This window comes from Propithecus coquereli, unplaced genomic scaffold (genome assembly GCF_000956105.1).
Source record: "Propithecus coquereli isolate 6110/MARCELLA unplaced genomic scaffold, Pcoq_1.0 Scaffold307, whole genome shotgun sequence".
Classification (NCBI taxonomy): domain Eukaryota; kingdom Metazoa; phylum Chordata; class Mammalia; order Primates; family Indriidae; genus Propithecus; species Propithecus coquereli.
This window is the reverse complement of record NW_012148697.1, coordinates 3091676-3233758: the sequence shown is the minus strand read 5'-3', so window position 1 is coordinate 3233758 and position 142083 is coordinate 3091676. Positions and strand designations below refer to the sequence as shown.

The following is a 142083-nucleotide window of genomic DNA, read 5'->3' as shown; positions in this document are numbered from 1 at the left end:
ACTGTTTCTCCATCTTTCATCTTTTTCTTCCCCTTCTGGACAAAAACTCAGGTAGTTCCTCCTCTAAGGGGGACCGTGTGGTGCATGACTGTCCCCTCCAGGTTAGCATAGCCCAAGTCACCCTTGGAGCCAAAGCCATGCCCCACACAGCTCTCCCTGCCCCAGCGCACGATGACGATGGGAGGACGCCCCGACGATGGCTTCCAGGTGATGTTAGGGAGGGAGGGCAGAGAAGGCCTCTCCTGAGCAGCTCCTGTTTACCTCTCTGGCAGAGCCATGTCTCTGGACCGGTCCCCTTTGCCAAGAGGCAGAGCTCTGCAGTGACCTACAGCGGCCGAGGTCCCCGGGCCCTGCTTTGTACTCCCTGGGAGTCAGAGCAGGGTCAGGTGGGTCCCGCAGTCTAGAGGGAAAAGCTGTCTCAGTCTTCCAGAGCAGCTGTCCGCAGAAAGTCCGGGTGACACAGGTACTTTACCCCACTCGACTCAGGCCTTTGTGTTCAGTCTCCCTTGGCCAGAACCCAGGAGAGGGAGAAGGGGAGAGGTCACATGGTTCATTCAGGCATCCACCCCCGGGGAACCTCCACCCGGAGAGGATCCGCCTGAATGTGTCTGGGCCTCACACTGCGGGGCATGACACCTCGACAACTTGAGGTGGACCACGGCCACCACCCTCAGGTCAGCCAACAGGGACCTGCAGCTAAGAGCCAGAATCCCCTGTCCAAAGGAGGTATGTGTTGCCCCAGTGCCGAGAGAGCTGAGAGAGGTGGGGTGACAGGAGATGGGGCAAGTTTCTGCACAGTCCTACAGGATGGGCTTGTGTGGTCTCTTGTGTGCTCAGCCTCTGTCTTAGCACCACGAAAACTGCAGAACCTCAGAGCCATCAATTTTGAAGACCATCTAGTCACAGGTTGTTAACTGAATAATCTCAGGAGTCTGTGAACCCTTAAACCCAAACAGAATGAGGCACAGCGGGGATTTTCTGGGTAGAGTCTGCAGCTTTCTTCATGAGCAATGTGATTCATGATGCAGGAAATGTCCAGAACCGTTGGTCGGGTCCAACATCCCTCCTTCTACTGACAGAAAGGCCATGGGCCCTGGAGGGCAAGGGACCCATCCACAGTCACACGACACATTGTACAATGGAGGCAGGCCTGGCTCCAGGTGGCCGGGCTCAGGGAAGGTGCAGGCACTCCCCACAGCCTGGTCTGGAAGCCCAGAAGTAAGAGGAGAGGAGGGAGGAGAGGAGGACCCCCGCAGTGCCCGACAGATCCAGCAAGCGGGAAAGAAACCACCTCCCTGCTAGAAAGAGCAGCAGCGTTAAAAGTGAAAAAGAAGTGAAAACCGGGGACAGCAGCCCAGCCATCAAAAAAATGTCTGTTATTCCCAATCCGGGGGGCAGGGGGCACTGCTCCATCTCCACCAAGTGCGAAGGAGAAGGGCAGAGGTCTCAGCCAGAGACCAGGCGGAGAGAGCAGGAGTCTCTGGGAGCACCAGCCCTGCTGTTCCTCCATGGATCCTGAGGACCCCATGGTCAGCCGCTGCTCCCAGCCTCGGGTCACGCAAGTGACGGCTTCTGCCCTGACATCCCATGGCTGCTCCAGCTGCTGGGGATTGACAGGGACCTGGCTCTGCCTGGCCATCAGCACATTTTTAGGGAGCAAAAAAATGCAAGGTGTGATTTTTTTTATAAAGACTTTAAATTTTAGAGTCTCCTCTGTGGCGTCTCCAGCCTCAGTGGGCAGCTCTCGTGGGCCCCAGCCAGCCTCCCAGGGCCAGCTCTTCCACCCACCACACAGACAGCTTTTCTGCTTTAGAGGGGGGTTGGGGGTAATTTTCCCAGGCCCCAACCTTGGCTGATACTCTGGGAGAATAGGGAGAAAGCGTGGCCGGGGACCTCCCTGTGGGTGGCGTGACCCCGCTGGTTAGCCCCTCAGACACCCGAGACGAATCTGCTCCCCCGCACCTCTCCCCTCCTGTTTTCTTCCAGCTTCTCTCTTAGACTGGATGGCCAGGGTGGGGTCCTGGTGCACTGAGGCCTCTGACAGCAGCTGACGTTTTAATTTAACTCTGATAAAGGCCAGCGAGCCAGTGTCCCTGTGCTTGTGAAGCCCCTAGGAACTTTGGAGGCCTGCTGGGCCCACCCGGCAGGGACACGGGCTCCAGACAGTCCCCAAGGAGACCGAGGGGTGGGGACGCCTGGGGCTGCTCAGGGGGAGACGAGGGGAGACCTCACCGCCCGGGCCACCCGCCTCCTCCCCACGCAGCAGGGTGCTGCCTGGACTGAAGTGTAATTAGAGTGTAATGAAAGCCAGACAAGAGAGGACCGTTAATTGAAAATTACATTTCCAGTCCCTTCCCAGCTCACAGCCCAGTGCTATCGGAGCCGCCACAAACACGGCCGGCGTGCCCACCCGTGCCGCAGGGCCCCGCCAGGCCAGGACGTTTCTCTCCTGGGAAGTCGGAAGGGGGCGTGTTGAGAAGGGGTCTTGGCTGAGACTGCTCCGAGCTCCCGCCACTCCACCAAGGTCAGAGTGTCTCCCCGAGGTCAGTGCCTCCTACTCTCTGCAGTCACGTGGGCTGCCACGAGCTGGGGACACGCACACAGAGGGCCCCACACGGGGCCAGGATGAGTCCAGGCCTCTCCCCACACATTCTCCCCACTGATCTTCTCAAGTAGTTTCTATTTTTGATTGTGTATTTCATAGGGGAGAAAACTGAGGCTCGGAAGCTAGACAACTCTTCTGCCTGGGTCGCCCAGCTAGCTGGGGTTTGAACACAGAAATAGCCACCTTCAAAGCAGGCATTCTCGTGTCTGCTCTGATGGTACCCACGCTGTGTGCTCTGTAGGGGCATGCTTCTCAGGGCAGCATGGGGCGTGTGGCCTGCAGTGGACAGCTCCCCGGCCATGGCATGGATCCAGAAGACTCCTGGCTGGAGCAGGACAACACAAGGCTCCCTCCCTCTTGAGCTATGAAGGGACAAATACAGAAGGTGGGAGTTGTTACCAGCAACGCCCCGAGTTCCACCACCACCAGCTGCCAAAACCCAGGACTTGGCCCTTCCGACCTTCCTTGGGTTCTGTGGAACACGTCATTAGCCTTGCAATACCGCAGTCCCCAAGCCCCCGGGCTGCGGACCAGTACCAGCCCGGGGCCTGTTAGGAACCAGGCCGCACAGCAGGAGGTGAGCACTGGGCAGTGAGCGAAGCTCCAGCTGTGTTTACAGTTTCTCCCCATCACTCACCATCCCCATCCCACCCCCATTCATGGAAAAATTGCATGAAACTGGTCCCTGGTGCCAAAAAGGCTGGGGACCGCTGTATAGATTGGGGGTTTGGGGGAGGGGTGTTTGATTGCTTCACTTAGACAGAGTAGGTTTCTGTTGCTTGCAATCAAAGAATTTGAAGTACCTCAATCTAAGGAGGTCTGGAAACAAAGCCTTTGGCATCCCACCTCCACCCAGATGTTCAGAACTCACCCTGCTTCTCCTCACAGCAGACCTCCTCTCTTTGCCTCCTACTTTTCTACCAACTCCTGCCACAGGGAAGGGCCTACAGTGTCGCTGGGCCGTGTTTCACTAGTGCTGTGACTTCCATGCCCAGAAACCACATCAGGAACCACGTGCAATGTTCTCTCTTCACTCTGTGTGGGTCTCCACGGGGGAAGACGGGTGTCGGCCTTCTCCATTAAGTGGCTGGTGGGATAAGTAGATTTGGGGTCTTCTTAGGGCCAAATTACCTACTGAGCTCTCTTCAGACGTGATGGGGAGTATGGACCTAGGAGTCACTCTCATAAAGACGTAAAGCGGCACTATAAAGAGTAACTCGGCAGGTGGGTGCGGGTCTAGCTTACACAGAGTGGCCAGGGAAGGCCTGTCTAGGGGGCTGCATTTAATCTGCGCCTGCAGGGTGAGGAGGGGATGGCAGGAGAGCATTGTTGGCAGAGAGAACAGTGGGTCCAAAGTCCCCAGTATGGCAAGGAACGTGGAGGTTCTGGGAATCTCGTAGAATCGGGCAGTGTGGCCAGAGAACCACAAGAAAGGCGGAGTGAGTTCCAAGAAGGGGTTTGAATGAGGGCAGGGACCAGATCTTACAGGGCCTTGTGGGCTGTGGAAGGGGAATTGGGTTTTATTCAAAGGGAACAGGAAGATTTTTACTTGGGGGTTAACAGGATCCAATTTGTACTTTTTAAATGATCAGTTTGGCTAATGGAGTCACCACCTTGTGGCAGAGGCTGCTAGTTATTCCCCAGTATCCATCTCCCCTTCTTACCTGGGGGTGAAATTTTTAGTCAGTCACATGGCCACCCAGCAAAAGATGACACTGACAGTCCCAGCCTCCCCTGCAGTGGGGGTGGCCCTGTGACGAGGTTCTGGCCAATGGAATGTGACTGGAAATGACACCTGCGACTCTGCCAAGCCCACAAAGGGAGGTGTGTCTGGCTTTCTCTGCCCTCTCGCTGCCATGCTGGGAGGTGGGCCTGACAGTGGGAGGGGCAGTGGCCGAGTGACAGCCTCAGGCTCACCCTGGGGGAGGAGTTCATTGAAAAGTAAGAGGACAGAGAGAGGAGGTCTGCTGTGAGGAGGAGCAGGAGCTCGGCTCCCTGAGGCCAGAGATCCGGGCGACCAGGAAAGTTGAACACTAGCTGGAAGCAGGGTAGGGGAGGCACCTGCCGCAGGAGGCCATGACCCTGGTCGTCAGCTGCTTCACCCACCACGTGAATGGGATAAATCTCGCCCCCTCGCTGGGCAGCAGCCTCTCCACTCGTATAATAAGAGGCTTGGACTGTGGCTCTCTAGGCTCCCTTGATGGTCTGCCTGTCGCTGGGAGGAGGCGCTTTCTTCATTAGCCTCAGAGCCCACCAGCTCTGCATGGAACAGGTTCCCCGCCAAGCACCTCCTTTTCTAAATGCGCTCCTGTTCGCAGCACCTCTGAGTGATCGGACATTGGCAAAGGAATCTGAAGAGGGTCTCACTGCTGGTCTAGCAAGTGGGTACCCACAAAGCAGCCCAGACTGGATTTTTGCCTTCTCCGGATCCTTTCCCATAGCACAGTGAACACGCTAGCACTCCGTTCCCTGAGCAGGGCCACCAGGGGGCCAAGCACTGCTTGCTGCATAGTCAAGAAATTCCTAACAGGCTTGGAAAACTCTGTCATCAACATCCCTTACAAACGCTGTGTTAACATGGAAAGCAGCATCCCTTCTGATTCGGGAGAATACAACACTCCAAACTATTTCTAGGGGTTCCCCCATAAAAGTTTATCTATAGAAAGAGAGAGAGAGAGAGAGAAATTCCACCAGGAGTTGGGAACAAAAATGTTGAGTATCTGTTTTAAGCCCATCGCTAGACCAGAGGCTGCGAGTGAGGAAGCCCAGGATGGAGAGGCAGCTTCGAGCTAATAGCTTCGCAGCTCCTGACTTCCAGGAGGTGGTAAGATGCCACAGCCAGGAGGGCCTGTGAGGGCAGCATGTGGGTCATTTTCTTTTAGAAGTGGACTATAAAAGATGAACAAATTTCTGGAAAAACACACCGAGAAAAATACAAAAGCTGAATAGTTCTGTAATGATTAAAGAAATTAAAACCACAAATTAAACAAAAATCTTCCCCAAACAAATTTCCAGGCCCAGACAGCTACCCCAGAAAATGGTAACAAACATTTAAAGAAGAAATGAAGCCAATATTACACACAGCCTTCCAGAGATAAGAAAATAGGAAGTGCTACCCCAGTCATTGTATAAGACAGCATAACCTTAGTTCCAGCACTCGACAAGGACATTAAGAGTGAAGAAAATTACTGGAATTTCTGGGCAAACTCATTCCTAAATGGAGTGCAAAATTCTCAAAAAAACATGAGCAAAATAAATCCAGTGACATACAAAAAGACTGATTTATCATGGAATGTGAGGCCAACTTAACATCCAAATTCCCCACATTAACAGAATAAGGAGAAAAACCATACAATTGTTTCAAGAGATGCCAAAAAGATGCATGTGACAAATTCAAAGCTGGTTTATAATAAAACTCTCAGCAAACTTAAAATGAAAGGGGACTTCCTAAATCTGATAGAGTACAACTAATATCATAGCTAATGGTGACAAAAATCAACATTTTCACCCTGAGGGGCAGGAAAAACACAAAGATGGCCATTCTCATCGCTTCTGTTCAGTGTCGCACTGGAGGCTCTGGGCAGGCACAGAAAAAGAAGTAAAAAGTATAAAGTCTGGAAAGGAGGAAATAACACTCTTTATTCACAAATGGCATGGGGATATGTGCTCACAATACCAAGGGAAAAAACAAATAGTTGCGTTTTGCAGGAATACAGAACACACACAAGGTCGATATATAAAAATAAATTGTATTTCTATACACTAGCATAGACACTTAGAAATGAAATTTAAGAGACAACACCATTTACGACAGCATCAAAAAATATCAAATATCTAGGAAGTCATCCATGCTGTGTTGGAGCCAGCTCATACCAGTTCAGGAGAGCCGGCTGAGCACAATAATATTAGTTTTCTATAGCAGCATAACACCACATAGTTTGTGGCTTAAAATGCCTGTGTATTACATAGTTCAGTGGGTGGAAAGTCTAGCATGGTGCGGGTGAGTTCTCTGCTCAGGGTATCGCAAGGCTGAAATCAAGGTGTTGGCTGGGCTGAGTTCTCATTTGGAGGCACTGGAGAAAAATTACTCTCGACCTCATTTTATTATTAGCAGAATTCGGTTCCTTGCAGGGGTGGGGATGAAGTCTCCACTTCCTTGCAGGCCACTTCAGGAGCCACCCTCAGCTCCTCAAGGGTACCTGGATTTCTTCTCACCTGGTCTCCCCAGCAACAGAATTTCTCCCACATCAAATTTCCCTTGTGCATCAAATCTCTGACCTCCTGTTCAGTGACCAGCCGGAGAAAACTCTCTGCTTTAGAAGGCCTGGTGTGGCGAGTTCGGACCCACCAAGGTCATCTCCCAACCTACAGCCAAACGTGCCATATATTTCCCTGAGTAACCTAATCACAGACGTGAAATCCTTCACCTTCACAGGCCTAGGGATTATTCAGAGTGTGGAAACCAGGGAGAATTGAATCTTGGGGAACACTTTCCGATTCTGTCCAGCACAGCCCATCCTCTGGCCCCCAAATATTTACATATCCCCCAAATGCAAACATACATCCACCTCCTCCTATGTTTGGCAAGGGTCTCATCTCACTGAGCATCAACTCAAAGTCCAAAACCTCGTATAAATCTCATCAGCTCAAAAGTCCAAAGGCTCGTAATACAAAATGTCTAAATCAGATGTGAGTGAGGCTCCTGGCGTAACCCGTTAGGTGCAACTGCTGGGCACAGTTCCTCTCCATCTCTGGGCCTGTGATGTTAGAGACAGTTATCTGCCCAGCATTCCCATCATACAATTGTGGGACAGGAATAGGATAATGGTTATAAGCATTCATGTTCTTAGACTGTTACGGCAGGGCTGACCGAGAATAGACCAAGAAACACACAGAGATTTTGGCAATACAGGTTTTATATGCCGGCCAGCAAGGCTCCGAGGGGAATTTGCTGTCCCCAAATTCTGAGTACCATACAAAGAGCATTGCAGTCTTTTATACACTCTGCTTAAGGAGGAGGGACACGGTCACGACAGGGTTAACTTTAGTGAGGCAGGGTCCTGTGCCACTTTTACAGCCTGGTACACTAATTGCTACAGGTGATTTATGAGGGCAAGGTCGCAGGTGAGGAGGGGGCCCAGGTAAGGCTCACAAGGAAAAAAAAACCCGGTAGTGGAATTTCTAAGAATTCCACTTTAGTGGAATTTTCCAATCTCCCACTTCAAGACCTGCCACCAAAATCACTAAAGGGGAAAAATTGATAAATTGGATTTCCTAAAAATTTAAAACTTTTGCTCTGTGAAAGATTCTGTTAGGCGAAAATACAGGAGAAAATGTTCGCAAACCACATATTTGACAAAGGACTAGTTTCTAAAATATCGGAGGACTTTCCAAAACTCAACAGTAAACAAACAAAAAATCCAATTAGAAAATCGACAAAGGACATGAACAGACCTTTTACCAGGCAGATACATGATGGCAAATAAGCACATGTAAAGATGTTCCATGTGCATTAACCAATGCAAATGATAACTGCAATGAGCTATCGCTGCACACGTGTCATGATGGCCAAAATAAAAAATAGTGACAGCACTATTCAGTTTCTCTGTTAGCAGGGACGCAGAGAAACTGAATCACTCATTATTGCGTATGGGAATGTAAAATTGTACAGCCACCGCTGTTTTCTAAAACAGTTCAGCAATGTCCTAAAAAAAATTTAGCTGTTGGCCGGGCGCAGTGGCTCACGCCTGTAATCCGAGCACTCTGGGAGGCCGAGGCGGGCGGATTGTTTGAGCTCAGGAGTTCGAGACCAGCCTGAGCAAGATCGAGACCCCGTCTCTACCAAAAATAGAAAGAAATTAATTGGACAGCTAAAAATATATAGAAAAATTAGCCGGGCATGGTGGCGCATGCCTGTAGTCCCAGCTACCTGGGAGGCTGAGGCAGGAGGATCGCTTGAGCCCAGGAGTTTGAGGTTGCTGTGAGCTAGGATGACGCCACGGCACTCACTCTAGCCTGGGCAAAAGAGTGAGACTCTGTCTCAAAAAAAAAAAAAAAAACTTAGCTATAGTATAACCCAGCAATTGCACTCTTGGGTATTTATCTCAGAGAAATGAAAATTTTTATTCACATAAAAACTGTGGGCAAATATTCATAGCAGCTGTAATAGCCCAAAACTGAAAAAACCCAAATGTGCTTCAACTGGAGAATAATTAAACTGCGGTATGTCCCTACCATGGAACACTACTGAGCAATGAAAAGGAATGAACTACCGATACACACAACTGGGACGATTCTTCAGGGAATTGTGCCAAGTGGAAAACAGCCTATCCCAAATGTTACATACAGTATGATTCCATTTACATAACATTCTTGAAACAACAAAACTATAGAAATTGAGAACAGACTAGTGGTTGCCAGGGATCCGGAGGAGGGGGCTGGATGCGGGCGCCCCCTGGTCAGGGGACTGTTCTGCACCTTGACTGTCAGGTCCACACCAGGCTGGGACATTCTGTAAGTCACAACCACTGGGGGAAGCTGGTAAAAGCACCCAGAATCTCTCCGTATTATTTTACATGAGAATCTTCAATGATCTCAAAACAAAAAGTTTAAATAAAAACACTGTAGTGGCTTCAGAATTGGAATTTGGAATTGGGCTTTTGGAATTGGTAGAGTTGAAAGAACTTTGAGGGACAAGATAGGGAAAAAAACCTTGATTACTTTGAACAAACTGGTAGAAATGTGGACGTTGAAGACGCTGTTGGTGAGTGTCAGAAGGAGACGGGGCATAATATAGAAATCCTAAACTGCCTTAGAAAAAAGCTAAATGTCTGTGAACGGCTATTGATGGAAATTTGGAATTTAAGAACGCTTTTGTTGAGGGCTCGGAATTAAGTAAGGAGCACGTTATTAGCAACTGGAAGAAGCACCCTTGTTAAGTGGCGGAAGGGATCTTAAGAGCATTGTGTCCCGCAGCAGTGGGGCAAGCGCTGCTTGTAATGACAAGCTTGCCGCCCTGGCTGCGGCCATTTCAAAGCCAAATGCTGAAGGTACTTTCTGGTCTCTTCTTGCCGCTTACAGTAAAATGAGAGAGGAGAGAGAGGAACTGAGGGAAGAACTGTTGAACAAAAGGACCCAGGACAGAATGATTCTCGCCTTCTCCAGATGGCAAATGATGCTCAACGTCACCAACAGCTGCTGAAAGGGTGGCTTAGAGCCACAGAGGATCCCTCCCAGGTCATGAAACCTAATCAAGGATCGCCCGGACGGACTTCAAAACTGCTCTGGACTGGTGACTCCTTTTTAACCACCCATTTGTTCCTCCTGTGAACCAGAGTGCTTATAACCGTCCTCTTACACCTGTCCCGCAACGGGGCGACAGCAGTGTGTGGCGGATGGTGGTCTCTCCGTCTGCGCACATGGAGAGGAAGTGTGCCCAGGAGTTGCACTCCACGGGTTACACGCAAGAGCCTCATCCACGCCTGATTTAGATGTTGTATGTGGTGAGCTTTCGGACTGTCGAGCTGATGAGCTTTATGTGAGCTTTTGGACTTCGATGCTCTGGGATGAGACCCTTGCCAACCTTGGGAGGAGGAGAATGTATTTTTTCATTTAGAATATAAATATTTGGGGGCCAGAGGGTGGACTGTACTGGCAGGATTGGACAGTGTTCTCCAAGATGAGGTAACTTTTATGGTACTTTTAGCCTCGGATTGGGAGGTGACCTGGGTGTGCCTTACCTCACCACGCAAACCCTTTAAAAGCAGAGTTCCCTGTGGCTGGTCACTGAACAGGAGACCCACTCGGTAGTGACATCCCATTTCATTTCTGATATTGATGATCTCTTTTTATTGTTGTCAGTCTTGGTAAAGGTTTATCAATTTTATTAATTTTTCAAAGAACCAGCTTTTTGTTTCACTGATCTCCTCTGTTGATTTTCTGGGTTTTTCTGCCTTTACCTTTATTATTTCTTCTGCACACTTCACATTTATTTTGTTCTTCTTTTTCCAGTTTTGTGAGGTAGGTACTCAGATTATTGATTTGAAACTGTTCCTCTTTTCTTGTCTTTTTTTTCTTTGTATAGATTTAAGCGCTACAAGAGCAGTTTCATTATATACATAGTGAAGTCTGGGCTTTAGCGTGACCATCACCCAAAGAAGGTACGATGTTTCCATTAAGTAACTTCTTGCCTCTCACCCACTCCCACCCTTCCCGGCCTCCCCGTCTCCCGTCTGTTACTCCACACTGTGTGTCCACATGCGCACATTGTGTAGCCCCCGTTTGTAAGGACGAACATGCGGTATCTAAACATATGTTCCTGAGTTATTTCACTTAAGCTAATGGCCTCCGGTTCCATCCATGTTACTGCAAACGACATAGTTCCATTCTTTTTTCTGGCTGAATGGTATTTCATTGGGTGTGTTTCATTTTCTTTATCCACTCATCTGTTGACAGATGCTTAGGTTGATTCCACATCTTTGGTGTTATGAATAGTGCTGCAGTAAATGTACAAGTGCAGGAATCTTTTTGATATAATGACTTCTTTTCCTCTGGGTAGATCCCCAGCAGAGAAATTGCAGTTCCTCTTCTCTTACGTAAGCATTTCACGCTAAAAATTTCCCTTTCGGGATTACCTTAGCTATGTCCCACATAATTTGATATGTGGTATTTTTATTTAAATTTAGTTCTTTGTATTTTTTTATTTCTATGAGAGTTATTCTTTGACTTACATATTATTTAGAAGAATGATTTTGATTTCCAAGGGTTTAGAGATTTTTCTGTTGTCTCTTTGTTACTGATTTCTAGTTTGATTCCGTTATGGTCAAAAACACAATTTGTATGATTTTAATTATTTTAAATTTGTTGAGGTTTGTTTTATGGCCCAAGATGTGGTCCACCTTGATGAAGGGTCCATGGGTGCTAAAAAGAAAAAGTGAATTCTGCTATCGGGTGGAGAGTTCCGTAGAAGTCTGCTAGTTCCCGCTGGATGACAGCGTTGTTCAGAGCTTGCATCTCCCCCGTTCTCTGATTCTGTGCTCTGTCGTCTCTGCTCTTCTCTTCAGCCCATCCAGTGAGAATTTTTTATTTCATTTATTGTATTTTTCAGTTCAATAATTTCCATGTGGCTCTTTTTTATAACTTCCTTTTCTTTGCTGAGATTTGCTACTTTTTTCATTTCTTTCCAGAGAATTCGTGATCAGTTGTTGAAGTATTTTTATCATGGGCACTCCGAAATCCATGTCAGATAATCCAACACCTGATACATCTACTGTATTGATCACTTTTTCTCATTCCTGTTGTGATTTTTCTTGTTTCTTGATATGATGGGTGATTTCCGGTTATTATCTAGACACATGGGACATGCCGAGACTCTGGATCCTAGTCAACGTTCCTTTTAGGCAGGCAGTCCCCCTGCTGAGGGACGGTGCGAGGGCTGGTGGGTGTGCACGCGCCACTTCCCACAGAGCAGGCTGACAGCAGCCCACGGACGGGGCAGTGACTGCCACCGACTCCCTGCAGGTGGGGGGGTGGGAGCTGAGCTCCTCCGTGTCCACTGACGCCTTCCTGGGGCACCACCTTGTACAGGCTCATTCCTTCCAGGTGGGGATGTAGGATCAGCTCCCTGTTGGGCCCCACTGCCACCAAGGAGAAGGAAAGGAGAAGGCTGAATCGCACCGGCCTGCGGCTGCGTGGTGGTGTCAGGAGCCCCGGCGAGAAGCCGGGAAGGGAGAGGGGAGCAGAGCGCCAATCAGCCCCTTTCCCGGCGCCCCGTTTGACCGCTTCGATGTCAGAGGGCGGAGGCTGGTCCCGCTCCCACTATCTGGTTAAGTTTTGTAGGGGAGGGGAAAGCTTCATCTACCCTCTTAGGTTCAGTGGCTGGAGCCTTCAAAACCAAACTGATAAAAGACAAATTGACAGGAGAAAAAAACCAGAGTTCATTTAACCACGCAAGACACACACACGGAAGTACAAAATGATAAGTAACTCAGAGGAGCGGTTAGAATTTGGGGCTTGTAAAACCATCTTGAAAAAGGGAAATAAATATATGGGGAAGGGACAAGACAAAGGAAAAGGGGTTGGGCTTCCGGGGCAGTAGAGGTAACTGTGGGCTGGAAGCCCGTGGCAGACGGGGACTGCTGTAGTGACGTTTGTTTATGCGACCCAACTCGGCACCAACTTCCTGCCTCCGGTGACAGTGGTTGTTTCTGTCCTTCTGGTATAGGAGAGGGGAGGGAGAACACCTTCACAACGGAAGTTGACACCTGCCTTTGAGCAGAGAGGGAGGGGGCAGCAAGCTCTACCTGCGTCCGCTCTTTCTCAATCGCCCTCAGCTCAAATAATCCTCATGCCAAAGGGACATAGTTTAGGGTGACAGACTCTGATCCCCTTCAGTTTCACTGCTTCTGGGTAGGAGTGGAGGCTCAGTTCACCCCCGGACCCTCTTGACACCTTCCTGGAAGGGGAACTGGGCACCACCTGCTCCCTGGGCAGGGGCCAGAAGACCACCTCCCCCCAGCCCCGCTAAAGCATGGAGGTGGTATCATTGGTGTTTGGCTGGAGTGGAAGGGTATGGACAAGAGGGTTTTCTGTTGTAAGGCCACACTTTTCCCAGTCCTTCGGCTAAGAGGAAACAGGCTGTTCTTGGAGGCTTCCTGTCCACTGGCAGCTCGGGGTTGAGGTTCTGCAGCTCATTGTGGAGGGCACATGGAGGCAGCAGGGAACCTGGGGCCTCAGCACTGTGTCCTTCCTGGCGTCCTGGGGGCCCTAGGCAGCCACGTCTTACCACCTTTCACAAACTTCCTACAGTGGTTTGTTGCATTAAGTGCAGGGATTTTAGTTCTAAGGGAGAGGACGGGGAGGAACAGGGCTACTCCACCTTTCGCTGGAACCAGACGTTCCCTCTGGTATCCACATTTTAGATGCTTATTACAGCAGCTGTATAGCTATACAGCTGTATAGTTTTCTGTTGCTACCTACTAAGTTTACCACAAACATAGTGGCTTCAAATGACATTAACTTATGACCTCACGGTGACTTCTGCAGGTCAGAAGCCCAGGCAGGGCATGATTGGATTCTCTGCTCGGGTCTCCCTGGGGCTGAAGCTCTACCCAGGGCTCAGGATTATCTTCCCCGCTCACCGGCTGTCGGCACAATTCATGTCCTTGCTGCTGTAGGACCAAGGAGCCCACCCCATTCTCTTGCTAGCTGTGGGCCAGAGACCACTCTCGGCTCCTAGAGGACACTCTCAGGGCCCTGCCAGGCGGCTCCCTCCATCTCAGCAACGGGAAACCGCCCTCGTGTCAAGTACTTCTCGTGCTCTGAATCTCTCGTACTTCTCCTTCTGTAACTAGTCAGAGAAAACCCCCTGCTTTTGAAGGGCTCGTGTGACTAGGGCAGGCCCACCCAGATGAGAGCCCTATCTTAAGTCAGCTGTGTCACATATCAACCTAATCGCAGGAGTAAAACCATCATCTCCACAGCCCTGGGGCTGGTATTGAGTGTACACACAGGGGGCAGGAAACCTTGGGGGACATCCTGGGGGCTCCTGCCTACCACTGCATCTCTTCCCAACTCCATGTTTTTAACTCCACATCATTAGCTCAAAAACAGCTGTGGTGGGTCTGTCTCCACCAGAGAAATCAACAAGTGCTGTAAGTCAGCCCCTTCCAAGGGCAGGTTTACCAGCACACTACTGAATAAATTCAGTGAAAGATATGTAAGCCCTCTAACACTGAAAACAGCAAAGCACTGTCGTGAAAAAATAAAGATGACCTAAATAAATAGAGGATCTATACCATGTCCATGGATTGAGAGACTCAATATTGTTAAAAGGTCAGTTATCCACAAATGATCTACAGATACAACCCAATCTCACTCAAAATCCCACCAGGTTGTGTGTGTGTGTGTGTGTGTGTGTGTGTGTGTGTGTGTGTGTGCATAAATTTGCATGTGATTCAAAGATTAACACGAAAATACAAAGACCTTTGATAGCTGTAACAATTTTGAAATAGAAGAAAAAAGTGAAAAGATATACTCTACCAGGTTTCAAGGCTTACTCTAAAATCATCATAATAAAAACAGAATAATACTGGCATAAGGATAGAGATATAGACCAATGGAACAGAATTTTTTAAATCCCAGGAAAAAACCACACGTATATTCATTTCGGTTATAACAAATGTGCTACTGTAATTTGGCAGGAGAAAGAGTGGTCTTTTCAATAAATGATGCTGGAGCAACTACATACTCATATGGGAAAAGGTAAAATTTGACTCTTCCCCTACAAAAATGAATTTACAATAGATCACAGACCTATGAATAAATACTAAAGATGAAATACTAAAGCTTCTAGAGGAAAATGCAGGAAAACATCTGTAGAAACTTAGAGTAGGCAAAGATTTCTTAATTGGAACACACTAAAAAATGAAAATGAAATTAGACTTTGTTAAAATTAAGAGATTCTGTTCACCAAAAGTGTTCATTAAAACAATGAGAAGATGTAGCGGAGGCAAACTTTGACCTCTGCCCTTTTAGGGTTTTCAGCTGGGCCTGAGAATTAATTGGCACAAGACAGATCAAAAGGAGAAAATCAAACACATTTATTCAACAAGTTTTACATGGCAAGGGGGCTTCATAAGGACATGAAGACCCAAAGGTGCAGTTAAAGGTGAGTGCTTATGTAAGGGATTAGATGAAGCAGCAAGTTACGAAAGTGGGACAAGGCAAAGGAGCTTGGGCTGGGGGAACTAATGGGTGGAGAACAGGCTAGGAAGAAAAGGGTCAGTCTGACAAAGTTTCTTAGTACAGAGTTCCCTTGGCCCCACTTCCCATCCTTGATGATAAGAATGTGCTCTCCTTCTGGTACACGGAGGACATCTTTCCCTTGGGAATTTCATCTCCTGCTTCCTGAGGAAGAAGGTCAGAGTGATCTTCCCATAACTGCTGTAACTCACAATAGTCACTATGCTAGAGTGTCATACTTTCAACTTCTTCAAAGAAAAGTTACAGAGTAGAAGATAATTTGCATTACATAAATCTAGCATAGGACTTGTACCCAGGATATATTAAGAACTCCTACAAACTGATTGTTTTGAAAAATAGTCAGCCCCATAGAAAAATAAGCAAAAGACTTGTGCTTTATAGAAGAGGATATCCAGATGTCCAATAAGTATACAAAAAAGGCCAACATCATGACTCCTAAGCAAAACATAAATTAAAACCGTGTAAAATATCACAAGAACCGTTACACCCCTCTTAGAGGTAAAATTAAAGGGACTCTCAATACCAAATACTGGCAAAGATATGGTGGAACTGAAATTCTCATATCCTGCTGGTGGGAATACAAATTAAGATAGGCACTTATACTCTATGATCCAGAAATTCCACTTCTAAGTTTGTTCACCAACGGTAATGTAAAAGAATCTTCATAGAAACATTATTCATAAATGGGAGACAGCCCAATTTTCCATCAAGAGTAGATGGAATATATAATTTATAACATATTCATGCAATGGAATACCATATAACAATGAACAAAAATGAGCTACAAGCACACACAAGAATATGGGTGAACTGCTCAGATGTAATGATGAGTGAAAGCAAACATAAAAGTATATACAATATAATTCCATTTATATGAAATTTAAGAAGAGGCAAACTAATCCTCCTACTATCAAAGACATTTTGGGGATAATTAGAGAAGGTGAATAAGTCCTGAATATTTGACAATATTAGAGATTCATTCATTTTCTTAAATGCGATGATGGTATTACTGCGCATCTGAAATGATTAAAAGCAAAGTGTCGTGATGTCCACAACTTTTAAATAGTTCTTGTGAGTATGTGTGAGTGTGTACTTTTCCATTTTGAAAAAAAAAAGTGAGAATGAACTACAGTTTTCTCATAAAATACAGGATAAACACTCCATTTTGGAATAAATTTTTAATCAGAGCATAAAGGAAAAAATCAACATATTTGATGATATTAAAATTAAGAATTTCTGTCATCAAAAGATATCAACAAGAGTGAGAGAGGATACGCCACAGAACAGAAGACATTCATTAGCGTTTGCCTTACAATAACTCATTAGGCTGTTATATTAAGACCGTTGATGTACTTCCTGTATGTGTTTACATTCCAAAACAGAAAATAGAAAGGTTAAAAAAGAAATCATTCTATAAAGGACCAGGTGGATTTTACTGAGCTAGCAGTGGCTCTAAGGAGGTTTTTATCATGCTCGTTAAATGGGTCATTTAGCTGCAAGGAGGGTAGCATTGTTGCCTGTGGAAGCCATTACAAAGCAAACAAACAAACACACAATAAAACTAACAAGCAATCTTCTCCAAAGTGCTGAGGAGGAAGAGCCGGAGGCTTAGGAGGAGGGAGGTGCAGCTGGGGAGCCCCTCCTAGAAAATAGGAAACATTGGGGAAGCCAATTAATTTTCCCTGATTGGCATGAAAATTAATTTGCCCAGAGTTATTCACGCTGGAGGGTTCTAATTATTCATCCCCATCAAGATGCAAATTGACGCCGGTGTAGTGGCTCATGGCTGTAATCCTAGCACTCTGGGAGGCTGAGGCTGGAGGATCGCTCAAGGTCAGGAGTTCAAGACCACCTTGAGCAAGACCAAGACCCCAGGCATCATGGTGCGCACCTAGCTATTCAGGGGGCTGAGGCAGGAGGATTGCTTGAGCCCAGGAGTTTGAGGTTGGAGTGAACTATGATGATGCCACCGCACTCTACTCAGGGCAACAGAGTAAGACTCTCTCAAAAAAAAAAAAAAAAAAAGATGCAAATTGAGTTTCACACAGAGAGAACAAGAGGGAAGCCAGAGGGAAACGATGGGGCGCTGCGGGCAGTGGGCAGGCCTGGATTGAGGGGGAGCCTGGGGCCCAGTTGTCCTCGGCACAGGATTCTGAGATGCAGCTTGGGCAGGGGAGCTTCAGGGCCCATTGCCTCCTGTCTGAAGTGGCTGTCCCCTGGGAAAGGATGCTGGGGTAGAGGAGGGACGCCAGGCTGGGGACCCAGAGACAGTTTTCTCCCAGCCGGGACTGGTGCCGGGACTGGAGAGAGTCAGGTAAGAGAATGTGCTCTACATGCACCGTTGCCTGGGATGAGTGTTCAGTAAATGTTTGATGATTCACGGCTGCATTACTAATCTGTGGGCAGATCACTGAAAAACTGTCACTCTCTATGAATAATAAAATTCATTAAATTATGCAAGAAATATGTGTTACACAGCTACTCGGGGCCAAGCCTGTGTTGGGTGCTGGGGATGCAGAGGGGAAAGGTCACCATTTACTACTCGTGGAGCTCACTGTCCTGTGCAGAGAACACAGCGGACCATTTGAGGTGGGGGTCGTTTGAAAGGAGCAAGGAAAGAGGTGCCAGACCTCCGCTGCTGCAAACCACGAAGGAGCACTGGGGAAAGTGAAGACGACCTAAATAAATGGAAATACAAAGGACCCAGATTAACCACAGCACTCTTTTAAAAAGGAAAAGGTGAATTGACTTGCTCTATTGGCTATCAAAACATTATAAAATGATGCTGTATTACTCAGGGTTCTCCAGACAGAACCAATAAGGTGTGAGAGTGTGTGTGTGTGTGTGTGTGTGTGTGTGTGTGTGTGTGTGTGTGTGTGTATAGAGAGAGAGAGATTTATTGTGGAGGCTTGGTAAGTCCAAAATCTACAAAATCCTGGGCTGGCAGGCCGAATACTCAAGGAAGAGTTGCAGCTGAGTCCAAAGGCAGTTTGCCAGCAGAATCCCTTCTTTCTTGGAGGAAGCCAGTCTTTGTTCTAGTATAGCAAGTCTTTCAACTGATTGGACGAGGCCCGCCCATGCTAGGGAAGGCAATTTGCTTTACTCAAAGCCTACCATTAAAACATTAATCTCTTCTAAAAAACAAAAATTGCTCTCACAGAAACATCTAGAAAAAACGTTTGACCAAAAATCTGGGCACCACAGCCCAGCCAAGTTGATACATAAAATTAACCGTCCCAGATGGCAACTAAGAAAGCATAGTATTGGTACAAGGATAGACAAATAGAACAGTGGAAAATATCGGAAGTCCCGGACACAAACACACAAATACATAAACACGTGATTTATGACAAATGCAGCACCACAGAATGCGGGGAGTCAGCTACGCTCCCAGCAAAAAATCGGGTCCCTTAGGTAGGGGTCGTTGCAAAGGATAAGAAAATAATAGAAAATGGAAAATACTAGAAATAAAAGAATACACAGAGACGAAGGCATAGTTTTATAGATTTATAAAGATAAAAGGCAAAGCGGGTGCTCAGGGATCCTTACGATATCCCCTTGAGTCGGAAGGCCACCGAGTGAAGTTTTACATGGGTATTTATAGGTACAGAGATCGGTTGCCAGGGGTAACAGATTTACATAATAACAGGTGGTTCGTTTTAGGTTAAAAGTCTTTCAAAAGGCTTTTATAGATCCCTTAATTAACTCTGGTTACAAAATCTTCCAAGGACAAACTTCTAAGATAAAGCTATCACTTAACAGAAGGGTTAAACAGAGATATAGTAGCTCCATATCTCTTTATCTAGTTATTTCAGACAGAGACAGGTCATCAGAAGTCAACCAGGAACTGTCCCTTGGGCTAATTGTTTTTAGCCGCAGGTATCTGCCTCTGGGCGGACACTCTCTGATCAGCTCTCATCCCGTGATTCCTTGCAGACCTTGCTTTGTCCTTCAAAGCAGGTGAGAACCACAGGCTTAAGACTGCAGCATCACCTTGGAAAGCAGCTGCCACTGACCTTTGAGATGCCCTCCTGAGGTTAAGCAGCTTTTGATATGCAAACTAAGACGTCCACATATTCCTTCAGAGCAAAGCCCTGCAAAACTCCTGAGACCATTTTGGTCTCTAATATAGTAATATTAATTTATGGAGCGACAACAGAGCCCTAGGAAAAGCCAGCTTTGCAACAAATGGGGGTAGGACACCTGGTATCTGTATGAAAAAGAGTGAACTTTCCCTCACCTGTACCCAGAAACCAACACCAGCTGGATCATAAAACCAAAAGTAAGAAGCAAAACAATAGATATTTGAGAAGACAATCTGGGAGAATGCCTTCCATGACTTCAAGGCAGGACACAATAGACACTAGACACAATAAAAAGGATCTACCAAATTTAGTACTAACTATATTAAAACTAAAAATTTTGGTTTATAAAAAGACACTATTAAGAGTGGGAAGAGCAAGCCACTGAGTGAGAGAAAATAATAAATGACAAATGGTCTACCAAAATATGTAAGGAGTCATATAAGAAAAAGACAAAGAACCAAATAGAAAGATGAGCAAAAGACCATGACATGCAGCACATGAGAAAAGGACAATCACATGGCCACTAAACATATGAATATGGGCTCATCTCACCAGTAATTAGGAAAATGAAAATTAGGACCACAATGACATAACATTAAACACCTATATACACCTACCTGAACCGCAAAAGGGTAAAAGTCTGGCTCCTACATTATTGGTGGGCTGTAAAATGGAACAACCACGGTGGGAAAAATTTTGGCAGTATCTAGTAGTTACCAAAAACTCGGCACTTGTTGACAAGGCCAAAGAACAAGGACAAGCGGTTTGAGGAGGAAGGAAAGAGAGTTTACTTTGCCGGAAACGGAGGAAAAATGGCAGACCTTCTTATCTCAAAATCCAAATTTTTCCTGAACGTTTGCAGAAATATAGAGCTTTTAAAGGATGGGTTCTTAGCATCAGGCAATTGCTGTTCAACTATAGTTGATGATTCTGATCATCTGTCACGGCCCAGATTGTAGAACGGGGGATGGACACAGAAAGAAACACACAGACACACACAAGACGTACAAGACTGCAGTGGGGATTCCACCAGTCGCTTTATTCTTATACTTTTCTCTGTCCGGCAGCTACTTCCTGGCACGTGACTACCTTGGGCGTCTTGAGGAAACACATTTTCATTCCTTCCAGACGATTGCTTAAGGGAAGCAGACGTTTGCATCTTAACTTCTTGCATCTTAACTTCTTTATCTCATTACCGTATACAGGACAATGAGACGCCTTGGCTTGTTTGCAAGACCCCAGGCACTTGGTTATCTGTCATAAAGCTATCTGTCATGAGGAATAGTTCTGTTTGGTCAAGAGGCCGTGCTTGGGCCTATTGACCTCTGGCGCAAAGGCGAGCACACCCAGTTTCGCTGACTCTGGGCTTAAGCCAATTTTGCCCAAGGACGGTCCCTACACACACCCAGTTTCGCTGACTCTGGGCTTAAGCCAATTTTGCCCAAGGACGGTCGCTACATCGTCCGTCTGGCTGAAGACAATCTCCTGACCTCTGCCCAGGACCTCCTTTTACCAGGTCAGGCTGGGCCATCTCCTGTTGCACAAATAAACAAAACACTTGCCCTGCCCCTCCCAGCCACTGGCCTGAGGCAGGGATGCAGGCTTTAGTTCTCAAAAGGGAGTGGAGGATGTTTTAAAGAGACAGAAAATATTTTTGCCATTTTTTCCAGGCCATTTCCTCTGTTACTGTAAAGCTATTCATACCACAAGACCCAATGATTTAACTCCTAGATATATACCCTACAGAAATATTTGCTTATGTACACTAGAATACATGTTGAAAGGTGTGAAAATAGCCCAAAACTGGCAACAATTCTAATGTCCATCAACAATAACTGAGGTATATTTATGTATGGGCTAGTATACAGCAATGAAAATGAATAAATTACAGATACACCGATGTACAACATAGAGGAATCTTAAAAACATAATATTAAGCAAAAAATAAATGAGAGGGCCGGGCGCGGTGGCTCACACCTGTAATCCTAGCTCTCTGGGAGGCCGAGGCGGGCGGATTGTTTGAGCTCAGGAGTTCGAGACCAGTCTGAGCAAGAGCAAGACCCCGTCTCTACTAAAACTAGAAAGAAATTAATTGGACAACTAAAAATATGTAGAAAAAATTAGCCAGGCACGGTGGCGCATGCCTGTAGTCCTAGCTACTCGGGAGGCTGAGGCAGGAGGATTGCTTGAGCCCAGGAGTTTGAGGTTGCTGTGAGAGAGGATGACGCCACGGCACTCTAGCCTGGGTAACACAGTGAGACTCTGTCTCAAAAAAAACAAAAAAAAAAGAAAGTAAGAAATAAAAAGAGCCTTCCTTAATGTGATAAAGCACATCTGTCACAGACCTGCAGCAGCAAATGCCCTTAGCAGTACAGCATTAGATGCCTTCCCTTGAAGAGCCCGAACAAGACAGATGCTGCCATCGTATCTGTGCCCTTGATGCCATCATCACTTCTAGTTAAGCTTGTCCTGGAGGTCCTAGCTACCAAAACAGTGTAAGAAAAATAAGGACAAGGATTAAGAATGAAGTTTTAAAAGATCACTATTTGTAAATGGTGTTTGTAGATGTCTCAAAGAGATCCACCAGAATAATGTGGAAACCCATGCGCGGGCTCACCAGGTTGCTGGAGCAGCCGCACGCCCATTGAGCAGTGACACGCCCATTGAGCAGCGACACGCCCACTGAGCAGTGACACGCCCACTGAGCAGCCACATGCCCACCGGGCAGCATAGCCAATTGGGAAATTAAATTCTACAAAAGGCAGATCTCACAATCACAAGCAACAATCAGGTACCTGGGAATAAATGTAACAAAATATGTGCAAGGCCTCTTCAGGTAAAAAAAAAAAAAAAAAAAAGAGTAATTTAACTTTATAGAAAGAAAAAGAAAGCTTAAGTAAATGAGAGCTAAAACACATTCATGTGTGGGAAGACTGAGTAATACAGACGGTAATTCTCCTCCAAATTGGTCTATCAATTCACCGCAGTTCCAACCCAAATCCCAAATGATTATAGACGCAGATATTATGCCATTTACTTAATTATCCTATTCTCCCCCATTTCTTTTCCATTTTGCAAGTTGTAAGCTTCTGGCCTTCCTTTCCTTCCACTTGTGCTGACTACAGGAGTCCCGGCACTTAGTCTTAGAACTGTAGGTCCTTATAAAGTGCTGGGAGAAAAAAAGGTCTCAGTAAGAGAAGGAAGTTTTGCCTCTTTCCCTACAGGTGCAGAAAGTATCATCAAATATCCTTACTTTTTCTTTTTTTTTAACAAAAAAATATTGAAAGATTCCTAGACTTCAGAACTTATCACTATGCCCTATGAAAATAACTTTTAACTCCTATGTAATTTCGATCCATTTTCCTCCATAATAATTTATTTGCCCTGTTAATAATATTTAAGTGATGCCCTTATTTTCCAAAAGATATAAATATTTGTCACTTTTTATTAAGGCAGATAGTCAGTTTTATTTTCCTCTTATCTGCATGAAGTTTTAAAAAAAATAAAATCTATAACTCCATGGAATTTCTCATCTATACATAAAATGTGAAAGTCTTGCCTCAGTTAAATTAACAGTGTTAGTCATGTAATTTCACAAACTAAACTTAAAATTTGTATGGAAAAGCAAAAGAGCAACACAGCCAAAGCAAGTTTACACAGGAAAGATCGGGCAGTGAGTGGTCTCTGCCTAATACACATGAAGATGTCACAACCACACAAATTATGATGAGGTGACATTTGCCCAGTGTGACAGGCTAGATGGACCTGGCTGTGTCTAGTCAGGGGCTCCTTTCCAAAAAAAGCCTTCCTCCCACACCTGCTTCTCTCCTTAGCCAGCTTTGTGTTCATACAGTTTTTTAATATCTTTCCCAGTGAATATAGGAGTAGTACCAGAGATTTAAAAAAAAAAAAAAGAAAGAAAGAAGAGATATATTATGGGCTGAATTGTGTCTCTGCAAAATTCATGTGCTGAAGTTCTGACCCTCAATACCTCAGAACATGACTGCACTCGGAGAAAGAGTCCTAACCAAGGGACCTAAGTCCAGACAAGGTCATGCGGGTGGGCTCTACCCCAATATGACCAGTGTCCTTGTAAGAAGAAGAGACCAGGGCACAGACACATACAGAAGGAAGACCATGTGAGGACACAGGAGCGGGCAGCCATCTGCAAGCCAAGGAGAGAGGCCTCAGAACAAACCAACCCTGCCAACACCTTGATCTTGGACTTCCAGCCTCCAGAACTGTGGGGAAAGGAATTTCTGTTCTTTAAGCCACCCAGCCTGTGGCATTTTGTTATAGCAGCCCAGTAGACTAATGTGGAATACCTTATAACAATAAATGAGCCAATTCATCAAGGAAATACAATGCAACAATCTTAAATCTTAAAAGTGTCTGTACCTAATAAAAGAGCATGGATGAGGGCCCATAATTCTGCCCTCTGTGCTGACCAGCCCTGGGGTAGAGGGGCTGACATAATAACCTCGTCTACCATGGTGACAGCATAGCCTGCCAGACACTTACCCTCCTGGACAGAGCTGTTGCCATCTATAAAGAGTTCTAGGTCTGGTGCCGGTAGCGGTCTGTCCTTCAGGTCTGGCTGACTAGCGTAGACCTCTTCTATAGCTTCTGCACAGTTGTGATCCGGGGGCCCTGGCTCGGTAGGCAGAAAGGTGGCAGGATTCAGGGTCCACACAGCCTCAGTGGTGATTTGTGGGTTCTCACACAGTAGCCCCTGATACTGCGCCAGCCGGCTGCTGGAGAGCCACCGATGCCCTGAAGCGTTCATCAGGGAGACCACGGCATGGGGAACTCCCACGTGGATGTTTTGCCCAAGCGTGAGCTTGTCTGCCTCTTTAACTAGCAGGATGGTGGCCGCTAGTGCCCAAAGGCAAGGGGGCCAGCCTGATGCCACTGGGTCCAATTGCTTTGACAAGTAGGCCACTGGTCTCTGCCAGGGTCCCACAGTCTGCGTTAAGACTCCCATCGCTACCTGTTTCTTTTCGTGATGAACAGGTTGAAGTCCTTGGTGAGATCTGGCAGGCCTAGCGCAGGGGCTCTCTTAAGCAAGTCTTTTATTTCTTGAGAGGCCTTTTCTTGATTTTTAGTCCACTCTAGTTCCTTGTTGTCAGGCCCACACAGGGCCTCATACAGTGGTTTGGCCTTCAGGGAAAAACCTGGTATCCATATGCAGCAGAACCCGGCCACACCGAGAAACTCTCGGAGTTGTCGTCGCCCAGCAGGCCTCGGAATGGTACAAATGGCATGCTTGCGTTCATGCCCCAACATGCGGCGTCCATGGGCAATGTGGAAACCAAGGTATTTTACCTGTTGTCTACAAATCTGCGCCTTCTTCCGGGAGACCTTATATCCCCTGTCCGTGAGCAGCTGGAGGAGGCGCCGGGTCCCCTGCTCGCAATTCTCTTTGGTTGTACCTGCCAAGAGGAGGTCATCGACATATTGCAGTAGTGTGCAGCGGGTCTCTTCTCATGGAAAAGAGGCAAGATCTGTAGCTAAAGCTTCCCCGAACAGAGTTGGTGAATTTTTAAATCCTTGTGGTAGCCGCATCCAGGTGAGTTGGGTCTTTCTTCCGGTCTGAGGGTCCTCCCACTCGAAAGCGAACAGGGGCTGGCTCTTTGGAGAGAGCCGCATGCAGAAGAAAGCATCGTTTAAATCTAGGCAAGAGAACCAAGCTACGTCGGGGGGGATGAGGCCCAGGAGGGTGTACGGGTTTGGAACCACTGGATGGGAGGGTTATTGTGGCCTCCTTAACCAGTCACAGGTCCTGGACGGGGCGGTACCCTTCCCTGTTAGGCTTCTTCACGGGTGGGAGTGGGGTATTCCAGGGAGACTGGCACTCCACCAAAATCCCCTCCTATTTGAGCCTTTCAATGTGCACCCAAATTCATTCTCGTGCCTCCTTAGGGATAGGGTATTGCCGCCTCCTAACTGGTTGCGCACTAGGTTTTAGCTCGATTACCAAAGGCAAGTGTTGGTGTGCAAGGCCCGGGGGATTGTCTTCTGCCCATACCAACGGAAAGTCCTGTCAGAAGCCAGGCGGATTTTGCTCTTCTTTGGCCTCGTCATATAGCCTCCATTCCGATTCGCGAGCCAAGGTGACTGCCATTATGAAGGCCTCTGGAGCACCGAGCCTAAGACTCGTGGTTCCCTCGGGGTAGAAGGTGATCTGAGCCCCTAGTTCGCTCAGGAGGTCTCGTCCCAGGAGGGGCACGGGGCAGTCTGGTAGGTAGAGGAACTCGTGCCTGATTTGATGGCCCTCCATCTGGCACATCCGGGACTGGCAAAAGGGCCTCGCCACTCGGGTCCCAGTGGCCCCCACAATGGTCGTTTCCCTTTTTGTGAGCGGGGCCACGGGAGTGGTCACGACCGAGTGCTCCGCCCCAGTGTCCACCATGAAAGCCATTGGTTGGCCCCCTACTATCATCTCGACCTTAGGTTCCCGGGGGCCGAGAGTCAGGGAACCCAGTTGATCCTACTCGGAGTCAATGCCTGCGAGACCAGTGAGATCTTGAGTCTCCGGCTCCTGCTGGAATGCCCCTCGTGGCGCCCCAGGGTGTTGATTCTTGTGGGGGCACTTGTTCCTCCAGTGTCCGTATCCCTTGCAGCTGGCACATTGGTCTGGTGCCAAAGACATGCACCGTCTAGACCCTCCTTTTGGTTGCGGGCCGCCGACTCCCCCCTTTCGTGGTGGGCCGGGCATTCTGGTTGGATCTGGCCTCCCGAGGGCTGCAGCCAAAAGTGCCGCCATCTTCTTCATCTTTTGGTCTCTCTCTCTCTGGGCAACTTGGTCTCGATTGATGTATACCTTCTGGACTACCTCCATCAGTTGCATGATGCTCATTCCTGTGAACCCATTGAGTTTCTGGAGCTTCCGTCAGATGTCTGAGGAAGACTGCCCAACAAAGGCCGCCTTCACCATCCGTTGGTTTTCTGCGGCCTCTGGATTGAAAGGCGTGTAGATCCGGTACACCTCACAGAGACGCTCGTATAATTCGTTGGGTGACTCCTCCAGCTTTTGGGTAATTAGGGCAACCTTGTTCATGTTGGTCGACTTTTTTGCCCCTTCTCGGACCCCGTAGAGGAGGGCTTCCCGATATCTCTCTAGCGCCGCTCATCCTTCTGGGGCATTGAAGTCCCAATCTGGATTAGTTTCTGGCGCCGCCCTTGATGCCCATTGTTCCACGTCCAGTGTCCCTGCCGGAGCCCGATCCTGGAGCCATTTCCGGGTCCCGCCTATGATCCTGTGCCTCTTTTCCGTGCTGAAGAGAGTCAACAGGAGCTGTCGGCAGTCTTCCCATGTGGGGCGGTGTGTCTGGAAGATAGATTCCAGGAGGTCGATAAGGGCCTGTGGTTTTTCAGAGTATGGCGGGGTGTGTTTCCAGTTCAGCAGGTCGGTGGTGGAGAAGGGTTGATAATACAGGGCAGGCTGTCCCGGCTGAACGGACCCATCATCGCGTACCTGCGGCGGGCCTCGTGTTTCACACAAAGGCATCAGGAGGGCCGGGGTGGTGGCCTGAGCAGATCGCAGCCGGCGAACGATGGGAGTGCCACCCACCTGGTCGGGATCTGGCTGGTCCGGATCTGGTGGCGGGGAGGTCGGCGGTGGTTGCAGCTGGGAAAGTGACAACGACGGAGTTTCTGGTGCCACCGGGAGGCCTCTGGGAGACGGACTTATCATTGGGTTGTAGGGCAGTGGCAGTTCTTCGGTTGAGGCCTCTTGATGGATGGGCTTCGCTTTGGGTTTCCAAGTCCCCTGGGCTACCAGAACCTTACTCTGTCCCTTTTCAGTGCAGAACCGAACCCCAGGGGGCAGGGTTTGGGCTAGCTCTAACCAAGAATCTATGTAGGGGAACTGGTCAGGGTGACCCGGGGTTCCGGTTACCACCCTCCATACTGCACGTATGATGGGAAGGTTGAGGGTCCCTGTGCTGGGCCAGCCGACCCCAAACGTGGGCCACTCCAATTCACAGAGGGTTCTAAGCTTACCAGGTGTCATAGTGACACCGTAATCCCCCGTAAAGCCTTTCTTAAAATTCTTTAACATACACTTGAGAACTGTGGGCTTAGATTCTGTGCTCCCCATCCTCGCCCTGTGCTCAGTGTCGCGACGAGACAGACAAAGGAAGGGTCACTTTCAGGTGTCCGCCTGGCTGTGTCCCTCGCAGGAGCTTAGGTGCATCTTGACTAAGGCATGCCCATATAAATCCCAGCCCAGTCGCTCCCTATCACGGGGAGTGAATCGCCATTATGTCATACAATGCCGCCACAGAACCGCAGGTTGGGACCCACTCAGATCCCATAGCCATAGCCGTAGGACCACAGGCACAATGACTGCAAGTAGTTACCGAGCTTCATTCACTCATTCATACACACGGAGGTTATACATTCCCACCCTGGGAAGTCCCTAACCTCAGGAGGTGATCAAGCTCCTATTCCGTCTACTGACGGGCCTGCCTTGGACAGGTCCCGGGACCTTAACTTATCCAACGTCTTGAATCCAGTCTGACTGGTCCTTCTCTCCAGTGCATCCGGGTGACTTCGAGACCCTGCAGCCAGCAGGAACTCCCGAGGAGCGATGATTCCACAAGAGGCAGTCGGCACTGATTCGCTTCAGTCGCAGAGGTCCTGCCGTCCGCCGTGCCCGTTCCCGATCCGGTGGCTTCAAGGGGCCAGTGCAGTTGGCTTTCCAGGTCAGGGAACCAAAATGTTACAGCAGTGTTACAGCGGTGTTACAGCGACCGGTCCTGTAGGGAATAACCGAGCGGCACACGGAGAGTCAGAGAGCCAGAGCTTTATTTGCTGGCGGGCTCAGAGGGGACTTGTCACCAAATTCTGAGCACCACTTCCCTGTTTTCCCTCAGTTTTATACAGTTCGGGGTTTCAGCAGGTCATCAATCACATACAAGCATTTGTGGTTATCCAATTAGCGGCAGGTTTCAAAAAAACAACGAATCAGTAATAAGCATCCAAATATAACCAATCAGTAATAAGCATCCAAAAAACAACCAATCAGTAATAAGCATCCAAATATAACCAATCAGTGGTGATTTAGGGGAGTTTTGGCAGGGATTTCCCTATCACTCCAACTTTGTTCCTCTTTTTCAAGATTGTTTTGTCTATTCAGGTTTTCTTGAGAATCAATATAAATTCTAGGATGTATTTTTCTATTTTTGCAAAAAGAGTTTGTTAGGATTTTCATGGTGATTGCATTCAGTCTGTAGATCACTCTGGGTGGTTTTCACATCTTAATAGTGTTAAGTCTTCCAATCCACAAACATGGGTTGTCTTTCCATTTATTTTTGTCTTCTCTAATTTCTTGCAGCAACATTTTCTAGTTTTCATTGTACAAGTCTTTCACTGCCTTGGTGAATTCAATTTCTAAGTCTTTTATTAATTTTTTTATGCTATTGTATATGGGATTTTTTTCTTAATTTCCTTTTCAGATTGTTCATAGAAATGCAACTGATGTTTCCATGTTGATTTTTGTATCCTGCTACTTTGCTGAATTTGTTTATTAATTCTAATAGTGTTTTGTGGAATCTTTAGGGCTTTCTAGACATATGATCATATCATCTATGAACAGAGATAATTTACTTCTTCCTTTCTGACTTCGATGTCTTTTCTTGCCTAATTGTTCATCTAGAACTCCAGTAATATGCTGAAGTAGCAAAAGTGGGCATCCCTGCTTTGTTCCTTATCTTAGAGCAAAAGTTTTCAGTCTTTCACTATTAAGTATGATATTGCTGTGGGTTTTTCATATATGGCTTTCATTATGTTGAGATAGATTCCTTCTATTCCTAGCTTGTTGCTTGTTTTTATCGTGAAAGAGTGTTGAATTTTGTCAAATGCTGCTTCTGCATCAATTGAGATAACCACATCATTTTTTTCTTTCATTCTGTTATTGTGGTGTTTTACATTGATCAATTTTTATATGTTGAACCATCCTTACATTCCAGGTGTAAGTCACATTTTGCCATGGGGTATAAGCCTTTTAATATGCTGCCGAACTCAGTTTTTTTGTATTTTGTTGAAGATTCTTACATCAATGTTCAAAGGGACATTGGACTACAGTTTTCTCATGGTGTCTTTGGCTTTGGAATCCAGGCAATGCTGACCTTATGGAATGAGTTTGAAAGTGTTCCCTCCTATTCAATTTGTTGGAAAAGTTTGAGAAAAATTGGTATTAGTTCTTCTTTAAATGTTGGGTAGAGTGAGCAGTGAAGCCACAGGTCCACAGCTTTTCTTTGTCAGGAAATTTTTGATTACTGACTCAATCTCCTTACTAGTTATGTCTTTTCAAATCTTCTATTTTGTTGTAATTCAGCCTTGATATGATTTGTGTTTCTGGAAATTTGTCTGTTTCATCGAAGCTATCCAATTTGTTGGCATACAATTGTTCACAATACTCTCTTATGATCCGTTTTATTTCTGTAGAATGGTAGTAATGTCCCCCCTTTCATTTCTGATTTTAGTAATTTGAGTCATCTCTCCTTCTTTCTTAGTTTTATAAGCTTTTTAAAGTGTGAGTTTGCTTGAAACTAGCTTCGTCAGTGGTCAGTGGGTGAGTGAGTGAACGAGTGAATGTATCATTTATCTCCCCTCCTCGTGTCCCAGTGTCCCCACCCCCCGTATAGGCATGGAAAAAAAAGAACTGGGTTCAGAGAAGAAGCAACTCCTGAAAGTCAGTTTTCCTTAGAGACCCACTCAGAGTGTTCCACGCTGACCTTCAGGCCCAGGTCGTTCTTAGCCCCATCCTTTGATTTCTAGCTCTTTCAAAAATTGTCCACAGCTGAGAACCAGTTTCCCTGGGGGGGAAAAACACTCCCTGTTCAGCACTGACTGGACAGCCACCGTGGGAAGAAAGCACCTGCCTCTCACCCAGCCTTCCCTGCCCTGGGCTGCCCCACCCACTCCTGCCTAGGCAGGCCAGGGCCCTACTGCCCCACCCGGGCAGCCTGAGGCTGCAGTCCTCCCTGCTCTCCTCCAAGGCAGGTTTTCTGTGTCCCAGGCTACAGCACTGCTCAGAGACCGACTAATCCAATGAAGTTATCCAGGCTAAAACCCTAATGAGCCATAACAGCTTAATGCACTCTGCCTTCCATAAAATACTTGAATCTTAATTCGGTCTTGAGTGCATTAAACCAAAGGAGAACGTTATTGAGTTTCATGTGCAGGTCGGTGGCGGGAGAGGTCTTAGGATGTGGGAAAGACCTTCTTAGTAATGGTGCTGGCACTGGGAGATGGCTAACAAACTGGAAGCGTTGGAAAATCTAAGCCATGTCAGCAGCTGGCAAGGGTCAGGGATGCAGAATGGTAGGGAAGAGGGCTGACGGACTCGAACGTTTGGAGCCGCCTGGGACATATCGCAGAAGATTTCCAAAACCACCTCCTCCTCCGTCTGTTCACACTCCCTCCAAGGATCAAAAGAGACTCTCAACACACATCATGCCCAGCATGTTGACCCCACCTGAGAGTCATAGAAATCATTTCTGACTTGTAGGGTGATCAACCTTCCCTGTTTCCCCTGGACCTTCTTAATTTTAGCACTGAAAATCTCATTTCCAGGGAAACCACTCAGTCCCAGGCAGACTGGGATGGTTGGTGACTCCAGATCTGACCTTGACGATGCTGTTCAACCCATCCCTGCCCCCCAGAGGTCCCCCGTCTCCCCACTTCACCCGCATTGCCACGGTGGGCCACAGTAGCTCTCCAGTGCCAGCTTTTGGACCAAACATGCCAAATACACAGCCTGGCACAAGCTGGGCCAATCAGAGTCTGACTCCCAGAAAGGGACATTGGAATTCAGAGGTGGCAATGACAATGGCAGTAAGATGAAGAATAAGAATGAAGTTGGTTAACGTTGTCCAAGTGCTTACCACACTCCAGGTTCTGTTTTAAATGCTCTGCATAGAACAATGTATTTAATCCTCACGGTAACCCTGTGAGATAAGGCTATTGTTCTTACCACTGTGTCAGAGAAGTTAGGGAACACGCCCAAGGCTGTACGGCCATTGAATGGTGGACCTGGGGTTGAAATCCATGCAGCCTGTTCCCAGAATTTCTCACTCCCAAATGCCAGTCTACCAGCTTGACTGCGCTGCTCCATGTCTACTGAGGGCGTGCCCAGGGAGGCGTCGCATCCAGGCTGCGCAGTCGTGCCTTCCCACGTGTCTGGAGGGGCAGAGAAACCCAGCGTGTATGTGGCAGAGAGGGACAGAGACAGAGATTGGGAGACAGAGACTGAGAGAGAGATGGAGAGACAGAGAGATAGAAACAGAGACTGAGAGACAGAGATAGGGAGAGGCTGAAAGAGAGCAGGAGACAGAGACAGAGAGTGAGAAACAGAGACAGAAAGACAGAGACTGACAGAGAAATTGACAGAATGGCAGAGAAGCAGAGAAACAAAGAGAATGAAGAAGTTAAAAACAGGCCACCTCAAAATCTATCACTCCAGCATAGTGACCGTTTTGAGTTAAAGGCACTTGAAAAACAGCAGCTGCAAGAAGATCCCTCTGACCTTCCTCCTGTTCCTTAAAAGCAGGAGATGACATTTCCACGTGAAAGACGTCCTCCCTGCAGCAGGAGAGCAGCATTCCTACCCTAGAGGCCGGGAAGCTGAGGCCAGGGGAAATCTGCGCAGATAGATCTGTCAGACCGCCCTCGTCCGAGCCTGTCCTCCGCCCAGTAACTCCCCAGCCCAAGCGCCTCTGCCTCGCCCCACCACCTTGGTCTAACCCAGCACCTAAGCGCTCATCTCTCACTGCGCCCCGGGGACTTCATGGCCTTGTGAAGCCCCCGTGCCACGGAGAACTGGCATTGAATAAATGTGTTTGCTTTTCTCCTGCTCATCTATCTTCTGCCAATTTAACTCTCAGGCCCAGCTGAAAACACTAAAAGGGCAGAGGTCAAAGTTTGCCTCCCCTATAAAAAGACAGAGACAGAGAGAGACAGAGACAAAGAAAGAGAGAGAGAGGGCGACAGACAGAGACAGAGAAACAGAGGGAGGAGGGGTCACTTGGCACCACGGCTGGGAGGGTCCTGGTCCCCCGACCATAGGTTCCAGGCAGGCCCGGGCTTGGCCACACACCCTGCCCCTCAACCCTAAAGTCTGTGTGGCGCTGGTTGGGAGAGGTTTCTGGTATTGCGAAGGAGCATCCCAGTGTAGTCAGACAGAGCTGCCAGGCACGGTGGCTGGAGTGCGCTGGAAATGAAGCCGTCCTGAGACACAACTCCAGCTCCCCAGTGCCCAGCTGCGCAGCCCTGGACACCCGTGGTGGCTATAGGGGCTTCAGTTTGCCCCTCTGTAAAAAGGAGTGCAACCCCAGCCTCACACCGGTTCTCAGGAGACTGAGCGAGGCAAGCTCAGGGGTTCGGGGTGCTCCTTCCTCCCCCAGAGTGGGAAGTTGTCCCTCTCTATGCTGGCAGGGCGTGGCAGGGGGACCCAGGGCTTCTGGATAGCAGCCTCTGAATGTCTGAGTTGAGGGTGGTCATCACATCTGCCAGCATCCCCAAAGGGATAGCAGATGTCCAGGGGCAGGGTGGGACCCAGTGTTTGGTGATGCCTCTAGCCCGAGGGTGGCTCCCAGCGTGGGGGAAGAAAGCAGATCCAAGAGACTCTGTGCAGGGCCGACGTGGGGCCTAAGAACCGAGCTGGTGCGGGGGACATCGATCCCCTGCGTGGGGGAAAGCTGCTTCAGTTGGGACTTTTGCCACTGGCAGCTGAAACATCTTTCGATAAAAGGGGTTCAGGCAGTCATTTAAGAAGGCTTCAAGAAATTGCTCTAGAGAAGCAGGGAATTAAAGTAGAGGGGCCTGGGGTGTGCCTGCCGCAGCAGCCTGGCGGGCGGGGCGGGGGCGCGGCTGGCGGACGGCCGCTGGCTGCACTGCAGGGCTGCGCCGTGCTCCCGATGCCAACAGCCCTGGGCAGCGCCCTTCCCCAGCAACAATGCAAGGGCCCTCGCCGCTCAGGCAGGTAAGCCAGGAGAGGAGCTAGCCCGGCCTCTGCCCTCGAGGACACGGCCCGGCTCCCTCTTGCAGGAGGCTGTAGGCCGTGGTGCCTTCACGGAAACCCTGGAGGAAGTTCCTGTGCTGTCATCTTGCATCCCCCCGTGATGCTGCCTGACAAACGTCCCTCCGCTCTGCTACACTGCACGGGCTCTGCGCCGCCCCCAGCTCCTTCGCTACCAGCCCCGGCTCTGCGGGACCCCCGACTACTGTGCCTTGAGGCTCAGCTCCTCCACCAGCCTCCAGGACATCCACACTGGTCACCCGCATGTCCCTCCGATGCCCAGTGCCATCTCCCCTTGGCCAGGGCTGTGCCCCTCCCACCCAGAATATTCATCCCCTACTTTCTTGCTACCCAAATGCTGACCATCTGCCTCCTTTCAGGGTTCCTATTCTCTGCTTCCTCCAGGAGGCCCTCTCTGGTCACCGGCTCAGCCTGAGCTCTCTTTTCTCTCAGCTCCTGCAGGGTTTGGGTCTCTGCCCAAATTTATGTCACTGCGTGTGACAGAGTAAACCCTCCACATATGCTCCTCAGACCACTGACTGCTCTCATGCCTGCAGCTTGCAGAGGTTTGCCCGTGAGGCAGAGTAGCGATGCCACAAGAACAAAGATTTCATACCTGTGTGACTTTAGGTAATTTACTCAGTATCTCTGAGTCTCAACTTGGCCGTCAAGAAAAACAGGAATAACAGCATGCACCTGTGGGGACACTATGAGAATTAAATGGGGAAACATATATAAAACACATGGCACAGTTTCTGGAATCTGATGGGCACTTGGTAAATGGAAACTAATATTGTAGTCACCACTGCAAGCGTCTTCTTTCCTCCGTCACAGAAACCAACGTTCTAAGCATTGTCAACGGCATATGCTGACTGGCTCCTCAGACAAGTCATAAGATACTCCAGTGCCTACAAAACCACCTCCCTTTACAAAATTTCTGACTTTGCAGGAATGTCAAAGAGGGGACAGGAGCACTGCCACCACAGCCATCCACCATGACATGCTTCTCTACTGAGCCTGAATCTAGCCTCGGAGACTTTCTTAACACAGTTCTCAAAGCAGCTACTTACTGACAAATCAGAGTTGGCATAAGAGAATAAAAGCATTTGTGTTGTGTGAGTCACACATTTACCTCAAAAGCAGTTACTGCAGACCGAGCTGTGTGCCAGGCCAGGGAACTATGGTGGAGACAGGAGGAGGGTGAGGGGGGTCAGTGACCCTGTTCATGGGTGCTCAGGATGTTCCAAGTAAAGAGTGGGTGCCCGGGGTCCCAGCCAGGCTGGGAGGTTCTGGGACCTCCAGGCGAGCAGGAGCCCCTGTGTCTGTGCCCACCTTTGCCCAAGTCCTTGGTGCACCTGGGGCCCAGCCCAACCAGCGGTGGATGGGGACCAGTGGGTGTCCCAGTGCCTGGCCCTTCAGGGCACAATCCCATTGACCCCAGGGGCGACCTCAAATCCTACCTGATATTGGCTTTGTCTCCCTCCCCGTCTCCCTCTGCCCTATTCCCGATCCCTGCTTCCTTTATCTCACAGATAAACTCCCTGCACCCAAGTGCTTGCCTCAGAGTCTGTTTTCAGGGGCGCGGAGCAGGGCAGCAAGGGCTCCACAGCGTGGCCAGTGGTCTGCGCCTCTCCACACGCCTCCACTTGTGGGGTCTAGAGGAAGGGACAAGGGCGAGTGCCTTTGGGTGGCCCTTCAGGAACAAGAGGTTTCTGGGAGGGGAGAGGTGGAGAGGGGCTCTCCAGGGACAACAAAGGGCTTCTAGGCAGGCAGGCTCTTGGACTGGGCTGCTTCGGCCACCTTTCAGGACAAAGCTGGGGCTGGACGTGGGACCCGAGGGAGCTGCCTTGGGGAATGGGGGGAGGGTCCAAGCAGAGGGGGCCGCAGTCCCAGTGAGGACCAGGGCAGCTGCTTGGTCCTGGGGTCTAGTGGACACCACCCCAGGCTGGAGGCATAATGACCTAGGGGACATTTTGCCAGACGCCATCTGCAGGGGCAGCTCTAACCGCGTCAGGCTGCTTCACTGTCTATATAGGCCACACTCTGTCCAAAGGGGCTTTCTGAAGGGTGAGGGCCAAGGAGGGCTGCAATGTGACTCCGTGCTGATCCTGTTCTTATTTAAAATTTTGATATTTTGCTCACCATGGAGATTTTGCATTAACTGTTATTTTTTAAAATATTGCATTGATATAGTATACATCTCAACAACTGAGTTTTGGGGTGCCTTTTAAAATTTTGCCCCCAGGAGAGCGTCTCGAGTGCCTCACCCTATCGCTGCTCTGCCCTGAGCCGCCCCAGGGGACCACTGGCCTTCCCACGGAGGGTGGCTCTTTCCCTCTGAGTCTCACTGTGCACGAAGCATGACAAATCAACCTGGGCCAAAGGACACGAGACCAGGGACGAAGAGAGAGATCAAGACAGCAAAAGAGACCGACAAAAACAGAGGCACAGAGGCAGAAAGAGAAGTGGAAAAGACAAAAAGCTCTTTCAGAATTTGTCTAGCAGGTTTTCTGGTCTTTACCAGAGCCCCAGCCCCGCCCCCCCAAAAAAGAGGAAAGAGAATAGAATGAACCAGGGACCACGCTGGTGAACGTGGGGTTTATGCAAACGTCTCCCACCCGCCGATACAGCCTTTGCCCCTGAGCTGCAGGCTTCCCTTCAAAGGGCTAATACTTGTCATCTGCCAGACACAGTAGCAGGACCAAAGTGTGTAATTTAGTAGCTTCTAAAAACAAACCCACTGATTATCTTGGATTATGTAAGGAGTTGAAATAATCTCCATGGGGACCAAAAGCACATATCCATTTACAGATGTGTTTTCGTCCCCCTGTGGGGTACACAGGGCCCTGTTCATCACACAGGTGAGGACCTATGAGAGCAAAAGCCAGCATGTCAGAAGCTGGCCCTGTGTACGCAGGTGCCTCCCTGTGTAATTATGAATAGCATGCCCTGTTCCTCTCAAACCTGGCTCAGTGTGGACAATCACCTGTGTAATCACCTTATCCATACGTGATGGCTGAATACGTTCTTTGAGCCTCAAAGCAATCAATCCCTTGGGACAGGCAGAATAGGTAAGACGATCTCTATTATATAGATGAAGAAACTAAGGGTCAGGGAGGTTATAATCCTGCCCAAGTTTCTAGAACTACTAAATGGAGGAGGCAGGATTTGAAGGTGATCTACCATGATCTACCATGCCATGCAACTGCTACCCAGGTTCAAGGACAATTTGAAGACAGTAGACTTCGAAAGCAGGTCACACTCTCACCAATAACACATAGGGCCCCTGGGCTTTGCAAACCAGGAAAAGGAAGCAATTGGCAGCTAAATGAGCCAGTTTCATTTGTTAAAACCCAATGTTCTCACTCGTGATGTTCTCCCGTTTTCCAGGTTGGATTCGTGATAATCAGCCAAGGCAAACCCTCTCTTCTGTGAAGTCTGTGTGCCCCGAGGCCGGTGCTAAATAACCCCTTCTAGGACAAGCCCATTCTCTGCTGAGCTAGAGGCAGAGCAGAGAATGAGACCAGGCAGGAGAGGTGGCGGGAGTCAGCCCATGTAGGGTTTTTAATCCAACAGCAATAAACAGCTGCCGGAAAGCTGTAAGCAGAGGGATGGTGTCAGAGATCCAGGTTTGTGGAAGATGGCAGGGGGCTGAAGCGGGGCAGGACTGCGTGCAGGCTGGTAACAGGTTGGCTCTGGGAGGGAAGAGGAGGAGGAGGAAGAGGGTCAAAATGACTTCCAGTATCTGTGTGGAAAATGGTGCCTTTTGCTGAAGGAGGACCCAGTTTTGCAGGCCTCAAGTCATGCATTTTGTCTGGATTGGGTGCCAGGTCGGAGGTGCCTTTGAGAAATCCGTGGTAGCAGCAGTATAAGCTGCTGGACACTTCCGTTTAAAGCTCAGAGGAGAGATCTGGGCTGGAGATTAAAAGAAACAGTGCACGATCTGCATGTACATGGTCACTGCATTTCACAACAGCTCCCAGTGAGGGTCACTCAAGGCCACGGCCTGCAGCAGGGACTGGGAGTGGGGGGCGGATAGGAGTCCAGTTCATTCCTTTGGCCAAATACAACTGACCCAAGGAATTGTAACACTGCTTGGAAGTTAAAGAGGGATTTACCCAACAACAACAAAAAAAATCACTTTTCATATACTCCATTCCCTTCTCTGTGCTCAGACCAGTTAGTCTCTCTTGGCTACAAGACCCGCCACTTTGCCAGCTCCACCCCTAGTTAATCTCTTGGAAGTTCCTCCAGTGGGCTTTTGTTTTCAAAGGCTGGCAGTGAACCCAGGGACAGAGGGAGCTGAGAAGGCAGGCATCTCTCTGCAGTGGAGACACCTCCATCAAGCCTCTGGGACCGGCCCCCAGCTGCTGTGGGGCTGACAGTATCAGCTCAGCTAATCCTCACCACCCCCATCTGACAGACAAGAAGTCAAGGAACCCTGCCGGCGACACAGTGGAACACGGTGTCTCTGAAAGGAGATGGCACAAGTGAATCACCAGGGAATGGCCTAGCACAGCCAGTCTGCGGGGAAGTACAAAATGCTGGAATTTAGACCTTCGACTTTGGCTTAACTTTCAAAAGGAACTTTTTCACTTTCATTTTCAAAGGGAATTTTTTTAGAATTCTTACTCATAAATGTTGCAAGCACTTTACTTAGAGATACAGGGTCCTTGTTACCCAAAGATGCTGACACCTCAAAACAACAGTTCACCAAAAGTACACCAGTTTAAAGCAGGAACTAAAATTCCCAGCAAACGATAGGGAGAAAAGCTTATATTTAGACTTATTTTGAAAAATAGAACTAAAAATTATAAAAATAATGTTACTTTATCTTACATTAAATAAAACATAATTTATAATTATAGTGATCCTTTACTTCTGTTTTGAGGGTTTTTTAATTATGAAAAACTTTAAGCAAAACAGAAAAGAGAATGAACCTTCATATATCCATTACCTAGATTTCATAATTCTTAACTTCTTTTATATTTACTTTTTTTGGCTAAAGTATTTTAAAGTAAATTACAGGTATTATGACTTTTCAATGTGAGTCTTTTAAAAAATGACATTTACCTACAAAAACACAATTCCATTATCACATCTAAGAAAATCAACAAAAAGACCTACTATCATCTAACACCCAGACCACATTTAAATTTCCCTGATTATCCTCAAAAATGTCTGACAGTTGATTTGTTCAAACAAAAATCCAATCGAGCCGCTCTTTGCATATAGCTCCTGTGACTTCTATATCTCTTTTAGTCTACATATTGCAGTGTCCAATGTGGTAGACACTGGCCACATGTGGTCTAAATTAATTGAAAATAAATCAATAATAAGTAAATAACATTGAAAATGCAGGTCCTCAGCCTGTAGCCACGCTTCTGGTGCTTACTAGTCGCATCTATATGATAGAACGTTTCCACCATCACGGGAAATGCTACTGAACAGTGCTGATCTAGAACACTCCGCTGGCTCTAGGTACCCTCAGTCTGGATTCTCTTTCATGTGTGACGCTCACCTGTTGGAGACGTCAGGCCCGCTGTTACGGAGAACACCGCCACCTTCTGGAGTTGTCTGATTCTTTCTTCATTGAATTTCTTCCTCTGCCCTGTGTTTCCTATAGACTCCGAGCTAAAGCTCAACACTTGATTAATTTAACTCTTAAAATGAGCAGGGAAAAAATCAAAGTGTTGCTTGGGAGGAGGGAGATACGATTTTTCCTGCAAACACCAAAGTCACACTTAACTACTTCATAAAATGTTGCACCCTTTTCCAGACCCTAATCTGGCTCGGCAGTACGTCTGCGCCATGTTGACTGTCAGCGAGAGGCTGCGCGTCAGAGACCCCACAGCAGTGGGCAGGGCTGGAGGGGCCCTGGGTCACATGAGGAGCCGGCCAGAGTATCCCCATCAGATGGCAACCTCAGCTGCCTCACACACGCTCGTAACTGCGGGCTCTCAAATTCTGTGGCCGTCCCTCATTTAAGGAACTTTGATAAACAAAAATCAAATTTTAAAAAGTGGGGATTTTTTTTTTTTTCTTTTGAGACAGAGTCTCACTCTGTTGCCCTGGCTAGAGTGAGTGCTGTGGCATTAGCCTCGCTCGCAGCAACCTCAAACTCCTGAGCTCAAGCAATCCTACTGCCTCAGCCTCCTGAGTAGCTGGGACTACAGGCATGTGCCACCATGCCCGGCTAATTTTTTCTATATATTTTTTCATTGTCCAGATAATTTCTTTCTATTTTTTTAGTAGAGACGGGGTCTCGCTCTTGCTCAGGCTGGTCTCGAACTCCTGAGCTCAAACAATCTGCCCGTCTCAGCCTCCCAGAGTGCTAGGATTACAGGCGTGAGCCACCGCGCCTGGCCAAAAGTGGGGATTTTTTTATCATTTATTTGAATTCTTCACTTTAAAAAAGTTATTAAAATGACTCAAATGGTAGACATCATAAGAAAAAGTCTCTATAAAGGTTTAAACAAGTGTAGAGGACTGACTTATTAAATAAACTGTGTTTCAGCCACACAGTGGAACACGGAGCTGCTGTCATTATGAATGAGAAGTGTCTCTACACACGGATATGGGAAGAAATAAGTGAAAGAAGCCAGCAGAATAAGATTACCTATATGGCACTTTTATTTAAGAAGGGGGAGATAGGGGACAGACAGACAGATGGTAGAGTATTAGTCCATCTAGGCTACCACAACAAAATACTGCGGACTGGGTGGCTGAAACAGGAAGAATTTATTTCTTACAGTCCTGGAAGCCAGAACACAAGATCAAGGATTCAGCGCCCGCACGGGGGCTCTCTCCCTGGCTTGCAGACAGCTGCTAAGATGGAGCAAGGAGCCCCCTCTTGGGGGCCTGCCAGGCCGCCCACCATGGAAATAAAGGAAAAAGCTCCAGTCCCTTCAAGGGAAATTCCAGGCACTAGCTAACCTTGGGACGTGAACAGCAACCTGGAAGCCAGCAAACAATCGTGTCTCAAGCAAGTTAGAGTCACGGGTGTTTTGGTTCCAGATAGAAAATGAAAGATAACATCTTAACCTATGTTCCTGAATTGTTTTTCAGAATCCTGGCCCCTATCAGATGTAAAATGCTATCACATAGACCTCAGATAAGGGGGAAGTGAGGACTGAACTCTGACCACTGTTCTTTGTTCCAAATTCCTTCCTCAGGGACATGGAGAGGGTCACACCACAGGCCAGACCTTAACATTCCTGACCCCAAGTTTTCAGACAAGGCCTTGCTTCGTTATCCAACTGCTAATCAGAGACTCTTTGAACCCACCTATGATCCTTAAGTCCCCCCGCTTCAAGATATCCCACCTTTTGGGCCAAATCGATGTATAGCCTCCATGCCTGATTTACGATTTTGCCTGTAACTTCCACTTTCCTTAAATGTACACCTGCCTTTAAAAACCCTTGCGTAAGCCATCGGGGAGTCTTTAGTGTCAGCTACCTGTTCTCCTTGCTTGGCATCATGAAAGAAATGCCCTGCTTCCTCTCCCTGCACATCTGTGTGAGTGTCTGACTCCGCTGTGCAGACCCCAGTTGGGTTTGGCAACGCGGCCTTCTCGCTGTGTTCCCACACGGTGGAGAGAGACGGCGCGCTCGTGTCTAAGCCTGACCACCTCCCAGTACTGTCACTCTTTAGGGCTTCAACATGTGAATTTGGGGGGGACACAATTTAGTTCACGGCAGATAGATAAGAATATTTATTTATATTACCAAGAGAAACAACGGACGGATAAACCAAAAACCAAATTTTTGAATGGTTATCTATTGGGAGAGAAAGGAATCAGGGTAAAGAAGAGCTATGGAAGCAGACTTCTGCAGGTAACTGGAGAAAGAGGGGGGATTTGGAGGACTGCACAAGTTTTGTATAAATTTTTAAAAATTAAGTCACAAAAGAAAACAGTCCCTTAAAATTTTAAAATAACCGAAACGAATGAGCCCAATTGCATATAAACTATGTAGAATAACCACATAAAGAAAACAATTATTTAAAGTGACTTTAAAAGACAGCATTTTGACTACACATCCCAAGTGGGAGATATTCTATGGATAATAAAAAAGAAAAATGATAAACTGAATTCAGTAGTCACATGTTAGTATTGATATTTTTATTAAATTATGTTTCCATCAATAGGAATCATAATTTTTAGTATAAAAAATGACACAGCATAAAATTAAAGAAGTTAAGTAAAAATCCTATAGCCTTAAAAGTAAGTTGGAAATAGCAATATGAACTCATATTGTGCTTTTCTCTTAAAAAAACACATATTTCCTAGCTCTTTCCACTGAAAAGTCCTCAAAGCCATGAAAACCCAGTCTCGATGAGCACACTCACACCCAGGCTGGACTTTCCAGATACCATTTACCATGGCTGATTCCGGGTCTAGGACAAAAAAAAAGAAGTACAAAGTGAGACTTACTGTACCAGAAAGCAAGGGAGCAATCCAAAACTGACACGGTCCCGTTAAATTGATAACAGGACACGCAGGGTCCGCCTGCCGCAGCTGCTCAACACAAAGGATTGATCTATGAGCCCAGGCAGGGCGGTTGGGAGGGGAGGCAGAGATGGCAGGGAGGGTCCCATCACCAGCAGGGCAGGCTTCTGTGGGGACAGCATGAGGGTGGGGTTTAAATCGCAGCTCAGTGGGCAGAGCCTCGTGCGCAGGTACCAATATTAACAGAACAGGAGCGAGGATGCAAAAACCTAGGTATCTCATGACCCTCACCATCCCAGGCCCGGGAGGTGGCGACAAGGAAGCGCGGTCTGCAGCAAGGAACAGCAGCGGGCGTCAGGGCTGCACTTTGAGAAGAGCAGGTACCCGGCCCACGTGGACCGGGGCCCTACGACCTGCACGAGCACCCGGTGTGAGTGTGGCCCAAGCCCCAGGGCCAAATGCTCCGAAGTAGCAACGGACATCCCCGCAGCACCTCCCCGGCGGCCGCCCGCAGCCGGAGCCCTGACGCACCTGTCCGCGTCCTGCGGCGGGCCGTCCTCCCGCGGGCTCCAGGGTTCTGCAGCCCCCGCCCCCGACCAGCCCTCGCTTCAGTGCAGCCCCCGGAATCTTCCCCGCAGCAGAGCCCACCGCCTCCAGCCCGGCCAGGCCGAGGGTCCCTGCACAAGGCGGCCGGCGCGCTCCCCGCTGCCCCAGCGCATCCCCATCCCCGCCCGAGACCCACATCAGACCCTGCCTCACTCGGTGGCCTTACAGGGACCCCCCACCCCAAGACCCTTTGGGACGCCCTTCGTCTCCCCCACGTCCGGGTCCCAAGCAGGGGCTGGCCTATCGCACGGAGGACTCCCCCCCAAGGACGTCTGCTGACTCCGGAGGGGAGTGGCCGTCTGGATCCCGCGGGAGCCGCAGGGGACGGTGGCTGTGCGGTCTTCGCCGCTGGTCACCCTCCCACGGCGGGAACGCTCCCCCATTTACCATCCAACCTGCGCGTGCTGGGCCGTTGCTCGTTTTCACTACGCCGCCATCGTAAGTGGCTGGCTGAGAATGTCCCCTTCTCATCTTTTGGGTCCCGCGAGCACCCGAGGGGGGGGTAGGACCACGAGTGCCGTAGCCGCTCAGGGCGCGGACGCCCGCGCTGAACGACGCGGCCAGAGCCTTCCCGACGGCTTGACCGCCGCTCGGTTCTAGGGCTCCTGCTGGCCAGCGTCCTTGCTGACCTGTAGGATGGTCAGACTGTGCTGGCCTTTGCCGATCTGCTGACACTGGGCCTTCCTGTGGCTTTAACGTTCATTTCCCTGAAGGCAGTGAGGTTGAACAGTTCTCACGTATTGAGGGGGTGTTAGAAATTCCTGTAAAGTAGCTGCTCACTTTTTTGCCTGTCTTTCTTGATTTATTTGAATTGATTCTTATATCCTCTTGGAAACTAATGTGCTGCATTTTCCCATTTATGTTGTTTTTCATTAGTAGAATTTCTTGATTTTCATGTTGTCTATTTCAATAGTTCTTACATTATCTGTGGTGATGAACCAGTTTTGGTTTTTCCATTTGTTTGCTTTTCATTTCAATCAGTGGCAGACTGGTATGTTCAAAAATTAAATAAAAGTATTTTTAAAAATGTTAATGGCATTCACAATCTAAACTCCATTTTCTAATCACTAGATTAAACAAACGTAAAATACACTGTCGAGTTGACATAAAAGTTCCTAAAAGCCAACTTGCAGTGTGTGTACTTGCCCAGTCACAAATTGGACCCAGGGTTTACAGAGGGCACGAGTCTGAAGTCTTCCACACACTACTTCGAAAATAGCTCAATTTGTCTTATTCTTCCCCTCTAGGGTTAATACTTATTTTCTTCTTGTTTAAAAAATATCTGACTCTCACCGGGCGCAATGGCTCACACCTGTAATCCTAGCTCTCTGGGAAGCCGAGGCGGGTGGATTGTTTGAGCTCAGGAGTTCGAGACCAGCCTGAGCAAGAGCGAGACCCCATCTCTACTAAAAAAATAGAAAGAAATTAGCTGGACAACTAAAAATACATAGAAAAATTAGCTGGGCATGGTGGCGCATGCCTGTAGTCCCAGCTACTTGGAAGGCTGAGGCAGGAGGATCACTTGAGCCCAGAAGTTTGAGGTTGCTGTGAGCTGACGCCACGGCACTCTAGCTGGGGCAACAGAGTGACACTCTGTCTCAAAAAAAATAAAATAAAATAAATAAATAAAATGAAAAAATATCTGACTCTCACAAGGTTATGAACATATTTTGTTTTATTCTCTAAAATTTTTATAGCTTTACCTTCCATATGTGGGTCTTTAATACATCTAAAATAGATTGTGTATAGTGTGAGGTAAGGATTCAAATTCATTTTTTTCTCATGGATTTCTAATTGTCAATTTATTGAGAAATTTGTAATTTATGTTGCCATAAATTGGGGGGCTGGGCTGGGCAAAGTGGCCTGTAATCCTAGTACTCTGGGAGGCGGAGGCAGGAGGATCGCTTGAGCTCAGGAGTTCGAGACCAGCCTGAGTAAGAGTAAGACCCCTCTTACTCTTACTTACCCTAAAAACAGGAAAAATTAGCCAGGCGTGGTGGCACACCCAGCTATTCGGGAGGCTGAGGCAGGAGGATCGCTTGAGCCCAGGAGTTTGAGGTTGCTGTAAGCTAGGCTGACGCCACAGCACTCTAGCCCAGGCAACAGAGTGAGACTTTTGTCTCAAAGAAAAATAAAAAATAAAAAACATAAATTAGGGATCTATCAATATATGGATCTATGGGTCTGTATCAATAGCCTATATCTTGGGTCAATGGTTTTACCTTTTTGTCCTTGCACCAATAACATGCTGCCTTAATTCCTATGGCTTTAAAATAGGTCTTGATTTCTGTTGGCTCAAGTCCTCCCACCTTGTTCTTTTTAAAGAGCAGCTTGGCTTCGTCCTTTGCATTTCCATGTAAACCTTCGAATGTATTTGTCAAGTTCCACCGAGAATCTTATTGGAATTTTAAAAGGAATTGCATTAGCTCTATAAATGTATTTGGGAAAACGGCAACACTGAGCCTTCCGATCTATGAACATCATTTATCTCTCCATTCTCTTAGGTCTTCTGAATGTCCCTCCACAAAAAGTTAATAACCTTAATATATAGATAGGAGTTAATTTGAAGATGGGACCATTTGAGAACTAAAAAGTCAAGGGATTGAAATGGAATGAAACACAACAAATATGTAAAACTCCGTGAGTTCCTAAAAACATTTTTAAAACTCTTTCCTTGTCATTGGACTGTGTTTGATAATTACTGAAGTTGGGGGATGCGTACATGAGCTTTTCATTACATCATCTTTCTTGTGCATGTTTAAAATTTCCCATGTTAAAACAATCTATAAATTCAAAAGGCAAATAAGTAACTAAGACAGCTATGTGCAATTTTTATGACATTCAAAAGGTTAATACACATTCTAGATGAACAGTTCTCACGTAATGTGAAGATACAAGGGAACACTCTAATAGAAAGATGGGTTAAGGACTTGAAAAGGCAATTTGCCAAATTACAAATGACTAATAAACTTACAGAAATTAGAAGAGTCGCTAATTATCGAAGGAACCAAATTAAAGCAGTGATGAAATATTATTTTTAGGTCATTGCAGTGTAATGAGAAATAAGCACTCATACACTCCTGGCTGGATCGTAAATTGTCTGAGTTTTCTGGTGGATAATTTGGCAACATGTATCAAAAACCTTGGAAAATGTGTGCCCTGGGCTCCTTAGAGAAACTACTGGTTCTAGGACTGGGGCAAGGAATACACAAGATCAGCCTAGAACATCTTGCAGTGCCAGAAAGTATGAAAGTGCTTGGAGAAAAAAGCCCACGATGAGGGGATGCGTCAGGGGACACAGGAGCCAGTGGAAGGAGCCCACCTCCCATTAACAAAAGCTGGAACGATTTGAGCAACAAAATAAAACAGCATTGAGTTATAAGCCAGAGTATAAAATCAATAGCCCTCAGTCTATTCTGATATAAATGAACAGTTGAATAAACAAATAAATGGGGAGAATTGTCAAACCTCCCATGCAGACATATTCCAAATAACTTGTGCAATATTTCTCCCTTGAGAAGATGGAGCATAACTCCCCACCCCTTAAGTGCGGGCTGTGCAGAGTGACTTCCTTCCGGAGAGCGCAGTGGGGAAAGGGGTGGGGGGAGAAAAACTTTAAACACCATCTCAGCCAGGTGATCAAGGTCAGGACCAGCTGTGAAAAGTCATCTTGATAGCATCTACCCTTGATACGATGTGATGAAAATGTCACTTTGCCTCTGTGGCTTTCAATCTCAAAACACAAAACCCCAGTCTAATAGTGAGAAAAACATCAGACAAATCCCAGTTGAGGAACATCCTACAAAATACCTAACCCCTCACACTGTCAAGGTCATCAAAAGCAAGGAAAGTCTGAGAAACTACCAGAGCCCAGAGAAGACTGGGGACACATGATGACTGAAATGTGGTGTCTGGATGGGATCCTGGGACAGAAAAAGGACATTGGGGGAAAACTAAGAAAATCTGAATAACGTATGGACGTCAGTAAATAATAATGTATCAATATGTGCTCATTAATTGTAACCATTGTGCCCTGCCTAATGTAAGATGTTAATAACAGGGGAAAGTGGGTGCAGGATGTATAGGAACTATCTTCTTAATTTATATATAGACTGGAAACTGTGCTAAAAAAAAACGTTTATTTTTTTAAAGATGCATGCCCTTTGATCCAGAAATTCCATTTTGGGAAATTTACCCTGAGGAAATAAATGAGGATGCAAACAGAGAATAAGTTACAGATATGAAGTTTGTACTAGTTAAAATTGGAAACAGGATACACATCCAACAGCAGGAGATGAGAGCCGTGAATGATGATGGATCTACACAGCCCAAGGAAGGCGATCCGTCTCAAGAAAGGGGTTTCAGATGTGCATGTAGCTGATATTCACTATACTTAATTTTAACTGCAAAATACAGACAATAATAATTCATATTTGAAAATACACAGTAAAATACAGATAAGTCGAAAGACCTCAAAGAATATATAGAAGGTATTAACTGAGGTTGTCTTCATTTGGGGCATGCTCTGGTTTTTCTGTAATGAGCAAGATGAAACCCACAGGAAGGAAACAGACGAGCCAACCTGGACTAGTGGATTGCTACTCACATCCATTCCCAGGGGTCAGGGCTGGAGCTTGATTGTCACTGTCTGTGCCCTTTCCGTTGTTAAGAACATTTAAAATCACTTCTGCAATAAGAAAAAACGTATATTCATTTTAAAAAATCATTATAGTATTCAATTCTGTGCAAACTCCCCCAACACATTCAAGATAAAATTTTATTTGTGAACACGCCATGCAACTGTCCAGGAAAACCGGCGGAATGGAGGAACAACTGCGCATCCCTTCAGCGAGCCAGGAAGCCTGTGTTCTTGCGGATGTCCCTTCACTTTCACCCCTCTCCAACCCCACCCTCACCAACACTTCCGGTCTCTTTCCCCGGGAAGAAAGAAGCCACCTAAAAGGAGCCAGGGACTGAGCCCACTCTGGACAACACCCAGAGCCTGGAAGCTTCCAGTATAAAAAAATTGGTAAGCAGGCCACTGCTGGCCGCCGGCCCCTACCCTGCGGCAGATGCACTTCCTACATCCTTCCCCAGGAAGAAGGGTTCGCGATGGGAAACCAGATGACAGAGAACCTCTCGGTGGAATTCTGGCTGTCGTCCTGTGGCCCCACCAGGAGTTGTCTGATTCTGCGGAGTCACCCGCCCTGTCTGCGGCGGGGCCACTGGCCACTCTGCAGATGGAAGTTAATTCGTGGAGGCTGCTGGAGACGCAGATGTTTCCTGTCCATGCTAATGCAAAAAGGTGTTCAGAGCCACGCAAATGTCTTTTGTCCAATGGAGAATACAAACACTGGAACTGACCCTCTCGTTAATTAATAGTTAAATAAGACCTTTGACATACGTTCATTTTATATTTATATGAGAGTCACGATTCTACCTTTTTAAAAATGACCCTCCAGCTGTTTTAGAGGCCCCGCCGAGATACCTAGCGGATGTGCCTGCCTGCCAGGGCCAGGGCAACCACATTGCCACGGCAGGGCACTGCATGGGCTGCGGGCACCAGGGCCTGTCCTTTCTTGCTTCCCAGAGTCAACTCCGAGCAGCAACAGAACTTTAACTTTATTCACTCTCTGTTTCTCTTATTTTTCTAATCTTTACTGAATTTGTGTTTGTGTTTTTATTTCTGGCTCATGTCTGACTGGTAAGTTATCCCCTGTTCTAGACAAAAATGAGAATCTGGTTCTATCGTCTGACCATTTAGTAATCTCTGCAGATGAATGACAGAGATCTAGTCACTTTCTGATGAGAAACAACAGAAAACCCAGTTGGTTGGTCCTTTCTTGTTTGTTTTGAGCTCAATTCAATTAAGAATTTAGTGCCCACTGGGAAGAACAGCTCTTTGAGACTGGGGATTGTGCTGCTGTGTTTACTGCTGCCCTGTGGCTGAAGTTGCAGGACTGAAGCCAAAATCTATGTGTCTATGATCCATGTGTCTTTGAGTGTATAACTGAGAAAAGTCTTGATCACTTATCGTGAGTGTGAAATATACTAATAAATTAGATTATTATCTCTCCTAAATCAAATGAGCTCTGTTCTGATTAGTTTATAGGAAAAATAAGCACTTATATAAATCTAGTATTTCTAACTTCTGATACTTTCAACATATTAGGCTTTAAAAAGTCATTCATACAGAAACTGTTAACTTAGAAACATTTTATAAATCCAAGTTCACATAATTAAGGTAAATTTCTAGCAAATCGGATTAGCTTGATAATTTTGGTTTTTAAAAAAACAGGCCTTTTCTTTGATCAGTGTTAAATATAATACAAATACATATTTCATTAGATTTGATCTCTCATGAAAAAAGTAGTTAGTCTGGGCTTCCTAAATAGTTTATTGATCAAAAAACTAACATTCTAATCTAATGTTACTATTACGAAAACTGGAAATTGGTATCACTCTAAGTTGAGTCATTATTGAGACACTTTTATCACATCAACCTAAGTTTTGTGATACAAGAGATTAAATAAATTTCCAAGACCTTTAGATGATTTAGAACCTGGAACTGACATTGAATGCAGCTGATTAGTGGGTAATCCCTGGCCACCGAGGTAAATTTCTAAGTAAGATACATACTAAAACAAATGACTAAGCATAATGTTAAGGTTACATACTTTTGCTTCGTATTTTTATATGCTGCAGAAAGGCAGTATCTTTGGGCCGTGGTGGCAAATGTGTTCATATCTGCCACTCTACGGAGTAAGAGGCACGTGCGGACGCGGACATGAGAGGTGCGCGTCCACACGCCTTGGAGCCTGCAGAAATGCTTACCTGGGCAGCTCTCAAGTTTCTGCCCAACACCCAGCTGTTTCTGTGAAATACAAGTTGGTTACTCTGGACAAGTCATTAATACAGGTGGTTGCGCTACGCAAAGCCATAGTGACAAAGAAATACAACTGTGTATGCTTTTGTTTTGTGAGGCTATAAATAGGAATTTTATTCCAGAATATGAAAGAGTGAAGTGAAAAAACAAAAAAGTGAATTTTATTTGTCTTGGTTTATAACACCCAATTCTGAAAAGAAACCAAGAAATATGTTAAAATATTGGCAAATTCTCTCGCTTTTGATGGGCTTGCTGCCTTCACCTACAGCATGAAGGGCTGTTTTTTCTTTCCATACCGTCTGCCTGGACAGCAGATGGTCTGTGTCTTACCAGAAAAATGTCTGCCCTTTATGCTGACTTTACTATGTCCTTAGTTATTAAAAAGCAAAACACATATGAAACATCACTTGTGGAAGAGATGAAGTTCTTCAAAATCACATCACCTTCTAGTTTACTCTAAAATTTGTTTTTATTGCTATTAAAGAGGGCTAGCAAGAGTTTCTTGAACACCTCTGACTCAAATGCCCAAATCTGATAACTCTTTTGATTTTCCTTCCTGAGATCAGATCCTAAATATAGAAACAGTAAAAAAAAACTTTTTTTTTTTTTTTTTTTTGAGACAGAGTCTCACTCTGTTGCCCTGGCTAGAGTGAGTGCCGTGGCGTCAGCCTAGCTCACAGCAACCTCACACTCCTGGGCTCAAGCGATCCTCCTGCCTCAGCCTCCCGAGTAGCTGGGACTACAGGCATGTGCCACCATGCCCGGCTAATGTTTTCTATATATTTTAGTTGTCCGATTAATTTCTTTCTATTTTTAGTAGAGACAAGGTCTCGCTCTGGCTCAGGTTGGTTTCGAATTCCTGAGCTCAAACAATCCGCCCGCCTCGGCCTCCCAGAGTGGTAGGATTACAGGCGTGAGCCACCGCGCCCGGCCTAAACTTTTTATTCTTAACTAAAACATTCTCTGAATTTCCCAGAGGGCCCCGGAAACTCACAAAGGTTTGTTCTTTCACCTTATGAAACAAGAGATAGAGATACTGGAAGTAATTAAGTGTGTTCTTCCTTAATCAGCATCCGCAGAGATGCTCAGCGCTCCCTAGGTTAAGTTTGCATCAGGAAACCGTCACCAGCATAAATATTGCAGACATTGCACAGCATAAGGGAGGGCCCTAAAGGTTTGCCGGTACCCCCGCCCCATTGAATGTTTCACCCTCAGGGAAACACTGATCAAAACTCTCATGAAATAGTTATTTCCCCATAGAGAATTTTACTCTCCTGCACTTTTGTATTTCAGTTGCTGTAGTAAATTAACCACAGTTCTCGTCATCTACCAGTAGCTTTTCATTTATTCTCACATGTATCTGGAAGCTCTGCTGTGCGCTACAGGCCAATGCTATGTTTTCACTAGGATAAAATTGCATTTGCACAATAAGGGTCATATTTGGGATGTTCTACTTGGAAATAATTCTCATTTAATCGGGTATGATAAGCCACTTTATATACAGAATCAATGCCACAGAGCCCTCACAGGAGAACACGCTTGTCCTTGGAGTCCCAGCCTCACAGGTGGAAGGGAAGGCAGCTTCCTGGAGGCCAGGAGCACCACCCGACGTGGGAGACTTTGAGAAAAGAGGAAGTCATCCAAAGTTACAGGTATGCAGGTGAGATCTGGCGGCAATGGCTCCTTAAGCTCGGTTTCTTAACAGATTAAAGAGTCTTGTAAAAATCCCCGCCAGGATTCCATACACAAATGTCCAGACAGAAGCTAACTCCAGGGCCTTAGCAGCTGCTGATGCTGCACGGCTCTTTCAGACCCGAAAGCGAGCTCAAGGACTGTAAAGGCTGGAACATTCTTGCTGCGCCCATGTAAATAACCAGGCTGCACCTAATGAGACCTGCCATTTTGTGATGGAGACTAGCTTTTGGAGATTACAATGATCCTGGGAGAAGGAGAAGAGTACCGTTCAATCGTGAGAGGCTTTAAATGGACAAAAAAACACTGAGTGTCCTTTTCATGGAATTCTGGGTGTCATCTAGAGCACCCCAGGAACGGTCTGGTTCGCAGACAGGGGCTGAGCGTAGCGTGGTACAGCACGGCGTCCACTCACTGAGCATCTCTGGGCCTACAGCCTGGGCCGGGGCCATGGGCTGCACGGGAGCTGGCATCCGGGCGGCGGTCAGAGGAGTGGGCAGGGGGACACACAGACACACTCAGCACTGTAAGTGTCCCAACTGACGTGGGGACAGGTGGGGGAGGGCTGAGAGCGGCAGCCAGCCCTGGGGCTGGGCACGGGGTGCCTACAGGGAGCGAGAGTCAGCGGGGAGGGAAGGGCTCGTCCCTCGGCTGTGCTGACCGCAGCTTGCCGGAAAAAGGGTGGACCCACAGCTCGTCTGCATTGCAGGGACATGCCACTCCAGACAGGGTGGTGACAATGGGGCTAGAGAGACAGTCAGGGCAGAGCGTGCAGGGTCTGGTTAAGGATCTGGGCTGGTCTGGGAAGTGGAGGTTATTGGCGGGTTGAAACATGGGAGCGATGTGGTCAGAAAGGAGTTTCAGGAAAATCTCCTGGCAGCCATGGTGCACTCCGGGACAGACTAGAGGAAGATGCCACGGAGGCAGCAGGACCCACAACGGCATCAGTGCAGCAGGAAACAAACGACAGGGCTTGAACCAGGAGGAGGCGGGGTGGGAGGAAGAACCAGATGCAGAGCTCCCTAAGAGCCCAGTCAGAGGACTTGGGGACAGGGCTCGGCAATCAGGAACACCTGAAGTCACAGAAACTCCTACAAATGTGATGCGTTTGTTTCACACAAAAATAAGTCAGAAGATGGTAATCAGGTTGAACTGAACACTATGAAATGCCGTTCCCCCTCCCTTGGGCTCTGCCATCCTCAGCTCCAGGCTCTTCCTCCACCTGCATGTGGCCTCAGGGTCACATGATGGCTGCTGCACCTCCAGCCCTCATCTCAGGCAGGAGAAGGAGGCAAAGATGTTTTTCTTAGTAAAACTTTGACTTTTCATTTGGGAAGGACTCATCTCGTTGGCCAGGACTATGTCATGAGGCCACCCATGGCTGCAAGGAAAACTAGTGACTTCAGTGGAGAGCACTGGCACTCTGGACACACCAGAGCTGAGTTAGGCAGGAGGTGGGTGAGCATTGGTTGTGCACCCAGCGGCGCCTGCTCCGGGGGAGGGCCCTCGTTTGGCAAGGCCAGCCTAGAGGAACCTAGAGTTCAAAGTACCCATGGGCATGGGGGAAGATGGCAGTTAGATACTAGAAGATATATATTTGGGGCCATCAGTTCATAATGGCAGATTATCTTCCAGAAGCTTCCTAGCCCATTCTTGACTCTGCTCTATGGAAACTACGTGCCTTCTTGACCTACCTACCAAAGTAAGAACAGGGAGATGCGCCAGGCTCCCAGGAGGAAGAAGCCGTTGCCTTAGCTCTGGGTGGTGTCCGTGTGTCAGCCCTGGCCCATCAGTGCTTGTCATCTCCTTCCAGGAAGAGCCGTGCCTCCTTCCTGGTCACCCCCACAGTCCACAGGGGCAAGGGTGACGCCTGAGATGACTAACGGGGGACGGCAGGGCCCTTCCAGTGTCGGTCCCCCCGAGATCCCTTCCTCAAGCAGGACGCGCTGTTCATCTGTGCCCTTGCTTTGACCTCGGCTGTGTGGGAGGAGGGGAAATGCGCCTCCTGCCCTCCCCTCCTGCAGCTGCAGCCGGGACCCTCGCCTGTAGTCAGGCTGTCAGGAAGGCAGCTTCTGTGCTCGTTGTTAATTATCCTTTTCAATTATGCTGAGAAGGGCCCTTCCTCAGCGGTTCGCTCTTCTGCATAATCAGAGTCCGGAACGTCGCCGGCTCCAGCCTGTGTTCTCTGACAGGCCCACAGCGGCCCCGCCCATAGAGCCCTGGGCACAGGGCAGGCGGGGCAAGGCTGTCCTGACCCTGTCGCCATCGTCTGTGCCCTGAGGAGGGAGCTCCTCCCTAAGGAGGTGTTGAGCTGGGGAAACTGCCTTCCTCCCTCCTCTGAGGGTGCAGGTCGCAGGCGCCCAGCCTCTGGCCTCCTCCTCCACAAGCTCCCCTCCGCCCCAAACTCTGCCCTGAGCTCCAGGCTCCGAGCAAGCGCTTGGCCACCCCATCCCTCCCCAACTCAACAACCTCTGCCACTCGTGCCTGAGACCGGCCTCCCAGGAACTCCCGGTAACTCCAAAGGTGCCGCAGGTCCCCTCCCCCGTGTGCAGCCGGGTGGCAGCCCCGCTTTCCACCTCCAGAACCCTGGATGGACACCCACAGAGCCAGTGCCTGCTGTCTGTGCCGCCACTGTCCTGGTCTGCTTGCCCCAGGCTGTGAGCACAGCCGGGGCAGGAACCACATTTGAATCCTGCCTGTAAGCTCCGTGCCCGCGAGGGAAATGGTGGCTGAATGGATGCATGAGTGATGAGTGAGTGGACGAACATTCGGGAGAACGGATCTACACGGAGGCACAGCCCCAGCGGCACAAGTCTCCAAACGGCTGAGGACGGTCACAGGCTGTCTATGCCATCTCAGTGGCGGGCAGGTTCCGGGACAAGGAGGCAGGGGCTGTCTGATGAATACTCCTCCTGGGTCTGTCGGAAGGGGCAGACCTGCCTGGGTAGTGTGCTGTCACTCGCTGATCTTCTTGAGGCCAGCCCGACAGACTGGACGGAGAGCAAGGGCCACCTGAGTGTCACACTCACACTCACTCACACACTCAGTCTCTGTCCAGCCGGGTTCCCTGGTCTCTAGCCCTTTCCGGAAGCCACCGCGGAAAGGACATTCATGGGTCTGAGCTCTTAGAATCTGTCTCCCCTTCTCCTTGGAAGTCTCACCCCAGTTTTTGTTCCAGTGTCCACCCCTCCCTACCCAGCTGGCCCACCTCCAGCCCTGGCCATTCCTCTTGGGCCAATGAGCAGGTACCAGCCCAGGCCCCAGCAACGGGTTCAGGACTGGGGACCTGACCCAAGTCAGGCCAATGGCATGAAAGAGATTTTCTGGGGGCTTCTGGGAAGAAAGTGTGCAGGCATCAAACCTGGAACCACTGGGGACCCAGCCCCCGGTGAAGCTGACGCCCAGAGGATGGGGCACCAGGAGTAGCTCAGAGGACCTGCGGGCACCTGGACACCCACCCGCCGGGCACCGAGGACACTCACCGCGGGTTCAGAGCAGAAGGACTGGTGTTTGGAGGCCCCTCGCTATGTTCCTGCATGGAGCCCGGTGCTGGGGGTCGGCGAGGCCAGGGGTGTGGATACTTAAATTCCCAGAGGCAGGGCCAAGGGTGCCCAGGCAAGCTGAACCGAGAGAAGCAACACCAACCTGGCTCCCCAGTCCAACCGAGGATGAGGAGCAGGAAGCCAAGCCAGCAGGCTGGACGGGGTCGGAGCTGCTGTGCAAGGTCTTGGGAGCGGGCAGGAGAGGGGGCACTGGGACTCCCTGGGCCACCCTGAGACCTGAGATACTTGACAGTGGCGTCTGCAGAGTCTGTGCCCTTGGGCACGGGGCAGGGGAGGGCAGTCAGCACTGGCCAGCTGTGTGTGTTATGATTTGAGCTACCAAGTCCGGAGTCTTAAAATCCTGTTTCCTGCCAGCAAACTGGTTCGTAACATATAGAGATGTAAGTTAATAGATTTTCTAAAGATTTTGACAGAGTTTCAAGAGGCCCACACCTTTCAGGAAGCCCTGTGGATGCCTCCACCCCTGGCCTGTCCCTCCCCGGACACTCCTACCGCTACACAAGGGACTAGCCTTCCTAGGCCTGGCTTGTCCCGTCCCGGCTCCAACCCTCCCCCGTCTTGCCCACCACACTCTGGTTCCTCCAGGTTGAAGGGGAGTCTCAGAAGGAGGGCTCTTCCCAAGCCCTAGCCTGGCCCTCCTAGGGCGTGGGGTGTTCGAGAGCCACCAGCCTCTGGGTGGGCCCCAGAACCCGCATCCCCGGCCTGCCTTCGAGCCGGGAGCCCTGCCCAGGGACTGGGCCTCCGTGGCCTCGTCAGCCCAAATGGAGCCAGGCTTTGCCAAGCCCTCCAGGGCACTGCATGCCCGGCTGCCAGGTGTGAGACCCAGCCCACACCTTTCTACGCTCCCCATCTTCACCCACCTCTCGCCACTTCCTCCATGCACCCTGGCCCGGGCCTCTGCTCCCTGCCCCGCCCTTCGGCTCCCCAGCTCCTTCAAGCTGCTGCCTCCCAACGCCCCTCAGGCCGACTTGAACCTGGTGGGCTCCCAAACACACAGCCCAGCTCACACTCCAGGCAGCTGCCCCTCCGCAGTGCGGCGGGGACCCCGAACCCTGCCTACCCGCCCCCCACCTGTCTCCGCAGCCGCCTCCTGCTACAGAGCAGGGCTTTTCCTGCCAACGTATCCAGCTCAACGCCACGGCACCGTACGTCTTTGAGTCTCGTATCATAAAATCTAACGCAAACACTTTCTCTTGGGTACTGTGCTTTAAATGACAATGTTTTACATTTTCACGCTGAAATAAAAGTGAAGACTCCCCATGTTGAGGTGGCTGCACCCCCCTCAGAGCCCGGGGCGTGGCTCTGGCGGCCTTGGGCTGGGAACGAGCCTGTCAGAAGGGATGAAGGAGCGAGGGAAGGAGGCAGGAGAGGCAGAAGCCCCTGCTCGTGGAAGCTGTGGGTGGCAGAGCCGCCTAAAGGACAAGGCAGGGCCACAGCAACGTCAACCCCTGCCAGGTCCAGGGGTTTACCCAAAGTCAAGCTCGATCTCTCATGTTCTCCTTGCTTGCTTTGTTTTTACCATCAGCACAGACTTATGCAGAGACAGGTTCCTCCGCCTGGAGTCAGGCCGGTCTCCGGGCCCGTGACCACGATGCCTGCAGCTCCCGGAAAGCCGGAAAGCCGGAAAGCCGCCGCTCTGCAGCTGCGTGTCACGGCTGCTCAGACCCGCCCAAGCCGCCCACGTCCACCGGAGGAGCCATCCCTGTACCATCGCTCACCCGCAGGCCAGCGGACCTCCTGGAGCCTCCGTTTCTTCACCTGTGGAGTCTTGCTCCCCGACTGCTAGGTTCTCACGTTTTAAATGAGGTCAAACAGGACAGCATGCAGCAGCCTTCTTGGCACAGAGCTGGCTCCTCCAGCCCCGTCACCCAGCCCCCCTCAAAAGGAAGAAGTGGTGGCCCTGCAGCTGGCCCACCAGTACCCACCCGGGACAGAGGGCCTGCGAGGGTGGGCTGTCTCGGTAGGAAAGCCACAGATGACCACGGTTCCATCCACACTTACAGAAAAGAGGAGGGAGAAAAAGTAAACACACGCACATTTTCTGAGTGTTTTTGTCAGTTTTTTGTTTCGTCTTGTTTTGAACACTAAGATTTATTTTCAAACAGCACACAGACCGTCTGCGGGGCAGGGCCAGGCTGGGCTGGCGTCTGGGCCCCACCCACAGCAGCTGCCAGGAAAAGAGGACCCTTGCCCGGTGACACGGCCGAAGCTTCAGGCAAGCATGTGGCTAGGCAGCCCCAGCCCTGCCCTGCGGCCGGGCACACATGAGGCACGAGCAGGGCACCAGGAACTCAACTAGGGGACACAGCAGCTCCAGGAACACTGGCGAAGTCCACCGACTTGCGGGACAGGGCCCTTCGGAAAACCACCCGATCTCTGGGAGAACACCTCTTAGGTCTCTCCTCTCGATTTCCCTTTGTTTTGCAAAAGTTTAAAAACAAAAACGAAAAAAATAAAAATAAAAAGAACCACACATTTTTCGGGAAGAGGTGTTCTTCACATGCCCGGAGGCCACGCGGGCCCCGCGGTCACTGCACCCGCTCGGTGAAGTTCTCGGGGAAGACACCGCGGCACTTCTCCAGCTCCTTGTGCTGGTTCCAGTCGCTCTCCTTCACACCCATGAGCCAGCCTTCATCCTGCAGGGACAGCTGGGTCGCAGAGCCCACAGGAGTGCATCTCCCCTGTCCTGCTGCTCTTTTCCCTCAGCCTGCCAAGCCCACCCTGAGAACACCTCCTCCAGGCAGCACTCCCTGATGCTTGCTCAGACCTGTGCCCACCACCGCCCCCACCGCCGCGGCCACCCCGCCCTCAGCAGGCGGACTGAACCTGGAGCTGTTCTGGCCACCCCTCCTCACTCTGGAAAGGCAGCCTGACTGCTGCCCTGGTCTGGGCGTGTCTACAGAACCCCTCGCCCCAGGCAAGGGGCTTCCCACCTGCTGGCGCCTGCAGAGGACATAACTGTCCTTCCAGGCTTCCAAACGCCTGCAAATAATACCAGAATGTTCTGGGAGCAAGGACCAGTTAAAAGCGTCTAGAGAGACCCACGGCCGCCCCACCAATCCCTTCAGCTCCGACTGGCCCTTTGCTTCAACACTGACCCCTCACCCCTCGCAGGGCTCCTCCCCACACCCTGGCCCCTGGAACTGCAGTGGCCATACATCCCTGCTGTGGCTGCACCCCTGCCCACGGCTGGGCCACTGCCGCCCCTGCCGCCGGGCTCTGCCTGGCGCCTGCCTGGGTCTTTGCTACTTCCCTGTGTCATTACAGGCCTTGTCACAGACCCTATTTATGTCCTATCTGAGTCTGTCCTATCCCGCTCAGCCACTCCTGGACCACTCCCACTGTGGGATTCCGCCAGGATTGTGCTTCCTGAAACCCCTCCCACGGGGCTGGCCCACGGGGAGGTCAGTACAGTGGGGGTTGGGAGAACAGAGACTCAGCACCAAGCCCCGGAGACCCTCGTCACGCAGGCTCCTGCCCTGGGCCTCAGTGAGCACCAGCTGCCCTCACGACCCAGCCCAGGACCCCCAGCCAGGCCGGCTTCCTCCCAGACCCAGCCGGACCTGCCACCCCACACCCCTGACAATCCATTCACAGACATGTTGATGACTAAATGGGTTTTCCGGAAGCAGGAAGACCCCAGCGAGGCCCCTGTGCACAGCCCGAGGACACTCGGTGGCTGAGCTGTGGCTGAAGCCTGGATGCCCACATGGGCACCACTGAGACCCCACAAGCACATGTGCTTTCTGCACGATCAGGGAGGCTCCTGTCGAGGGCCCACGGCCACCAGAGCAGGGCAGCTGACCCGCACCCAGAAGGGGCCCATTTAGGCCCAGCCTGAGGGGAGCCCTCACTTCAAGGAGATTAACGTGGAGAAACCACAGAGGAGGAAGAGGGTCTGAAAGGCATGTGGGGTGACACTCGGCTGGGGACCCGGCTGGGAAGCCTGCGGTCCTGTGTGGCCCGGGGCAGGGCCCGCCTGGGGGGCACGCAGGACCGACAAGAGCCAGCGCTCAGGCCACTGCTCGGTCCAGCTGCAGAGTAGGCACCTTGCAGGCGGTGACCTGTCCTGGGAGGAGGGCAGCCCCCAGGGACAGGGGCAGGGAGATGGAAGAGAGACTGGGATGCAGATGCTGAGAGGCGGTGCCTGAGGAAAGGAGGAAGCGGGAAGGAGACAGCAGAGGCTAAACAGGCAGAGAGAGGGGGGCGGGCCAGGGAGACAGGGGGCGGGGAGGAGCTCAGAGACAGGCCGCTGCGGGGGGCGCTGCCGGTCCTCCGGGCCTGTGCTTGGCCTGTGCTGCCCCCTGCCGGCCAGCGTCGCCAGAGCGGCCCCCAGCACTACCTGCTCTTCGGGGTTCTGGAAGGGGATCACCAGCACCACGTCGCCAGCCTTGAGCTGCAGCTCGTCTGTGTCAGTGGCCGTGTAGTCATGCTGGGCCTGCACCTGCAGGGGTTGGGGAGAGTGTGTCAGGCCTCTGGCCCCAACCTCCGGCCTGCACAGCACGAGGCCTTGTGGTGTGCACAGTGTGGCCACGTAGAGACCCTCAGCGCCTGAGAGCAGCGGGACTGGCCTCAGAAGCCATCCTGCCTCCCGGGAGTCGCCTACCAGGAATAGTGTGACTGCGGGAAAACCAGAGCCTCCCAGGGCTCAGCGTCCCATCCCACCCCCAGGGCACCAGGGATGCAGTCAGAGGTAGAGGGGTTGCTAGCCTGGCTCACCTTGAACATGAACCCCGGGGGCAGGTCCAAGCGCCCAGCCCCGCTGCCACCCTCCACGGTGCCGTTCACAGTTGCTGGGAAGGTCTCCACCACGACAGCAGGAAGAGAGCTCTGGGGGCAGGAAGCACAGGTCAGCTGGGCAGGGAGGTGGTGCAGGGAAGGCCAGGGCTACTGCGGAGGGGACGGGAGGGGAGGCATCTGCGCGTGGTGCCAGACCAGCCTGCAGCAAGTTCCTCGACAGGAGCCCGGCCTGGACCGGCACAGGTGAGGAGCATGGGGAGCTGCAGGCACGCGGACGGGCAGTGGGGGGAAGAGATGGGGCTTTGGTCCCTGCTGTCTTACGGAAGCTGCTTCACTTGCCGCTGTCTCCCCCGGCTCCTGGGCTCCTGCCGCAAGTTGGGTCCCACCCGCCACCTCCGAGGCCTCTGCTGGCTGCAACATAAATGCCGGCTTGGGGTCAGACACGGGACAGGACGATGAGACCAGGCAGGACACAGGAAACCAGCCACAGGAGGGCAGTGCCCAGGTGGAAGGGCAGAGGCACTGGCCAGTGCCTTGCACAATCAGGGACCCCCTGCAGCAGGACAGGACAGGCCCTGGGCGTGGGAAGCAGCTGAAGAGAAGGTGTGGGCGGGCCCAGGAACGCTGCGGGATATGCCACTGAGAAGCCTACGGCAGGCCCTGGGTGCCCTCCGATCCAGCCTCGCAGGGCCCACCTGCTCGCCCTGCCTGGTGGCCCCTCGAAAATGGCCCATGCCCAGTGACAGCTGCACCTGCCTGTCCCAGCCGGAACACAACTAAGGGCAGGGCAGAGCAGCCCATACCCAGCCCCAGAGGCTGCCTCCCCCTGAGGGGACACAGCACGGTCCGGGCACCGCAGCATGGCTGGGCTGACCTGGTCAACAGACTCCGCCCCTTCCCAGGGCTGCAACCAAGTTACTCCACCTGCCTAGCCTCCGTTTCCTCATCTGTAGGAGGAGGTGTCTGACTCACAAGGTCACGGTGAAGATTAAATGAGGAAGTTCTGGCAAGTGCTCGGCACAAGCCCATAGGTGCTCCAAGTGCTCCTCCCTCCAGGTCTGGGAGGCTGAGGGGGGGAGGCGGCGGGCAGAAGGGCTAATGTGCCCCAGCCAGGCCCACTCCCACCCATGGCAGCCCTGGTGACAAGCCGGTCTGTCCGGGGGCTCCTGGCTCAGAGCCCTGTCCTCACCCTCAGGCCCACGTTGGCCTGGTCCGTCCTGCACCCCCTCCTCCGGATTCTTCCTCCATGCTGCCCCCCAGAGGCTGGGGACAAGCCAGACACTTACTTGGGCAGTCCCCGGCTCGGCCGTCTGGCTGGGCCAGGCCACAGCAAAGGTGCCCTCGGCAGCGCTGGGCTCCCCGGAAGGCAGGCTGCCAGCTGGACCCTCTGTGGGCTAGTGAAAGGCCGCAGGGAGAGAGTAGGGGGAGCGGGGAGGCCGGGGTGGAAAAGGTGATGGGCAGGACGTGAGACAAGAGAAGATGGTCACCAGTGGCCCGTGCTGGCAGAGGGCAGGGATGTGGTGCCTGCAGTGGGCGGTGGCCTGGCCGGGACCAGCGGGCGCCCACCTCCCACTGTCTCATCCCTACGTCCGCCAGGGGGACAGGCCACTGTGATTGTGCTGCAGAAGCCCAGCATCCGCTGAGAACTACTTGTCAAACGGCCCCGCCAGCTCCGAAGTAAATACTGTCCTGGGGCTTCCTGGACTCCTGGGGGCCCAGGGGCCTGCGCCTGCGCCTCCCAGCACCCCTGCTTGTCAGCGGGTCTCAGGGCCTGAGCCCAGGAAGCCTGGGAGATTCTGCTCCACTGTCACCAGTTGTTGGATAAGTCCTGAGCCCTCCCGGAGCCTCCATGTCCTGAGCCATCAGGTGAGGGCGACACCTGCCCGCAGGCCCTGCTCTCAGAAGGCACCCCTACCCTGCCCTCCCTGCCTCCTCAAACCACCTCTCCGCCGCCTCCTGCTCCCCTCCAAACAGCTCCACCCTCAGGCCCTCCGGCTCACAGGCCTCACCCCACCAAGGGGACACGCCCATCCTGGGTGACCAGCCAGCCACTGTCTAGAGCAAACCAGAGGGCAACTCAGAGGGCCTTTGTTCAAGCGACACCGAGGAGCCCCTTTGCCACGGGCCTGACACAGAGAGAGAAGCAGCAGGACAGCTGGAGACAGGGCAGCCCTGCCAGCCGCCTGTGCAGTGAGCACCGCGTGTGCGTGTGCGGGCACCAGTGAGCGGGTAGGTAGAGGAGGCGGCGCGTGAACCCGGGCATGTGCAGGAGCGCCGCCCCCCTGAGGAGCGGGGCGCAAACACTCGGCTTACCTCCCAGAGGTCCCACGGAATTGGCTGAGCGCAGCAGTGAGGGGAGAAGGACAGAGTTAGCACAGGGTTAAGGCGGAGGCGGCAAGCAGTCCCCGGGGACACCCCCACCCGCCCCGGCGCTCCAGCCCAGCAGGCACAGGCTGGCCCAGAGCTGCTGGGCCCTGACGTCTACCACGGGCGAGCCACGGATACCTCCCAGGGGGCTGAGAGCCCGGGCCAGGGAGTGCCCAGTCAAGGGGTGGCTGCCACAAGGGGCAGAATGCTGAGATGAACCGGCAGTTGCTGGGCAGGACTCAGCCGACCCCTCCCGAGGGCCCTCCTGGCTGACCCACGTCTGCTCTCTGCCCCACAGCCAGAGGAGGTGACGCGGGCCGGGCTGCCGGGGAGGGCCGTGACCTGGGCCTAGGTGGGCCCACACAGCTGGTGTGTGAGGCTGGCGGACACGTGGGCAGTGGTGGCACAACCAACCTGACCAGAGGGCGTGGGTGCCTTCGCGGGGCTCGCCGCGGGCGGGAGGGGATCAAAGTCCAGGTCCAGCAGACTGGCCTGCTCCGAAAAAGGCCCCGGGGCTTCAAACTTGGCAGCAGCAGAGGAGGAAGCAGTTAGTGTTAGGCTGGGGGCCCTGGCCTCAGGCGCACACAGCAGGCTCGTGCGCGCAGAGGGACACGGACACACGTCCAGGCACCGGCCCGGCCGCCTCATACGCACGCCGGGTGCACTGCCCACAGCCACATGCCCTCGCACAGGCCCCCACCCAGGAAGGACAACACCTGGTGCACGCCTCAGACGTCCAGCAAGAGGCCCGCTCGGGGACAGCCGCCCGCAGGGCCGACACAAGCCCGGGCATTCTCCCATCTCTGCCCACAGGCTGCAGTCGCCTCCTGTGCCTGCCCCTCCTCCCCGCTCCCTACCCCATGAGCTCCACTGACCTCACCCCGGCCCCAAGAGCAGTGTCAGGCCACAGGCACTGCCAGACACAGCCACCCTCAGCCCCCCAACCAGGAAGGGCCCAAAGTCAGAGGCTTCACACTGGCCTTCCCCAGCCCAGACAGACAGGTCCCCTCTAGCGATGCCCCTACCAGCCAGCCCCTGGGATCCAGGACAGGGCTAAGCCAGCCCACATAGCCCAGGAGGCCAATCTTCAAACTGGGGGTCCCCAACATTAGGGGGCTTCAGAACCCCCTGGGGCACCTGCATTAAAACTGCAAACCCTGCCCCCATCCAGCAGCCACCCCCAAAAATTCCTGCTCAGTGAGCCGGGGTGCAGCCGGAATGTGCACGTAACAGGCAGAGCCCAGGAGGTGGGACACGGCCCCGACCACTCTGTGAGAAGCCCGTGGTGACCGGCTGTCATGGGAGGAAAGGGGCCTTCTCAGACCACCCCCGACAAGGGAGAGCCCTGCCAGGTGGGAGTACTGACTCCCCTGAGGCCGGGGAGGGCGGCCAGGGCCGCTCCAGCACCCAGGGGACAAGCTGCCTTCTGGGGAGGAGCTGGCTTGGCTTCGGCCTCCATCCTGTACGTGGGGCGTCCCTGTGGGGCCAGAGAGGACTTTATCCAGGTCCAGAGAAGAGGGATGTGTCTCAGGACACCCCCCTCCCTGGCCCTCACGCAGTGCTGGAAGGACCCCGCCCCCGCAAGCCCAGGCCAGCAGGCTGCCTGGCTGCACCCACTCTTGAGGGGTACCCAGCACTGACAGGAGTTGCCCCAGGCCCATGTCCACCCCACGGCCGCCATCATGAAAGCCCGGGGATGTGTGCAGGCACTCCCCAGAGGGCCTCCACAGCTGAGCTGTGGGCCTGTCAGGAGAGACCCGAGACCCTCAGTCCCAAGAATGCTCAGCTGTCCCACAGCTCAGGGGCCAAGGCATCGGGCATTACGCGTGGGCCAAGCCACAGACAGAGAGCCCTGGCCAAGTGGACTCACTTCCTGGCACCAGGGGGCCTGGGCCCCAAGCCCCTGCCCCAGGCCTACCCAGCAGCTGACTCTGCTTAGGGCCAGCCCCGTCCAGCGAGCCTGGGGTAGGGCGGTCACTGCTGTGCCTGTCATCGGCCGTCTCTGAGGAATGAGTGCTCAGGAAGCTGGTGCACGGCCCCCAGGCGCTCTGCCACCAGCAGGCGGCCAGCATCTCTCCCAGTAGCCCCCACCGAGCCCCACAACCCTCCCCCCCTTCTGAGAAGTCGGCCAAGCCCAGACAGCAATGCCCCCTCGTGCCCCAAGGGGAGGGTCGCCCACCAGAGGGCTGGCCACCTCCTGCCTGCCCTGCCCCAGCAGGCAGCCACTCTCCCATGCAGCACTGAGACCATCCTTCCATGCAGGGCCACAGGCCACTCACCGCACCACAGCAGAGAAGCCCTGGTGGCACCAGCATCGTGGGCCAGGACAAGCCCAGCCCCTGCCCCTGCGACACCACCCAAGGTGCACAGCGCTCCCAGCCCAGACTAGACCCGCAGGCCTCGCTCCCTGGAGGTGGCACAGGGGGCAGCAAGTGGGGCATGAGGTGACCTGAGGGACAGCCACACTCGGAGCCCAGGGTGTGGGCAGTCCCTGGGCCACCTCCCACCTGGGCCCAGCCTGCCTTGTCTTAGCACCAGCCCACGGGACGGGCCACGGGTCGGGCCCACAGGCTCCTCACCTCTTAAATGGGAGCATGACCCCCTGCCAGAGGGCGGTAAAAAACAAACAAGGGGGAGTAGGGCCGTGCTGGCACTGTGCCCCCCGGGATGTGCGGGTGCTCATGGCATCCTGCCATCCTGGCTCACCTGCACACACAGGCTGGCAGGCCTCCCCGGCTAGCCCCGGAGCAGAGGCACACTCAAGCCCTGCAGGTCGCTCAGCCCCGTCTCCACACTGCTCTTCCTACAGAGGCTCACCTGCGCGCCAGGCCCCTGACCGGGGCCCACCCACCTCCTAGCAGCCTTGTTTTAAAATTCCTTAGTTCCACCCCCAAGTCCTTGCATGGGAGCTTGAGGCCCCCTCACCCAGACCCCTCCTAACAGAGACCACAGTTCTCAGCTCTGATGGCCATTCCCCACACTCACCCCCTCCAGCCTGTCCCTGCTCCAGGCCTCTGAGCTGTGCAAAGCACCTGCTGGGGGCAGTCTGGACCAGCTAACCTACCCAAAGGCAAGGACCCTCATGGGACGGGCCCAGCCACAGGAGGGAGCCGGCCAGGAACAGCAAGCAGGCTGGGGTGCGGGGAAGCCCAGCCACCCCTGAGCCGACCTGACAATGTGTCAGCCCACTCCAGCAGTGACTGGATGCGATTCTACCACAAGGGACGCCTCCCTGCCCTCCCCTTGAGCATCTGTGAGTGGGTGTCACACACCTCTACTCTGCAGCCCGGCCACTGACCCCACTCCCAAGTGGCTGGCAGCAGTTCTGGGAGCTGCAGTCCAGGTGCCCTGGCCACTCCAGGGCGTTCCAACTGTGTTCCTGCCACTTCCTCCCACTGCCACACCCTGCACGCTCTCCCCACTCCAGGAAACCCCCCTCACCACCCCAGGTCCTCCACGCTCCCCACGCCCCTCTGCCAGAGCACCCATCACCACTGCGCGGAGGGTACAGCACTAGCGCGGCTCCCCTCTCTGCCCCTGCGTCTGGCCACAGCACATGCTAGAGGAGCGTGATGGAGGTGATGATGGAGATGATGGAGGGAGGCAGGTGAGAGGGAGGCTCAGACCAATCTCTCTGGCCAGATTCCTGGCTCTTAAGACAGAAGCCCAGGGCATGGGATGGAGGAACGAGACCATGCACGCCCAGAGAGGGCAAGAAGTGGGCAGAGCTGGGCCGCGGCGGCCGCGGCTGACCTGGGAGGGGGTGGTCACGCTGATCTCAGGGACAAACGCGTCCTCAAACAGGCTGAGGATCTGCTCCTGCTTGACCTCCTTGGACGGGGTGTGTTTGGGAGGCGGAGGGACTGGTGGGCCTTTCCGGAGCTGTGGGCCGGTGGTGGGTGAGGGGGCCGCACAGGGAGCGCGGGTGGGGAAGACAGACAGAGACAAAGCCACAGTTAGTCACACCCCAGGCCACTGAGGAGGGAGCAGATGAAGAGTCACTTCCCCCAGACACAGACACCAGGACCAAGGCGACCCAGGAGGAGACCGAAGCAGGGGTCCAGAACCCAGAACCCCTGTGCGGAGAGAAGAGAAAGAGGGGAGGGGAGGAGAGAAGTGAAGGGGGAAAGAAGGGAGGGGGCGAGGCCCCTGGCTGCTCCCCTGCCCACCGCTGCCCTTCCTGCAGGCCCTCTCTCTAGCCCCAGCCCAGCTCTGCCTCAGTCTGTCCCTGTGGACCCGGCATGGAGCCCGGCCCGGCAGAGGGCACACCCCTGCCCGCCAAGTGTGGCTTCCTCGAGTGTCAGACGCGGGTAATGACAGCGTCCAGTGTCCGCCTCACAGGGTGGCTGTGGGGATTCAGGGAATGAAAGCAGAAGGGCTGGCACCGTGTCCAGCCCAGAGGAAGCGCTGTTCGGAGCGGGCTCCCGTCCGTGCCCTCGGGATGGCTATCCTAACCACTGCGGGACGAGACAGCGGCTGCCAGGAGCCACGCTGGGAGGACGCCACCTGCAGGCTCGAGGCAGGTCTGCTCCTAGGGCCCCCGCAGAAACCTGGAGGACCTGGGGGGCTGGCAGGGGTCCCGAAGCCCAGGGCCTGTGTCCCCAGTCACCCCACACTCCCCTCCGCGCCCGTCCTCTTTCTGTCCCTTTACACGTCCTGCACGGCCACCTGGTTGGGCTCCTCCCTCAGCCCACTGCAAGAAAGAAGGCCAGGAAGAGGGATGGCGGCCACCTCCGGAGAGGCTGGTGCCCTGGGAGTTGAGGGCCCAGAGCCTCTGTCCAGAGAGGAAAGGAAGATGGACAGAGTCGAAGGCCAGGGAAAGAGGGGAGGGGAGGGTGCTGTAGTGGGGGGGCCACTTGGGGAGGGGACAGGGTCACAGATGCTGCCCTCCCATTCCCCACCCTCCAAAGCAGACCAGGGCCACAGAGCGAGCCTGGGGGGCGGTGCCCAAGAAGACCGAGGTCCAGGCCCACACCCCACTCGGCAACGCTTCCGGCTCCAAACCCACCAGGCCCAGGCCCAGGCCCAGGAGGGGACAGAGGAGTAGGAAGGAGAAGGGATGACAGCTGAGCAGGTGGAGGAAGGCGGGGACAGACCCAGAGACATTGTGCCTACCTGAGATGGGGACTTGGGGAGGGTAGCCCCAGGGGCAGCCCCACCAGCAGGCTCTGGCTCGTGGTTGACTCTGATCTCGGGGGTGGCAGCAGGGGAGCCATCGGGCGGAGGCGAGGGACTCTTGTTTCCTTTTGCAGGGGCATTGTCACTGTAGGGGCAGGACAAGAAAGGGAGCCGGTGTAGGGAGAGCACGGTGAGAGGGGTGAGTGTCCACGCGTGGATGCCCAGGCACTAGAGTGGGGAGCCGTGTGGACGTGTGTGCATGGTGCCCCAAGGACCCCCGTGTGGAATTGTGCACGCGTGCGTGTGTGTGGCCCGTGGGCCCACGTGTGAAACTACATGCTTGCGTGTGTGAGAGAGAGAATGGGTGGGAATGTCAGGACCTGGGTTGTGGGCCTTCAGAGTGGGGGCCTGCCCTGGGGACAGTGACAGCACAAGGTGTGACTCTGGGCTGGAGGTCTGTGGTCCCCAGGGGTGCAGGCAGGTCCCTGGGAACCACCCACCACGGAGGCCAGGCCAGCTGCCCCGCAGGCTCCCTGGGGCTCTACCCTGGCCCACGCCGAAGGGCTCGAGACCCACAGCACAGGAAAGCCAGACTTCCCAGGTGCAGGGAGTCCTCCAGGCAGCGATTCCGCCCCTCCGCTGGGGGCCGACCCCTGGCCTGCCCCCACGGCTCCCCACAGCCCTGTCACACCCCGGCACTCGGCCAGCACGCCTCCTGTCCACACGGCCGGTAAAGCACCAAAGCCACTAGAGGCCACAGGCAGGGCCTGGGTGACAAAGAGTGGCACCTTCGTGGCAGAGGAGCGGGCAGCCAGGGATGGAGGGGGCGAGGCCCCCAAGCGCAGCGCCCGGACCTGGACCCGACGGGGCAGGCGGTGTGACAGCACGCCCAGCCGGCATGGAGGGCGGGGAGGGATCCTGCGTCCGGCTCGCGGAGGCTCTGGGGCGGCGCTGCCCACCGCACGGCCACTAGCCACGGGGGCGGGGACGGAAACGTAAATTATGTGAACTTAATTTAGATTAAAAGTTCAGCTGCTCAGTCACACTGGCCACGTGTCAAGTGCTCAATAGCCACATGAGGTGACAGGCTGGTGCACCGGACACGTGGGTCTAGAAGGACACAGCAGAAACCAGCCACGGAGTGACCCGGGGTGATAACAGGACGGTGTGAGAGACACTGCTGGCCCCGTCGTCCTTTTCTGAACCTGTGTTTCATGGGAATGCGTTTGCCTCCTTAAAGAAAGCATGTAAGTTACACGTATGTACACACACATGGTTTAGACCCAAAAACCCCACCATGCTGCAGCGTCCGCTCCCTGAGCCCCCTCGGGCCGCCCTCCTCGCTGCATTCTCCCCAGCAGGCCCTGCCGCTGCGGCCGCCCAGGGCCGGCCCCGCGCTGGCCCAGGGCAACGTGCCACACGAAGCCGGGCCGACCGGGCAAACTGGCTGCCCTGCGCCACCACCTCCTTCCCTCCCAACACACACAACACAGCACAGGCAGCCCTGCCCGGCAGCACCACACACAAGGCGGGTTATGGGTTAGTGGCGCCCTGGGCGCAGGGCACAGGGCGCAAGGCGCATGCACAGGGCCAGCCGGGGCGCCAGCCTCTGCGCCGCAACGCAGCACTCACTGCAGTACCTGTTCTTCTTTCTACGCAGCCGGGAGAACAGTTTAGTTTTCTTTCTGTGGGGACGGACGGGATGTGGAGGCCTTCATTTTGGGGCAAGGCCAGACGCAGGGCTGGCCTGTCCCCTGTCCCCTTTCCTCTTTGCCAGTCCCTCTGCTCAGAGGGCAAAGGGTCAAAAGCCTCCCCCACGTGCTGCGAAGAGGGCCTGGGCCTGCCCTGGCTGGCCTCGGCACGCAGCCACGTGCCAGAGTGGCGCTGACAGAGCCTGGAGAGCCGCCGGAGGCTCAGGCGGGCAGGTCCTCCCTGTCCGTGGTCCCAGGGCCCAAGGGCTCCAGGTACGCCCAGAGTGCCAGGAAGGGATCCACTGACCAGTGCGGCCACTTTGGTAGGAAGGAGGCTCACCAGCCTCCACTCCTCCTGCTTCCTGAGGGGAGGCTCCAGACTGCCCAGGACAGCCCCCCTCACAGCCAAGCCCCCACCTCCACCCCACTCTCCTCCCCCACCCGGACAGCTGTCCCCGCCTGTGGCCTTTATTCGCTCCCTCCCCCCAGCTCCCCACCCAGCCTCAGGGCACCTATTTTATGTTCAGGGAAGGAAGGGGGCAGTGGCATCCATGAATACCTTTTCGGGCCTGCACAAGACCTCAATTACCCCGCGAAGCAGTTTTATGGAGGCCCGGTCAGTGCCGTCTGTGCTCTGCTTTGACACACCTGTGTGTGCACACACTCTCGCAACGCTCACACACCAATACGCCCCCCACACGCACACGCACTCAAGAGAGGAGGGGACACCCCAGTCTCGCTGCTGTCCCTGAGCCACAGCCAGAGGAAGAGGCATTTTCCCCCCGCCCTCAGGGTTCCTCTCAGGAAACACGGATCTCCTTGGCACCCGGTCTCCCTGAGGGGCTGCAGCTGAGGACAGGCACCAGGACAGCCACTGTCCAGGGACTCGGGCTTTCCCAAGAGCCGCCTCCCTGTTCCGAAGAGGATGCTCGCTCTCAAGAAGGCCGCACGCCCAGGAATCATTCAGTCCCGCTCCCCCACCGCAAAACCAAGCACCACCTCTGCCCTGACTGCTCCTGCTCCACAAATGAGGGGGCAGGTGCCAGGCTCAGACCTGCAGACTCCTCGAGGGTGCTCCCTCCTCGATGGAACACAACCGGAAGAGTGAGGACATCCAAGGACAGAGACCTGCCCTCGCCTGATTCCCTGAGCACAGGGAGGCCAAGCCAGGAAGGTCCCCAGACCCCCAGGGCCAAACCCATGGGGGACCCAGGACACCAACAGTGGGGTCACGGCAGGAGCCGCCCGCCGTGCAGAGGCAGTGTGCGCCAGGGCTGCCGCACGCCCAGGGCAGCGCGGTGGGCGGGGCTCACACACCTGGGCTGGGCCTTGACCGTGAAGGTGTTGCTCCCGTGCTGCTTCTCCAGGCTGACCAGCACATCGTTGAGACTCTGGTTGAGCTGCAGGAGGGACAACAAGGTGCGGGCTCCAGGGCCACCAAACAGACCCGCATCCCCCAAAACACCTCTGTTCCACACCTCCCCCTCCCCCAGTCCCTGGCGCTGCCCAGAACAAACTCCTCTCCCCCACCAGTGAGAGCTGGAACCAGCACACCAAACCCAGACAGACCAAAGTGGACTGCGTTACTAATACCTGTCGTTTCTGGTGGCCATCTTTTCTCCTTCTTCTACTTGTAGGGCTATCCTAAACCACACACGGCTTGTACTGTTTTACGTATTTTTCTTAAAAACTGTTTCTATAGACTGTTAATCTAATCGTTAAGGTCATTTTGCCAAGATGCTTTCAGATCACACTACAAATTCCACAGATTTCAATGAAAGAACAGGCAAGAGAGGAGGTTTATGCCTGGCACATGGTGATTCTCATTACTGAGAATGTTTCCTTCTTTGATTTGGCCACTAGGAAGCTCAGAGCTGAATTTTCCTCCCACTTATAAACAATTGTGCCCTGTGGCATATATTTCCATGGACTAACTTTACATAAATGTTTCCTTACCTAAAATACCTGTTTTTTAAACTTTTTGTAAGTTGTCTCAAATCTCTGAAGGGAAGGAAAGAAAGTAGGAAGGAAAGAGAAGGCCTACTAGGCAGGAACCCATACTCAGGGATGTGAGTACAGAGATGCCCCAAGATGGTTTTCCTCCTCCAGCCCTAGGCCTGGAATCCACCATCATCACTTCCTTCCTCTGGGCCCAAGAGAAAAAGTCAGACCCATCCACTGAGCAGAGTGGGTGAGCTGCTGACACTGGGTTTCTCCAACAGCATTTGGGGGAGCTTCCAATACCAGGTTTCTCAAACCGCAAAGTTAAACAACTTTGCGTTTTAACTGCCAGGTAAGATGAAAACAACACAACACAGGAATGCAAGCTGACCAGACGAGACTCCTTCTTATACCAGATTCTGGCAGATGAAGCTGGCCTATTTCAATGGCTTAAGAAACACAGGACAAAAAATTAAAAATTGAAAAAATTTTAGTAATTTATTTTTTATTTTCCTACAAATTGGGAAACTGCTACCATTTTCTAACACTGAGCTCCCTGGGCCAAGGTTGCTTGAGAACTTGTTTACTGTCTGAGATTGGCTGGTCTGCATTCCCCAACCTGTCTGTCCAGGAAAGAACAGGACTGGGCATGGGGAGGGGGCCAGGGCTGGACCCAGGGACCCACTCTCAGCCTCGCCAGCATGCCCAGTACCTCCCGCTGGGCCTGGGCACTAGTGTAGGGCCCCTGGGGCAGGTGTTAGTCAGCTTCCCACCAGTGTGTCCTGAATCCCAGCAGAGGGGGAGCTCAGGCCACCACTTCCGTGCCTCTGACTCTGACCCTTGGCCAGGGTGGAGTGTGGCCCCCAGAGGGGTCACCAGGGCCTACCTTGCTCATCTCCTTGTGGAAGTTTTCCTCCAGACCGGCAATGCTCTGAAATGTGTTGACGTAGAAACCTACACGGCTGCAGGAGGGAGGGGAGGCGGGCCAGGTGAGCAGGGCAGAGCAGGCCCCTCGGAAACACGCACACCCACATTAGAGACACAAACGCTGAGGCACGGGCGCGGGGGCAGACACCAGACGCGCAGGCTGGGTACTCCGGGCGGGCACTCTGGCACCCCCCACCCCCCCCACCCCCCCCCACCCCCGCCCCGGCCCTCACCTGTTCCACAGCGAAGGCAGCTCCTCCTGCAGATCCACGTTCATCTCCTCAAACACCTTCTGGGCTTTGACCAGCTCCTCCTCGGCCTGGGGGCAGGATGAGTCATTCCCCTCTGCTGGGGGCTGTCCCTGCCAGCCCAGCCCAGGCCCACCTGACCCCCCTCCTGGACCAGGGCTGGGGCAAGACAGAGGCTGGGCTGGACCTGTGGCACCTCCCACTGCAGCCCCTCAGGGCCCGCAGCCAGGCCCAGGGAAGGCGGAGCAGCCGCCCCAAACCAAGAACCCCAAAGGGAGAACGGAGAATCCGCAGCGCTAGGGGGCGAGCGTGAGCAGCGCACAGCAGGAGGGAGCCAGAGGGGCCTGAGGGCTGGGGCACAGGAAGGGCACAGGGCAGACCACACAGGCGCAGCCGGAGGGGACCTGCTCACTCCCAAGTGGATCCCCCAGGCTGAGGGCCCCCGCTGCTGCTGCCTCCCCTCCTACCCGCGCTCCTTCCCCTTTCTGAGGGTCAGCTGCTGCTCAGCACCGCCACCAACCTCCACGTCGCCTCCCTGGGGCAGTCCTTCCCATCAAGCCCTCTCCTGCGACCTGTGTGCACCCCCAGGCAGAGGTCACAGGCAGCCACTCAGGCACCTCCAGGAATGGCGGGGTGGGGGGCAAGAGATGGACGTGGCTGCCCACGTTCCCCACACCCTCACTGGAGCCAACTGTGCCGGGAGCTGCCGCCGGGCGGTGGCGCTAATGCCTCGTCGCACAGCCGGAGTGACCGCGAGGCGGCGGCTGAGTCACAGACCCCGCCGGCCTGGGGAAGGGGCTCTGCCGCTCGCGCTGCAGGGCGCTGCCAGGGAGAGTGACTCAGGGGGGACTTGGATTCAGGGTCTGAGTCACAGCCCAGGAACGTGGCGGCCCCACCCAGGGGAACACTTCCCACCAGTAGCCTCACGTTCTCAGGCTGCGCTGCGGCCTCTGGCAAAGGCAGTCAGCTGGCCGGAAGGCCACTTAGCCACAAAGCACACGATTTCTCTGGCCCAGCCAGCTGTCCCACCCGGCTTCAGGCACCGGCCCAGCCCCAGTCAGCCCCCAGCCTCGCCCTGCCCCGGCCCTCCCTGGGCTAGAGGAGGGGCTGCGCAGCTCTGCCCACAATTACCCTGGGACTAGCTAGAGTGGGCGTGGGCTCCTTGCCTGACCTTTCAGAATCTAATATAAATTTAAGGGTGGAATAAGAAAAAAATAAATGTCTAGAGTATCTAAACGTGCATGCTCTCTTGAGACGGATCCCGTCTCAGGGGTCTGGGCACAGTCACACCAAGGCCAGGTTGAGAACACAGATCCTCCCGCCCCCTCAGGGCCATCCCTGCCTTTCCTCCCCTGCCTGGCAGGGGCTGCCAAGGATGGATGATGGAACCCACAGAATCAGTGACTCCCACCGTCACGGCGCAAGCCTGCACTATCAACCGTGCACACCTCCCACCCTCAACACCAGGAGTCTTCTTCAAGTGCCACATTCCCCAGTTCCTGTACCCTCTAGGGCCACCTCTCCATGGAACGGAGCCACCCCACCCACTGAACCTCACTCCCCATGTGAGTGATCTGAGGACAGCAGTGTTGGTGGCGCAGCAGCTCGTCTAGGGAGCACATCTCTGCGCCAGGCAGTGCTCACCAGCAATGCTGTGTAGAACAAGGGGGTGGTTCCATTCCAAGTCAGGGCCTGTGTCTTTTATCCCCTTTGGGTCACATCCCTCATACTCCGGCTCTTTAAGAAGCACTTGGGAGTGGCAGGGAGCGAGGGAAGAACCGTCCCCTGGGGGGAGGGCTCCACTGCATGCCCACAGACAGGAAGAGCAGAGCCGTGCGGGCCCAGGGTCCTGCAGGCAGGTTTCGGGGGCTGTGGAGAGCAGCTCAGAACTAGATCAGGGGACAGGTGGTGCTGGTTGGCTCCCCCAAGCGCAGCCTCAAGAGAATGCACTGTCTCCGCTAAGTCAAGTCCACCAGCAGGGCAGCCCAGGGCCCCGAGTGCCCCAGCTCACGGCCGGCCAGCCACCCACGGGTAACTCCAAAGGCTCTCCAGCTTCCCGCAGGCATGAGGCGGGGTGGGGACTAAGAGGATGTGCTCGAGTAAAAACGGGTTACGAACAGAAAAGCCAATTTGGCTGGAAGGGGAAACACCTGCAGTCCAGCAGCCACAGATGCCATCACGGCCTTACTCTCTCCTGCTGCTCCCCCAGGGGGAGCGCTGGGGACCTCCCAGCAGGAACCCCAACCACACCTATCCCAGGAGCCAAAAGCAGTGGGCAGGCCCCATCCCAGGCCCCACGGCCTACCGGGGGCTTCTGCCACCCAAAGTCTTCCAGCTGTTTTAGGGGAAGTTATTCAGAAACTCCGACTCTGGATCACTGGCCCCGTTCCTTCTTCCGGCCCAAGTCCTGAACTGATAGGCGAGGGCCCACCCACCCAGCTCCGCACTCTTCCTCCAGGCCTATGGAAGCCCCTAGCCATCTCCCCCAGTCCCCGGAGAGCCAGGGTCACCTCGACCCCAGGATGAGGCTGCCAACACTCGGTGCCTCCAAAAACAGCCCATGGCCTCAGCCTAAAAGAAATCGGGCATCGAGTCAGGTAGGAAATTGGGCAGCAAGCCACACTGAGCCCAGAGCTGTCCACATTGTAGGGCTCAATACATGTGGGTTGAAGATGATGAAATCAAGAGGTGGCCCAGAAAAAATGGGGCAGCTGCCCAGAGAGAAACCCAACCTCCCAGTCCCCTATCACCCGTCCCCACCACACCCCCTACCGTGGGAACATGAAGGGGTGCGAGAGTTTCGTACAGGCTGTGCCTCAGCCTGTGCCACATTGGCCTGAAATGTGCCTCAGTTTCACTGGAGAGAAAACCATGTGGCCCACCTCGCACAGGGCAGGCATCCAGGGTCCCTGGCCACACGGGCCCATTCCAAGGACAAGGGGCTGAGAAGAGTAAAGTATCTACTACCACAGTGCAGGGATGGCCCAGGAGTTTTGTATAAGGAGCCTCCTCCAGGAAGCCCCCCAGGACCACTATGGTGCTGAGCACTTGCCCTCCGTGAAACCCCCAAAGGGCCAACCCTCCAGGCCTCAGCAGCCCAGCCAGACAGGGAAGTCCTCCCGGTGTCCCCTCTGGAGTCACCACGGGGGCCCACAGGTCCCAGGCCAGCTGTCGCAGGGACCAGCACCTGGAGCCCAGCCAGGGGGCAGGATAATAACCCAGAGGCTTGAGGCAGGAGAGCCCTGACTCTGCCCCAACCAGCTCTGGGAGCCTGGGAGGAGACTGTGCCTCTCTGGGCAGGTTTGTCTGCTCAGTAAATTCAAGATAATCTTGGAATGCTTATAAGGCTTAAAGGACAGCACGTGCCAGGGCACAGGAGCCTAATGACCACCTCCCCCACAGGAGCCTTCCCAGAGAACATACGGCTGAAAGGTGTCCCTGGGTTCCTGGAGGAGTCTCGGTGAACAAGCACAGACCCAGGCACTGCGGGGGTAGACCTGGGCACCCCACCAGGTCTCCCCTAAGGCAGGACTCTCCCAACAGAGGCCTTTGAAAACCCTCTGCGTGCTGCAGCTCTGCCACCGCCACTCAGAGCCGCGCTCAGACGCCAGCCCTGCATCCCTGGCCCAGGGCGAGAGGACAGGACGACAGACTGGAAGGCACCAGCGCGTGCAAGGTTAGAAGCCAGTGTCACCTGATTTCGGAGCAGGTTAGTTTGAGCTACGAGATGAGCCTGCAGTTTGCCTTGGCACCACTGGGGGGCGGCTTTCTCAAGCAGCGAGACAGGCTGGGGTGGGGAGGGCCGAGGGAGGGAGAGTGGAGAGATGGGAGGGGGGAGAGAGAAACAGAGACACAGATATTAAACACCACGTCCACGCGCCCCAAACACGGTGACAGCCGAGCCAGCCACCCTCCAGGGGGCCGCCCGCAGCAGGTGGAGGCCCCTGAGGCTGAGAGAAGCAGAGCCCCAGGGCACGGAGGGGACTCCAGCTGCAGAGCAGGTGAAGGGTGAGAGTCGTTAGCAAGGCAGAGGGCTCAGCAGGGCAGTGGCCCAGGGCGCAGGGGGCCGCTCTCAGCCCTCACCGTGTGGCGAGCGTGGCCGGCCCTGCGCCCACCGGCCTGCTCCAGCCCAGGCAGGGCCACATCGGATCCTGGGGCAGAATTCCACTCGGAGCACGCCAGGCAGGGCGGCACCGTTCCAGGGAAACCTAAGCCAGGCCTACTCTCATGCTGGAAGGTGGCCTCGGGTGGGGCCAAGGGGCCAGAGAGGCCTGGTGGCGGGGAGGGCCCGGAGGAGAACGTGAGCCCCCACCCAGGTGCCCACAGGGCCTTTCACTCCCGGCCTGGGCCAGCACTGTCCCCAAGCCCCACTCAGCGACCTTGCACTAGGCAGAGGAAGGCTCCGCCCGCGGACACCGGCCTCCCTCCTCCGGTCCCTGCAGGCTCTTCCTGCCGTCCTTCAGCCCTTACCTTGGCGATTTTGGCTTCATCCTTCTTTTTAGCGGTTTGAAGGGACTCGAAATGGTGCCGGGCACTGTCGTAGTCCACCAGCTTGCGCCCCCGCTTGGCGATGCGTGACTGGGGGACAGACGGAGGAGGGGGCTGAACAGGACCTGGCGCCCATGACGACCGCTGAGCCAGGCGGGCCCAGAGAAGCCGGTCGTGGGCCAGGCCTGCAAGGCCCAAGACGGCCCAGGCAGTATCCCCAAGTCCGTCTAGGCCGTGCTTGAGCCCTTGCTGCTCGAACGCTTCTGGTGACAAAGAACTCACCCCTCAAGGCAGTCGACCCCACTATCAAACCATTTCCTTGCAACGTGAACCTGCTCGTAAGTTCCCACCAGCCAGTGCTGCGTCACCCCAGTCCCTTCCTTAGCCTGGCCCTGAGCTCCTTAAAAGATGCCTCCTGGGCCCTGGCTTCTCTCCAGAGCCACCACCAGCCTTGGGGAGCATGAGCAGTCTGCGCTGGGTGGCCCCTGGAGCCAGCATGAGCATGACACCCCCACCCCACTCACCCCAGCTCCAGCAAGACGGTGGTGGCCCTCCCAGGCTCCAGACACCTGTGCTTCCATGGACACATCACCCGGGGGCCGTTCGCCTCAGTAGAGACCACGGCACGATGACAACTCCTAGCATGTACCCAGGCCCGGCAGAGACAGCGGGCTATGTGAACACACACAACCACACAAATACACCCAGACACACAGACCCAGGTAACAGATGACACCCACGACTATGCACACACACCCTTCCAAGCACACACAGCATAAACTCTGGGGACCTGCAGATACACACATGCCCGGGCCTTACACACCTACACACTCATTTGATCACTCCCCAGCAACATGGCTACACGTACCACACACGTACACACCCACAGCCCTGAGACCCAAAGGTACAGGAAGGCCCACGCCTGGGGCGTCAGGGGGCAGTGGGCAGCTGCAGGGGGAGCAGCCCTGGAGGGAGGAGATGGCAAGCAGGGGCCTCCAGCCTCCGGGACAGTCACCTCAGTGCCTGAGCCAGCCTGTGCCACATGCCGGGCCCTCTCCAGCTCCCCTCCGCCGGCTGCCAGGCCAGAGCAGGCTGATTCGCAGAGGGCCTCTCACCTTGATGTCAGGGAACTGGCCCAGGTACGTGTCCATGGTCAGCAGCGCCTGGTCCACCAGCTTCTGGTGGTAATCCATCCACAGCAGGTCGTTGTTCTGAAACAGGCAAGGGCTCGGAGCGTGCCACCGGGGGAGCTGGGCCACACCCAGCCCCCCGCGCTTACCTCCCAGGACCTATGGGTCAGCCCCCGCCCCATCACTTTGCAGCTCGGTGGCTTCTCAGAGCCTCAGATTCCTGTAAAATGGGGGCAACAATTCCTGCCCTAGAGCCTCTCGTGGGATGACCGTGGAGGTCAGATGTGCTGAGACTGTGCCCAGCCAGGGAGGCTTTGCGAGCCATGAGCCAGAACACACAGGGGAGGGACGGCCACAATCGTGATCTGACTCGCCTTGGTGTGAGGGCATGTGAGAAGACCCTCAGAGAGGGAGAGCAACTTGCCCAAGGGCACACAGCATGTAAGTGGCAGAGGGCTTGTCCCACAGAGTGAGGAAGGATGGGACAGGACCTGAGGCCACAGGGCCCACTGGGAGGGGCCTGGGCCACCTGCCCCATGCTCACCTCTGCGATCTTGTTTGCCTCATCCCTGCCAGGCCAGTCGGGCTCATACACCTCCTGCAGACACTCGTTCAGCTTCTTGGAGGCCTCGTGCATGGCTGTAGGCACAGAGGAGGCACGTGGGCCTCCCATTGACAGCCCCCGCCCGGCCACCGCAGACCCGGCCCACAACTGTGCACCCACCTCCCCCACGCGGGCCAGGTCTGCCCGGCCTGCCCCTTACCTTTGACGGAGGCCAGGTAAGTCCGGAGATCCTTCTGCAGCCGGGTACCCTCAGTCTGCAAAGAGAAAGGCAAGGGCCAGATCAGGGCCTAGGGGCACACCAATCCCTGACCCTCTCCTCCCTACCACTCCCACATGGACAACCAGGTGCTCCTCTGACAGCAGCCACCGGTCAGCCGCCCTTTCAACAGGCTGGTGCCAAGTGCACCTCCGAGGACAGCAGCTACGGCCTGTTGGCCACAAACTCAAGCTGAGCAGCAGGGAGCTCCTGGCACCATCCCCGCCTCGGAGACCCTATGCCCACGGGGATATTCACCCCGCATTCATCAGCACCCGCCCTCTTCCAGAAGCACCCTCAGCCCTGGAAGGACGGCAGGAAGACAGGGTGCCCTGCCCCCGGAGGGTACACTGGGGGCATGGCTGAATGAGGCCCACGCGGCCCAGCACACATGTGCAGCAGGACTGGCACCTCGACCTGCCCTCAGACCACCGTGGCCAAGTGACCACAGGGCCCGGGCCAGCTGGGGCTGGTGGCCGCCAGGCACTTTGTTCCATAAGATCAGGTGGTGTCCGAGAATAGAGAGCTCCCATTGCATCGTACCATGGAAGGAGGGACAAGAGGAGGGGCTTTACAGGGAGAGTGGCCCCCAGGGGCTTCCTGAGATGGCAGGACCAGCAGAGAGGGTAGAACCGTGGGCCAGGCCTCAAGTCCCTCTGGGCTGTCAATATCAGAGAGCGCAGGAGCCAAGAAAGCTGAACTGCAGGTGTGAGGAGGGCTGAACGACAGATGAGGCCAGTGATGAGGTCTGGGACCCCACAGTGAGATGCTGAAGTTGCCAGAAGCTGTGGGAAGAAAGGCGGCAGCACACACAGGCTTTGGGGCCATGCAGACCCGGCTCTACCCCTTAGTGGACGTGCAGCCCTAAGCCTCTCTCAGCCTCAGCCCCCACCAGCTGGCATGAACGATCCCTGCCTGGCTGTCCACAGGTGCTCAGGGGACAGCTCCAGTGAGCCAGCCCCAGAGGCTTGGCGCCAGCCACAGGAGATGGGCCACATGCTGAGGACAGGCATGTGGGGCAGGGCGGGGCCTCAGGAGAGTGCAGCAGTCGGGATGACCTCGTAGGCAAGGACGCCCGCTGGCTGCCCCAGCCTGCCGCTGGACGGTGGGTTAGGGAGACGCAGGCCCAGGAGCTGGCCACGGTCCCAGGAGCCCCAGCCCCCTGCAGAGCTCCGGCCTGGCCAGCTCTGTGCTTCCACAGGAGCCGGAAGGTGGTCCCCACCTGTGCAGGTCAGTCTCCAGGTGAGGGCAAGCAGGGACCCGTCCACCTTCACAGGCTCAACCCCGGCACCCTCAAACCTCTCCTGTCCCCCCAAAGAGGTCCCCCTCCTCAGCCAGAGCCTGCTCTTCCTCTCCTGGTGCCCACCCTGGGGCCAGCACCTCGAGGAAGGGAGTAGGTCAGCGACTCGCCCAGAGTCACACAGAGGCTGGGGGAGCTGGTGAGACCCTCCAAGCCTTGGGCGCTCAGGCCACAGGGATTGAGCGCGTCACGGGTAGCAATGTGGCCCCCCAGAACCCACAGATGTGCGATTTCTTATGATGATGAGTGCTTCCGCGTGACCACAGAGACAGCCACCAGGAGGGTTAAGAGCAGCACGTGAGACGCTGTATAATTTAATAGAGGGGGGAATGAAGGAAAAACCCTCTCTGAACCCCTTCTGTCGGGCACAGAGTACAGTATATACCCCTGGCCAATCCTCATTCTTATGAACATCAAGGTTTGAGGCTCACTGCTGCAAGATTAAGAGAAGAAACAAAAGGCCAATCGCAAGCATTCAAGCATTCAGACCTCTCTGGAATCCACGGGGCTGAGACACACGCCCTCAGGGACTGAGGAATGAGGGAGGGTCCGCCCTACTCCCGACACGGCCTCCCTAACCGTGACAGTTGTGCTTTGTTGGCTGAGATGAGCGCTGAGCTGCGTGCGTGATGTGACGCCGCAGAATCCTCCTGCCCCAGCTTCTTTCCCTGCCAAGTCTTCATCGTCCCAGTCACACCTCTCCCCCACACGCGCCCCAAGCCGGGGGCCCCAGCGGGTGGGTGCTGCGCTCGCCCGGGCTTCAGGCCGTGCCAGGGTCCCTTGTGCTCCCCAAACAAGGCTGGGCTGTGAGCAGGCACGTGGCGCACAGATGTGCAGGCGGCAGGGAGCTCTGCCTCCCTGTGCCGCTGCAGCTGGCTCGCCAGGCTCCCGCCGGGCCACCCACTGCCCCCTGCAGGGCAGCGCAGAGCGGTATGTGTTTGCTTCCAAGTGGTTCCCTCAGCCCCCTAAACAGGGTATCTGAGAAACAGTTCTCTGGCGGTTCTTGGGGTTCTAATCATACTCCTGGAAGAACCCAGCTAAGGGAAGAGAAAATTCTGGGGCCACTGCCCACCTCGGCCTATCTCCCAGCTCCGGGACTCCAGAGGCAGTACAGGCCTGGTGCAACTCTGGTGGTGCAGCAGCCAGCACCCTCACACCCCTGCTGCACCTGCCCCCATGCCAGCCCCCGCCGGCGGCCTGAAGACCCAAGTCCCCGTCTTCCCAGTGGGTCTCGGATGCAGCGATGCCCCTCTGGCTCCAGCCCTGGCTCTGGCAGCTTGCAGGGCAGCCTACATTGGGGAATCTATCTTCACGCAACAGCCAGGGATGCTCACTTTGAGCAGAGACCTGGCTGGGCCTGGGGACAAGAAGGAATCAGACTGTCCCAACTCAGTGACAGACAAACAGCAATGATAAACCCTGAGGTCAAGAAAGCTACAGGTGGCCCCTGGGAGGAAGGGCCTGGACGACCTGGGACACCCAGGATGGCTTTTAGGAGTTCCTGAGCTGGGTTTGCAGCACTCTGGGGGTGCAGGAGGGGCCGAGTGAGCTCCCCAGGGTCTCAGAGGGCTGGGCACAGGAGGGGCTGTGCCTCTTCAGCCCCGGCCTCTCTGCCCAACCAGCAGTGATTCCTTGCCCAGAGCCAAGGACCCAGAGGGGTGACTCTGAGGGACAAGTGGGGCAAGGCCACAAGGAACCTCAGCTCCCAGACCTGTGCTTTGCTCACCCTCTGCCAAATGGCCCAGCCTGCTCCAGGGAGACCCCGGCACCCCCACCCCAGGGCAGCAGCTCTGGAGCTGCCCTAACCTTTCTCCCCAGCCCAGCCAGCTGCCCTCAGGCCTGGGGGCCAGCTCAAGACGAAACTCAAGAGTGAGCCAAAGGCCCCAAAGCCTGGATTTAAGTCCCCAAAGCCCCACACCAGCTGTGTGGCCTTGGAAGACTTGCTTAACCTCTCTGAGCCTCAAGTACCTCATACGCACAATAAAGAGAATGGCAGCCCCCTTTCGAGGACCACAAGGATATGTCTGTGAAACACACAGCAGTACCCGGCCCAATGCTAGTGCCCAGGTTACAGCAACGCCCTTAAAGGCCTTCAGAGCAGCCCACACCTGAGGAAGTCAGCTGAGTGGGGCAGCGCTCGGGGGCTTCCAGGAGACGGAATCCGAAACTCAGACTCCAGGTTTCTTGTTTAAGCCTACATTTTGCCAGACAGTACCTGAGGCCGAAGGGGCACGGGCTTGCTCAGAGCCACAGAAGCAGGAGCTGTCCCCATTATGGGGCCTACCTGGGCCTTAAAACACGTCTTCTTATTGGCCTAGGGGACAAGCAGCCAAGGTGACTCCCACCCCTGCCTTGGAAGCTTCCCAGGCTCAGGCTCTCTGCCAGGCCAGGGTGGACCTGGCCGTGGGGCTGCTCCCAGAATGCTCCTTGGCCCTTTCCCAGGTGCTCCAAGCTCCTGGTCAAGGTTCTTCAAAGGAGCCCCGTCCCCCATTTCCACTCCAGCTGCGGAGGCTTAGGTGGGCAGCCCAGTGGCCTCAGACACAGACAAGGCATGTAGAGAGGCCTGGTTCCCCTAGCACCCAGCCTGGGCCCGCCCCGCCCCTTCCCTAGCAGAGCTGGACACAGACCTCATTCCCCCATGCCCGGTCCCCTTCCTTGTGGCCTCATTCTCTGGCCTCCATCCCCAGCTGGCACTTCCTGGGGCTGGCCTGAAGGAGCCACAGAGCCATGGCCCAGCTCTCCTCCTTTCCTGCTACCTTGTCCCTCCCCAGGGAGGGGGAACTGCCAGGGTCATCTCACTCCCCACCGCTACTGTCCTCAGACACAGAAGCAGAAGTGGCTTGTTCCGACTGAGCAGGGGAAGTTTCAGGGGCAGACTGGTCAGAGTATTCGGAGCCCTGCAGTCAGGAAGTCCTCTCTTGTACCTAATCACTGCTGCCAGGCTGCCGACGTGATTAAACCCCTCTGTCACTGGCCCCTGGCCTACAATGGGCCTTGGTAAGGGTCCCCTGGAAGTCCCTTCCAGGCTTTGGACCTACACAAGTATGGGTCTGACTCCACCTCCAAAGCTGGATGGCCTTGGGCAAACTACCCAAACTCTCTGAGGCGCCACTGCTTCACCTACAAAAGGAAACAAAGGTAGGGGCCACCTTACAGGGTGACGGGCACACACACACTCAGCAGGTGCCCAAATCAAACCTCGCCTGCTCTGCCCGACACTAACCCTGCAGACGCCACTCTCCTGGCAACGAGCTTCTGTAGCTCCCACTTGCCTTGGCAGGCAAGGTTTCCCAGTCTGGCCACACTCTATTTCCTGCTTCCACCCAACCCTCCCGTCACCCCGCCACCCTCTCTCCGTCTTCCCAAGGACCTAAAGCACACACGCCCAGTGCTCACGGCCAGGCCAGTGCTCCCTGCTCCAGCAGCCATCTGTGATCGTGTCAGCCCACGCTGGTCTCTCTCCAAGCTCTCCTACTGCACAGGTTCGGCTCTTGCCATCTTCCACCCGGCAGCTAAGTCTTCACAAGCTCCCCAAGGCCAAGGGCCACCCACACTTACCAGCTGCTTGTTGAAGTTCTGGACACACTGTTCAAACTGCTCGTCCTTTGTCTCATCTGCCTTCCCCAGCTTCTGGAGGACCTGCCGGGGCAGAAGGAGAAGCGGAGAGTGTTACCTTGAGAAAGAAAGTGGCCGAACCAAGAGTCTCCGTCACCGCCACCCCAGCCCAGGGTGCCCTCCCCGCTGCTGTGACACCCAGGGCACGACATGTCTATAAAACACACAGGTAGCGGTGCCTGGCCCACAGTTCTCAAGGAATGGCAACTCCCTAAGGCCATCGAGTCTTGAGGCCCCCTCGCCCTCCATCCAGGGCTGGATCCTCGGCCACGAGGGGAGCTTGGGACAGGCTTGCTGTAGGGAGCAACGCCAGGAGGAGGGAGGCCTCCAAGGTAGGAGGAGGGAGGCCTCCAAGGTAGGAGGAGGGAGGCCTCCAAGGTAGCAGGAGGGACTGGGCACCCTCCTTGCTGATCTCACACTGCACCCCTGGGTGCTCCACCCCCACCCCGGCTGCTGAAGAGTGAGCTGAGCAGGAGAGGAGCCGGGCCCCACTCCCCACGGGACCCCTCTGGGCACACGCAGAGCCACGCAAGGGCGCACATGGCCAACGGCCACAGGCTCTGCTCCCAGCTGGGAATCTCAGAGGAGGACCCCCACCCCGTGACAAGACACAGCTGCCCCTCCTCAGCTGTACTGGGGAGAGGCGGGGGATGGGTGCGTAAGGGCGGGAAGGAGGCCCAGGCCAGGAGAGGGGGAAGCCCTAGAAAAGCAGGGAGCCAGGCCAGGAAGCTGAGCAGAAGCCCTGACCGGAAAGGCCGGCCCGCCAGGGCCTCCCAGACCTCCCTCTCTGGGCCCTGCTCCCTCAGAGCCCAGAACTCGCCAGGAGGGACAGAGGGGCAGGGCAGGCAAAAGGAGGCAAGGAGGGGCTGGTGCAGAGAGGACACCACCACTGTGACATTCAGCAGAGGCCTCTGCAGAGGCAGCGACCAAAATTCAGTCAGAAGGAGAAGGAAACGGTGGTGGGGGTGGGGCTGGGAGTGGGGGGAGAAGGTGGGCCCAGGGCAAAGGCGGCCCCGTGAGCAGGCGCTGGCAGGTCATCACCGGCACGTCCTCCCTCTGAAGACCCGAGGCGGGCCACACTGCCTAGACGCCAGCTTTGCCAGCCCAGGGCCCAGGCAGGGCCCTGGCCCAAGGGGTGCCCAGTGCTAGGACAAGCCAGGCTCCTTCCCACCCTGCCTAGCCCTTGCAGGGTTGGTGTGGCACCTTTCCCCAGGAGGCCTGGCAAGGCAGCCGCTCTTGGCCCTCTCTGGCCAAGTGCCTGCTCTGTGCCAGCCTCAGGCATCTCGACTGGGGCAGGAAAGATGACTCAGACAGGGGTCCCTGGCCCAACACAGAGGGAGCCCAGGGCAGGGATTCCATCCAGACTGGGCAGGCAGGGAAGACTTCCTGGGGGAGGTGGCAGCTCAGACAGAGGGGAGAGCTTGCAGCAAAGGCGATGGGACCAGAGAGCTGAGGCACCTGACTGGGGAATTTCAGGTTGCTCGAGGTAACTAGAGAGCTCACAGAAGATGCAGTGGGAAGGCGGAAGTGGCAGGCGGAAGGGCAGGGTGGGCTCTGAGGGCCACCACCAACAGCTTCACGCTACAACAGTCAGGACACAGCCCATCGGGCACATGGACATGGGTGCCAAGGGCTGATGCTGGGTCGAGAGGAGAAAACCAAAACAAAACCTCCATGAGCAAGAAAATGACACTCTGCACAGTCCCCAGGCTCCCCACTGCTCCCCCGGCAGCCATCCCGAGCTGGGTCCCCAGGAAGCGGGTAGATCAGGCAGGTACCTGCCTGGCTCTGCACTGAGACCGGACGGGTGACTGAGCCCCCACTGTCAGGTGCCACCCCACAGCCCCGCCACCACCAAAGAGAGAAATGGGTCGCCAAATGAGAAAGACCTTCCAGAAGTCAGCAGGGCCACCAGGGAGAGCCAGAGGCTCCCGGGGACGGGTCAGGGCCTGGCAGACCCTCAAGGCAAGAGGAACAGGCAGGTGGCCCCTTGCACCCCCTGCTCGCCTTCTCCCTGAAGAGACAGATGCACTCAGTCAGCAAAGGGTCCCCCGTCCCCACCTGGCCGTCAAGGCTCCCAAGGTGTACAGAGACGTGGACATATGCCCAGCCCAGCTCCCGGATACTGCTGTGTGCTCTGCCCAGACAGCTGGAGCCACGGGGGAGATCCTCCCGCCTCAAGGGGGGTCAGTCAAGGTGAAAATCCACCCAGCACCCTTTTAAGAAAAGGGAAACCAGATCTCTGAGCTTCATGTGCCACGTCTGTGAAACAAAGAGAATATTAGCACCCACCTGAAGGATTACAAGGATCATGTCTACAAAATACGTAGCAGTGCCTGGTCCACGGCATTCAAGGGATGGCAACTCTCTAACAGGCCTTCGGAGCAGCCTTCACACAACTGGCGCTGGGCCTGACACTACCAACCCGCACTCCAGGTCCAGACTGAGGGCATCCTCGGATGCTAGACCGAAGTCACACACATGCACACTGTATGTGCACATGGCAAACTCCTCATGCACCCTTCAAAAACCTTACTCAGGCGACACCTCCTGTGTGAAGCTGTCCCTGGCCTCTCCCTCCCTCAAAATACTCTGTACCTCTCAGGACCCAGGACCTACTTTCCTCACTGCTGTGTGACCTGCCTGAGTGTCTGCCTGGCATCCCCACCCCACCCACATGAACAGCTTGAGGTCAGGGACAGTGTCCCAGTCATCTCTGTGTCCCCAGCTCCCACGCAGGGCTAGGCATAGGACGGACACACAAGACCGTCTCAGTGGCTGCTGCTCATCTGAACCAGGGGCTATGAGGGCAGAGACACGACTTTAAACAAAACATCCGCTTCTCAGCCCCAGTCTCCTCCCGTGAGAAATGGGAGGGTGTGCACAGAAGGCACTCAGCCCTGAAGGGTGGAGGGGTGACAGGCACGGGGGCTAAGCCAGGCTCCCCGCTCCACGCTACCTCAAGCACTGCCCAACCTGTCCACACTTCAGTCCTCAACTTGGAAGTGGGAGTAGGAACGGTGACCACAGCGGGGCGGAGGCCCAGGGGGGCACCCAACAGGTCTACGCCGGCCCTGGCCTGGTGAGTCCTCAGGGCACTGCCCGGGTGTTAAAGGGAAGGGAATGAGGGCGTGTGGCCTGGGGTCCCCGTCCTCAAGCAGCTCCCCGTGTGGCTACCACAGGGAAAAACAAGCTGGGCACCGCCTGCCCCAGGACAGGAACCGCAACAAAATCTCCGTCTTCACTGACTGCGGCTCCCTATTCCCCCTCCGTAGCTGGGACTCCGGGCACGCCACGGCTGTTGCCAAGGAGGCCTTTCTGACAGGCCCGCAGGTGTGCAGGCCATGACCACTCCCCTCTCTGCCACCTAAACGCTGCTCAGCCACGCCAGGACCTGTGTCCACCCTGGGCTCTCCGCAGCCCTTGGCGCGCCCCCAGGAGACACGCGCTCACCCTGTCACTCGCGCACTCGCGCTCCGAGTCCTCCGCGCGCTGAGGGGAAGCCGCAGCCAAAGCCGGGCCCAGGGGACACAGCCTCCACCCCATCCACTCGGCACCTGCTCGTGGCGCCTCCCCCGTGCCAGGCCCGCGGACGGGCCACTAAAGCACGCAGGGGGCCGCTGGGTGTCAGGAAGGGGCTGGCCCAGCAGGGGCTCAGGGAAGGCGGGACAGCTGAGCGGGTTTGAAGGAGGAGCGGGAGCTGGGTGAGGCGGAGGGCTGGCAGCCGGGCCAGGACCGTGCCGAGCCCAGGCACTCGGTCCCATCTACACTCGCCACACGCTTACCACACGTCTCACTTTGCAGTGAACAGAGGGAGCCTTTGATAATGTGACAGAGGCCAGGGACGTGGGACCCGCCCCCACCCGGGTGTGAGCACAGAGGCCCAGGCAGCGGGGGGATGGGGGGCGACCGTCCAGGAAGCCTTAACGGCTCCACTCCACTCCCCTACCAGAGCTTCCTCTCACCGCGTCCTCCGCCTGAGGCCAGATGTGAGTGGGGCTGGAAGGCCTCCGAGGGGACAGGGGCAGGGCAGGGACGCAGGGGCAGGCTGCGGGGACAGCAAATGGGTGCCCCATGGCCAGCTCCAGAATCTCCTCCTCCTGCACCTCCCAGCCCCTCCACATGGCCTTTGTCATGGCCCAGTGCGGGCACAGAAGGCTCTGGGGCAGCCGCTTCCCACGGGTACAGGGAGCCCTGCCGAGCCCTCTAACAGCCCCCACACAGCAGGCAAGCCCCCAGCGCACCAGCGAGTCGCGGGAACCAGGCCAGTGGACGGCCACCGAAGCAGAGGGAGGAAAGCCCCCCCAGGCCCGTCTCATCTGAACCAGGAGCAGCTCACCACTTACTCCAAACACCAAGCACCTCCTCCTCCCAAGATAAGGCCTTCACCAGATGGCAGGTGAGCACAGACAAATCAGGACACACAGCCTGCGGCCACCCAGGCATGCAGAAGAGCGTCGTGTGGCTCCCAGCTGGGCCCAGGCTCTGGCAGTCCCCCCTGGGGCCTCTGACCCCTCCCTCAGAGCCCCCTGCACCTGTGGGGACACATGCCCTCAGTCTGCATGGCATGGCCCAGGCAGGGATATGCACCATCCAGACGCCAGGGCCCCAAGTGAGGCAGGGACCATGCTCCCAGGCAGCCCTGGTCCTAGGGTCCCAGCCTGGCAGTGAAGTGGGGGCTCCTCTACCAGCCTGCAACTCCCCCATCTCTGCTGTCAGTGGCGGCAGAGCCAGGCGCACCCCAGGCCTCACCCCGAGACTTCCCAGCACGCCAGCGCGCATGCGCACACACACACAAACACGAGCACGCACACAGAAAGGAGGCCTTGCCCAGACTCTCCCACCATCCCACAGGTACCCCCCACCCAGCTGCTGAGACCCCCAGAAAATGCATCGGGCCTTCACCTTCCTCATCATCTTCTCCCACACCTGCCCTGCTGCTGCCTCAGGAAGGGTGGGTGCAGAGTGAGCCCCGCCCAGCGCAGGGCAGCTGCACCTTCCTCTTCCTCCCAGCAGGACCTGCGGCTGGGGACCACAGGACAGGATGCATGTTTCATGCCTCGCACCCCTCGCCCCTGCACCAAGGCTCAGCAGGCAGGCAGATACAGACAGACACATGGGAAGGCCATTGCGAGACACCCAGCCAGGCTGTCCCTGGGCCCAGTCCTGAGGGACACACCTCAAAAGACGGGAGTGTGGAGGAGCTCCCAGAATGGGGCCAAAGGCCATACTTGCCCACCTGCCTGCGGGTTCCAGGCTGCTGCCTGGCACCCTGGGGTTTCCTCTCTCCTGGCCCCTCCCTCTGCACCCTCTCCCACGCGCAGCTCAGGTCAGCCAAGCTGGGGAACTGTGGCTGACAGCACAGAGCCAGCCTCCTGGGTCCTCTGCCCTGATGCTTAAGGGGCCCCTCCCAGGAAGACGGAGGGCAGGGTGGCCAGCTACAGGCCTCACCTGCCACCAGCTCTGAGTCTTTGCAGGGAGTTTGCTGGAGAGGCAAGAAACATCAGAGGAAACCCTGTACCGAGGCCAGGGTCCACGTGGGCACCGGGCAGGGGAAGGGGTGTGAGGCCCTCCGGCCTCTCCGTCCTGCCCCAGAGGCCACCCACTGTCTGGCCCTGGAGGCTGGGGCAGTGGTGGTGAAGGGGTGCCAGGGGAGTCTGGAGCTCCCGGGGCCAGAGTGGCCCAGCCCTGGGACAGTCCTGCAGACCCCACAGTCACCAGGCCCCAGCTCCCAAGCCCCTCAAGCTGCCCCTGCTCCCAGCAGGCAGGAGCCCCTCTCCTGGCTGCTGCTGGACCTTCCTGCCCTCCCCTGGAGACGAGTACCTGCGGCCCCTGTGATCGCCCAACCCTGGAGTGGCAGCCACCAACAGTCTAGGTGCCATCGGGAGCCACAGAAGCACCGACAAGAGGGCAGAGGGAGGAAGAGAGGTTCTGAGCCACCTTGCTGCACGCCCCTCTCAACTTCTTACTTTGAAAATATAAACCTCAAAAGAAGTTGAAAGGACAATACAAGGGACTGCCATCCACCCATCACCCGGAGTCACCAACCAATGGTCACCACTTGGCCACACCTGCTTTTCTCCATGTAAACAGTCTGGCTCACTGGTGTGTTTGTCCACCGATGGAAAGAAAGCTGCAGACATCAAGAGCCTTCACCCCCAAGCACCTCGCCCTAAACACTTCAGCACGTTTCCTAAGAACAAGATCATTCCCCTAAATCCCATAATACCATGAGCGCCCTCTGTACATCCAATGTGCGTTTACTATTATGCAATATACGGTCTATACTCAAATGCCCCTCGTTGTCCCCTGAAATGTCCCTTCCATCTGGGTGGCTTGTGTTTTGATCTGGGATCGAATCACGGCTCACACCGTGCTTTGGACTATCACAGCTCTCATCCCCTTTAATCCAGAATGTGTCCCCACATACCTAGGTATCAGTTTTGTTTATTTTTTGCCTCTCATGATACTGTCTTATTGTAACAGCACAGCCCAATCCCCTGGAGAATGCGCCACACTCCAGATCCACCTGATGTTTCCCTGCGACTGAGCTCGGCTGGGCGCTGCTCCGGCCAGGCTACTGCGAGCGGAGGTCAGGCCTCTGGCTGCACACGACAGACAGCCCGATGGCTGTGCTAAGCTCAGCCGCTCAGTCTGAGTTGTGTTTGCCAGATTTCTTGGAAACGAAGGTAACCTTTCTCTTGGTAACTAGTCATTTGCAGGGTGATTGAGCCCAACAACTGCTGTCCCAGTGCCTCTGGCCTCCATTAATGCTTTGCTACTCAACGCGGGGTCCACCAACCAGCCGCATGACAGTCATCTGAAAGCCTGACAGAGATGAAAAAAAATCTCGGACCTGCTGAACCACAGTCCTCACCTTAACCAGCCCCGCAGCGCGCTGCGTGCAGGCTGCAGTGCGAGCAGCCCGGCCTTCTCCTCGTGGCCAGAGCCCGCTGTCATCCAGCCTCCTCCCCGTGACCTGGCATTCTGCAGACGCACTCCTCCTGGTCTTGCCTTTGTGGGGAGGGCGGCAAGGGTACCCCATGCACTCAGGCCTTCGTTTCACATTCACTGCTGTTTCCGATGCTCGAAGGTCCCAAGCGGGACCAGGGGGAGATTTTGGACACGTCCCCCTTGGTCCCCAGGCACTACCACATGCTCCAGGCTCAGCCCAAGCACCACCTGGTGTCCTCAGTGGGCATTTAATCTTCAGCTTGTGCCTCGAGCTGCAGATTAGTGCCCCTACTTTAGAGATAAGAAAAGAAAGGCTGACACACTGAGGGATTCGGCCACACAGCTACGAAGGAGCAGAGCCAGGATTCTGTGGCTTTGTGGTGGCCGTGAACATGCGTGGCTCTGATCTGTCTGCTGCGGGAAGTGAGACAGACCACGCCAGCAGCTGCCCCTGGGCCGCTGACTGTGTTCAGGTGGAGGCCGCCCCGCCAGCGAGACCGCGCAAGCTCCAGGCAAGCTCCCTGCCTCCTCAGAGCCCAGTGAGCTCACACACACGGCAGCATGGCTCCGCCCCTCAGCATGGCAATGCCTCCCCCAGAGCCTGGCGCTTCCACTGGTGACAATTCAGGCCTGGCTGCAGACCAGAGCTGCTGCTGCACCCTTGGGTTAGGAGGGAAGGGCACCTAGGCCTGTGACCAAGGAGAAAGGGGCCAGAAAGAAGGGCCAGGCCTCCCTGGGAAAGCTGCAGAGCGCACCAGCTCCAGCTGTGGCCACAGACCCCCACCTGGGAGCACAGCCCAGGGTGCTGGGGGCTCGGTGCTGGAAGGCGGGTCCAGAACACACAGCAGAGTCCCGGCCAGTGAAAAACCTGCACCTGTCCGGCTTTGCCTTCCGACTCCCCAAAGGCACAATGACTTTTTAAAATTGATTGTTTAGTTGCCGGCCTTGGGCAAGAGCCAGGGAAGCATTCCGCCCCCAGGAGGCAGGAATGCCCCCCACTCTGCAGACCCCACAGGCACCAGCTCGGTGTGCACACACGCAGGCACCCCCAGATGTGAGTGACCCTCACACACCCTCTGGTCGCCCCTGGGCACAGTACGAATGTGGCAGGAACCATGAAGGAGCCACGGAGCTGGGCAAGGGGCAGAGCGGAGGCCAGGGGAAACTGTGGACGTAACCCAGGGTGAGGAGGGAGAGCCGGAGACAGAACCAGAGAAAGGGAAACCGACGGCGAGCCCAGGGCGGCGAGGGAAGGGCCCAGCACCTTGCAGGGAGCAGAGAGGAACTTCCCGCCCCAGCTCACACACTCAGGGCTGCCCCAAGAGGGGGACCCAGGCCGGGGCCTCAGTGACCTCCCTGGGGTCCCTCTGCACCCCGCTACCCCGGGCTAGCTCTGGGGGCCGTCTGTCAACATGGCTTCCCCACACTCTGGAGAGGACCCCTCCCCCTCAGATTCCTCCTCTCGGCCATACAAGGGCCCCTTGGTCCCAGCCAGGGAGGGCCTGGTACCTGCCCCCACACCCCCACCAAGCTCACGGTGCGAGGTGTGACCCCCAGGGAGCGCTCGGCCAAGGACTCACCTCCCGGGGGTCCCAGCACCCTCAACTCCCCTCACAGCTGGGCTGGAATCACCAGGCCACCCTGAGGTGGCAGATGTTCGCGACCTCTGAAAGATGAAGAAACTGAGGCTCAGGGAGGTCACTCAGCTAATGAGCGGCAGAGCCAGGACCCCAGCCCCATCAATTCCAAAGCCCAAACTCAACCTGTGAGTCGCCAGCTAGGGTGCACAGAAGCCCGGGAGGAGCAGGCAGTGTCTGGGGTTTCCTGCAGGAGATTCGCACTCCATCTTGCTGCATTCCGAAGACAGAAATGGCAAAGGAAACACTTCTGTGACGTGACCATACAGAGACAGCTTGTGGATCAGAATGCAAAATTTGCAAGGATTTTTGCAAGGAAATACAAAACTAGTAAAACATTTCCAGGGTGCTACTGACCACCTGAGGCTGGGCAGCCCCCTGCCCAGGACGCTCCCGGCCTCGCCCCCACAAGGCTATCTGTCCTTTTAACAAGTCCTTGTGCCCCAGAAGTTGCTGTGTTGACAGAGACGCACGCTGTTCTGTGGGCCTCTGGTAAGAACAGCTGACCGAGGAAGCCAACTGGCCTCTCTTGGGAGACTATCACTCTAAAATGATCATGTCCTTCCTCTTTTTAGTGATTTTTCCCTTTCCTTTGTGAAATACTGGGGGGAGCAAAAAGTGGTGTTCGGTTTTCATTCTTACATCCTTAACTGAATAAAAACTTGGCCACCAATGTCAGCCCCACAACAATGCCTCGAAATGTGACAGGCTGGTCAAAAATCCAGGTACCAAGAGCCTGGCTACCCTCCCAGCCCTGCCTAGCCTTGGGGGCCCTTTCTGGGCCCTTCCCTCATCAGACCCCCCTGGGCTGGCAGCATGACCCCACCCCGAGAAAGATGGGGGGAGGGAGAGGGAGCTAGGGTCTCCTCCTCCATGCCCACCTCTCCAGTGGGAAGGGAGGGCTCCGCCCCAGGGCAGGAGCATCCAGCTGCCTCCCATCCTCTCATCCTGCCCAGGGAGCCTGAAATTGCAGCCATCTCAGCAGATGAGCCAGTGGCCGGTGCAGGGGGCCATCTGGACCCCAGAGGAGAGGTCAGCGAGGTTGGGCTAGCTGAAGCCAGGGCAGGAGGCGACAGCACAGTGGGAGCCACTCCTCTGAGAAGGAGGTGTCCTGCAATGAGGAAACTGAGGCTCAAAAGGTCAGGGAAGCAACGAGCTAGGTTTGCACACGGCCCGTGGCTCCCAAAGAGAGGCTGACAAGCACCAGGGCTGTGGAGGGCTCCCCCTAGTCATGGCTGCTGTCCTCCCCTCAGGGACCACGCCAGGCTGAGCCCATCCTCAGAACCAGATATCCACCAGTGGGTAGAACGGTGTTGAGAAGGGTCAGGACCACCCAGACCACAAGGAAGCAGCCAGCCTCGCCCTGCCGGCCGTCCAACCCAGCAGCCTAAACTTCAGTGGAAGGAAGGAGCTTTTCGCAGCCTCCGGCCATGGGCCACGCTGCTGTCCCTTAGCAGCCCCAACTTGATTTTGCCCCTCTCAGCCCAGATCCAACGGCCCCTCCACAGTGAGGGGTCCCCCTCCCCCACTCCGGAGCCGGTGGCTGGGGTGGCTCATCTCTGATGCCCTCCTCAGCGCTGGCACTGGCCGAACATGCAGGGCCCCTCACAGCTCGGTGCCCAGAGAGGGGCACAAAGCACAGGGCAGGTGCAGAGCAAGGGCTGCCCAGCCGGATCCCACCCAGTGCGGTTCCTCCCCTGCACTCCCACCCCATGAGGCGCCGCTGTGCGCCTGGCCTGCTCTGTAAAGCAGCAGGACGGGAGCGGCTGGGGAGGGGAGTGGGTGCTGCTCCAGGGGGGAGCTCAGGGAGGGGACAGCTGAACAGAGACCTGATGAAGGAGCAAGGCACGGGCCGTGCGGAGGAAGAGGGTGCCAGACAGAGGACATGGCCAGTGCAAAGGCCCCGAGGTGGGACCAGGCTGGGGTGTCCACAGAATGGCAAGGCCAGTGTGGCCGAGAGGGGGTGAGAGGGCGGGTGCAGGATTAGGGGCCCTGAAACACCAGGTGCCAGGTTTCATGCTGAGCTCCTGCCATGATTCATCCATCAATCCCTCCATGACCTCATGAAGGAAATACTATTATATCCCCACTCTGCAGATGAGAAAACTGAGGCACTGCTGTAAAAACTCCCCAGGTCACATGGCCAGCCAGGGGGCAGCCAGGCTCCCAGCCCCGAGCTGGGCTCCAGAGGCGAAGGGCGGCAGCCACTGCACAAACCACCTCGGCAGCCAGGGCGTGGCCACGGAGCCCCGGGCCCCTCAAACCCAGCGTGGAATGGGGGACTGGGGAGCAGCCAGCCGTTCGGTCTGACTTGCAGCGTCACGAGGTCCCAGGCTGCTGTGTGGGGACGTGGGGAGAACAGAGAACAGTGGGGTAGGGGCCCATTGAGAGGGTGACTGCAGTGACCCACGCGAGAGGCCACACTGGGTTGGGCAAGGACAGCAAATGGTGAGAAGTGCTCAAAGATGGGGGCACCAAAAGGGGAGTGAAGGAGATTCTAGGTTTTGAGCAACTAGAAGGAAGGAGCTGTCATCACTCAATGACACCCCAAGGGGGACAAGAGGGGGATCCCCAAAGATGTCAGGGCGGGAGGTGGGGACACAATGGCCAGGAACCCTGGGGCACCCAGGACAGGCCCCAGTCGGGCGCCTGCTACACACCACTCCCCACCCACCTGCCCCTCAGTTCCTCCCACTCCAGGTAACCAGCTCGGGGTGGTGACCAGCTCAGGGCGTCTAGTCTGGACAGCTGGCCAGGGACCCCTTCTGCTGGGGACGCTGCCAGGGCAGGAGGCACAGGTAGCAGGCCCCAGCTGCACAGCCCTGGGCAGGTAACTTCACCTCTCTGGTCGGTTTAGTCTAATCGCAACATGGAGCCCCGAACTCCCTCAAGGGGCTTCGAGGAAGAAGTGTGACTGTGCAAGCAAGGGGGCCCGGCGGGCCGCTGCCCCGACCCTGCCCTGGGTGCCCCCGCCCAGCCCACACAGCCTCCCCGTCCTGCGCCCGGGCACCCGCCGCCACGGCTCACTGGCCTACCCGGCGTTCCTCGGGGGAGCAGACACCGCCACCCCTTCCTCTCCCAGACCAGGCTCCCCCCGGCAGCCTCCTCACCCACAGCTCTGCAAGGACCCCACCTGGGGGCCACTCTGCAAGCCCCCACCTCATTGCCTAAGGGAGCCCCCTTGGGAAAACGTAAATCCGTGAAAGGCTCATGGAAACCAACAGCAGCTGAGACTCTCAGCCAAAGGAGGCGGCCTCGGCGGACGGCCCACGCCCCCCTGTGCCAAGCCCACGCGGGGAGGGCGCGGCCATGGCATGTGAGGGACCCAGGGCGACCCTCTGGTCACTTTTGCCGAGCTGGGTGGGACCTGCTGAGGACAGCCTGTCTCCACATGCACACACCCCACCCTTGGCCCCAGCCCTCCACCCACCTGTCCCTCCACACAAGTGTGGGTGCTATTCTCAGCCCAGGCTCCAGGACGCTGGCCATAAACCGGGGTGGAATCTGCTCCTCCAGCCCACCCGCCTCCCACCCTCGTCACCTGCTTCTGCTTCCTGAGCTTGGTGGAGGAACAGCCTGTGCGGGGGAGGAGCAGCCCCGGCCAGGGCAGAGCTCAGGGCTGAGCCAGGGAGACAGCTCAAAGCCCGGCCAGGGGACGGTGAAGGCCCTGCCAGTACCTAACCAGCCTTGGGGCCAAGCCATGTCTGGGCCGGGGGGGAGGGCAGTTGGCCACAGGTGGCTGAGCACCCCCACAATCTGCATTAGGAAGCCCTGGCCCCCCAGCCACGGCTGGCCCTTCACATCACCTCCTCCAGGCAGCCTTCTCTGACTCCACCCCAGGCCCGAGGGGTGTTCCTCTGGGCTCACTGGGCCCTTTGTGTGTCTGCTCCTGTCCAAGAAGCTCGACCTAAATGTGCGACCTGGTTATTTATTCATTAATCAGAGTCCTCAGTTTCCACATCCGTGATGCTGGAGCTGTGAAATGGTGCCTACCAGGGATAAAATGTGTGTTTATTTAAACACATCACTGGTATTATTTTGGATATTACGGTTGTCATTTTTGTTATTCAAAGGAGTGACTGCACAGAGAGAGCTTCAAATAGCACTCACCCAGGCCCGCCCACCGACACACGGACAGACGGCCGCACCACGGTGGCACAGCAGCGGGCGGGGGCCCTCGCCCCACCCCGGGGCCCCTCCCAGGCCCTCCTCTGCCAGGTGTGGTGCCAAAGGGCTTCCCGGCCTCAGATGTGGACTGCCCACCAAACCCAATGCCTGCGAGGTGCCAAGGGACTCCCCACTCTGCAGACGGGTCAACAAAGGGCCGGGCTGGCTGGTTCCGGGTCCCCAGCACAGGAGGCTGGGCACCCCGCAGCCCAGGACAAGACCTGCCTACCCCATTTGGCCTCAGATGGCAGAAGCCCCGGCTGGAGGAGAGGTGACCTGAGAAGGGACAGGACAGATGAGGGAGGTGTGTGGCTGCCTTGCCCTGCCCTGCCCTGCCCTGCCCCTCCCCTGCCCCTATCCTACCCTGCCCTTCCCTGCCCCTGCCCTACCCTGACCTACCCTACTCTACCCTGCCCCTGGCCCTCTCCGGCCCCTTCTCTGCCCCGCCTGGCAGATGTGGAATGCTCAGGGGAGCAGAGGAGCTTTCCAGGCTTGCTCCTGCTAACCCTGCACCCTACCACACGAGTGCTGGCAGGGGAGTGGTCTGAGATAAAGGTGGAGAGCAAGGGGGAACTGAAGTGGGGGCCGGGGGAAGGCACTGTCCCCCAGCCCCCCATGCCAGAGGTCAGTGCACAGTGGGACAAGGCGGGGTGGGGAGGGGTGGGGAGGGGCTGGCCTAGCCCACCCCGACTGGCTGTGTAACTCCAGCAGGTGCCATCTTCCCCTGGCATGACTCAGGTCCTGCCGACCTCAGAGGGACGGGACGTCACAGGAGCGGCAGGGCTCAGAGGGACCGCCACCCCGAGCTCCTGCCACCCCTAGCTCAGCCCTCCAGCCTGGCAGTGGCCCGGGGCACTGCAGGGGCAGCCAGAAGCCCGTCACAGGCCTGCAGCCCAGGGCAGGTCACTGCCCTCCAGAGCGCAAAAGGCCCTTCCATCTCAGACTTCGCCCTCCTGCCTCACTGTCCCTCCCAGCACCCTCTTCATCAGGAGAACCGATTCGACAGTGACAGGAGCTGAGCTCAGAGCTACTGATCTCTTAAAGAAGAAAAAAAGACAAAATCCCAGGAACGAGACAAAGGTGAGAGCAGACAGAAGCAGATGGGCAAGGCCTGGGGTACGGCCCGGCAGACCCGCGCCCGGCTGCACCCAAAGCCTGGCCCCGCTCGGCCCGTCGGGGCTGAGAACGCAGCGCCCAGAGCGCGACCCGTGGGCTGAAGGAGGCAGCAGCCTCAGCAGCCCCTCTGCCCCCTCCGCCCTCCTGCCTGCCCCCCGGGCGGGTCGTGGCAACCAGACCCCTCTTCCCCACGGCGACCCCTCTCCTCCAAGGTCAGCCGCGACCCCAGAAAGGCCACTCGCCTCCTCCTCCCTTCTCCCTTAAAGACCCCTGAAGATTCCAGAGAGGCCCTTCCTGCGCAGCATGCAGCAGCCAAGGACATCTGAGCAGACAGCCCTGCTGAGCTCCCCTCGTCGGTGCAAGAGAGATCGCGGCCTGTCGTCCGCTCGCACGTCTACACCACTGTCCGCTCTTCATCAAACCTCGGCACAGAAACAGACAGTCTTCCCTGGGTCTTCGGCCTTCCCTTCTGAAGGCTCCCCTGCCACGCACGGCTTCGACGGGATATGCTTGTTATGCTTTCCGCTCGTGACCCCGACTTTCTCCCAGGATGTCCACCCTGACCCTCACGACAGGGAAGAGAGGTGTCACACACCTCCGCCCTGTAGCCTCTCTGGACAATCCCCTCCCCTCCCTTCCTCCCCCAGGGCCTCAGCCCCACCATCCGGATCCCAGGCTGGGCCTGGACTCCACCGCTGGAGGGGCAAGGCCTGGACTCGGGAGGGACGACCCCAGGGGCACACATGGAGGGCAGCGGTGCCGCTGAACCCCCGCGCCGGCCTCCAGTGTCCTCGTGTGTGAAATGGAGACACCTGTCCTCCCGTTCATTCCTCAGGACAACCCTCCCACGTAGGATATTACCCATTTCACGAACAGGAAAGCTGAGGCTCGAAGGAGAAAAGTAAGTTGCCTGAGGTCAAAGGAGTTATGAGGAGCAGAGCTGGGATTTGAACCTGGGCCATGAGACTCGAGACTGATGCTCCTTACCCCGGCCACGCTGCGTAAGGTGCCCTGCAGGGCCTTTCCCGCCCTCGTCCCCGGTCTGTCACTCCAATCCACCCGGCGTTGCGTGCCTGCTACGTGCCGGGCGCCACAACGCAGACACACGACGGGTCTGGCCTCCTGCCTTCAAGACTGGGGTCCAGCAGGCAGGACGGAAGCCAGAGAGTTCAATAACGACCATCCCTTCCATCACCCTCCCAGAGGAGGCACAGCAGGAGCACAAATCCCTCCTGCTGCTGCCTCTTCCCCCGCACGGCTCAGGCACACGCTCTGAGCACAGGAACGAGGCAGCCTCCCCTTTTGCGGGCGCAGCGGGCAGGGTGACCCGCAAGTGCGGTGGCACAAAGTCAGACGCCGGCATCAGGTTCTGTCCTCACCGCTGAGCACAGTCCCCCACGGTGCTGACTCAGCTCTCCAGCCAGGCCCTGCCCCCTACACCCGCTTCTCAGGGGGGGTCCGCAGTCCGCCTGCGCCAGGCCGGCCTGGAACCAGCCCCCACCTGGCCCACCAGGTCCAGGGTGGTGCTGCCCCCAAAGTCCTCAGGAAGGGCCCAGAGCTCCCCTCACTGGAGTCTCCCCCAGGCCCACAATCCACCCGCCGGGACAGGCTGGCCGGTCGGCTTGGGGAAGGTGGTGACATTCCAGCTCAGCCAAGCCTGCTTCCAGGACAGACTGCCTCACTGAGTCCTTGGGGGTACTGGGACACAATAAATAAACTCCTGGCTTAGTTTATATTTCAGAAAAAGAACATTTGGGTCCTGTCCCAGGTTCAGCAAATGCATCCAATTAATTGTGGATTCTGTTTCTCAGTTTAGGACAAGAGTCAGTGCATACTCCTGGCAATTAATTTGTCCTTAAGTCCCCTCCCAAACTGCTGACATCCCCTAGAATCCCCCCATCTCCTTCGTGGGAGGTGGGAGGTGGGAGGTGGGAGGTGGGAGGTGCAGCATCTGTGCCCAGCTCTCCCCACACGGGGGCTTCAGGGAGTGCAGGTCCGGCCAACTACATTCAAGTTCAATTCTGATCCTCTGGGGTCCCAGGTTGCCCCCCGCCTCCCTTGTGGGTGGCTGGGAAATCCTGGGCAGTGTAAAACCCCAAACACACACTGGGTGCTCCCTGACAGAGGCAGCCCCACACCGGTTTTCCCTGGAGGACAGGGAAGGGCTCCCATTTGCGCTTTAACAATACCTTCCAAGCTCCCCGTCCATTGCCCGGACTCAGCACCCGGGAAAGGCCAACCTGGGCCCAAGGCTGAGGCCCAGCAGGGAGGAAATCCCAGACCTTCTCTGAGCCTCAGCGTTCTCATCTGCCCAAGGGGACCATATTTCAGTCCTACCTACCTCCCAGGGCACAGAGAGAAACAAACGGGAAGCAGCGGTGTGATGGCTCCCGGTAAATCACAAAATGCAGAAGAGGTGAAAGAGGCCCTGCCCTCCTGACCCCGAGCAGGACCAGCGGCGGCCGGGATCCCTCGCGGGGGCTGAAGTTCACCTGACTTCTCTGAGAGGGCAGCCTCAGCCTCCCCAGTTCCCAGATGGGCACACTGAGGCTGGTGGCCAGGCCGGGGTGCGAGCCGGGTCAAAGACTGTGCTCTTCTGCTACCTACCAGGCTCCTCCAGTGAGTGAATGAATGAATGAACAGTGGGAGACCCCTCCCTTTCCCCCAGCTCTGTGCCCCTCATCTGCCCCCTCAAACCGCAGCCCCACCGGCACCCTCTGCCTTCTTTCCACCCCATTCAGTCAGGGTCTGGTCAGAGGATCTCGGACGTCCCCCTCGGGAGGTGAGAAGGTGAGACCACCACCTCTTCCTTTAGCCTTTTCAGCCTAGACAGGAAAAAAAGAAGGCGGGGCGGGGGGCGGGGAGTACGTCGCAGTTCAACTTCAAGATACCTGTCACAAGCACAGACAAGCTCAAAACACAAAAGCCAAGACATCTGCGCCTGTGGGCCAGCAGGGCTTCCCCGAGACGCTCCCTGGGAAAGAGCCCACACCTCAGCCCACCCGGGCCCGCACTGCACCGTGCGCTTCCCCTTCACGTCCTCCCGGAGCCCGCACAAGCCTTCAGGGCCGGAACTCTTGGCACCCCATTTACAGAGGCAAAAACGGGGGCTCAGAGAGGGTGAGCAACTTGCCCAGGGTCACAGAGCAGGGGAGTGGCTGTAGGGGTGAATTCCTTCCTTTCTCTGAGGGTTAAATGCCCCTGAAGTTTCTTCTTCCCTTTCCCCCATTCGGTCTCTCCTCTCCCCTTGCTCACCCACCAGTGGTCCCGGGGTCATTTCAGTGCCCAATCCCCTGTCACCCACATCTGGCCCCCAACATGGCCAAGGGGTGGGAAGCAGGGGGGCCCTTGAGGGGTCTCCCCCAGCCCAGGCCTCTCTGCACCAGGTCGGTCCCCAGGGCCCAACGGCGGGCGCAGGCTCACCCTGCTCAGGCATCTTGGCCACAGCCCCAGGGAGAAGGCAAGCTGAGCAAAGGGTCCAAAGAAAGTAGCAGCAGCTGTTGGAAAAAGGGGCCAGGCTGGCAAAGGCTCTGCTGTCACCCCATCGCTGCCAGCCCTAAAGTCCCAGCAACGCTCCTCCAGACACAGGCCTAGTGGAAACCTGCCCCCACCTCCATCCACACACCAGCGACTATGTCGCCATTAGTGTTACTGTGCCCACTCCCCACCTAGCGGCCTGTATCTGGAGCCAGGGTCCCCACAGCCAACAGGACCGCTCTACCTCGGAGGACCCTCCCTGGCTCTGGCCCAGGAGCAAAGAGACACCCCCTCCCATGGCCATCTGGGTCAAGGTCCTGGGTTAGCCCTCCGGGCAACAGCTCCGCAGGTCCAGCAGTGTCAGCCCCTCCTCGTGTCACTCTGGGCCCTGAAGCAGACAGAGACACAGGTGTGTGTGTGACGGGGCAGGCGCAGGATGTTGTCCACCAGCCCTTCCAGCATCAGGTGTCGCTGGCCCCTATGACCCAGCCCTGACTGGGGTGCACTCCAGGACCGCAGCCTGAGCCCCAGCCTGTATCCCTGTGTCCCCCTGGGCATGGCTGGATTTTAACCTGGCCGAGGCCACTCCCTCCAGGGACTCGGGGCTCGTCCCCTCACTCCCGGCCCAGGACGGTAAGACACTGAGTCCTTGGCTGAGGCCAGACTGGGGGTCGGAAGAGTTCAGGCAACATCAGGGGAGGTGCAGAGCCCAGGGACCACAGGGAACTTGGCCTCTTGCAGAGGCCACAGGCAACATCTGGGCCGGGCCTGCACCCATCTTCTCAGATTCAGACCTAATCCCACCTGCCACACATTCACACACTGTCCAGCCACCCTGAACAGCCGCCACGGCCAGAATTATCTCTCCCCCACCCCATGACCTGCCTCCTTTGCCCTCTGCACTTAGCTCAGGTGCCACCTCCTCCAGGGAGCCTTCCCAGACTGCTGAGGCCTAAAGGACAACACCTCAAGGCGCCAGTGCCTGCCCCACCCCCAGTCCTGGGCTTGGCCCTGTGTGTGCGGCTGGGAGCTCCTTGAGAGCAAGGGCAGGTTTCTCCTCTCAGCACCTCAGCACCCTGGCCCACAACCGCAGGCCGCAGACGAGAATGACTAAGGGTGTAAGTGAGAAGGCAGCACAGCCTCTACCCCTGTGTGAGCTTCAGGCTCCTCAGGGGACCTGATTCCGTGTAAGAAGTTGGCCCATGTAAAACAAGGACCGTATTTCCGGAGCCAGCGGGGTTGCCCCTGCAAAGGTGCCCTGGGGGCTCAGAGGAGGGGAGGCCTGCAGCGCCCCGGAAGGCCTGAGTCTCTGCGAGGCCCCAGCAGGAGGAATCCTCTCCCCGCCCAGTGCTGTGGCGGCTGCCGCCTGCGGCCGCCCACTCACTCCCACGATGGCCGGCTCAGCCGCCAAGACGCTGCAGCCTCATGCTGCAGAGGGGAACCGTCTGCAGCCCCGTGGCCCCTCCAGGGGGGTGGTGGTGGCCGAGTGCTATGGGCACAGCATGGGGGCACCAGTCCTCAGCACCCCAAAGCCGCTGTCCCCCCAGCTCCAAGGCCTGAACCTCCCCGCCCTGTGCTGTGACCCCAATCCCACCCCATCTGCTGCTGCGCTCGGATCTGGGTCAGTGACTGGGGCCCAAGGTGCAGGCCCAGGAAGCAGAGGGGAGAGGGTTGGCAAAGAGCCAGCGAAGCCTGAGAGCAGCAGCTCCCTGGCCCTGACAGGGACCTCTCTGGGCCAGCAAATCACAACGACCCCCTCGGCTGGCGCTCTCCAGTACCTCTGCCGCCTGAAAGCTTCTCTCACGGGATACCCTCTGCAGAGGGCTGAGGCCAAGCTGTATGTGGCATCTGGCCTAAAACCAGGCAGGACTCCCCGGCAGGGCCCCGGCCAACCACAAGAACCCCGTCACTGGGCACCAAGTGCTACAGCACTGGCTCAGGCTAGGCCCCACCACGGCCCTAAGCAGTTCACGCATCACTTCCCCGAGGAGAAGGTGGTGTGGCCTGGGGCAGGGTGGGATCTGCATCCTGCAGTCACAGCCATCTCTCTCCCTCCCACCCTGCACCCTGAGACCCGGGGAGCCTCCGGGGCCTCTGCCAGCCATCAGCACTGTCTCCCGCTGCCTGAAGGACCCGCACATCCAGGCATGCAACAAATATGCACAGAGCACCTACTGTGTGCCAAGGTGAGGTGGAAGATGCCACGGTGACCACAGCAGGCAGAGCCCAGCTCTGGCGGAGCAGAAACGTGTGGGCCTGCCTCAAGCCTTGAGCCGGGCCACAGGGGTGGCAGCCATGTGCCCAGAACATGGGACGCCACACCAGGAAAAGTATTCCATGCACACATGGGGTCAGCCGCATGGCTATTTTCTCCCCAAGAACAATAAAAAAACAACTGGTATTACCATGATTGTATAAAAGAAACATTGTAGCAATGACAAAAACAAAAGTGGACAGGATACAATCTCAGAACAAGGAGCGTTCCTTCAGATGGAATAAATTGGATGTGGCTTTTATTACTCGGGAAAAACCCCACACCACAGGGTCCTGTCTGTCTTCATTTGCATGCAAATCCCTGTCTCTGGACTTGCATCTGGAAACCCCAGGCCTTCCCATGGCCCCAGACTCCACCACACACCCCAAAGTGTAGGCCTAGATCCCAAGCGGAGCTGGGGAGCAGACAGGGGCTCCAAATCTTGTTTAATCAGGGACAGTCCTAGGGACCAAAGTCTGTCACCGCGATGCCCTTCACCGTGAGGTCTTTGGTGGGGGAGGCACGCTCCCTCTCATTTGCTTGTCTCCAGGCTTTTCCCCAGGCCACCCCACCTACTGACCACAAGGGAGGTGGGCTAGTCACCCACCACTTGAGCCTCAGTTTCCTCCTTTGCTGGATGGGACCCAGTGCCCTCACCTGTTTGCAGTGACAGGGCGCGAGGCAGGTATGTGGTGAAACTACGCTATTATTAAGTCAATATCTGGCAAAGGCTTCCCTCGGGGCAGGAAGAGCCTGCCTTTCTCCGCTCAGCTCCCTAGCACTGACCCGGGTCAGCCCTTGGCATGTCCATGACCTTGTGGCCTCTTTAGGAGACGGCGCCTCTCGGGGAAGCCAGCATCCTGGGTGCCAGCCCCCAACGAGGCGCGTGCCCTCCACAGCAGAACAGCAACAGGCTAACTCCTGCTAGTGAGTTCAGGTGGGAGCAGGCCTGGCGCCCCCCGGGCTGGCAGCCCCCCTGCACGCTCCCACTTCACAACAGCCCCAGTGGCAGCAATCACTGCCCCTATTTCAGACGGGGAAACTGAGGCTCGGAGAAGTAAGTGTGACTTGCCCAAGGGTAGGAATGTGTGGGGAAGGACCCAGACCCAGCTCTCCAGAGCCTTCCTGGGCTCCACGACACCACATGGCTGCCAGGCATGAAAATCTTACAAGTGACCGCCCCAGTCCAGGCCACCTTTCGTGCCTTCCTCCTCTTTCCTCTCTTTTAGCAGCTCCTCCAACCTCCCCCATCCTACCTCCTGGGCAGGAGCCGCCCCGGCCCGCCTGGCCCTGCACAAACCCCCACCGAAGCTGCACGTCTGCCCAGGCCTGCCCTCTGTCAGTGTGAAACTGATATCCTTTTCTTTGCACTTTTAACCCCAAAAGGAGACTTGCCAAAGAGGTGGCTTTAGGAAAACACCACATACCAGGGTGGCATCCAACAGGAGACCAGAGCTGCCCACCAGCCTGGATCCTCCCGCTGTGTGAGCACCTGCACCACCACCCACACCTGAGTCTTCACACCAGCGCCGGTCCCACGCAGGACGCGCCCAGCCAGTCTCCACTGAGGAAACTAAAAGGCCACCTCCTGCTTCCCTGCTCTTGCAACTACCTGCCACCGCGGCTGTCGGCTTCCCACTGTCTCCCGCAGCGCGAATGTCAGCTCCGGGAGGGCAGGGGCTTGGTTTTGCTCCCCCTGTGGCCCCAGTCCCTAGAACAGTGCCCAGGGAAGGGTGGGCCCTGGATATCGGCTGCATGGATAAGTGAATGAATAAGCAAACCCCAGTATCACTTTACTGATGGTGAAAAGGAAAGCCCAGGCATGGGGAAAAAACTTACACAGGGTCACGGAGTTTATGTGCAGGAGTCAAGACTCACTCCAAGACTATCTGATTCCTGGGTCCAAGCCCTCCACCCCTGTACACACCACACACACATACACTGTAGTCACCGCCCCGGGACTGTGACAACATCATAAGCCTGATCAGCTCCAGGCTCAGCAGGGATTAGCTGTCTATAGAGGCCTGTAATGGACACTCCCAGGGACAGGACTGGGAAGAGGGGCCGTGGGAGGGAGGGCTTCCTGGGCAGGCTGATGTCAGTTCTGCCCAGAGCCGGCATTTAGTGAGCACTTGCTATGTGCCAGGCACCTGTTGGAGGCTTTACTTTTCACAACACACATGTGAAGAGGAACCATTATTACCCCCATTTTATACCTGAAGAAACGGGGCTCAAGAAGGTCCCCCAGCCAGTCAAGGGACCCCGGAGCCCTCGAGCTCCCTGCCGTCCCTCCTGTAGCCATGTGAGGACAGAGGGCCTCACGTGGGGGGTAGGACTCAGGGGTTCTGGAGCCTCATGGACAGGAGCACCCTCCTCACTCCATCCAATCTCACGGCTTGTAAGGAACCAGCTGGGCCGACACTGCCGAGTCCAGGGTCAAGGGCCTGCTCAGATGCCAGGTGGGAAGGGAACTCTGATGGGCCGATCTGTGATGAAGGGACAGAGAAGAGTTCAAGCCTTTTCTGAGCATCCCTGGGGTACATGGATTTCCCCGGTGCTCACGACTTCATAAAACTGGCCCGAATCTACTGCCCAGCCACCCCTTGTCTTCAGGGACCCAGCATCCTCAGTGTCCTCACGGCACCCTCACCCTGGCCCACTCCTGTGCCTCCTGGAACACCTTCTCCTTCCCTGTGCCTGGGACCCCTGCCATAAGCCACCGGTCCGTACTGAAGCCAGCCAGGGCCCTTGGGGGCTTGGGGAAGTCTGGAGGCCATGCTTCCAACCTCCCCAGGCCTTAGCCAAATGCCACGGAGCCCCAAACACACCCGGCCCATCCAGAGAGGATACCCACGCAGAAGCCCCCTCCAGCGGGTGAGATGAACCATCCTCATAAGTAACTCTGGCTCAGGGAGAAGGGCTCCAAGACTGGAGAGCTGCGGGAAAAGCCTGCGCGAGCTCAGAGGGACGAGGCCCACAGCAGGGAGGTGCAGAGAGAGAGAGGAAAAGGCAAGATGGCTGGCGGGCAGGGAACAGGGAAGGGCCTCAGACACGCAAGGACAGAGATGGACCCCAAGAAAGAACAGCAGGAATTACGGGTAGAGGGTGACAGCGTAGGCCTTGGGCCTGGGAAGGGGCAGGGCCCCTGCAAAGTCAGTGGCCCAAGTGGGAGGAGCTCAGGGCCTCTGGGTGGGCTTCCAGCTCCATCACCCAGATGGCCCCAGATGCCTCTTCTGTTAAAGGGGACACATGCACCCACTCTGGGGTGTAGCATGGCTATTCTTAAGGTTGCTGTGAGGAAGACAACCTTGGTGTCCAGGCCTGGCCCCTACTGAGGAGGCTAAGGTGGCTACTGCGCCAGGAGACCTTGACCACACAGATGAGCATAGTGCAATATATGGCAGTGCATCCGGGTCCTAGCAATCACCACCATCACACTCTCCTTTAGTAAGCACCTACCCGGCATGCCAGCGCGGTGCTGTGCACTGACAGCCTGGGCCCTCCCTGCTCCCAGCTGGCCCTCCCCACTGTCCAGCCTGCACCCCTCCCAGCAGGCTCAGGGCCAGCCAGAAGGATGGACGGGGTGCACACTCCCACCCCCGCCAGGGCCTTCCTCCCATGCTCTTCACCAGCCCCGCTCCGCCAGAGCAAGGTCCAGCCTCCCACTTCACGAGGACCCTCGGGCAGTGGGCTTCAAGGGTTGGTGGGCCAGATCCCACCCCCTACCCAACTGTCCTTCTTCCCAGCCACCCATCCCCCAAGGGGCCCAGCCGGCCAACCTCTAATCCTCTCAGTCATCTGACCCAGGCTCCACCCTAAATTGGCTTTGCCCAGCCACCCTTCTGAGGCCCAAAAATGGACACAGTCATTTATAGAGGGTCCGACAAGCCAAACGCAATGGGAAGATGACCTCATGGCACCCACAGGCCTAAGCTCCAGGCGCGTGTGTGGTGTGTACAGGGGTGGAGGGCTTGGACCCAGGAATCAGATAGTCTTGGAGTGAGTCTTGACTCCTGCACATAAACTCCTCAGGCACTCTGGGTGCAGCAGCTAGGGGCCAGCAGCACTGGTGCTTCCACACCAGGCCAGAGGCCACCAGACCTTACAAGACCAAGCTCTACGCAGGCCAGAGTCACAGGCACCCTGCCTGAGACAGCATCTGGGGGCTCAGGCCAGGACGAGGCACCAGGCAAGTGTCCAGGCAGGATCTGATGAACGAGGGAAGGCACAGGAGCACACAGCGCAAATCAGGCAAATCAGCGCACCCATCGGCCTGCGTCAGGACTCCCAAGCCAAGCCACCTAACACCCTTGTTTGCTCATAAACATTCACGAAGACCCTACTGGGGCCAGGTGAATGATGCTGGTGCACATACATGGGCCTGCCCTGCCCTCGGGGAGCACCCAGACCAGTGGAGGAGACAGGCAGGTCAATAACCCAAGATCCATGAACAGGCAGAGGAGAGGCAGCTTGGGGACCCCACGGTGCCCCCCACTCCAGAGGACAGGCTGCCCTTGACCTCACTGTCACCCTTGGAATCTGGATGTTTGGGCTGAGAAGACATGTGGGAAGACTGGGGGAGAAGCAGAGAGGAGGGCAGATGGGAGCCCTTCGTCCTAGACCAGTACTCTCTAGGCCCTTCTATCACAGCTCCTGCTGTCCTCGGTCAGGATAGCCACTGGGAAACTGGAACTGCCTCATTACTCACTGATTTAACTGAGGCAAGGTAGGGACAATGGCAGGTCTGCCTACTGTGAGCCACTAGGTTCCGGTCCCATTGACAAGGGGTACTGAACACCACCCAAAGATACTGTGTAGCAGCACCCAGGCTGTGACACAGACTCTGTGTGGCGGGAAGGCAGACAGGAGAGGTTGTTGTGGGTTAAGGCACGGAGCTTTCTGGAAGCAGGGCCTGCCGCTGGGCCAAGAAGGGAAGGGAAAGCCACTTTCAGAGACTTAGCCAGGAGCCTTGGCTTCTGATGGGGGAGGGTCCCTAACTAGTCTCCAGCAGGCAGAGAGCAGCTGCAGCACTAAGCAACTCCAGTCCCATAAAGCCCAGGCTTGGGCAAGGCCAGCCGTTGGCCAAGACCAGCATCCATAGCTGACCAGCTGTCAGCCAACTGTGCACGGCCACAGAACAGCGCTGAGAGAGAGGGCTAGCAGCTCAGTGGGTCAGTGACTGCCCCTAGAATTACATCAAAGATGCTTCTGCAGAGAAAAGGCAGCCAGGGCAAAGGGGACACACCAAGAGCAAAGGGGAGCCAGGAAGGAGCCAGACACCAGTAGGGTGGGGGCAGGGGATCTGTCTCAGCGAACCCAGGGCTTCCCATTCATCTCCCTGGCTCCTTAGGGGAAGGCAGCAGCCTCAGGCCCCAGATGGATTATCCTGTCATGGGGATGAGGAGGGGCAAGGGTACCTACATCTGTGCTGCCACCCCCCTAACCTGCGTGATTCAAGTCTCCCCAGTCCCCAACCAGCTATTCCTGGGGGCTCTAATTCCTCCTCCTCCTCCTCCTCCTCTCCTAGGGTGCAGGGCGGGCAAGCTGGGTCTGGCCAGACCTGGAGCTTGGCTGAGGGCCCTTCCCTCAATGTACACCCACCCACCTCCCTAGCCAGGACCCACACGGATAAGCAGTAGGACTCTGAGGGAGGTGCAAGGGAAGCTCTAGCCGCCCCCCCCCCCGCATGTCACGTGGCTGCATCCTTAGGGAGCCCCCAGGTCCCAGCTGCAAAAGTCATTGTTTATAACAACCACAAGGCCTGGCAGGGAAAGGCCGGCCTGCCCCTAGGTCCCCATCCAGTGGGCGGCCCTGCCGAGGGGTTGCAGAGGGGTCAGGCCCCACCGCGCAGCACTGGGGGCCCACCAGGGCAGAAACACGGATTCTGCAATCTCAGATTTCAGAGTCGGAGTCGGCAGGGGAAGTGGCGTCAGCAGCTGGCGTGATCCAATTCAATAAACCAGAGGTGGCTTGGGGCAGAAAGCGGACAGGGGCAGACCCCCGCCCCCAACCCCTGCATTTCCTGCACATTCAGGGTGCCCGGGGAAGACCGACTCCATCCCCTACTCCAGCCAGTCGCTCTCCAGCAGGAGGGCTCGGGTTTCCTGCGGTGCCCTCTGCGCCCCTCCTCCAGGCCGGCTCCCCACCAGGGCCATGGGCCCCCAAAGCCAGTGCCGTTACCCCCTTCTCAGCCAGCAAAAATGCTAAGCCCCTGCTGGGATGAGGGCACCTCCTCAAGGGGTGCGCAGCCCTCTGCTCTGGCGGGCCGGCCGGAGCCTCCAGGCCGCAGGCACCGCTCGGGAAAGGAAACCAGATCCCTCCTTCAGCCCGCGGTGAACAGCAGCGGAGAGGCGGTGGGAAGGAGGGAACAGCGGGTGCCGGTGCGGGAAGCCGCCTCGGGAGTCCGGGGTTGGAGTGGCCCGGGGACGGAGGGACAGACTCTGTCGCTCCCCAAGCGCCGGCACCGCCCGGATTGCCTGGGGCCTGGAGAGCTGGGGTCGCCACCTGGCCTCCTGGCCTCCCAGCCTCCGGCCCTCGGCCTCCAAAGGGGGGGTGAGCCTGGACCGCGCCCCAAGACCCCGGAGCGTGGGCCGCCACTTCTCTGCAGACGAGCGACGAAGGTACAAAGCGGCCAGACGAAGGGAGCGAGGGGACAGCGGCGCCCTCTCCTGACCCAGCCGGGGGTGGAAAGACAGAGGACGAGGACTCCAGGGACACGGGGGCGGCGGGGGGGTCGGGGGGGCAGCCTGTGGTTTCCTCCAAGCCTTCGGAAGCTCTCGTCTGGAGGTGACAGCGCCTAACCCCGGGTGAGGACCGGCCCCCGGGGACAGAGGGTGGAGGGACGAGTGGCGGGGATGGCGCGGCGGCTGGGGCTCCGACTCGCTCACCTTCTCCTGCGCGCGAGTGAGCTTCTTTTGCACGTTGCTGGCGATCTTTCCTGCCGTCACCCCCTTGCTGCCCATCTCGGCCATCGCGGCGCTGGCCTCGCCCGGTGGCGGGCGCCGATCTCGCGCGGGGAGGCTGCGCGCCGCGCTCCCAGCCCCCAGCCCCGCCGCGCGTCCAGCCCGGCTCCCTCTCCACGCCGCGCACCACACGGTGGAGCCAACTGGCGGAGGCGGAGCGTGCGCCCGGCCGGCGAGCGAGCGAGCTACGCGCGGACGGAGCGAGGGGGAGGGACGAGGGGGCCGGGCCTCGGGCAGCGGTCAGCGCCCCCGCCCGCCCCCTCCGGACGAGGCACTGCCTTTTAAAGGGCCACTTTGGGCGCCGGGACCGCAAGGCCCGCGAGAAGGGAGGGGCACGCGCGGGCGCTTGAGGCTGCGTGGCGAGGGACACCCCGGACGCTCGGGCGACACCGCCCAGGGGCGGGACTAACACGACTGTCCTGGGTCCAGCGCCGCTGCGGACCTGGCGCCTTGGTGTCCCTCCCAAGCAGTTGATATCCTGCCACCCAGGAAAGGAGGCCAGGCGGAGGAGAGGGGTGCTTGCGAAAATCAAAGATTAAAGTGTGCGGTTGGTGCGCGGCCCTGTATGGAGGAGCCCGGGCTGCTGGGAGAGCGCGCCTGGAGCCCCTCTCCTTCCCCGGCTCACCTCCCGCCGCCGGGTGCCCAGCGTCGCCGCCCGGGTCGCCACCTGGGTTCTCTGGGCGCCTCCGCGATGTCGCCACACCCCTGCCGGCAGAGCCTAGTCCACTGCCCACCAGGCACTCAGCCTTCCAGTCTGTTAACAATTTGTTAAAATAACAACTACCTAACGTTACTGAGCGCTTACTGCGTGCCTGGCTTACTGTGTGCCAAGTGAGTTGACGGGCATTGTCTCACTCAGTCTCCGCGACAGCCCTGTGAGGTAGGTGCTGTTATTATTCCCATTTTACAAATGAGACATCGGGGAACTAGATCTCTGACTCTCCATCCCACGTTCTCCACCACTGTTCGCTGGCTTGTCTCCTGTCCCGTGCAGGAAAGAAAATGATTAATGATATTCATCATAGAGAAAATAAGGTTATTGTTAACCGCTTTACCAACCCATCAATGACACCATCATAAGTTAACAAACACATATTAAGTCTGCTGATACCCAGCCCTGACCCATCCCAAAACATGTCAGGGCTATAGCACTCTGCTGCCCTAGAGGTCAGGGCCTGGCTCTGGAAGTTTCTCAGGAACTGTGAGCTTGTTGAACAGAGTGAGTCCTGCTGAGGAGGCCTGGGCAAGAAAGACCAGGGCTGGTGCAGGCAGAGGAGCAGAGCTGGCCAGGGACAGGGTCCCTGGGAGGCTTCCTGGAGGAACAGGAATGGTTCTTGCAGACCACATACCAATGGAGAAACTGAGGCCCAGGAATGGAAGATCCAGCCTGGGTTCACACAGGTTGCTCTCTTCCCTGGAAGGCCCTCCTGCACTTTTCTTTGGCTACCCTTGGTTCTTCTGTTACCACTCAGCACCACCATGTTGTGAATCTGTCCTCCTTCCTGGCCTATTATGACAGCTGTCCCTTGGTACCTATGGGGGGACTGGTTCCAGGACCCCTGTGGATATCAAAATCCACATGCTCAAGTCCCTGGTAGAAAATTCTATAGTATTTGCACATATCCTATGCACATCGTCCTGTTTTACTTTAAATCATGTCTAGTTTACTTACAATACCTAATATAATGTAAATGCTATGTAAATAGTTGTTGTACTGTATTTTTCTATCTGTATTATTTTATTGTTGTATTTCTTTTTCTGAATATTTTCAATCCACAGTTGCTTGGATCTGTGGGTGCCCAAGCTGCAGATACAGGGGCTGACTAAATTCCTATTCTGCAGAAAGACAGGCTAGTGCTGAACAGCTGCATCACTGCTAAAGGTCACACACAGCAAATGACAAGCAGAGATCCAGCCCCAGACCTTCCTGCACCAGCCCTAAAACACACCAAGTACCACATGAGTGAAAAGCATTTGTCAAAATTATTGTTATAAACTCATGCTCGATTTGTGAGTCACAAAAGCAAAACCTAAACAGCCTTGGTTTCTAAAGCAGCCTTCTCTTAAATGCTCAACATGCGTCTCCTTCTTCCTAATTTTATGTTTGTCATTTTTCTGACCATTTTCTGAAAGCAATTTCTTCCAACACTCCTCAGAGGAAAGGAGCAGAAGTCAAATCCTATTACAGTCAGCCCCCAGGGAACAGTGGGAGATTCTGCTTCACTGGACTTTGGTGTTTCAAAATATCACTTGACAGAGAAATCGGGAGCAATGGAAATGTTCATCAGCGGGGTGGGGTCACCTATGACAGCAGAGTGACAGGAGGTGCCATTAAGGAACCGTTTAAAACAACCATTACAGAGATTATGTAGCAATCTGAAAATAATGCTTATGGCATAATTATGAGCAATAAGGGGAAGACAGGAAATTGTACATGCACTACCCTTGCAACCACATAAAAATAAATTAAAAGTTCCTGATCAAAGACTTGAAAGAACAATGCATAAAGGAAGTAGATGTGTTAGGGTCAATGCATTCAGGCTGATCTTTTTCCCTTAATTTCCTAAATATTCTACAATATGACATAATACCTTCATAAAAAGAACCACCGCTCTATTTTTAAAGAAGGTGATTCTTTATCTGATCTCTACATTGGAAAGGCTTTTCTAAACACAAAAGCATTGGAGGATACATTGAAATTTAAAAATGCTTGTTTTGAGGTACATAAAAATGTATTTTTGAACTTCAAAAAATACCATCAAAATACAGGATAAAAGTTTGGAAAGAAGCGTTCCAAAAATGTTAGTTCAAGTTCAAGGGATAGAATGTTGAAGATTTTTACTTTCTTCTTTATATGTGACTTTTTTTTACCATGAGAGCCCATTTTTTAAAATTTTTTATTTTAAATTATTATGGGTACATAATAGTTGTATATCTTTACAAGGTACATGTGGTGTTTTGATGCAGGCATACGATGTGAATTAATCAAATCAGGGTAATTGGGGTACCCATCACTTCGGGCAGCTATCATTTCTTTGTGTTAGGAACATTCCAATTCCACCCTTTTAGTTATTTTAAAGTATACCCTAACTTATTGTTGATTATAGTCACTTTGTTGTGACTATAATCACAACAATCACAATAATCAAATATTGTTCATTCTAACTATATTTTTGTAACCATCCCTATTCTATCCCTGCTCCCTGCCACCCTTCACACCCTCTAGTAACTGTCATTGTACTCTCTGTCTCCATGAGCTCAATTGTTTTTAATATTTATCTCCCACATATGAGTGAGAACATCTGAGATTTGTCTTTCTGTGCTTGGCTTATTTCGTTTATCATAATGTTCTCCAGTTCCATCCATGTTGTTTCAAATGGCAGGATTTTGTTCTTTTTGTGGCTGTGTAATATTCCATTGTGTATATGTACCATGATTTCTTTATCCATTCATCTGCTGATGAACACTTAGGTTAATTCAATATCTTGGCTATTGTGCATAGTGCTGCAATAAACATGGAAGTGCAGGTATCTTTGCGTTATACTGAATTCCCATCCTTTGGTTATTTGCCCAGCCGTGGGGTTGCTGGGTCATATGAGAGCTCTATTTTTAGTTTTTTAATAAACTTCCATACTGTTTTCCATAGTGGTTGCACTGCTATGGAATTTTACATTCCCTCCAACAGTGTACGAGGGTTCCCCTTTCTCCACATCCTTGCTCCATTATTTTATTTATCAGGAAAAAGCTATTTCCATTTTAAAAATAAGTTTAACATAAAAAATTAAACTATAAAAAATTAAGAAAAATATTTTTGAATATAAAATAGAACTCTTACAAATTCATAAGGAAAACAGTAAGATCCCAATATAAATGGGCAAATGGCCAAATGGAGAATTCACAAAATTGGATATTCAAATAATCAATAAATAAGTTTTAAAAGTTCAGCCTTACTAGGAAAAAAGACATGTTCATTAGGTCAGTGAGATACCATTTCTGTCCCCACTTTCATCAACTCAACAAATTGTCTTTTAAATTATGTTACTTAATAAAACCAGAAAGACAGAAACCCTGATGTACTACTTCTGAGAGTGTAAACAGATACAAAATTCCTGGAAAGCAATCTTGTAATAGAATAAGAATCACCAAAATATCCATATTCTTCAAGGCTATAATTGAAAGTCTAGAAAATAATTCAAAACTTTCACAAAGCTTTAACTACATAGACTTTCATGACATTATTTATAATAGTGCAAAACTGAAAACATCCTAAATATTACCACCTGAATGCTGAATGACTAACTAAACTATGGTATGGCCACACATGATATATTTACCAAAACAATAATAATGCTCTTGAAGTTTTTTGTGATGGGGAAATGTGATATTAATGGAATAATGCAATATTAAATTAAGTAAACAGTATAATGCCAGCCACTATCCAAAATGTGATCGATATGTCTGACTGGAGCAATTTGGTGTAGGGTTGTTTCTTTTTTTCTGTCTTCTTCCTTTTTTATTTTCCAAATTTTGTACATATGTTATTTCTGTCATCAGAAGAGATACTATTACAAAGACAAATTGAAACGAGGAAACCGTCCCCTTGGATAGTTGGGAAATTGCAATGCGTAGAAATAGAAAGAGAAAGCACAGAGGCAGAGGGTGCGTGCTGTGCACGCGAACCGCGAGAGCAGGAGAAACCTTGTTTGTTTGTTTGTTTTCTTGTTGTACAGAGACTTTCATTCATAGAGCAGTTTTAGGTTCATAGCAAAACTGAGCAGAAGGCACAGAGATTTCCCACAGACCCCCCCGCCCCGCACACTCAGCCTCCTTCACCACCAACATCCCCCACCAGAGTGGCACATTGCTACGATCCGTGAGCTGCACAGGAGGACTCTCTTGGTGTTGCACACTGTGTGGGTTTGGACAAATATATAATGACATGGATCTACTGTCCTAGTATCATATTCTACTTAGACTAGTTTCGCTGTCCTAAGAGTCCTCTGTGCTCCACCTGTTGGTCCCTCCCTCCACCCCCCAACCCCTGGCAACCACTGAGCTTTTTATTGTCGCCATACTTTTGCCTTTTCCAGAATGTCATATAGTTGGAATTATACAGTATGTAGCCTTTGCAGACTAACTTCTTTCACTTAGTAATATACATTTAAGTTTTCTCCATGTGTTTTTGTGGCTTGCTAGCACATTTCCTTTTGGTACTGTGTAATATTTCAGTGTCTGGATGTACCACAGTTTATGTATCCCTTCATCCACTGAAGGATATCTTGGTTGCTTCCAGGTTTGGGCAAGCTTTATTCATAACTGCTTGCCCATGGAAAGATGGAGAGATGGGGACAGAGGGAGAAACAGAGACAGAGAAGCAGAATCAATGATATTGCTTGAGAACTTGGTCCCAGGGACTCTTGAATCCCACCCACTCCCACCTCCAACTACCCACCTACACCAACCCAGTACATTTTTTTCTTGCTAAAGCCAATGTGAGGTCACTTGCAATCAAAAGAGTCATGACTAATATATCATTATCATAATAAAGCCCTGAGAGGCAACCCTAAGGCATCCATAGCACCGCAGGTATCTTCAGGTCAGTCTGTGCTGAGTGCCTCTGCCTGGCCCATTTGCATTAGCATGGAGTGTAACTGGGACAGCTTTGAAAGAGCAAAGAAATAATTCCACTTGGGTAGCAGGTGAGCACCAGAATGTCCTGGACAAACCGGTACATACGAGTAGCTAGGTTAAGGGGCAAGAGTTAAGAATAATGTTGGGAAAAGAGGCTAAGGACGTGCAGTACACATATGTGCCCAGGCTGGTGCTGACGCTGACCTCTGTCCAGCCTCCCCGGGCCTGTCCGGCTTTCCTTGAGGCAATCCTTGCAGAGAGGGGAGGCCGACCCCTCAGAGAACCCTCTGAAAGCACCTGTCCCTAGGCTCCCAAACCTGCTGACCCAGATGTTCAGATACAATTTAACCAGGCCCTGCAGGAGAGGCCCATGGAGTGGGCGAGGGACTAGACCACCGACTAACTCTGGGACATCAGCAAGGCTTCCAGCAATAAGTAAACCAGTTACTTCCTTTTGCCACCAGCAAACGAAGTCTCCAAGAGCAAGACGTTTTTCAAGATGATCAGCTTGCTTGTGTTTCTGCTCCATGGCTGTAACCTTGGTTGACCCCTGTGTGGTCTATGGTATGGTTAAACATTGGTAGATCGAGATGACATCAACCATAACATAGGCGTTGTCAGTGTTATGGGCCGGTCCCTGCCTGTGCTCTGAAGTGGGGCAGTAGCACTCACTAGGCGAGGCTGTCACGGAGGGTTAGAGGCACAACAGGCAGCCCCTGGCCCAGGGGTGACCGGCCTTGGTGAAGGTGGCTACTGCTATGACCCCCCAGGCTCGTAGTTAGTCTGACGTGTGGTGCTCATTGCGGGTGAGACAGGGCTGACCTTTCCCAGCTTCACAGACGGGTAAATACACAAGCAGAAAAGCAAACAGCCCTTTGCCCGGCGCTCCTTCTGTAATAGATCCTTGCTTAGTTCCTACAGAGTGAGGGTCCAGGCTTTGGGAATGCTCGCTGGAAAGTGACTGTAATGATCTTTTATTATCTATGGAAAAAAAGGTCTCACGAAGCAGAGTGTAGTGATAAGATCGCGCATGTACATTTTTAAGCATTTCTAAAGTTTCATTATCTATAAACAAACTACCAAGCTGTGGAACTAAGAGAACTGGCCAGTTCCTTGAAACTGAGTTTCATTTACAAGTTACCAGGTGCCCTTTCAGAAGACAGTTCCAGGGTGTATAACCAAGGCCTTACAAACATTTGTATCCTGCCCTGCGTCTGAGAGTCTATCTTTACAACATGGGTATAAGTACAATGATGTTTGACACAACAGGTCCAATAGTGAAGGTTGGAAACAACCTAAATGTCCAAACATGGGTTGGTTAAATAAGCTAATGGCTACATTTTGGTCTGTCTATACAGTTGACCCTTGAACAACATGGGTTTGAACTGAGCGGGTCCACTTATTCTCAGATTTTCTTCTGCCTCTGCCACCCTGAGACAAGACCAACCCTCTTCTCCTCCCCCACCTCAGCCTGCTCAACATGAAGATGATGAGCATGAAGACCTTTATGATGATCCGCTTCCACTTAATGAACAGTAAATACATTTTCTCTTCCTTATGATTCTCTTAATAACATTTTCTTTTCTCTAGTTTATTGTAATAACACAGCATATAATACATATAGCATACAAAATATGTATTGACTGTTTATGTTCTGGTCAACAGTAGACTATTAGTAGTTAAGTTTTAGGAGAGTCAAAAGTTATACATCGTTTTTCAACTGCTCAAGGGATCAGTGCCCAACCCCCACATTGATCAAAAGCCAACTGTATTTTGTTTTCTTTTTTTTTTTTTTTGAGACAGAGTCTCACTGTGTTGCCCGAGCTAGAGTGCCGTGCGTGGCATCATCCTAGCTCACAGCAACCTCAAATTCCTGGGCTCAAGTGAACCTCCTACCTCAGCCTCCCGAGTAGCTGGGACTACAGGCATGCGCCACCATGCCCGGCTAATTTTTTGTATATATTTTTAGTTGTCCAATTAATTTCTTTCTAATTTTAGTAGAGACGGGGTCTTGCTCTTGCTCAGGCTGGTCTCGAACTCCTGAGCTCAAACAATCTGCCCGCCTCGGCCTCCCAGAGAGCTAGGATTACAGGCGTGAGCCACCGCGCCCGGCTAAAGGCCAACTGTATTTTGAATAGTAAGACACCATTAAAAATCAATAAATAGGACTGCACAATTTAAAAAGCCTGCTCTTCCAAATTTACCGTCATGAAAATGAGGAGATAATCCACTCAGATAAAACTATTTGTGGTACATATATTTAACAAAGGACTTGTATCCAGAATATATAAAGAATTGTTGTAACTCAATAATAAGAAGGCAAACAGCATATCTAAACAATAATATTAACAATAATAAACAATCAAAGGATTTGAAGAGATCCTTCACCAAATAAGTATACGAGTAGCAATAAGCACACAGAAGATGCTCAACTTGATCAGTCTTCAGGGAAATGCAAGATGAACCACAGAGAGCTAGCACCACACACCCACAAAATGGCCAGAATTCAAAAGGCTGACAACGCCAGCGAGCACGTGGAGCAACTGGAACTCTGCCCGAAGCCACGCTCCCCTCACGGCAGATGCCTCCTTTCTTTATGATGAATTTTTCTTTTCTTTTTATCTTTTTCTCTTACATCATCTACCCAAGTTCCTCATGTATATCTGAAATCTCACTGGCCCGGCTGAGTGTCTTAGCACCGTGGCAGCAAATAAGCACCCGGATGGAGAGGGGTGCCGCGAGTCCAGAGCCCACTGTCCATCTCAGCCTTGCCAGACAGGCCCCTCATTCTTCAAGGGCTTTGACTATGTCCTTCCTGAAGACATGTGCCACGTGTCTGGTTTACCCAACCCTCCTCCTCTCATTTCTTCACCCGGTTACCCCTTAAAGACACAGCTCAGCTATCACCTCCTCCAGAGAGCTTTCTTTGACCCATTTGACTCAGGTGGGTCTAAGTGACCCTCCTCTGTCCTCCCCAGAAGGCTGTGCTTGCCTTTCTCGCACACCCAGCCGGTCCTCCACAAAGCCATTCCGCAGTAGTGGCGGAGGGTGCTCTGGGACCCAGTTCTTAGCTCTGACCGTGCGTGAGGGCCCCTCCTCGCACCTCGGCGTGCTCCCTGCACAGTGAGGATCAGAGCTGGGGAGGGGATTGTGCTCACTGGAGGTAAAATCACTTCCTGCTCACACGCTACATTGAGAAATGACAGGATTTCTCCCCTGTATAGAATTTGGGCTACCCTTGAGGAGAGGTGATACTCAGAACCGCAGCCTGCAACCGTGGCTCCCGGCGGCAGAGGCTGGGTCTGGTTAGCTCTGCCCCCCACTGTCCTCCCTGAGACTGGGCACAGATCCGGCACCTAGCAAGTGCGTGCTGGTCGTTGCTGCCAAACTGGCCACGGCACGGTCCACCCAAGCCCAGGGGAGGCGCCGCGCTGGGAGGGCGGGGCCCAGCCAGAGCCCGGGTTTCCTCGGTGGGCAGGCCGCAGGCGTCCAAAGCCACCTGCCTGTGTCTTTTCGCTTATGTCCCATCCTTGTCGCCTCTCCTGTCGCTCTTACTGACGCTGGCTGCACTAGGTGCGGGTGTGACCTAGGGTCTTTTAAGTCACCGAACTTATTTAACTCTCTTTTTTCCAGCCGACCTGTGTTGCTCCTGGAGCCAGCCTCTATCACCCTGCCTGGTTACTGGGTCCCGGGAGCTGGTGGCAGCCAGGACCTGCTGAGCTCTGAATTGGCTGGACCTCAGGCCCAGGGCGGCGGGGCAGACAGAGACGCACATTCACCAGAGAGCAGGTGGCCCGTGTCCCTTTCGCAGTGAAATCATGTTTCTCGCATTTTATATTTCACAGAGGAGGATACAGAGAATAATAATCGGTTTTGTTCATTCTAAGTAAACATCTGACAATGTCCAATTCAATGGGCTCTGCCCCCCAAACACAACAATGCTGCCTTAAATAAGAAATGACTGAAAGCGCGCGCGTCTCCATCCACGGCACAGAAACACTCGCGCCGCTCTTCAAGTCTTTATCGCAGAAGTCCCTTCTGCCCCTGTTCCACGTCTGAGAAGGCTCTGGTCCTCCCACCTGACTCTGAGCCCATTTTCTCCACTGTACTGTGTCGCGAGCTCCGTCCCTCTGTCTCCTGTCTGGGGTCTGTGTGTCACCCACACAGCGCAGCACAGGTCTGTTGCAGAGCGTGGGGGAAACAGTATATCCCTCGTGGCTTGGGCTCTAGGATGCTCAACTCTGGTGGGTGTCACAGGCAAAAGGTGGGCGGACAGCGGAAACATTTTACTTCTCCTTTCACGTTGGGGCTGTGGGCAACACTCTGAGGCTCCTTGGGCCCATGGCCCGGACAGGACAGGCAGATGCTTCTCTGCCTGCTGCATCACTGCTGGGGGAAACTTCAGGCAGGGTCTCCTCTGCTCTCAGATTCTCCCAAACCTAGCTGGGATTTGTGTCCCTCTCTCCCATCCCTGGGTATTAGTCCTGATGCTAGGGCCAGGGTCTCTCTTGGGAACCTAGAAGCATCAAAGTTCTCCTCCCTTCCTGTCTGGTTCTCCACAATTCCACCCTAAGAATGGCTTTCTGCTCGGGCAGGAGGAAACCTTGTTCTAGCCTAACTCATCAAGCTCTGCTCCCAGTCTGCTGGTTTCCAAACAGGTCCAGGTTTCTTAAAAGTCAAAAGCCCTCTGGGCCTGCAGCTCACACCTGTAATCCCAGCACTTTGGGAGGCTGAGGTGGGATGCTTGAGGCCAGGCATTTGAAACAGTCTGGGAAACATAGCGAGACCCTGTCTCTACAAAAAATAAAAAGTAGGCCCAGCTGCTTGGGAGGCTGAGGCAGGAGGATCACTTGAGCCCAGGCATCCAAGGCTGCAGTGAGCTGTGATGATGCCACTGCACTCCAACCTGGGCAAGAGAGCGAGACCCAGTCTCTAAAAAGTTAAAAGCTAAGAATTTGATCCATTCCTAGAGGAATGAAAGCAGAGAGCTCATCTGCTTGAACAGGGGAGGGTGGAAGTGACAGGAAAGGCAGAGGGAAGAAGCACGGGTTAGAGTTCCAAATACCATCCTGTGTATTTCACAAATGCATATGACAGTTTATGCAAACCCTGCTGTAAACTTGAAGACGAAGGTGGGTTTCCCAGTCTACTAAGTCCCCTCCTGGCACAGGCTGCCTGTCAGTGCAGGAACAGGCTGTTTTGAGTGATTTCTGCCTCCCAGGTGATGAAATCTCCCCAGTCGGCATTCACTGAGCACTGGGCAAGCCTGGACGCTGGGGACACACACAACACAGGACAAAATAGGTCCCTGCCCACAGGAAGCGTGTGGTCTGCAAGAGACAGATGATACTCTGTGAACTACTCACAGTGGATTTAATTATTAACATAATAAAGCACTGCCTGTTGCCAGAACTTCCACGAGGGGGAGAGAACCCCAGCGAAGGACAGACACCTGGGATTGGCTTTTGCAGACACAAATGCAGCCACCTCTGGAGGAAAGCAGCTGCCTGAGTGGGAACCATCCCCCAGGCTGCAAACTACAGCCACTCTCCCTGGGGGCAGGGAGTCCCTGCAGCGGCACTGTGACCTGCCCATGCTAGAAGCGGGCCCTCATGACATCTGCAGCCGCTAAAGCATTCCCTAGCAGTGAGCAGGCTCTTGGCCCACAGCATGGAGAGCTGGGAGGCAGCCCAGGGCTGGGCCCACCCTGCCCCAGGGCCCAGGTGGGGCCCATCTGGCAGCTGGGAGGAAGCCCCGTTCCAGGGATTCTTGGAGGAAGCCTGGCGGGCTCTTCACTCCCCTCCCACAGTTCTGTGTAAGGCACTGAACGTTACAGCTGCATGGTGTCTACGCAGCCTCCAAGACCATGTCCCTGAGCCGTCTTCTCAGTGCCCACAGCCCGCGCTCCTTCAGGCCTCCCCACCTCCCGTCTGCTCTGCCCTCCCGCCTGGACCCTGGCCTCCCTCCAGCCTGTCCTCTCCACTGCCAGGGAGATTTCTCTAATACGTTTGTCTGCCCATGCCACTCTCCTGCCCTTCACTGCCTCCTTATGGATTTCAGAGTAAATTCCTACTAGACTGTACACAGCCCTTGCCCTCTCCCTGCCCCTTCACCCCCACCGCCAGCTCCCACCTGCCTCTGCACCCCTCTCTCCAGCATCGACTGTCGGCCCAGCCCCAGCCTGCCCTCCCGCCCTCGCCTGCAGGCCCTACCACAGGCCGCTCCTGCTGTCTTCACCTCCCTGGGCCCCACTCATCCCTCCAGACCCTTCCAGATTCCTGCCAGCCTGGAAGCCTCCCAGGTCTGCCAGCTGGGCCAGCCCCTTTGCCATGAGGTCTCACAGCACTTGGTCCACTTTATCAGTGCCCATCTCTCCCAAGGAGGAGGCACGCCTTATTTATCACCCATCCCCATCTGGTGCATCTGAATGAGAAGCAGAGGAGAGCAGAGGGAGCGAGGGAGGGTGGCTGTATCCTTGGCACCTTCTTTGATGGGCTGGAGCCCTTCCCTGGGGCAGCGCTGCTGACTTCCATGTGCCCTCACAGCCACCAGACAGTGGGCCCCACAGGTGTGTGGAGATGTACAAGAAGGTCCATACACTCTATTGTCATTTTTTTCCTTGAAGAAGTCTTTATTTTGCCATTCTTTTTTTCTTTACTTTTTATTTTGAAATAATCACAAGTCCACAGGAAGTTGCAAAGTAGCACAGAGAGATCTCGTGTACCCTTTGCCCAGTTCTCCCCAGTGGTGACATCTTACATAACAGTGGTCTCATATTGATACAACACGTGTGTATAGTTCTTTGTCATTTCGTCAAATGTGTAGATTCACCACCGTCATGATGGAACTACAGCCCCACCAAGACCTCCTTGGTGCCACTCCTCACGGTCACACCTCCCCACCATCCTTCACTGGCAGCCACCAACCTGCTCTCCATTTCTATGATTTTTGTCATTTCAAGAAAATATCCTATAAATGGAATATAGAGTATGTGACACTTTGAGATTGGTTTTTTCACTCAGTATAATGTCCTTGAGAGCCATCCACGCTGTTGCATGCGTGAGTAATTCATTCCTTGGCACTACTGGGCAGGATTCCACGGTTTGGACGGATGGGCCACAGTTGGGTTAACCATTCATCCACTGGAGGACATGTGCATCGACCCCAATTTTCAACTATTGCAAATAAACAATAAATTCCTATGAACAATGGTGTACACGTCTTTGTGTGAACACACATTTTCACTCCTCTGGATAAATACCCAGGAGTACAATTGCCGGGTCATATGGTCAGGCTATGCTTAGTTTTCTAAGAAATTACCGAACTGCTTTCCAGACTGGCTCTACCATTTTACATTACTACCAGCAAAGTGTGAGAAATCCCGCCTCTCTGCATCCTTGCCAGCCAGCATTTGGTGTTGTCACTGTTTTTCATTTTAGCTGTTCTAATAAACATAGAGACATCTCATCATGGTCTTAATTTACATTTCCCTGATGGCTAATGCTGTTGAACATCCTTTCATGTCTTCTTTGCCTTCTGCATGTCCTCTTCACTGAAATGTCTTTCTGTCTTTCACCTGTTTTCTAATTGGACTGCCACTTTTTTCACTGTTGAGTTTTGAAAGCTCTTTATATATTATAGATAATCGTCCTTTATAGGATATGTGGTTTGTAAATATTTTCTCACAGTCTATAACTTTTCTTTTCATCCATTTGACAGAGTCTTTTAAAGAGTAAAAGTTTTTAAGTTTGATGAAATCCAATTGATCCATTTTTTTCTTTAAGGACTGAACTTGTCATGTTCAAGAGCTCTATACCAAGCCCTAGGTCCCAAAGATTTTCCCCTATGTTATTTTCTAAAAAGTTTCTAGTTTTATGATTTACATTTAAACCTATGATCCACTTTCAGCCAACTTTTGTAAAAGGTGTGAGGTTCACGGCAAGGTTTAATGTTTTGCCTATTGGTGTCCATTTGCTCAGCACCATTCATTGAAATGACTCTCTTTCCTCCATTGCATGACCTTTGCACCTTTGTGAAAAATCATCTGGTCATACTGTGTGGGTCTATTTCTGGGTTCTCTATTTTGCTCCTTTGATCTGTATGCCTATTCCTTTGCCAGTGTCACACAGAGTTGATTACTGTAGATATACGATAAGTCTTGAAAGCAGGCAGAGAGGGTCCTCCCACTTTATTCTTTTTTTTCAAAGTTGTCCCAGCTATTGTTATATAACAAAGAATTTGACTGGCCTTTGCTCCTGGTTCCTGGTAGGGAGATTAAATCCTTGGAATTTCCCAAGTAATGGAAATGTCTGTTATTCATGAGCCCTTTGGCTCCCACCTGAGTTTACACTGAGAGATGAAACGGCTCAGATGGGGCTGGTCACCAGAAAGGCCAAACACGTGATTATAGGGTTGGGGCTTGAGCCAGCCCAACCTCCACAGCAAGGGGGCCAGTGTTCAACCAGCCATGCCTACATGATGAAACCTCAATAAAAACTCTGGACACTAAGGCTTGGTGGAGCTTCCTGGTTGGTGAACACATGGATGTGCCAGGAGGGTGATGTGCCTTGACTCCATGGGGAGAGGGCACAAAAGTTCGGCATTCACTACCCTCCCAGGCCCCTCCCCACCTATCTATTCCTGGTTTGTATGCTTTATAATAAAACTGTAATCATAAGTATAGAGCTTTCCTGAGTCCTGTGAGTCATTCTGGTGAATTATCAAACCTGAGGAGGTCGTGGGAATCCTTCAGATTTGTAGCCAGTTGTTCGAAAGTGCAGGTGTCCCGGGGACCCCAACTGTGGCTGACATCTGAAATGGGGGGAAGCTTTGTTGGGGACCGTGCCCTTTAATTTGTGAACTCTGTGCTAAGTCCGGGTGGTTAGTACCAGAATTGTACTGCGGTATACACTGTTGGAATCACTATTCTAGGTCCTTTGCCTTTCCATATAAATTTTAGAATAATCTTGTCTATATCTACAAAATTTCTTTCTGGGATTTTGATAGGAATTATATTGTATGTCAATATGGGGAGAATTAATACCTTTTCAATGTTGAGTCTTCCAACCCATGAAAGTATATGTCTCCCATTTATTTAGATCTTTGGCTTCTTTCATGAGGAAAGAAGACAATCATATCATTTGCAGACAGAGATAGTTTTATTTTTCACTTTTCTAATCTGTATGCTTTCAATTTCCTTTTCTTGACTTACTGCCCTGGCTAGAACTTCCAGTATTCTGTTTAATAGCAGTGGTAAGACAGGACGTCCTTACCTTGTTCCTGATTTTAGGGAGAAAGCATTTGGTTTTTCACCTTTATGATGTTAGCTGTAAGTTTCTTATAGATTTTTGTATCATGTTGAGGAAGTTCCCTTCAATTCCTAGCTTTCTGGGAGTTGGGTTTTTTTTTTAATCATCAATGGGTATTGAATTTTGTCAAGTGCATTTTCTAGATCAATTGATATGATCATATGATTTTTCTCCTTTAGCCTGTTAACATGGATTACATTGCTTGGTTTTTGAATATTGAATGAGACTTGCATTCCTTGAATAAATCCCACTTGTTCAGGAGGGAGCAGGTGGCTGAACGTAATGTTCCCTTCCTTGGGCAGAACACATCTCTTGAGAAGTGGAAATGCTTTTCAGGCAAAGAAACCACTGCTCCATATTTTTCATAATTGGTTCAATATTCACTTTCAATTTCTGTGTCAAATGCTAGTGTGGACAAGATCTACAGTGTCGTAGGAAACCTGATGAATATAATAGATTGTGTGTGCAGGCAGTATTAAATAAATGTCGAGCTTTAAAAAAATCCCACTTGTGGCCGGGCGTGGTGGCTCACGCCTGTAATCCTAGCACTCTGGGAGGCTGAGGCAGGCGGATCGTTTGAGCTCAGGAGTTCGAAACCAGCCTCAGCAAGAGTGAGACCCCATCTCTACTAAAAAAATAGAAAGAAATTAGCTAGACAACTAAAAATGTATATAGAAAAAATTAGCCGGGCATGGTGGCGCATGCCTGTAGTCCCAGCTACTCGAGAGGCTGAGGCAGGAGGATCGCTTGAGCCCAGGAGTTTGAGGTTGCTGTGAGCTAGGCTGACGCCACGGCACTCTAGCCCGGGCAACAGAGCAAGACTCTGTCTCAAAAAAAAAAAACAACAACAAAAAAATCCCACTCTTGTGTATCATGTATAATTCTTCTTATATATTGCTTAATTCTATTTGGTAATATTTTGTTAAGAATTTTTGCATCTATATTCATGCTACGTATGATAATCTAAACATTTAACATTAGTATCTTCTGAATGAATCCTTAAGGAATGTCTTTCTTTGAAAGTTAAGTCAATGAACACTGGCATAACCACATAAGAGTTTATTTTTAGAGAAAGGTAGTCTAGGGCAGATGCCACCAAGGTTCAAGGATGTCACCAAGGACAGAGCTTCCACCTATCTTCCAACTCAGGCCCTCTGCAGCAGGCCGTGAGGTGTTTATCGTCACGGCTGCACGATGGCTGCTGCACAATGGGGGGAGGGGAGAAGTGCAAAGAGTAAAGGGCTGAAGCCCCATGACCACCAAGTGTGTCTCCTCTACGAAGGTGTCCAGAAGCCTCACCTAATGAATGACTTTTGCATTCATCCTGTCGGCCAAAACTGGGTTACACACCATGCTTAGCGCTGAGCTGTCATCACTGTGCTGATGGTGTGGGGCAGAGCAGGCAGCCACCAGCGCTGGCAGCCTGGACATCCGCATGAGCACGTTACAGCCAGGTACTGTCAGCCACATCCAGCTGGAATGTTGTTTCTCTTTAGGATCATACCAGCACCAAAAAAATTTCTTTGTCTCGAGGTAAATATAAAAGAATAGAGTAGATTTTATACGTCAGATTTGGCATTAAGTCAAAAGAAGAGCAAACAACTTCATAATGCCCCATAAAAACGTTCCACAATTGAGTCTTCTCCTAACAGCAAGTTCTATGGGTGCGCTGCGCCTGAAAATTACAACAGCAGCAGCAGCTGCCACCCTACTGGTCACCCAGCAAAGCATGATGAGTAAAACAATATCCTTTATCATATTCAATTTATGTTGTTTTTCTGATTTTACTGGTTTTACAGGTTTTTCCACAACTTTTCCTAATGGAAAATTCAAACATAAAGAAAAATGGAAAGAATAATACAACAAACACTCAAATACCCATCACCTTGATGCAACATTTGTGAACACTTTGCCACGTATTATACGTACGGTGAAAATTTATATATATATTATAAATTATATATTTGAACCCTTTGAACGTTAGTTGCAGATGACACTCACTCCTAGAGACTCAGTGGGCATCTCCTAAGAATAAGGAATTCCATGTAAACATGCTAATACTACGATTATCATGCCTAAGAAATTTAGCAATATGTCTAATATCATCTAATATCTAATCCACACTAAATTAAATTTAACTTTTACCAGTTGTCACATAGATGTTTTTACAGGTGTTAAAAGAAAAATAGGATTCAATTAAGGTTCATACAATGCATTTGTTGCTAGGATATTTTGAACAGTCCCCCAACAATATGATATTGCCCGTTTGAAGAACATGGGTCAGTAGTCTTATAGAATGTCCCATATTCTGAATTTTGTTTCCTTGGGCTTTGGTTTAACCTGTTCCCCTGGACTTACCACAAACTGGAAGTTGGGTGCAAACCCCGTTCGGCAGGCATTCTTCCCTTCCATCACAGCAGGAGGCACCCCATGCTGGCTGGTCCCCTTCTCAGTTGAGACTCAGTTGGATCACTGGGCTAAGTTGGTGACAGCCTGCTTTTTCCACTGCTTTGTTTTTGTCTTGCAATTACCTGCTGACTGCAGATGGTCACTTGGCACCACGCAGGTGCCCTGATCCCCCCACCCCTCAGCTAGAGGCCTCGCCGTCCACGGGTGACCCGTTCCCAATCAGCTATTTCACTGGGGTTTTCTAATTCTATCGATCCTTCTAAAAAGCATTCTATAAGCATTTGTGCTTAAAAAAAAAAAGATAGTATAAATGCTTAATTCTTTCTCTTTATTTCCGGAATAAGGAATTGGCGTAATAGCCATCGGTGGTGGCAGATGAGGTAGGTTTCTCCCTTTTTCTTTCTCTTTAAACATTGCTGTGCACTCACGGTTTTTTATTTATTTAATGTTTTCGATCAATTCAGTCCCTATTTTTTTGATGCTCAAATTATCCCAAATTTGGCCAATGGGAGTCCCTTTCAGCTGGCTCCTTGTCCTTCTGTTGTGTCCCCATTAGTCTCTGAAGGTATTTCATACACGATTCTCCAGAGAAACAAAACTGACAGGAGGGGTGTGTGTATGTGTGATTTTTATCACATGTATAGAGGCATGTGATTCTTTTTCAAGGAATTACTTCACACAATTGTGGGGGTGGGCAAGTCTGAAATCTGTAGGGCAGGCGAGCAGGCTGGAAACTGAGGCAGGATTTCCCTGTTACACCAGGCAGAATGCCTTCCGCTCCAGGCAAGCCTCGTTTTTGCTCTGAAGGCCTTCAACCGATAGGGTGCGGCCCACCCACATTGTTACTTAAAGTCAACCGATTATAGATGTTCATCACATCTGCAAAATACCGTCCCAGCAATATCTGGACTAGTGCTTGACAAAACTGGGTACCACAGCCTAACCAAGTTGAAATGAAAAATTTACCAACACAGAAGGCTTCCTTTATTTCTGACACAAGAGGATTTCAAGCTCATTGCTGTAGACTAAATGTTTGTGTTGCCCTCACACCAAATCCATATGTTGAAATCCCAACCCCCATGTGCGGGCATTTGTAGGCGGAGCCTTTGGTAGGTGATGAGGTCATGGGATTAGTGTCCTTACAAGAGAGGACCCCGAGAGCTCCCTTCCCCCTCTGCCATGTGAGGACACGGTGAGAAGATGGCCACCTGCAAGCCACGAAGATGAAGAAGACCCTCATCAGCCACTGAGTCTGCTGGCACCCTGATCCTGGACTGCCAGCCTCCAGAACTGTGAGAAATATACTTCTGTTGTTGACAAGCCGCCCAGTCTACGGTCGATTGTTACAGCAGCCTGAGGGACTGTGACACTCACCTTGCACTGTCTCACTACATCCCAGGCATCAGCCATTTCTCCAAGAGTGGTAATTTCTGTCAGTGGAAAATGGTATTTAGAAACCAAAATCTGGGTGCTAAGCGTGTTCACTGCTACCAAGAAACGATTGCTCCTGGGCCATTTTAGTGGATGGAGATAGAAAATTCACATTTAAAAAATCATACTTTCTTATCGATATTTCCAATTCAACTTTAATATTACAGAGCTTCCCCTCCTTTAACTTTTTTGATTTTATAATTGTATCTCTTTTCCCTTAAACTGAAAATCCTGGTTTCAGTTAATATATTTAATTATTTACTTTCTCCTACAACCTGCATCAATGCAACACTACTAATATTACTTGGAGGATTAAAACTATTAATTGAAGTTTGAGACTTGTTTTCTTTTGTCCTTAGATGTGTAGGCATGCTGAACAAAGACAAAAACAAAGCAAAAAAATGCAGGCTGGTGGGCAGGCTGCCCACGTCCCTTTTGTCTGGCCCGCGCCAGTGGTAGGGAATCAGAGTCTGTAGCCCGCCCATTTAAAAAAATTTTTTAAATATTTATTAAAAACAAAACAAGAAAAATAAGGCCTTATGCTTCCCAATCATACTCTAAGTTATTATTTATAGTAAAACATTATCATCCCTCGAGTGAAATTAATGTTATTTTGAGTTTCATTGGTTTTGTAGTGTTGTATATGATTTATAAATATGTTTTGGTTTTATAGTAGTATAAGAGCTATCATCATAAGAAGTTTAAACTTAATTTTATATTTGTATACATTTGTATACAAGAAGCATTACAATCATAACTATTTAGGCCATAGTTTCAAGTAAAGACCTCATAGTGAAAGTTGTAGGCTCTTCTTTTTGACTAGCAAGAAAATATACAAAGGTAGTTTAAAAAGAAATAAAAAGAGAATGAAAGAAAAAGAGAAACATTACAAATTCAGGTTTTGTATATATCTATGAATGAATTCTTTATAATAAGTCTGTATCATCCTGACAAATTAAAAAATAATAATTAAAAAAACAAAGCGGGGGCCGGGCGCGGTGGCTCACGCCTGTAATCCTAGCTCTCTCGGAGGCCGTGGCGGGCGGTTTGTTTGAGCTCAGGAGTTCGAAACCAGCCTGAGCAAGAGCGAGACCCCATCTCTACTAAAATTAGAAAGAAATTAATTGGACAACTAAAAATATATAGAAAAAATTAGCCGGGCATGGTGGCGCATGCCTGTAGTCCCAGCTACTTTGGAGGCTGAGGCAGGAGGATCGCTTGAGCCCAGGAGTTTGAGGTTGCTGTGAGCTAGGCTGACGCCACGGCACTCTAGCCAGGGCAACACAGTGAGACTCTGTCTCAAAAAAAAAAAACAAACAAACAAAAAAATAAAACTGGGTGTGGTGGCTCAGGCCTGTAATCCTAGTACTTTGGGAAGCCAAGGTGGGAGGAACGCTTGAGACTAGGAGTTTGAGAGCAGCCTGGACAACACAGTAAGACCCCTAATTAGCCGAGCAGGCTGGCACACCTGTAGTCCTAGTTACTTGGGAGGCTAAAGCAAGAGGATCCCTTGAGCCCAGGAGTTTGGGTTACAGTGAGCTATGACAGTGTCATCGCACTCTAGTCTGGGCGACAGAGGGAGACCTTGTCTTTTTTAGGAAAAAAAGCTATTTTTAAAACATAATTTAAGCTCACACTTGGAATGATAGAAGGAAGTGATAATTTCTTCCCATACAAGATGACAAATCGTACCACAGACCCAGATTTCCACAGACCCAGACTTGGCTTTCGTGGGTCAGCTAGTAATTGCAAATAGCCCAAAGGTCACTGGTATGTAAACATGTGATGATACTGAGATTAGATTTGTTGTATGTAAATCTTCTGTTGTTTTTTCAATTTCTGGGTGATGCATGCCTAATTTTAGAAAGAGCAGAAAACACAGACAAGCTCAGCCAAGGACAGGCTTTCCTATTGCTCTTAGGGCTAATAACAGGTGTCTCCCTAGGAAGAAAAGGCAGAGGAAGGAGTCCAAGCTGCCCCAGCTGAGTCCTTCATGAGGAAGGTGAAGGCCTGCCCACACGCCCGCTCGCGCACCCCGGTGCAGCCAGGGCTGCTGGAGCCATCGCCGAGCCTGGGGAGCCAGGCCCACGGCCCCCGCCTCGAGGAGCCGCTCCCAACCACAGACTTCTCCCTTCCCTCTGGGTTAAACAACGCCGGGATGCTTCAATCCAGCCTTTCAGTTCCCGCCGCCTGCCAATATACCCGTGTCTACACATACACGTCCGTGTGCACACGTGCCCTTCGTCTCCCGCCCTGTTCTTCCTCTGGCCTTCATGCAGACCCCGGGAAGCTAGACCCACGAGCAGGAGGGGCTCGCAGACACCGTTTGTCCAGCACCTCATTAAGGAGGCTGGAAGCCAAGGTCCGGAGAGAGAACAGACGAGCTGATGGTCACACGTCTAGCGATACAAACCTCCTGCCCCCAGGCCTGAATTCTGTGCCCGCCCTTCCTCCCTCGGGTGCTGTACTCCAGGCACACTCCAGACAAGCTCCCCAGTGCCTCTATCCCACAGTCCCGTCAGAAACAGGCGGGCAGGAGCAATTGCCCTTTGCTCCTTGCCACCTCTTTAAAGAGCTGGGGAGAGGGGAGGGGTAAAGACCGACTTTACCAGCCTCCCCTGCACCAGAGTGCACGTGTGACTTAGTTCCGGGGCAGGAGACCCTTCCAGCATTGGGAGAGGTTTCTGCTTTTCCTGACTAAAGGGAAATGTGCAGCTGGCACCTTCTCTTCCTCCTCCTTGCTGCCTTGAACACAAATAAAATGTGTGGAGCCGCAGCAGTCTTTGGTGATCGTGAGGCAACGAGCAAGAGCAGGAGCCTAAGAGACCCGCAGACACGATGCGGGAGCCGGGGAGGTGCTGGACCCGGGCGGGTGGGTCCTGCTGCGCCCGCCACTCACAAACAACAGGTAACTGCTGGGCACTTACTGTGAACCTGACTCTGAGGCTCCAGACATAAATAAGACATTGTCCCCAACCTCCAGGAATTCATAGATCCAGGATGAAATTTGTGTTCTTCGCACAATTGTTGTCGCCACTCAGCAAGAGGATAAGCAGAGGCTCCGAGGGGTGCAGGGAGTCGGTCAGGGCCGCTCAGCACTGAGGCATGACACCCCGCCGCTGGGCAGTCAGCGCCTGGGCAGCCAGCGCCACACGCGATTTACCACGGCCGTGAGCCCAAACAACCAGGACCGTCCTCGGGCCGCCTGCCCTCAGGTTTCTTTCTTCTTCGAATTGGGAGAGCCGGGGGAAATCAGCTGGTTGCCAGGGGGCGCTTAGGTGAGAAGCGTGAGGTGGAGGCCCCCCTGCAGTGGGCGGTCAGTGTGGGGCACAGAGACGAAGGGGCAGACAGAGCAGGGGAGAAGGCAGGCGCGAGAGTGAGGGAGAGCGAGGGGGCTCACCCAGGCAGGGGTCGCGGCCTGCGCAGGCCCACCCCTGCCCACCGGCCCCAGCTGCAGGCAGCTGGAGCTGGACCTGCCGCATCACAGGAGACGCAGAAGCTGTAAGGACAGCATAAGAGGCAAGAAGACGAGACCTGGGGTGTCCAGACCCAGAGTGGAGCCACTGGGGACCCACAGTGACCCTCCTCGGATTATAAGAATGTGGGCCGGCCACCGCCCCCTGAAACCAAAACAGCTCCTTCTGGGATGCCAGTAACAGAGACCAGGGCCAACCCAACCAACGAGGGGAGTCTGCCGCGGTGCAGGTGGAACCAGGGCCCCTCGTCCTCCCGAACATTCTCTGAGCACGCACACTTGCAGGGGAAGGGCATCTGAGGGTAGGGGACCCCCAGCCCCCAGCCCCTGGTCGCCGCTGAGACGGCTTCATTCACTCCCTGCACGTACCCAGTGACTTACGCTGACTCTTCTGGAAACTAGGACTTTAAATAGAATTTTAAAAAGAAAAAACCCTCTGTTCTGCTTTTTAAAAATTCCCTTTTCCCCTTTTTACTTTCAGCAGAAGTAACCAGAGGAGAGTGGAGACAGGATGTGAAGGGAAGGCGGAAGGAGAGAGGAAGGGGGTCTCAGTGCTGACTGTGGCCCCGTCATCTCAGGCTTGCAGGGGACTGCCCCTGCCCTGCGGGGCCCTCACTGCCACCCGCCCCTGTGCCAGCCCCACAGTGGACACTCTCTGCCGGTAATGAAAACAAGGCAGCAGCCAGCATCATCTGTGTCTGCTGTGCTCACCGTGATTTCCAACCCTCACACCCACCCTGTGGGGTAGCTGGATCTCACCCCGTTTTACAGAGGAGGAAACTGAGGTTCAGAGTGGTTCAGTGACTTGCTCTCAGACAGCAAGTGGTAGAGGAGGCTCTAACTCTGACTCCAACGCCTGTGTGTTGGATCCCATGCCAGAGACTGCAAATAAGTAGCCCTGGGCTGATTCCAGCCTATACACATTTTGCTTGATTTACGCAATTGGGGCCTACTTAGTGTTTTGAATTTGGTCATTTGTCAATATTTAATAATCAGAAGAATTTACATAAAATCTCACATTTCTGGATTCTCTAGAAAAATCAGGACATCAGGCCCCACTGGGCCCACATTTCTTGCTCCTGGCAATAACTAGCTCAGCTGGGTAGCAGCTGACCCCTCTCGATCAGATTCTTCTGCCTCGCTCGCCCCAGTCCTCACCACTCCCTATTGCTCCTCCAACACCAGAGACAGGAGTCAAAGGCCACTGTCCTCTTCCTGGTCCACTCCACTCACTCATGGTGTCCCCATGGCCCTGGGGATAAGGGACTTTGTGACTCTGCACTAAGCTACACAGCTTCATGGACAGACAGACAGAGAGATGGATGGAGGGATGGATGGAGGGATGGACGGATGAGCGGATGGATGGACAGGAAGGGCTCAGTGGATCTCAGCTGCCTGCCCAGGAAGTGACCACAGACAATGCCCCAGCAGCCCGTCAGCCAACTCACCAAGCCCTCATGGGCCCCAGGATGTCTGTCCTCACAGGGCAGCCTGCACGTCCCTTCCCCCCTGAAACCCGGCACCGAGAGTCCCCAGCACAATGAATGATCAGCTCCTCCCTCAGCAGGCCCTGTCACACAGAGCCTGGGGCAGAGAAGACAGACATGGATTCAGATGAAATGGGGTGGGCAAGTGCGCGGCCTATGGCCAGTGCCCAGGACAAGGCAGCCACAATAGAAGTGGGAAGTCGGGGAACCGTGGGCAGCAGACAGGCCACATGAGCAGTTGCCACGTTGCCCGCCACACTGGTGCGAGTTGAGATGGGAGGGGCCCCAGCATCAGTGAGCAGAGCAGGGCCGAGGGGCGGGAGCGGGGAAGATAGAGAGAGGACGGATCTCCAGCGGGAGGAACATGCAGGGAGTTGGGGGGAGCACCGAGGCCTGAGGGGACCAGGAGGCTGCTGGCCCCATCTCCTTGCCCAAGATGGAACAGACAGGGAGGGCGACCAAGGGACTTGAGGGAAGCAAGACAGTCTAGTGTCCACTTCCACCAATGAACAGAAGGAAGGTTTGGAAGCCACACAAAGGACTCAGCAATGGAACAGGAGCTCTAGGGGTGCAGGAAGGGTGTTAGCACCCACGGGGAGGACACTGCTCAGTCACTGTGGGTGGGCCCGGGGGGCAGAGCACCGCCCAGCACAGCCCGGGGCGGCCCGGAGGCGCGCGTGTCTCTAGATGCGTCGGTCACCAGCAAGGCCTACTCAGGAGTGGAAGCGGTCATGGGGCTCATGGCAATGTTCCCTTCAGCCTTTCAAGTTCCTGACGTGCTCATAGTCTCTTCCTGCAGAACTGGGCTGCAGCTGTCCTTCCAGGAAGACGGAAGGCAGTTTGAGGAGGTACCTGCCCCTCCATTCAAGGACCAAAGCACCCTCCTCCTACAGAGCCCCTGCAGCCCTGAGGCCCGAGCCCACGGAGAGTTGCCCAGAGGGCAGGAGATGGACTGGGCCCTGTGCAGGCAGACAGGCAGGTCCAGAAGTCCCTGGCGTCAACCAGTCCCAGGGGACACGCCCAGTGGGCTCATCACAGACCTGTGCATCAGCCAGACACCAGCGCATGAATTGACAGCAAAAAATTCAGCTGCCAAGGACCTCGTCCCTCTCTCTGTGGCTGCCATGTCCTCTCTCTGTGGGGTCACTGCACAGGAAGCACAAGGATTGCTCAGAAGTTCTGGGTGAGACTGACTCAGTGCAAATGGCAATGGCTGACCAAACCCAAGGGCCCTTGTCCTTGAGCTAATGGTCCTGATGCCCCCTCTCAGAATGGCCCCGCCGTAAGGACCGGGAAGGCAGGCTGTGGGCCACGGCCAGAACAAGGCCAGCCAGTGCTCGAGTCTCACTGGTCAATCTCGCTTTTCTAACCGCCCTTCTGCCACACACGCTGTCTTCAGCTGGGTCCACAGCACTGCCGTAGATGGATGGCAGGTTGTGACAATGACCCTGTGCCAGGGCCTGGCACCAAAGCACTCACAGCGTGTCCGTGGGGCATAGCCACGTCAGCTTTCTCAGGGGTCCCATCCCTCCCAGGTCCCGGTCCTGGCGGGTGCACCCGGCACGCACAGGGTGTGTGCCTGTCCTGCAGCCACTCCCTCAGAAAGACAACCACCATTCTAGGCGCATTTCATCAGTCTGACTTGCAGGGGGCCCACCTCCAAATTCCAGGCAGGGGGGAGGCTGGGGGCAGTCACCGGTCACCACCGGTCGCCCCAGCAGGCAAGTTGAGCCCCGTTAGGCAGCAACACCAACCAGTGAGGAGGAACATCTTTTAAAACATTTCCTATTGAACCCTGACCCAAACAGCTTTAAGCCACCAGGGCATTCCTCCTCAACCGCAGCCCACACCGGGAGTGGGCCGGGACGCCTGCGTGCGCTGACTCCGCAGCTCGGGCCTCTGTGCCAGGGTTGGCCCTGTGTTCTGCTCTGCCTTTCTCGCTGTCTTCTCCTGGGGCCGCCCACACCCCCAGTGGTCCTGGGGCGCGCCAAAGGTTGAGCAGCACTGGCTTAGCCATTAACCCTTCTGCCGGACTTGCCCGGTGCTCAGCTATTCGAGCCCATGTGCCCTGTCTCCTGCACAGCTCCGTGGGCAGGAAGACAGAGTCCTGGCCAGAGCCTCATTCCCCACCACCGGAGAGCCAGGCCCTGGGAGGCCTGTGACTGCGGCTGCACTCCAGCTTCCCTTCCTTCTGGGGCCTCTCAGACCCCCCACTGCTGGCCAAGTGCTCCTCTGGGACCCTTAGTCCTGAAGGGTGAGAAAGACTGAAGGGTAGACCAAGGTCACTCGTGGTACTCCCTTAGCTGTACCTTCTCTGGACCCTCATCCATCCTCTGGCTCCACCCTAGGCTGAGCTCTCCCCATCTGCTCCCTCCACCCTGGAGAGAGATTGTAACCGGCTCTAAGAACAAATTTCAATGACCTCTATATGTTTTTTTATAATCCTCTCCCTTAACTAACTGCTTGGCCTTTTGAGTTGTTTCCCAGAAGTAGTGGATTTCTGCAAGACAAAGCAGTTGCGATTCTGAAGGGTGGGGGGGCCAGACTCCCTGAGCCAAGACTCACCAACCCTTAAAGACCTGCCCCTGCGCTAGACCCTTGTTAATTTCTGCACATTTTGCCCCTGCCTGCAGTTCCTTGTTAATTTCAACCCAGCCTGCCTAAAATAGCCCTTTGTTAATTTTCCCTCTTTAAAAAGCTAGTGGGAGAATGGATTGAGGCTGCTTCTCTGTTCTCCCAGCAAGCTGTCTTTGGTTTTAAAATTTTTCTTCCTTGGCAATCCTCATTGTTTCAGCAATTGGTTATTCTATGCTGCAAGCAACCAGACCTAAACCAAAACCCGCTTGGGGTTTCCATAACGAGATGTTCCACCTGAGGTGGAGGCTGCTTTTCTGGAAAGTTTGATTTTGAAAGAGCAGCCTGCTGAAGAAATAGATCACTAGTGGTGAACTATAGTGGTGGTGGTGGCATTTTCAATTTGATTACTGCTGGGCCATAGGAAAGGTCTATGTTAGCTTGATGATATTATAACCCGGCCAGCATGCTGAATTCTCTTATTCATTTTAATCATTTGCCAAATAACTCTTGGGTTATCCAGGTAGAAGGTTGTAATATCTGCCAATAAGAACAGTTTTGTATCTTCCTTTCCAGTACCTATGCATTTTATTTCCTTTCCTGGTCAAAGGAATGTCTATTTTAAGAGCGTAGGGTGGAAGGACAGTCTCTCTTCTCATCCCCTGGGAGGAGCCACTGTGGCCAGTCTCTTGTGAGCCCTTCTAGAGACAGTCCAAACGTGCACAAACACCTAAATATGTGCATTGTTTCCCTCCTCCCCACAAAAGTAGTCTTCCAGGTATTTACTGTCAGGTAACAGAACACTCCAAACTTAGTGGTAGAAAATGACAACCATTGTATTAAGCCACAGACTCTGGGTGAGGAATTTTTCAGGATTCTTGGAGGATGGTTTACCTCTGCTCCAACCAACCCGGATCTCAACAAAAAGACCCCAGTGGCTGGGGATGAAATTGCGTGAAAGATCCTTCACTCGTGCATCTGGCCCTTGTGCTGGGGTGACCTAAATCCTGGCTATGGGACTATTAACCAGATGCCCCACATGTGTTCTCTCCAAGCAACTTGGGCTTCCTCACAGCATGGGAGGCCTCAGGTCTCAAGAACAACTGTTTCTGTGAGCCAGGCAGAGGCTGCACGATCTTTTGTGAACTAGCTTTGGAAGTCACATAGAATCCCTATGGTCAAGATGGTCACAAAGCACTGACAGGTTTCAAAGGGTGGGCCATAGACCTTACCTCTTGATGGAAAGAGCATCAAAGAATTTGTGGCTATATGTAAACCACCAGAGATATAATACTATGGCACTGTTATGTATTGTTTTGTTTTGTTTTGTTTTGACTTAACAATACATCTTGGTGAGATAGATAGATAGATACACACACACACACACACACACACACACACAGAGACTCTACATATAAGGCTTCCTCATTCTTTTTTATGGCGGCACAGTAATCCATTATAAGAATATACATACTCGACTGATCCAGTCCCTGTTGATGGGCCTTTGTATTCCTTATATTGTTTCCAGCCTTCGATATTACAATAGTGCTACAATGCATATCCTCAACCACACATCATTTTCCATGCTTGCAAGTATATTTAGAGGATAATTAAGTTTAATAGATTGCCAAACTATTGCCAAGCTCTCCACCAAGGCTACATGAATAATATGAATGCGTTATTTTCTGCATTAACTTTTTGATCCTTATCAATATGGTAGGTGAGAAAGTACTCCATTGTAGTTTTTTTTTTATTTTCAGTTGTAGTAAAATGCATATAACATAAAATTTGTCATCATAATTATTTTGGGTGTACAGTTCAGTAGCGTTAAGTACATTCACATTGTCGTGCAACCAACTCCAGAACTCTTCATCTTGCAAAACTGAAACTCTATACCCATTGTAAAACTACTTCTCATTTCCTCCTCCTCCTCCCCTCTGGCAACCACCCATCCACTTTGTGTTTCTGTAAATTTGATTACTTTAAGAACCTCATAATAAGTGGAATCATATAGTATTTGTCTTTTTGTGACTGGCTTATTTTGCTGAGCATAATGTCCTCAAGTTTCATTCACATTGTATCATGTGTCTGAATTTCCTTCTGAAAATCCTGACACATGGTACAACGATGTGAGTAGTGTTCCTCTGTCTGTGTATGCCACGTTTTGCTCACCCATTCATCTTGCAGTGGACACTTGGTTGCTTCCACCTTTGGTTATTGTAAATAATGCTGCTGTAAACATGGATATTCTCTTCCAGATGCTGCTTTCAATTCTTTTGAGTATATACTCAGAAGTGGAATTCCCCAATCATATGGTTATTCTATTTCCTAATTATTTGAGGAACTGCTATGCTGTTTTCCATGTCAGATGTACTATTTTACTTTCCTACCAATGGTGCACAACAGTTCCAATTTATCCACATCTTCCCTGACACTTGTTATTTTCTGGTTTTGTTTTTGTTTTTTATAGAAGCCATCCTAATGGGTATCAGATGGTATTTCAGTGTGATTTCGATATGCATTTAGTGATGTCAAACATCTCTCCATGTGTTTATTGGCTATTTGTACATCTTCTTGGGAAAATGTCTATTCAAGACCTTGTCCATTTGTTAACAAAGTTGTTTGGTTTCTTGTTGTTGAGTTGCTGGAGTTCTTTACCTATTCTGGATATTAATCCCTTATCAGAATATGATTTGCAAATATTTTCTCCTATTCTATTGATTGCCTTATCACTCTGTTAATTGTGTCCTTTGATGAACGAAAGTTTTTAAATTTAGTGTAGTTCACTTTATCTATTCTTAGTTTTGTTTCCTGTGTTTTTGGTGTCATATCCAAGAAATCACTGCCAAATCTAATGTCAAGAATCCTTTCCCCTATGTTTTCTTCCAAAAGTTTTATACTTTTAGCTCTTACATTGAGGTCTTTGGTTAATTTTGAGTGAATTTTTATATACGCCATAAGATAAGGGTCCAAATCCATTCTTCTGTGTGTGCATATCCAGTTCACAGCACCATTTGTTACAAAGACTGTGCCATTTGTCTTGGCACTCCTGTTGAAAATCGTTTGACCATATATGCAAGGGTTTATTTCTGGGTTCTCCATTCTATTCCATGGGAATATATGTCTGTCTGTTTGCCAGTACCACATTGTTTTGATTACTGAAGCTTTGTAATAGGTTTTGAAATTAGGAGTGTGAGACCTCCAACTTTGTTCTTTTTCAAGATTGTTTTGGCTACTCAGGGTTCGTTGAGATTCCATGCGAATTTTAGGATGGATTTTTCTATTTCTACCAAAAAAAAAAAAATAGGTGTTTTGATAGGGATTGCATTAAACCCACTTTGGGTAGTTGTGACATCTTCGTAATATTAAGTCTTTCAGCCCCATAAACATGGGTTGACTTTCCATTCACTTATATAGTCTTTATTTTCTGTCAGTAACATTTTGTAGTTTTTAGCGTAGACGTCTCTTGCCTCCTTGATTAAATTTATTCCGTAGTGTTTTATTCTTTTTGATTGTATCGTAAATGGAATTGTTTCTTAATTTTCTTTTTGGGTTGCTAATTGTTAGTGTATAGAAACACAACTGACTTTTTTCATGTTGGTTTTGTATCCTGCACCTTTAAAGTATCCATTTTTTAATTCTGATAGGTTTTGTTTGTTTTTTGTGGAGTCTTCAGGATTTTCTAGATATATGACAGTGTCATCTGTGAATAAAGATAATTTTACTTGTTTATTTCCAGTCTGGATGCCTTTTATTTCTTTTTCTTTCCTAATTACTTGTCTTAAACTTCCAGTAGTATGTTAAAAAGAAGTAGCTAAAGTAGGCATCCTCATCTTGTTCCTGATCTTAGAGGAAAAGACTGAAGAATTTTCAGTCTTTCATCATTGAATATGATGTTAAGCTGTGGTCTTTTCATATATGGTCTTTATTAGGTTGAAGTCATTTGTTTCCGTTCCTAAAGTGTTGAGTGTTTTCATCATGCAAGGATGTTGCATGATGAATTTTGTCAAATGCTTTTTCTGCATCAGTTAAGATGATCATTTAGGTTTTTTCTTCACTTTGTTATTGTGGTGTATTACATTGATTCATTTTCATATGTTGAACCATCCTTGCATTCTAGGGATAAATCTCAGTCATAGTATATTACCCTTTTAATGTTCTGTTGAATTCTGTTTGCTAGTATTTTATTGAAAACTTCATTGTAGTTTTAATTTGTTTTTCTCTTATCATAAGTGACGATGGGCATCTTTCCAAATGTTTGAGTCCTTTGTATTTTCTTCTCTCTGAATTAATTGTTCATTTTACTTTAGGGCTATAAAACATTTTCTTATTGATTAAGAGCTCTGTACAGATTAGAGAAACTAGCCCTTTGTGTATGGTAAGAGTTACAACACAGTTTGTTAATGATCTTTTGACTTTGTTCCTGGTTTTTTGGGGTTTTTTTGCCCCGAGTGGCAAACTTTATTTTCCAAGATGACCATGTCAATAAATACCCCACCCTCAATATGCTCTCCTTACTATGTGATGTTAACATTTCTCTATCAAGAAGTGGGGTCTTTGTTCCTTCCACTAGAACTTGGGTGGGCCTGTTTCTTTTGCTCGGACAAACAGACTGCAACAGAAGTGGTACTACCAAATCTGAACCATAAAAAGCAACCCAGCTGCTGCCTGGCTCTCACTCTCTCTGTCAGGACAATTGCCCCAGAAACTTAGCCACATGCCACAAGGAAAGGCCACGTGTGAGTATTCTGGCCATCAGCCCATCAAGGCCCCCAAGCAATGGCCAGCATCACCTGCCAGACATGCGATCAAGACTTCCGATGTTCCCAGCCCCCCTTTCCAGTCTTCTAGCTGAAGCCCCAGACACTGCAGAGCAGACAAGCCAAACCTGCCGTGCCAGTCTGAATTCCAGGCCCAAGAATCTGGGAGAGATAAGAAGTGATTGTTCTTGTTTTAACCCACTACATTTTGGAACAAATTTTTACACAGCAAAAGATAACTAATATATATTTGGTTTTTATTTTATGTGGCTGAAATTAGTAATTTTTTCTTTTACAGCTTCTGGTTTTGTGTCACACCGAAAAGGTCTTTCCTCCTCAAAGGTTATGAAAGTATTCTCCCATAGTTCCTTTTCAGTTTTATTTTTCAAATTTGAATGTTGGATCCATTTCAAATTTACTTTAGTATAAAAGATATTAAGTAGGGATCCAGTTTCACTTTTTCCAGAAGGATACCCATAAAAAATGGTATTAGATAGTCCATATTTTCTCCACTGATATGACACGCCACTCTTAGACTAAATTCCAATGTGTATTTGGGTCTATTTCTGAACTTTCTATTTCATTCCTTTGAACCGAATGTCTATTCACGTGCAAATACCAAACTGTGTTAATTACTGTAGCTGTATAAAGCATTTTAATAACTGGTAGAATTATTTCCCTATCATTTTTTCCTAGAGTTTTTCTCTCTATCCTTACCTGTCTAATTTTCCTTGTGAACTTTAGAATTATCTTGTCTAATTCTCAACTGTATTCTTTTGGCATTTTGATTTGAGTTCTGTATCGTTTACAGATTTTGTTTGGCTGCATGTAACAGACACCTAACTACAGCAGCTTCGCAGAGTGGGGAATTAGCCTTCCCTGGGTAAGCGAGCAAGGGGAAGTCATGAAGAATCCAGGCTCCACCATGCTTAGTCTGTGGGTTCACCCTCAGAGTCTCAACAGGGCTGCTCTCCTCGCCAGCCTCATGTCTTCACTCCAAGCAGCAAGAAAATGAAATGCAAAAAACAAAAGACAGATACCTACTGGCTCTGTCTCCATGAAAAAACTCTCCAAGAAGCTTTACCCAGCCATTCCAAAACTAGGAGCCATGGCTATCCCCAGCTGCAAAGGAGTTTAGGGCAGTGAGTTTAACTGAACACATCGTCACCCTGAAAAAAACTGGATATTGTCAGTCAGAAAGAACAGAAGAATGGATATAGGAGGGCAGCTGGTGGTGTCCTCCCCACGACTGCACTCAAAGCATAGACCGATTTAGGAGAATGAATACCCTAGCCAAGACAATGGGGCACCTTTCTATTTGTTCATCTTCTCTTGTGTCCCTTGTTGGCACTTTAAGATTGTTCTCAAACATTTTACACAT

The 142083-nt window shown here is 53.2% G+C and overlaps 1 protein-coding gene across 10 annotated transcripts; it reads right to left on the bottom strand.

The window, feature by feature from the left end:
- Window positions 1–56711: 56711 nt before the first annotated feature.
- BIN1 (bridging integrator 1) lies at window positions 56712–110005 on the bottom strand. 10 transcript variants are annotated; one of them, XM_012649931.1, is made up of 19 exons: window positions 109553–109898; window positions 83004–83084; window positions 78089–78143; window positions 77869–77963; window positions 77310–77405; window positions 76177–76284; window positions 75401–75493; window positions 71692–71777; window positions 71418–71493; window positions 69908–69990; window positions 66897–67044; window positions 65535–65663; window positions 62196–62303; window positions 61728–61751; window positions 60701–60808; window positions 59736–59825; window positions 59394–59504; window positions 59017–59118; window positions 56712–57310 (listed from the first exon to the last, which is right to left on the bottom strand). In XM_012649931.1, exons 1-19 carry the CDS (start codon window positions 109634–109636, stop codon window positions 57203–57205), a joined length of 1785 nt encoding a protein of 594 aa, XP_012505385.1. In that variant the 5' UTR covers window positions 109637–109898; the 3' UTR covers window positions 56712–57202. The 10 variants fall into 10 exon arrangements, with proteins under 10 accessions (XP_012505385.1, XP_012505377.1, XP_012505386.1 ...); XM_012649923.1 differs by lacking the exons at window positions 61728–61751; window positions 62196–62303; window positions 65535–65663 and having other exon boundaries at window positions 109553–110005; XM_012649932.1 differs by lacking the exons at window positions 61728–61751; window positions 62196–62303; window positions 75401–75493 and having other exon boundaries at window positions 109553–109948.
- Window positions 110006–142083: the final 32078 nt, after the last annotated feature.

Excerpts from the sequence above, each read along its gene's own strand:
- BIN1 (XM_012649931.1), bottom strand. The coding sequence starts at position 109,636 with ATGGCCGAGATGGGCAGCAAGGGGGTGACGGCAGGAAAGATCGCCAGC. Across the intron at positions 67,045-69,907 it reads ACGGTCAAGGCCCAGCCCAG|TGACAATGCCCCTGCAAAAG; the intron begins GTGTGTGAGCCC and ends CTGCCCCTACAG. Across the intron at positions 61,752-62,195 it reads CACCCACGCCCTCTGGTCAG|CCAATTCCGTGGGACCTCTG; the intron begins GTTGGTTGTGCC and ends TGCTGCGCTCAG.